The sequence below is a fragment of the Aquarana catesbeiana genome, linkage group LG01 (assembly GCF_042186555.1).
Source record: "Aquarana catesbeiana isolate 2022-GZ linkage group LG01, ASM4218655v1, whole genome shotgun sequence".
In the NCBI taxonomy this organism is placed as follows: Eukaryota; Metazoa; Chordata; class Amphibia; order Anura; family Ranidae; genus Aquarana; species Aquarana catesbeiana.
The window spans coordinates 272,162,191-272,306,369 of NC_133324.1; positions in this window are offsets into that span (position 1 = coordinate 272,162,191).

Below are 144,179 nucleotides of genomic sequence, written 5' to 3' on the forward strand. Positions count from 1 at the left end.
AACAGTGCTTGTCTAGGAGATTTAACAAGGTTTACCTGGGTGATGGTATATATAAAATTATACACCCTAATCCAGTAACGCCTCACCTTGAGGCACTGCCACCACAAATGATACATCGTGCCCAATTGTCCACAACCACAGAAACACCGCGGGGACGCCTCAGGGATAAAGGTTGCCAGTCTTGCCGGGACCATATACCATCTCATTATGACTTTGAAATTTGCTTCTATAAGTGATGTATTTCTGATGGCTTTCGTGGCCCCCTGGGCTATCTTGTACCACTCGTCCAGCTCGAAACTCTCCTGGAAATCTGCCTCCCATCTCTTTATATAATCTAGTTTTCCAGATTTGTTAGAACTGTATACAATTCAGAGATATGCCCTTTGATCTTATCATATTTCATGCACAAATGTTCCATAGGGGTCATCATAACTATGTCTGAGTTCCTTGATATAGCGTATAAAGAAAAAGTTCTGAGGTCGGTAACTGATGTTTGTCCTCTAGCGCCTGTCTCGTTAAGATGCCCCTATGGTCACATAGGTCTGCAATTCTCAATAGCCCTTTGTTCATCCACCATTCAAATGTTCTAGGGGTGAGGCCTTGGGTGAGGTTCAGGTTTCCCAATATTGGGGCTAGTGGGGTATGCCGGGATTTAAATTTGTGAGAGTTTAGTAGTCTGTTCCATATGCTCAAAGAGATAGAAAGTGTCGGATATAGAATTGAGGGTCGTCGTTTCGGAGATAACCAAAGGATGGAGGAAATTGAGTTTTTCTTACAGGCTCCAGCCATTATCTGCCTCCAGATTGGATGAAGTTGTGAGCTATGAAATCTAGTAATGATGGCCAGGTGTGCTGCGTAGTAGTACTTCAACAAGTCTGGGAAACCTAATCCACCTTTGCTCTTGGGACTATATAGCATGTGTTTGTTCGCCCTAGGCCACTTACCACCCCAGGTAAATGATAAAAGTTTTGTTTGAAGCTATTTCAAGTCTGATTTGGCTAGTGCCACTAGTAGCGTTCTGAAGAGATAGAGTATTCTCGGTAGTACATTCATCTTAACCGAGTGTAGTCTGCCAAACCACAACGGCGGGTGGAGTGACCATCTCGTCAAATCAGCCCCTATGCTTTTAAACAGGGCAGGGTAGTTTTGTGAGTATAGTGTATTCCACGATGGGGTGAGGTTTATCCCTAGATATGGGAGGGCATCAGTCTTCCATATAAATTTATAAGATTGTTTTAGGGTGGGGATTGTGTTTTCCTCTAATGAAATGTTCATGGCCTGTGATTTGTTGTGGTTGATTTTGAGGCCTGAGATTATGGAGAATGGTTTGAGTATGGCGTATAAGTTGGGGAGGGTGGTGATGGGGGATGAGACCAGCATCAATATGTCATCCGCAAAGAAGATGCACCAATGTTCACTATCCCACACGTTATTCCCTTGACATCTAGCGAGGCTCGTATTTTTATTGCGAGTGGTTCTAATGCCAGCACAAAAAGTAGCGGAGACAGAGGGCAGCCTTGACGTGTCCCTCTTTGGATGTTAATTGGGCCTGAGAAATAACCTTTAACCCATTAACGGTGCTGTCGGTGAACTGTAAAGAGTTTGAAGTGTGGATAGGAAGTGAGTTCTGAATCCCAGTTGGGCCAGGACAAAAAAGAGGTAGTCCCAAGACAGGGAACCGAATGCCTTATGAATATCTAAGAAACAAGAACCCCTAGTGGTGGACTTTTAAGGCACATAGAGAGTAAGGTGGTGTTTTGATACAAAAATAGTATATTAAATATAAGGTATAAAAAAGTATGAATCATGTAACAAAAGGAATGCATTATGGCATTTACATCAGTATACATACAATAGTACAAAATACTCTTGCACCCAACGCATTTCGGAGTACACTTATCTCCTTCCTCAGGGGTGAGTATTAGCAAGAGAAATTTCTATTCTAGAAAAGACATATTAAAGAGAAGAGGATAAGCATTTATGACATTACACATATATACAATGATCCACAAACATTGGTGAATATATTTTGCTAAAAATTAGTTCAGTCTGACCGTCAGGATCTTTGTCATAATTTTTAAGTCTGTGTTGATCAACGAGATGGGGCGGTAATTCGCGCAACACCTGTGATCTTTTCCCGGTTTCGGCAGAACATGTATAAATGCCGCGTTTTCTTGGGCTGGAAGTGCCGTGCCCTGCCTTATTACATTTAAAAAGATACAAAGATGTGGGGTCAGAACCTCTTTGAATTTTCTATAGTATTGTCCTGAGAACCCATTTGGACCCGGGGCCTTGGAGGGGTTAAGACTCTTGATTGCCTGTATTACTTCTGCTTCTGAGAATTCCTGGTCCATTAAATCCGAGTGTTCCCTTGTCAATTTGGGAAGAGGAATGTGTCTAAAAAATTCCACCATTTTGTTAGGTCCTATTTTCGCTGAAGCGCTATATAACTTGGTGTAGAGTTTTGTGAATTCAGTGACTATTCTTTCTGGGTTCTGACTTAACTGCCCGTTATGAAGTTTCAGCTTTGGTAGTGCTGATGTGTAGGGGCAGGGAACCAATTTTCTTGCTAGTAGTGTGGTGGGTTTGTCTCCCATCGTATAGTACCTATGCCATGACCACCGTATTAGCTTTTCTGCCTGGGTAGTAAGACTTAGGTTCAACGCTAATCTAGCCTCATTTATTTTGTATCTAATGTCAACCCGTGGTGATGCTTTTTGTTCTAAATGGAGGTTGTGTAATACCTTCTCTTGTTGTTTCACAGTGCTATCCTGGGACCGTTTGTGTCTAGCGGCAAGTTGAAGTAGTTTGCCTCTAATGGTGGCCTTGTGAGCTGCCCAGTTTATTATGGGGGAAGTAGTTGTGCATAGATTTTCCCGAAAGAATAGCTGTATCTCCTTCTTTATTTCTGCTATTGTTCCCAGGTCATTTAACAACGTTGCATTTAGTCTCCATGGCGATGGGTAGGGTTTTTTCCATAGATTAGATAGGGATAGCCTGACCGGCGAGTGGTCTGACCATGGTGTGGTTAGTATTCTGACCGAGGTTATATACGGTAATAATGGGGACCCTAAAAAAATGTGTTCAATTCTGGAATATGTTCCATGGACGTGGGAATAGAAGGTATAGTCCCTAGCGGAGGGGTTGTCCTCTCTCCATGCATCTATGAGGTCACTTCTGTGCAACAGCTGTGCTAGGCTACGGCTGTTTCTCGGCACGCATTTATATGTTTTGTTATTTGGTGACGATTTAGCTAGCAATTGATGTAGCGGTAGGTTACTGTCCCCTCCCAGAATCACCTGCCCCTGTACTTTTGGAAGTAGTACTGTGAACATTTTGTGGAAGAATTCCATTTGGCCCGTGTTTGGTGTGTAGTATGAGATAAGGGTAATTAACTGATTGTTAATGTGGCCCACTGCCATTATATATCTAAACTGTTTATCTTTAATTATGGTGGTGGGGACAAATGGTACTCTGCGAGAGAAGCATATGGCTACTCCAAGTTTTTTCTCTGGACCAGAAGAGGTATGAAACTGTGGATATTTTGTGCTGAGATATCTTGGGGTCGAGGTTTAGGAGAAATGAGTCTCCTGTAACATCAATATATCTGCTTTCTGTTTATGGTAATATAGGAAAGCTATTGTTCTTTTGACGGGGGAATTGAAACCCTGCACATTATGTGTGATGATGTTATAATTTGTTAGGTGGTCAACCGCCATCGTGGTTCCGCAGAGCACACTTACCCACGTTTAGACATGGAGCCATCTGAGTCCGTGTTACGGGGGTCGTAAACCGCACAGTGGTCCGTGAAGGTACAGCTGGATCGGGGGGAAGCCACAGCCCAATAGAAGAAGAGGACAGCAGAGAAGAAAATAAGAGAGATTAGTATTTTTTGGCGAAAACTCCAAGACTTAACGTTTAGCATGTTATATAACATTTCAACAAATAACCTTAGCTTCAAGGGGGCAAATTCCACCCCAGGTAATAATCCTGGGAAATCAAATGTCGAGTTGCTCCCACCTAAGGATGAGAGCAAGCTCACTTGAGAGGCTTGCGTGTCCACCCTGGCTTTAAACCTCAATCCTAATTAAGCAGAGTTAATAGAAATTATTAGTACCCAATTAATCTAGCAATATTCCATTATGCGCGCCTATGTCACTCCTGCCTCCCCATTGGATGCAGTGGGTCGGCTGGCCCTTCTGCTGTGTTATAATCTCATTCACCCGGTCTATTTAATGTTCTGGAGCGCAGCCTGGTAAACCAGAAAAGGTAGATATGTGAACTTCAACATCAAACTATAACCTTTGAGGCCTTAATGCCTGACTTCCCTCTGAGGTAATAATCTCCACAAGTGGGTTTAACTTGTCCTATTCAGACATGAATCCCTTTGTGGACCTAAGGGGAAAGAAACACCGCAAGTAGAAGCAAGTCCCTTTGTCTGCAGGGGCTAAATCCGCTCCAGCTCAGGTGTGTGGTGGGGTCCTTCCATTATTCCTGGGACAGAACTACACCTTTCCACTGGACGCAGCCTTGCTGTAGCTCCAATATACCTATGGTGATTTAGTTTTGGGTACAGGCCACTACCTTGACCTCCCCATAGTTCTAGGGGGTGTCAGGTACTGGCAGGGTTTAGCACTTGAGGTGCTTGAGGTGTTCATTTTTGTTTATGTTTCTGTTTATGTTCATGGTTATGTTCAGAATTTATGCTACTATTGACCGGTGTAAAATTACTGTCCATCTGGAGTCATATTGCTTGGATTTCCTATGCCCCATTTTTATAGTTTAGCATCACTTGATTTTGAGACAATCTCCGTTCTTACTTGGAACGTACGGGGTCTCAAATCCAAATTTAGGAGGGTGCTTCTTTTCCATAATATTAAGGCCCACAACACTCACATACTTATTTTACAAGAGACTCACCTAATGGGCATTAAACTGATGGCCCTTAAACGGCCATGAATTCAAAAGGCTTTCCATGCCTCTTACTCTACTTATGCTAGGGGTGTCTCCATTTTAGATAACAAATCACTACCCTGTGTGATTGAGGCGGTCCATACGTATCCTCAGGGGAAATATGTCATACTAGTACTCCAACTTTTGCTATAAAGGTTTGTTTTTGTTGGGATATATATCCCCCCACCATTTCAATCTGACACTTTATTTAAAATTCTGGAGAGGATTGCCTTTTATTGTCCCGCTAAGTTACTCCTGATAGGAGACTTCATTGCAGTTTTATCTCCAGATCTAGATAAGCTGACTCCTCCTAAGTCGTCCACAAGAGAACTACTGCAATGGGCCCTATCGGACAGTCTGACGGAGGCTTGGAGATGGAAACATCCTTCCACTAGGGCTTATTCCTGTTTCTCCACCTCATACAAAACCTCCTTCAGAATTGACCAAGCATTTGCTAATCCTGCTAATGAACCAACAGGCCTCTACGGTACATTTGCAGTCTGATGTCCAGAATCAATCCAATAGATATGCTTTAGACCCCTCAGCAGTAAATTTTGACCTATTGTAGGCCCCTAAGAGGGCACTGCATCTACATCTGGAAGAGGTCACTAGGTTGGCAGTATATAATGCTAAACAGCAGCTCTTCAAACAAGGAGACAAAAATGGTAAACTGTTAGATATGATGTCACAGCATGACACCCCTCTCACGGTAATCTCAGAAATCATCTCTCCCACAGGCGAGGCCATTTCCTCCCCCACAGGTATTTTACAAACATCTCAATGCTACTATCAGTGTCTCTATGATAATATGCTATCGTCAACTTTCAGCTCAGAATTCCTAGCCTCTCTCCTGGACCCAGTAGCTCTGGGTTGGCTATCAGATCAGGAGAGGTCGCAATTGGTATGTCCGATTACCCCAGGCCCCAATGGCCTCCCCACAGAGTTTTATAGAACACATTGGGAATTGCTGGCCCCTTTTCTCGCTTCCCTCTACATGCATTGTTTAGCTGAAGGTGCCCTTCCTCCTTCCATGTCTGAGGCGTATGTCATTCTTATTTACAAATCCCCCAAAGACCCAAAGTCCTGCACCTCCTACAGAACTATTTTAATACTTATGCTGCTAGCCTTAGTAAATAGATAGGAAGGTATATTATTTTTACTTGTGTTAAACTTTTTTTTACATTTCTAGTTTCTGGCCAGGCCAAAATGGTGTCATACATCCTTCAATCTTCATGGGCATTTTTTTCTTTCTAGAGGAGAGGAGCACTACTGCCTGTATGCCTGATTTTGCAAAAGTGTACCAGTAGTCCATGTATATTGTAATGTGCATGCACAAGATTTTCTAGAGAGTCATCACAGATAAATTCCAGGAAGTAAATGCTGCATAAATCCTCTGCCCTTACTCAAGATGGCCATAGCTAGAAATGCTGAGGGGGTGTTTAGCAAAGTTTTTGAAAAAAAATTAAATTGCCCGTCTCCCTGTGCTCATGCGCAAATGCGAATGCACACATAGGTCCTCCACACATTGCACCCCACGTGAGGTACCGCCACAAACGTCAGATTGGGAACATCAATTCTAGCACCAGACCTGTTTAACTCTAAACTGGTAACCTGTAAAGGCTTTTAAAGTGATATGGATAATTTAATGTACTGTAGTTTGTCCAGAGATGACAATATATAGCCACAAAGAAATAAGGTAGAGTTGGGAAGGAAGAATACTTGCAATTAATGTCTGAGGGTTGATCAGAGTTCGATCGATGAGCTGGGTAATCGGTTCTCAAACTTAGCAGATGTTCCTGCTTGGATGGTAAAAGGAGAACTGACCATTGTCTTGGCTTCTCTTCTTTTCTGTCAAATCAAAGGGGTGTTGACAGTGACCAGCGACCAATCGTCTGGTCATCTTGTTTAGGGGTTGGTTGCTGGGAGGTGTCTGCACTCATGACCATGTCCCAGGTACACTTTGTGATACATATTCATATAGCCGCATTTCTACTGTTTATAGACTGCAAATATCCATATTATTGTTCAGTGTGAGATTTGCTGCAAAACAAATATAAACATGCCATGTCTCTAATGTCTAGTTTACCTAGGAGGTATAAGGGGTACCAGTGGTTTCCCATATGACCTGACATAGGGGTATCTGGACTTGAAATGTTACAAAGTATCTGAGGAAACTAAATATGTCCATAAAATGGCTGTGCTATTATTACTTTGGAAGTTATGAAACATGCCGACATTTCATACATATTCCACTGTTTAAGGTTTATGTGCATTCGGGTATTTACAACTGGTATCTGCTGGTTCTCTGAATTGAGAGGGTGACAGTTTTATGACAGGCCTGAACATCCTTCCAGGCCTACATGAGCTGTCTTTACTGACCTAGCCTGGTTCTGTTTTCTCTGTTGAGATAACAGTTCCTTTGAAATATAAAACTATGAATTTCTGAACACCAGGGAGGGAGTTCAGATTGTTCTGTAATATTACGGTTAGCCAAGCTGTCATGGCTGCCCTAAAGTTCTCACACAACATGGCCACTAGCTACAGCTTTTCATGTCCAGTACATGATATTGTTACAGCCTTCGCTTAAAAAAATATATCATATTTGGTTCTAAGTAATTTTCTAGCAAAAAAATGCAGATTTTTTTATATGCATGTGAGAAATGTCAGAATTGGCCTGGGCAGCCATGAAAAAAGAATAGGCCCATTTTCACACCAAGCCAGTCCATTGCAGTGCATTAATGCATGTTATATTAAGGCAGCTCATTCATTGGAATGTGCTGCCAACACACCACAATGGATTCAGAAAACAGACATGGATTATTTTACATGATGAAAGACTTTTTAAGGCAACCCATTGCCAATGCTCAATAACAGTCCATTTTTCCCTATGCAGCACATCACATTCCAGGTGTATCCATTTAGTGCATTGAGGTGCCACTGAAACTGAATGGCATGGAAACACATAGATGTAGCATTACCATGTGTTGCGATAACACGTAGGTGTGAATGGGCTCGAAAGTTAACATTACATGAAAATATATATGTAATAGATAAATCCTATGTTCAGCCATAACTGTAGATTTATAAAACATGTAATGCCAATCAATGTGCTATTGCTTCTTTATTTGTTGCAAATGTTTGTTGTTAATGTAGTGCTCACCCTCAGAGGGGCTGCTAGAAATTACCCGGGTCTCCCTTACTTGTTCAGAGGCTGCCAGCTCAGGTACTAGTTCCAAAGCACATCAAGGGTTGTCTTTTTTAAGATTTATTGCAGTACTTGTTCACTGGTGGGTAGAGGGATAAGGGTGCAGAATACTCCAAAGCACATGCAAGCATTAACCACTTCAGCCCTGGAAAAATATACCCCCTTCTTGACCAGTATCGCTTTAACTGACAATTGCGCAGTCATGCAATGTTGTACCCAAACAAAATGTATGTCCTTTTTTCCCACAAATTGCGCTTTTTTGCACTATAAACAAAAGAAGAGTGACAATTTAAAAAGAAACACAATATTTTTTACTTTTTGCTATAATATCCCAAGTTAAAAAAAATAATAATAATTTCTTTATCAGTTTAGGCAAATGTGTATTCTTCTATATATTTTTGGTAAAAAAAATCGCAATAAGCAAATATTGATTGGTTTGAGCAAAAGTTATAGCGTCTACAAAATAGGGGATAGATTAATGGCATTTTTATATATTTTTTTTTACTGGTAATTGCGGACATCAGCGATTTTTATCGGGACTGCGACATTGAGGCAGACAGATCGGACACTTTTGACACTTTTTTGGGACCATTGACATTTATACAGTGATCAGAGCTAAAAATAGCCCCGGATTACAGGATAAATGTCACTGGCAGGGAAGGTATTAACACTAGGGGGTGATCAAGGGGTTAAGTGTGTTTCCTAGGTGTGTTTCTAAGTGAGGGGATGTGACTAACTAGAGGAGGAGCCAGATTGTTGTTCCTACTTAGTAGGAACAGACGATCTGTTTCTCCTCCCCTGTCAGAACAGGGATTTGTGTGTTTACACACAAATCCCCGTTCCTGCTCTCGTGCCACGCATCAGGTACCCCGCCATGCAGCAGGCATGCAAGCGCGCCTGCTATGGCTCTTAAAGGAACCGCCGTACATATACAGTGATTCGCACAGGAGAGCCATCTTGTCGCCGTATATGTACAGGAGCCGGTTGGGAAGTGGTTAAAGGAAAGATCCTTATGCCGTGTACACACGAGCGGACTTTTCGACCGGACTGGTCAGACAGAACGAATCCATCGGACAATCCAACCGTGTGTGGGCTTCATTGGACCTTCAGCAGACCTTTTCTGTCGAAAATCAGACGGACTTTAGATTTGGAACATGTTTCAAATCTTTCTGCCGGAACTCCGCCGGACCCAGTTCCTATAGAGAAAGCCGCTCGTCTGTATGCTGGTGGGACGGACAAAAAACGACGCATGCTCTAAAGCAAGTATGAGACGGAAGCGCTTGGTCTGGTAAAACTAGTGTTCATATTGGAGCTAGCACATTCCTCACGCTGCAAATTCTGTGATCGTTTAATGCAGCGCATTATTATCGTCTTTATAATGCTAGAAGAACGAGGTTGTTTTGCTGCTCATATTCACACAGAGTTCTCACGAAGAGATTTCTGGATTATTTCTCTTGATCTCATGAATGATATTGTATTTTTTAAAAGTCCGATCTCCATAATAATGTTTACAAATTTATTTTTTGAGTCATCTTTTATTATTTTTGATTTCATCAAGATCTTTTTTTATGATTATTTAAAAATTATTTTCTAGCGATCTCCATGTTTTTTTTGTGGGGGGGGGGGTTGTGTGTTAAGTTACCACAATAACATTAATAATGTTTTATTTCTTTGTGTGTCAAGTTAACACAATAACATTATTAATGTTTTATTTTTTTGTGTGTCAAGTTAACACAATAACCTTATCTTTTTTTTGTAACCTCAAGGAGGTTGGTGTCCCTTGCTAATTTAATATTGTTTTTTAGAAATGTATTTGAATAAAAACACATAGGCAAGTATTTTCAGAAAATAAAATATCCATTTATTCTGGTTAACAAAATAAAGATGAAGGCAACGCTGGAGAAACTTTTGGGATTTGTGAAGCCTTTTGGCCCCAGGGCACACATCAAGCCTGTGGAAAAGAAAATTGGGATCTTGAGGAGTCCATATAATAGGGAGCACAATCTGGTCCAGGAATCCCAGAGATCAAGACCAGCAGCAGATGACATATATGTCCCCAGGCTGTGGTACTACACCAGCCTGCGTCTTCTGTCAGACCAGTCTGAACCCAGATCATCACTTTCTTCTCTTCGTGGCAGCCTTCAATCCACGCTGCCCTGCAGCCTTCCCTGCAGCCTTCCTTGGAGGCTGTGGCTCTGGTGGTGGACTTGTGGCAGGAGGAGGAGGAGGAGGAGGATGGGCTTGCTCATATATTTGGCTGTTGGCAGTTAACTCGCCCCTCGGCCCCTTGTGAAGGGCATCAAAAATAATTCTTTCACAGAGGAGGCGTTGGCCCTTCTCCAATTCGACCAACCTGGTCGCTATATAGCAGCCATAGGCCTCTTCAGCGTTGGGGGGGGCTCGTGAGGACATTCGTAGCTTCTCTAATAAGGCCCAGTGATGCCTCCTCTGTCACCGTCCCCTTCCTGGGCCTTTTTGTATGAAGGCGGAGGGGAGGCACCTGTGATTGGGTGAGGCTCCTACTGGGCACGGCCACCTCCTGGCTGACACTGGGCCCGCCCACCTCCTGGCTGACACTGGGCCCGCCCACCTCCTGGCTGTCACTGGGCACAGCCACTTCCTGGCTGTCACTGGGCCCGGCCTCCTCCTGCCTGCCACTTTCCTGGCTGAGCTCATCCTGTGTATAAAAAAGGGACATAGTTTTAGTTTTTGGTTCATCAATCACACACAATTTTCAGCTCATGACTTGCAAATTCAATGTTAATACATATAAAAGAGTATCATTCTGACCCCAGCATTTTTTCAAGCTGATGACAAACATTTTTGGCCACTACTGTCAATTGATATGTATACATCATATTTTGGATAAAATCCTTAATAGGTAATCAATTATAACATCTAGTTAACATCATTAATATTAGGACACTAAATATGTCTAAAAATAATATACCTGGCTCCAGCTGGGCACATCCGGTTCTTCCAGGATGGAAGGCCCAGGTTGTTCCTCGTCATCCTCTGCTGGGGTGGAGGGATGGGTGGAGGGAAGGCTGCAGGGAAGGGTGGAGGGAAGGGTCGAAAGAGATTCCCTGGCTTCAGTCTGGTCGTCAAGAAAACGCAGTTTTTCGAAGTACCACAGCCTGGACACATACACATCATCTGCTGATGCTCCTGATCTCAGGGAAGCCTGGATCTTGTTATGCTCCCTCCTATACATATTCCTCAAGATCCCAATTTTACGTTCCAAAATCTTCATGGTTGCTTCTGGGATCAAAGTCTGCACAAATGCCAGAAGTCTCTCCAGCGTTTCCTTCCTTACTGGTTTATTTTAATATGCACTGTGTTTGACCTCCCATAGATTCCTCATCTCCCTATACTTGTCAATAAATTGGGACATGAATTCAGGGTCCTTAAACTTATTATTCATTTTTTCTGTAAGACAATACACAAGACAAAAACACTAATGTTAGCCTAAACTCTCATAATCTTATCCCAACATAGGCCTCAATCTTTAAGCAGTATAGGCCACTGATGTTCCAAATTTAATAAAATTTACCTTCGTTTTGGACGCTCGCAACTTCAGTTCCTCTTTCCTCCGCACACAAAACGTACGTACGACACATGCGTGTTAACTTCATATACACTGCGCAAGTGTGAAACTCTGCCTGCATCGCCCGCCCCTGACGTTCTTTTTCACAAATATTCCCCGCCCCTTCTCTCTACGGTGCGCAGTTAGGAGCAACATGGTGGAGACACAGCAGGTGTGTGTTAATTACTCCAGTAGCAAGGAAAGCCCAGAGCCCGAAATGTCCCGATCCGGGAAGAAGAGATTTAAGGTCTCCAATATGGCCTTTGAGGAAATAGTGGAGATGGTGTACATCTTGCGGAGGAATGATTATGATGGGAAGCATGGACCGTACACCCAGCTGAATTTACCCAAGGCCAAAATAATCTCCAAAGTTGTGAAGACTCTGCAGCAAAATTTTGGGGTACGCCTCTCCAAAGACCAATTAAGGAAACGCTGGTCTGACCTTAAACTGAGGAAGCCGGATCAGTACAGAAGAATATTCTGATTATTAACTTTCATGCTGCTCCATGTGCTTTTACTTTACTGTTGTACAGTTTTAAATGGCTACTTTCATGCTTGTGGACACAGTATTCGTTCGAAGGAAACATCGTTATTAGTAGGAAACATCGTTCGAACGAAACTATATAGGATGTATCTAGTTGATACAGGGTTTTAAATACATTTTTGGTCTTACTAATTTGTCTTATTAAAAGAAGTTTAGCACATTGTTGTCTAGATGTCTTTGAAACTTGAATGAATTGCAAACTTGATTCAGTGAAATGTAAGCAGCTGTTTACACATCTGGACTCGGGAGAAATAGTGTGGGACACCAGAGCACATTTTTTAGGGTAACCCACACAGGTGCTCCAGTGGATACTTGGGGTGTCTCCATCTGTGAAACTTGGCCAAAAAAGGTAAGTATTGCAGTTTGGTTAAAAGGGATTTTTAATTATGTCTTCAACTTGGATCTTTGCCCAAATAGACAATTGCACACCACTTCAAAGCAATGTTTCGTATTCATATTTCTGGACTCAAATATCTGTGTGCTAAGTATACCTTTTGTTTCATTCTCATAGGGGAGAAAAGACTTGGACAACCGGCTACCAGGGACCCCGACCTCGCCAGCCTGAATGGGTAGTTAGCCCCAGCCCCCCCGAGGATGTGGAGGAAGGAGAGGTGGAGGAAGTGGGCGAGATGTGCACCCCACCAGGTGAGTGTCTGACACCCCAGCTTCATGTAATCTATGTATGCCTGCATATTTCTAAATACATGTTTTTTCATCAATTTTAGGTGATGTACTGGTTGTGGAAGGGGAAGCGGCAGAACCTTTTTCCACTGACAGCGCCCAAAGACTGATTGGCCAGATTGGCTGGAATGGGGAGATTGATGCCATGCGCAATCGGCTGGACATAATGCAGCAGGAAATGAAGAACATGATTGATGTTTTGGGAAGAATTTAATCCCTTTTCCTATAAAACGAAATCGATCATGTTCTTCATTTCCTTTTTAGATGCCCACATTCTGGGATTTTAATTTTTAAAAGCCAAATTTTGAAGATGCACACAGTGTATCAACATGTGCTATCTGCGTTCAGGGGATCTCAATGTACGTGTTTTGTGGGTGCAACCCCTTCCTCATAACGCTAGTAGGTGAGAGGAAGAGATTGCACCCACAAAACACGTCCATTGATCCCATATGATGGGAGATAGCACATGTTGACATTACCCATTTGGAATCCCAATTTGTGTGCATCTTCAAAATTTGGCTTTTACAGGGGTGACATCACCCCATCTGATTTAGGGCAATATCAAGACATTTTGGACACTATAGTGTCTGATATTGCCTTAATTTTCTAGATGTTGAACTTTGTAAGTTCCAGAGTTGTGTGTATGTTCCTGTTTGTAAAAAAGAAAAAAAAAAAAAAAAGTTTAAAAAAAAAAAAATTATATTGTTAATAAAAGAAATATATATTTAAAAAAATATATATATTGTTAAAAAAGAAATATATATTTTAAAAAAGTATATATTGTTAAAAAAAAGAAATATATATTTAAAAAAATATAATGTTAAAAAAAGAAATATATATTAAAAAAAATTATTATAAACGCACATGTGAATGTGCACAGATTGAAACGTTTGCTAATCAACAATGTGTGGCTTCTTCTTTCAATGCTCAATACCAGTTTTGTAAGTAATTTTGTTTACAGTGGCAATGGGGCTTATTTACTAAAGGAAAATCCGCTTGGCACTACAAGTGCACTAGGAGACAGGCAAAAAGAAAAGCAAGCAATAAATATATTTCGAGATTTTATCTGATCATTATTTTTTTATTAATAAAAATCAGACATTGTCTGGCATTGCAATGGCCCCCCTACCCGTAAAATAAGTAACATATTTGTCCCTAACTTCACGGGCGTTTTGGGGGGCCAAACCAGTACAGTCAGTATCCAGGCCCATCAGAGGATTGTTTGTAAGTCCGGCCTCAGGCCCAACTGATGAAATATAATTTCTGGCACTTTTTCTTAAAAAAATGTGCAGGATGCAGCATGCTAGGACAATATGATTAAGTTTGTATTCCGCCAGATGGATTGCTGTCAGAAACAGGCGGAACCGGCTTGCCTTTATCCCGAAGGCATTCTCCACAACTCTTCTTGCTCTGGCCAGCCAGTAGTTAAAAACCCTCCTCTCCTGGGTGAGGGTCCTTTGGGGGAATGGCCTCATCAGGTGCTCGCCCAGACCGAAGGCTTCATCTGCAACAAAGAAAAAGAGGAGGCCTTCCATGTTATCCGCATCAGGTGGCAATCCTAGGCCACCACTCTGGAGATGCTCATAGAACTCCGTCTAGGCGAAGACTCCTCCATCCAACATCCGGCCATTCTTCCCCACGTCCACATAGAGAAATTCATATTGTGCCGACACCACCACCATTAACACAATACTATGAAACCCCTTATAATTAAAATAGAATGACCCCGATGTGGACGTGCTTCCCATCTATAGCCCCTCCACAGTTGGGAAAGTCCCAATGGGTGGCAAAATGGGATGCCACAGTCTGCCATTCCTGTGGCGTTGAAGGAAACTGGGGAGTGAAACAAGAAAAAAAATATAAGTACTTTTGCACATAACATTGCAAGCAGATTACACCAAAAAAAATTCTTGCCCAACATCAGTATAATATTTATTTTAATTATTATTTAAAGAATAAAATATAAGGCCCACTTATCAGATTCCTCACCCCCTCCGATGGCCCATTGATAACATTTAAGGGGGTGGGGCTTATAAATTTATTTAAGGACACACATAAAATTTGGACACATTTTAAGGGGGGGGGCTTATAAATTAATTGAAGGACACACATACCATTTGGACACATTTTAAGGGGGGCTTATAAATTAATTTAAGGACATACATACCATTTGGCATACCATTTGGACACATTTTAAGGGTGGGTCTTATAAATTAATTTAAAGACACACATAGCATTTGGACACATTTTAAGGGTGGGCTTATAAATTATTTTAAGGACACAAATACCATTTGGACACATTTTAAGGGGGGGCTTATAAATTAATTTAAGGACACACATACCATTTGGACACATTTTTAGGGGGGGGACTTAAAAAATTCATTTAAGGACACACATACCATTTGGACAAATTTTATGGGGGGGCTTATAAATTAATTTAAGGACACACATACCATTTGGACACATTTTAGGGGGGCTTATAAATTAATTTAAGAACACACATACCATTTGGACACATTTTAAGGGGGGGCTTATAAATTAATTTAAGGACACACAGACCATTTGGACACATTTTAGGGGGGGGGCTTACACAGACCATTTGGAAACATTTTAAGGGGGGGCTTTTAAATTAATTTAAGGACACACATACCATTTGGACACATTTTAAGGGGGTGGCTTATAAATTAATTTAAGGACATACAGACCATTTGGAAACATTTTAAGGGGGTGTTTAGGGTAAAGCACTATAATGGAGCTGACAAAATACATTGTTAATTGACTAGACTAGGTGGATATGGTGGGGAGGTTAGTGAAGGCAAATATGCATGAAGGACAAAAAAGAGCATTAAAAGATTACAGCATGTATGAGGACAAAGGGGGCATTCACAGCATACTGCAAACATGGTAATTAGGGATTGAGGAAAGAAATACAATACATTAGCAAACATTAAACACAATAAAATGTGATGTTAAAGGAAAAATCTTACCTTAATATAGTCCTTCTGCAGGACCTGAATTATAGCAGAACAGGTCTCTGGGATAATGATCCCCAGAGCCTGGGGGGAGATGCCTGTCGAGAACGTAAGGTCCTGCAGGCTTCTCTCAGTCGCCAAGTACCGCAACATGGCGACTAGCCTCTGCTCCGGAGTGATGGCTTGCCTCATGCAGGTATCCTGCCTGCTGATATAAGGGGTTAGCAAAGCCAACAAACGGTGAAAACCGGGGTCCGTCATCCTGAGAAAGGTCCTGAAATCGTCAGGATTATTCTCACGGATCTCACGAAGCAAAGGCATGTGAGAGAATTGGTCACACTGGAGCAACCAATTCTTGGTTCATGAACTCCTCCCCACCCTGTTCATGGACTGGGCTTGGGTCGAAGAATTAACTACAACACCAAGCCCAAGCAAAGAATGAACTCTACGACGAGTACGTACATGCAACACGACTTCGAAACGGTCGGCTGGTCAGAACAAACTTAAACAGAACGCACTGAAGAACAGCAAGGTCTGTGAAGAGCGAGCTGAAAATCAGCAACGAGCGGACAAGAACGCACTGAATAAACCAATGCGAACTGACTACACGCACTGAAAGCAGATACAAACCCCACAAGCACAAACTGAACAACAGTTAAAGGATTTGAAAAAACACGAGTCTGAAAAGTACGAATTGTCTCTCACCAAACTTCTACTAACACGAGGTAAACACGAGATTAGCAGAAGGGGCCCAAAGGGTGACGCACTTGCAATTGAACTTCCGTTTTATAGTCTCGTCGGACCATGGTGTACTTTCACACTGAAGATGTTTTTCAGGCGTTTTAGTGCTAAAAACTGCCCTTATATGCCTCCCCAATGTGAAAGATCGAGTGCTTTCACATTGGAGTGGAACGTTTACGGGATGGGAAAAAAGTCATGCAAGCAGCATCTTTGGAGCGGTTTGGAAGCGCTGTATACACTGCTCCTAAATCCCCCCTGCCTATTGGAATGAATAGGCAGCGCTTCTGAAGCGCCTGAAAAGCGCTGCAGAAGCATCCGCAATACTGGCGCTTTTAACCCTTTTTTCGGCCGCTAGCGGGGGGTTAAATGCACCCCACTAGCACCCGAAAAGCGCCGATAAAATTACGGTAAAGCACCGCTAAAACTAGAGGTGCCTTACCGCCAACATGGCCACGGCTCAGTGTGAAAGTAGCCTGAAGGTCTCTGTGTATCAGCTATAAAGGGACAGTCTTTGGTCCTAACTCTTCAGCTGGCTAGATTTTTGACCCAGTTGTACCATTAGTGCCAGTTGGGAAGCAAAACATGTTAAGACAGTTATGGACTGTTCAATAGGAGCTGTTTGTGATGAAAGGGTGATGTGTGCCTTTCAGGCACAAAGCGGTGTATGTTGGAAGGCAACATGGTTTAATATCATGTATACAAAAGATACGCTGCGCTAAGGTGAAAATGTCAATCTGGAGATCATTAATGCATGTGAGGTATACTGAAAATACCGCATAAGCGGTTTATCCAGCCACAGCAAGGCACAAAGGCTATATGTAGAAAAACATTTTTTTTTTAAAGTGATTATAAGGTGCAATGTGTAAATAATATACTAGATGTATACCATTAGAATAAGAGTAGCGATGATTAAACTACTAACTGTATATATAATAAATGAAAAATTATTTATATAATCTGAATTTTACCATGTAAAAATTATATATAAATAATATCGCAGTGATAAGTGCAAAAAATACAACAAAGTGCCAATCCCATGGCTCAGTGATGGAATCCAGATACACAGTATTCAGCAGCAGCTCCACAGTTAGGAATAAAGGAAAAGAAAAAGAAAAACTGGATAGTGTGATATCGTTTATAAATGTTTATTGGAATAAAAGCTCCCCACATTAGGGTACTCACATTTGCAAGGTGCGTGAGTGCACCAATCTGATAACAGTCTCCAAAGTTTGCCTCAAAGTTTGCCTGTCAGGAGGGATAAGCTGTGCATCTCATCTCAGTGGAGTGAAAGGCTCCGTGCTCCGTCCTGGCCCCTCCCCTGCGCATGTTCGACACAGGGTCACGTGTCTTCATCAGGGGGATGTGATTGGACGGACACTCTGCAGCCTAAATATAGTCATCGCGGCCATTTTGCCGTGGATTTGCAGACACTCTAGTGCCAGGCTCCATGTGTTATTGCTCAGTGTTTTGAACGACGCCACAGAAAGCAACAAGCATCTGCGAAACTAGGATTTATAGCTGTGTATATGGGGAAATGCTTGTAAGACACAGCTTGTAGTGGTATCTCTATGAAATTTAGTGCCTCTATAGAATTTTATATATATGTGTGCGTACCCATACACATGCGTTTTATACGTATTTTAATCTCTATTTTGGATCTAATGTTATCTTCAATTTTATGTCATATTCATCTCTAATGTATTTTGGGGGTGCATATAGGTCTCTGTACCTGTACCAGGCCCTTCAGGTCTGGTATGGATATTAAGGGGAACCCCGGCCAAAATTTAAAAAAAAAATGATGTGGGGGTCCCCCTAAATTCCATACCAGACCTGAAGGAACCCCATGCCAAAAATAGAAAAAAAACGGCTTGGGGTACCCCCAAAAATCCATACCAGACCCTTATCTAAGCACGCAACGTGGCAGGCCGCAGGAAAAGAGGGGGGACGAGAGAGCGCCCCCCCTCCTGAACCGTACCAGGCCATATGTCCTCAACATTGGGAGGGTGCTTTGGGGTAGCCCCCCAAAACACCTTGTCCCCATGTTGATGAGGACAAGGGCCTCATCCCCACAACCCTGGCCGGTGGTTGTGGGGGTCTGCGGGCGGGGGGCTTATCGGAATCTGGAAGCCCCCTTTAACAAGGGGACCCCCAGATCCCCCCCGTGTGAAATGGTAAGGGGGTACAAAAGTACCCCTACCATTTCACTAAAAAACTGTCAAAAATGTTAAAAATGACAAGAGACAGTTTTTGACAATTCCTTTATTTAAATGCTTCTTCTTTCTTCTATCTTCCTTCATCTTATTCTTCTTCTTCTGGCTCTTCTGGTTCTTCCTCCGGTGTTCTCATCCAGCATCTCCTCCGCGGCGTCTTCTATCTTCTTCTCCTCGGGCCGCTCCGCACCCATTGCATGGGGGGAGGCTCCCGCTCCTCTCTTCATCTTCTTCTTTTCTTCATCTTCTTCTCTTCTTCATCGTCTTCTCCGGGCCGCTCCGCACCCATGCTGGCATGGAGGGAGGCTCCCGCTGTGTAACGCGTCTCCTCTTCTGACGGTTCTTAAATAACAGGGGGCAGGGCCACCCGGTGACCCCACCCCCTCTGATGCACGGTGACTTGACGGGACTTCCCTGTGACATCACGGGGAATACCACAGGGAAGTCCCATCATGTCCCGTGCGTCAGAGACATAATTTGCAAACTCCATAAACTCACCCTAAAGGATCGCATCATGCAAAAAATGCGCAACAAACCCTTCTATGATTTTGATGGTGCACATTTATTTTTTTATCAAGACATATCCAGGCGCACCCTCATGCAGCACAGAGCTCTACAGCCCCTCCTGACGGCGATCCAGGAAGCTGGCTTACCATACCGCTGGTGTTTTTCTTTTTTCCTACAGGCGACTAAAGATGGAAGACAAGTCACACTACGTAACAAAGATGATCTCCCACATTTTCTGTCCTCCCTTGGCCTAGACCCAGTGGACTTCCCGGATTGGAGAAATCCATCTGACATTCCTGGGATCCATATCCCCCCACAATGGTCAACTGCTACCCGCAGGAATCGCAGAAGGGACAGACAACATCAGAATCAAGACCCCCCTCTCGGCCCTTCCACTACCCGTGATTGAAGCGGTGGTCCCTCCGGACCCATACGGTGACCATGGACATTCCCTGTCGTTAAGTTACGAAGAGCCGGCAACTACCTTATGCTACACTGACCGGGGAGAGGAGTTTTTTCAGACTGAACTTTGAGTCTGGCCTTATTGGAATCCAGACCTTTCAGTGATGGCCTTATTTTTGTCTCCGGAATCCGGTTGGTTGAAATTGCAGACCACACAAGAGACACGGCTAATAATAATTTTTTATTTTTATTTTTTGCCTTGGTACTGGATGGGGAGATGTGAACTCCTGAATTTACTAACGAAGCCTATCCCCCTTCCCAACTCCCAACACCCTTTAAGATGCGGTGATTGGAGATGAGGCCCCCTTTCTCCGCCCTGTGCATAGGCTCACGTTCCCCCACGTAGGACACCCTATATTGGGTACAGTCCCTATTTGGGACACTAGGTTGAGGTCTGAGGCCCCCTTCCTTTTTTCAAGGGGGACCTCCCACCTACAGATGTACTGTTTACAGACTCTGCTGATGCTTTGTCGCAATGTTGTTATTACTTTAACAGTTAATTTTCTTTGTTCTTTTTTCCATTTGCTTTTTTCCCCCCCCCCTTTCTATCCTCCCCCTACCTCCTTTCCTAGGAGCAATCCGAGACTTCAGATACTGCGCCGAACGAGTGGGACCATTCGACAACCTTCCTACCAACTACTCTGACATGTCTACTCTTAAGGTAATATCTTACAACATAAGAGGCCTTTGCTCCCCTGGGAAAAGAAATAAACTCTGGTTGGAAATCAAGAAATTAAAAGCTCAAGTTGTCTTCCTACAGGAAACCCATTTCACCCATCATTCCTTGCCTAGATTACCTACCCATTTATTCAACCAATGGTTCCACAGTACTTCCCCCACTTCTAAATCTAAAGGCAATACGATTGCAATTCACAGGACTTGCCCCTTCCAGCTTTCAGATAGTAAAATAGACCCACTAGGTCGTTACATATTTCTGAAAGGTGTCATAGCGGGATGAAAATATACATTCGCCTCGATCTATGCGCCCAATTCTAACCAAATTACTTTTATTGACAATACTCTCGACCTATTAGCAGACTTTAAGGAAGGCTTTGTCATTTTAGGGGGGGACTTTAACCTTAGCCCAGATCCTCTGATGGACACCTCCAGCTCTAGCCATTCATATTCTTATGCTTTCCTAAAACATTTCCGAAAGTCCCTTCAATCTCACTTGCTACTTGATAGCTGGAGGGTCCTCCACCCAAGGGAGCGAGACTTCAGCTATCACTCAGCAGTCCATGATGTATACACTCGCATAGATCATATCTACGTGGACCGTTCCACACTAGAGCTCGTGCAATCCGCGTTCATTGGGAACATTACACTATCTGATCACGCACCAGTGGGAGTGACCTTAACACTCCCTTCCAGTTCCCGTGGAGCCTAGACGTGGAGACTGAATGAAAATCTGTTGGATGATACAGCGGCAGTTGCCAAAGTATCAGAGACCATCACAAATTATTTAAACGAAAATGTCGCGGATGATGTCAGCACGGGCATAGTGTGGGAGGGCCATAAAGCAGTAGTCAGAGGGCAGTTAATATCCCAGGGTGCTAAACTTCAAAAAAAGATGCTTCAGGCGGACTTCGATAGGGTGCTGATCGCCCTACAGGATGCTGAACTCAAACATAAACAAAATGAGGGCCCTGAGGCATTGCGGAGGTTAACTGACTTAAGAGACTTGTTTCTACGTCTGCTCGATCGACAGACTCGCAAGCAAGCCAGACACTTATCACACAAATATTATGAACATGGCAATAAGTGCTGTCATATGCTTGCTAGAGCTATTCGCAAGAAGCACGCACAGACTTACATACAAAAACTTTGCTCCCCTTCTGGCGACGTCTCGATCCAGTCCTCCAAAATTGCCTCAGGGTTTCAAGATTACTACTCGCGCCTTTATAACTTACATCCTGACTGCCCTTTAGATACCCAACCATCCAGATCTGCTGCCATCCGAGATTATTTAGCCGCAGCTGGCGTCCCAGCTTTGAGTGTGGATCAATGTACTGACCTTGAACTTCCGATTTCCTCTGGGGAGATTGAACTCATAGTGAAATCCCTTCCCACAGGGAAGAGCCCTGGACCGGATAGCTATACGGGGTTATACTACAAAACCTTTCTACCCCTCCTTATACCCCACATGTGCACTTACTTTAATTCCATAGCAAAAGGGACTCCCATCCCCTCCGGGGCACTTTTGGCACACATTACAGTGTTGCCAAAAGAGGGTAAAGATCCAACGCTCCCCCAAAGCTACCGCCCTATATCCCTCCTCAACGTTGATGTTAAGATACTGGCAAAGATTTTAGCGAACAGGCTCGAGAATCTCCTGCCCAATATAGTTCATCCTGACCAAACTGGGTTTATTAAAGGGAGGGAAGCGAGAGACAATTCCATTAGGGCCATACAACTCATTCATTGGGCCCGTACCAGTCCTGATCCTAAACCTTACATTATCCTTTCCACAGATGCTGAAAAGGCTTTCGACCGGGTTGACTGGTCATACCTCAAAGCGGTGTTGGAGGCTCTAGGGCTGAAAATGCGCATGCTGACCTCTATCTTGGCTCTTTACTCTGCTCCCTGTGCACAGGTCAAGGTGAACGGAATGCTCTCCTCTAGATTTCGGATTCAGAATGGCACGAGACAGGGGTGCCCCCTATCCCCCCTTCTCTTCGCTCTAGTTCTTGAACCATTGCTATGCACTGCAAGTAGGAAACACTGAACACAAACTATCCGCTTACGCACACAATGTGTTATTCCACCTCTCAGGACCCCTGATATCGTTGCCAGTCCTGATGAAGGAACTGAAAATATTCGGATCACTTTCTAATTTCAAAATTAATTTTTCTAAATCTGAAATTTTACCTATCCACTTGACCCCTGCACTGACAAGCAACTCACAAGCCTCCTTTCCCTTCACCTGGGCCAAATCCTCCATTCGGTACCTAGGGATTCAATTGACAGACAGTTTTGATACCCTCTATGCCGCAAATTTTCCCCCCTTACTTAATACAATTAAAAAAGATCTTTCCCTCTGGACCAAGACTGCGTTCACATGGATGGGCCGCATCAATATAATAAAAATGAATATTCTGCCCCGCATACTTTTTTTTCTTCAAATGATACCAATCCCCTTACCTAACAATTTCTTTTCCCAGATTAATTGCACACTAACGGGATTTGTGTGGAATGCGCGGAACCCTAGAATAGCCATGGGGACACTGAAACGCTCAAAACTAGTGGGTGGCCTAGGGATCCCAGATATTTTGAAATACCATAAAGCAATTGTTCTTCAGAGGATCCTCAACTGGCGCTTCCACACCCAGTCCAAAATATGGGTCTCTCTTGATAAATGGCTAGCTGGCAGGAATTTGGCCTTTGCTCCCTGGCTGCCACGTGAGTATCGCGGGCTGTCAGACTCAACCTCCCCACTGACGAGACATGCTCTTTCCACTTGGGACAAACTGAATTTGATCTTAAATTCATCTCCACCCATGTCCCCGCTAGCCCCGTTAGGGGGATTTCTTTGGTTTTTGCCAGGTGAGCAAATGGCCTTTTTCGGCCCTTGGGTGGATGATGGTAACGCCAGCTGCGGGAAATTGATGAGCAATGGTAGGCTGATGAGTTTTGAATCCCTACAAAATAGACACAGGGGCTCCAAAATGAACTTCTGGCGGTATAGACAGCTCCATCACTTTTTCGAAGTCCATGGACAATCTGTAAGAGACATCTCCACTCTCACTCCCTTCGAACAACTTTTTGTAGAGGAAGACCCGATCCCACACTTGATCTCTGAAATGTATCGCTTACTAGGCATCACCACCGACAATCTTAGACCAACCTATATACGGGCATGGGAGAGAGACCTACAGCTTGACTTCTCCACGTCCCAACTAACACACCTCTACCAGCTCACTCATTCGAGCTCTATGGAATCCAGAACTGAAGAAACAAATTACAAGCTTTTGTCACGCTGGTACAGAGTACCGGCTGATCTAGCTCGTATCTACCCCTCGGTGTCAGATCAATGCTGGAGGAGATGTGGACACAGAGGTACACTCCTTCATATTTGGTGGGAGTGTCCTTTAATAAAGCCATATTGGGCAGATATCAAATCTCTAATAAAAGAAATTTTAGACCTAGATATTCCTTTGTCTCCAGCCTACTTCCTCCTGCATGTCCCCCAGATACCGATTAGCAGATACAGAAAAAGCGTTCTACCACACCTTTTAAATGCGGCTAGACGCCTCCTCCCAATTTATTGGAAACAATCCAGGGTCCCTTCTAGGGAAGACTGGATCAAAAAAGTTAATGATATTAGGGAAGCTGAACATTGGATAGCATCCTGTAAAGGAAAGTTGGAACGTTTTGAAGTCATATGGGGACCATGGAGAGACTTTATGTTTGACCCGAATCTCATACCCTCAAGCCTAGATTTGGCCCTACTAGAATTAGTGGAACCATCCCTGAGATCCCGTTTGGATAAAGGCAATAAGGCCCATTGACAGACATTTTCCATATCTACCTACTATAAAGATAACCTGTCTTTGGCGGAACTCGCTCAGCGCAGATCTACAAGACCTTCTCAGACTATGAGGTATGCTCCACACCACTGTCCCCCTCTCCCTACCCTTTCCCCTCCCTCACATCCTTTCTTACCTGTTACCCCTTGACTCTAACCTTTACCTCTCTTTCTCTCACTCTCTATTTTTACTTTTATGACTAGATACTGGCTACCTGATACCAGCCTGTTTTCATAGACGCTATATGTTGCACCACTCGGACACAGGGTGGCAGCGGGTAGCAAAGGGGAGGGCAAACCCGTCACACTGGGGTGGACCCCTTTTTTTTCCACCTCTGGTTGGTTGGGGGTTTGGGGAATGCAAAAAATAATAAAAGAGTATGGGACTTTAAATGAGGCAGGTTCAAACACAAATTTGAGAGTAAAAATAAATATTTTTAATGTACATGAGTATCACGTTGCGTAACGTTATATATAACAAAAAATTGCTCAGTGCATATGCAGACATCTTGGGAAGTAAATTGCATACATATAAACAGAGTGTGAAACATAATTGCCATAACAAGGGGACAATAATACATATTTCATGAGTATAACTTGTAATATACAGTAAAATTCATAAAAATCTTGGTGGAAATGTGAGGGGTTACATCCTCAAATGCTCAACGCATTTCGTCGGTAAGCCGACTCATCAGGAGCGGATATTGAATATCTGTAAATAATGGAGATGTTCTAAATCAAAAAATGGGGCCCATGATATGGGAAGTATTATATGTAAAAAGATATATATAGAGCATAGAGATGGTCAAATCCACAAACTTACATCCCATTGGAACACTGAACTCCGAATAATCCCGGTGTGCAGGGGTCACCATATCAAGCTTCCCCAGGAGCTGAGGTATAGAAGTCCGCCCATAAGTAACAGGCCCACACCGAAAACGTCCCCAACCAGGGAACAAATGTAGTATATTGGGTATTGTGCCAATAGTGGCCAGTAAATCTGTAAGATAATTAAAAGTATTGTATATGATACACCCGGCAGCACTGTCAAGCACAGAGAAAATAGGGATACATGGAGGAAAAAAGGTGAAAATAGGGTGACAAAAGTGCAGGATGGGGTGTAGGTAGTGATATACCTGCTGGATAGTGTGCAAAACAGAGATAAAGGTGGGATGTAAAAGGAACCAGTGAGAATTCTGAAAGAGTAAGTAAGCAAACACTGGGAGCGTGCTTACAGAGAAGAAACCTATTAGGTGATGTTCATGAGACAACGATACAAGTGTAGAGTGAAAAAAAGGTGAAAAAGTAGAATATAAACAAGCCGTGACATATAGAATTACCCTGTGGTACCAGGTATAGGTTGTACGTGTGCAGTAAATCAAGCAGTGCAAGCCGGTCATCTGGTCAGTTGTAAATGGGGACTCCCAGGTAGGCCGGTCAAATAGGGCAGACAATACCAACGTCACGCAAGCGTGATGACGGGCGGGAAGCGTCTGCCCGCCAATGGCGCCAGACCTAATCCCGCCAATGTATCAGCCAGATGGAGAAACCGCGAAACCAGATGGCGCCAACTAAGGACGTCACTGGTGCGGAATGCGTGGCGTCGATACGCATGAGGCTAGCCGTCCCCATGACACCCGTGAATAGCAAGGGCGGCAAGGGGCGGCGCCTGATGCGAATCGCAGCTCCCGGGAAATGGAAGACAAAGGCAATCAATGCAAAGCAGGCACGATGAACAATATCCACTGGGGATGAGAAGACTGTGGAGCATAAGTCGGTACAAAAAAGGGGGGGAAATATCTAAAACCCCACGTATCGCAAGTGCATAAAAAATAGTACATAACATCCAGAGGTTGGGGATTATAAGGTCCCATCAAACCCTCGGGTAGATATATGAGTATAAAAGGGGTAGCTACATGCTACCCATTGTGTAGGAACTCTGCCTCCATCCCGGTTTCAACATACAACAGAGGGGGGAATGTATATCTCCATATACTGGGACTTTAAATGAAGCGCACAAGGAAAGGGGGGTAGTGCGCCTCCATCCCTAATTATAAATTCAAAAAATAATAAAAGAGTATGGGACTTTAAATGAGGCAGGTTCAAACACAAATTTGAGAGTAAAAATAAATATTTTTAATGTACATGAGTATCACGTTGCGTAACGTTATATATAACAAAAAATTGCTCAGTGCATATGCAGACATCTTGGGAAGTAAATTGCATACATATAAACAGAGTGTGAAACATAATTGCCATAACAAGGGGACAATAATACATATTTCATGACTATAACTTGTAATATACAGTAAAATTCATAAAAATCTTGGTGGAAATGTGAGGGGTTACATCCTCAAAAGCTCGACGCATTTCGTCGGTAAGCCGACTCATCAGGAGCGGATATTGAATATCTGTAAATAATGGAGATGTTCTAAATCAAAAAATGGGGCCCATGATATGGGAAGTATTATATGTAAAAAGATATATATAGAGCATAGAGATGGTCAAATCCACAAACTTACATCCCATTGGAACACTGAACTCCGAATAATCCCGGTGTGCAGGGGTCACCATATCAAGCCTCCCCGGGAAGGTTTGGGGAATGTGCCCTTCCTGGGTATGGCGGGATGGACGAGGTTGTTGGAGGCATATTGCCCCCCTCTGTTCGGACCATTGGCAGGAGGGTGCTCGCCCATTGGCTCTCCTGATTACTTAGCACTTCTAAAGGGGTTGTGGCTGGTTCTTGACCAGCATACCGCCCCACGATCATCCTGATTCAGGGTGTTTATTATAGACTATTGGTTGCGCTGCCACCTTGGGTCTGATATATTCATTTGCACTGGCCAGTATTTGGACAATTTTTATATGTGTTTTGTTTCACATTTCTAAAATGTATGTAGTTTTCTACTAAACTGTTGCTAAATAAAGATTTTGCAAAAAAAAAAATCACTGCTCCTGAAAAAACGGATGTTTTTAAAACTTTTTTTTGCATTGATCCATGTCCCCTGGGGCAGGACCCAGGTCCCCAAACACTTTTTATGACAATAACTTGCATATAAGCCTTTAAAATTAGCACTTTTGAGTTCTCCCATAGACTTTTAAAGGGTGTTCCGCGGCATTCGAATTTGCCGCGAACACCCCAAATTGTTCGCTGTTCGGCGAACTTGCGAACAGCCGATGTTCGAGACGAACATGAATTTGACTCGAACTTGAAGCTCATCCCTAATGAGTGGTATACCTTCTTTGAAGGTAAAGGGAGAGAGGTTATGGATTTTCTGATTAAAAGGAAGCAGAGGAAACTGAAATTAATAGAGACTCAAATAAAGGACACCAGGGATAAAATCAACCCATTTAAAGATACGCCCGGATATGGCAAACTTATGGGCGATCTCCAGAAGAATATGCAGAAAAAAGATCCAGAAATGAAGAACATTAAAAGAAAGAAATATTTGAGAGACCTGGGAGATTACCAGAAAAAGCAGGTTTTTCGTTGGCAATCCACTATAGTGAACAATAGTAGTGTGAACCTCCAGGATCAGAATACATCAGATTCCAATGCTGGAGTGAGAACGTCACAATTACAACTACAGAAACAATACCCTCAGCAGGATAGAAAGCAGCTGCATAAGGGGCAACACCCAAATCATTATGAAGGGAAACACCCAAGTACATCACAAGGACCGCCGCCCAGAGGACTTTATTATGAGCACCATGATCATCGTGGGGCATATGGAAATAGTAATCGGTCTTCACAATATGATCCACCATCCAATTTACGGAAACTGGAACCCCGGAACAACGTAAAATAGGGGTAATGGAAATGGGGACTACCAGAGAGGTAACCAGCATGGGAGGGGTTACCACTACAACAATCCCCATTATAGGGGTAAGCAGCATTACGATCAAAACCCATATGGTCACCCACAACAAGGTCGCCAATATGGAACACCATATAGGGGGGGCCCACGTCAACCATACAGGGGTCCCCAACAGGTGGATTATCGGCAACAGGGGTATGCTCCCCACACAAGAGAGGACTCGCGGGATAATGGGACTTACACACCCAAACCCAGAAGAGCTAGAGATGATGGACCACCTCAAGATTATTACAGGGGGGGTGTCCATAACAATTACCAACCATTGCAAGATGATGAAGAATCTTATCAAGGTGATCCGGACAAAGGATACAGCAAAAAAAGAAGAAGGGAAAACTAGGAGAGGGTATCTTTAAGATAAGTGGTAAGCAACTTTCCAGGGAGGAAATTCTGACCCTGGATAAGGGTATTAAGTTTGCGCCTAAAAGAGGTTTAAATAAATTTGGGACATATATAGGGGTACAGAAGTTTATTAGAAAATTAAATGTCAAAAAATACTATGTCCTTAATCCTATTGAAAGATTAGCCATGGAAAACAACACCACTGGTCTAAAGAATAATTCTGTGTTCAATCCCCATATAGCCAACAACAAATATGTGGACGTATTTAAAAGATTGGTCACCACTGAATTAGAACAACTACCTGTCAAGAAGGTATATGAACATAGGGACCTCAAGAGGGGTATCGAATCATTGGACAAAAGAACTGACATAGTGATCGGGGGGGGTATAGTGATACTGTCAGTGGAACAATATAAAGAGGAAATGAATAGGATACTCAGTGATGTGGATACATATCAATTATTGAATTTTGATCCATCCAGGAGTTTCAGGAAGAAATTGGAGAGTATTATACAATATTGAGTTGATCATAAGCTGCTCAACAAACAGGAAGCCAAATATTTGATCCCTACAGCCAGTAGAATCCCAGTAATTTATTATTTACCGAAGATACACAAGGACAGTAAAAATCCCCCTGGAAGACCCATCATAAGTGGGATTGAGTCACTAACATCAAGACTGGGCGAATACATAGATCTCCACCTGCAGCCTTTGGTGAAGAATACGCAGGCTTACCTCAAAGACACCAAACACACCTTACAATTATTAAAAGAATGGGTAGGGGGTATGGATGTGATTGTGGCCACAGGTGATGTGGCTTCCCTTTACACTATTATCAATCATGAGGGAGCCATGGACGCCGTAAGATGGGCCCTGGAAAACGGTGAAGGTACTATGGAGGTTAATATGCGCAATTTTATCCTAAAATGTTTGGAGTTTTGCCTGCAACACAATTTTTTCTGGTACAGTAACACATTCTATTTACAAGCAAGAGGTGTGGCTATGGGCGCTAAATTCGCCCCTAGCGTGGCAAATTTGTATATGGCCAAATGGGAGGCCGAAGGGCTCCTAGGTGAGGGATATGAAAACATCATGTTTTACAAGAGTTTCATAGATGATGTTTTGATCATCTGGAAGGGCGATATGGAATCTCTGATGGAAATGCTGCGATCTATGAATGATAATAATCGCAATATTTCCCTGACCTGGGATGTCAGTAGGGATAGCGTGCACTTTCTGGATTTGGAGATCAGCAACACTGTAGGAGGTTTTGTAACCAAATCATTCTTTAAGGCGACTGATCGCAACTCCTATATACCAACCACAAGTTGTCATTTTTAAACCATGGCTGAATAATATTCCCCATGGGCAATACATGAGAATGCGGAAAAACTGCAGAAGGGATGGAGATTTTGAAGCCCAATCCAAAATGCTGAGTGGGATGTTCAAGAATAAGGGGTATCGAGACACTTTTCTGGAGAAAGAAAGAATCAAAGTGAGGGATTGGAACAGGGATAGTTTACTAACAGAGGGTACCAACAATAAAAGAAGTAATGAGGATATGGGCACAAGTATAGTGCTCGACTACAATCTACAGAACCACGACGTGGAAAAAATTATAAAGAAATATTGGAATGTGTTGAAACAAGACATTCATCTCAAAGACCATCTGTCAGACACGCCCAGGATTATATATAAGAGGGCGTGGAATTTACGGGACCTACTAGTGCATAATGTGGTGGAACCTCCCCCCCAACCCAAAATGTTTTGGGATATGAAAGGTTTTCATGGGTGTGGGAGGTGCTACAGCTGCATTAGAGTTCGGGGCAATATCAGGAGAGTGAGAGAATTTTGTAATCCTTGTACCAATCAACTCCACACTATAAAGGATTTTATCTCATGCGACACTGTAGGGGTCGTCTATGTAATTAAGTGTCCCTGCGATTTTCTTTATGTTGGCCGTACCATCGGAGCCCTAAAAGATCGGATGGAGGAACACGTTAGAAACATCCAAAAAGGCTTTGAGAGGCATCACCTATCTGTACAGGGATGTGCACAACCAAAGTACAGTTGGTATGCGTTTTTGGGGCATTGAGGCACCTAAACGCCATTGGAGGGGCTCCAATTATGTTAGGGACATCAGCAAGCGTGAATCTTGGTGGATACACCAATTGGGTTCACTAGCACCTGGGGGATTGAACAAAGATTTTGATTTAAAATGTTTTTTATGTAATTACTAATATATTTTAAGCAATGTTTGACCCTGCGTTTATTTAACTGTAAAAAAACACAAATTCCGTTCTCTTTTTCTCTGCAATGGGATCAAACAGATCGAAGAGTACACATATATACACAAGCTCCCATCACTGTATCCTAGTTTTACGGCTCTGATATTGTATATATTTTTTTAATTAAATAAAACATTTTTTTAAACATTTTATTTTTATTATAAAAAACATTGCATTTCACACATATATATTTTAAATGTTATTTCAAATGCTTGTAGGATACAGCTTGTAATGGTATCTCTATGAAATTTAGTGCCTCTATAGAATTTTATATATATGTGTGCGTACCTATATACACGTATGTACACATGCGTTTTATATATATTTTAAATTTTATTCAAATTTTATTCAAATGCTTGTAGGACACAGCTTGTATTGGTATCTCTATGAAATTTAGTGCCTCTAGAATTTTATATATATGTGTGCGTACCTATATACATGCAGGTATACATGCGTTTTATATATATTTTTTATATATATTTTAAATTTTATTCAAATGCTTGTAGGACACAGCTTGTAGTGGTATCTCTATGAAATTTAGTGCCTCTATAGAATTTTATAAATATGTGTGCATACCCATACACACGCATGTATACATGCGTTTTATACGTATTTTAATCTCTATTTTGGATCTAATGTTATCTTCAGTTTTATGTCATATTCATCTCTAATGTATTTTGGGGTGCATATAGGTCTCTGTACTTGGGGATGTTCCCATTATGTAACAGATTGTTGCTACCACATTACGATGTTGATTTTAAATATATCCATAGTACACACTATTATTACGTGACACTACATATAATCAACATGGTATTAGGGATACGCTTAGAAGTTATCCATTACACATGAGATTTGATTGTGGATATTTACTGTTTGATTTCCTTGTCATAGGTCATATAGTAGCACTGGTATATTTTGTATGTTTGGGATAATATGTGCTGAACATCGGTCTCCGTCCTGCACAAACATCACATTGGCTGTTGATATATTTCTTTATATGTGGATATTTCCTTTGGGCTCTGAGTTGGACTCTATTAACTCGTTCCCCATATACACAGCTATAAATCCTAGTTTCGCAGATGCTTGTTGCTTTCTGCGGCATCGTTCAATACACTGAGCAATAACACATGGAGCCTGGCACTAGAGTGTCTGCAAAATGGCCGCGATGACTATATTTAGGCTGCAGAGCAACCGTCCAATCACATCCCCCTGATGAAGACACATGACCCTGTGTCGAACACGCGTAGGGGAGGGGCCAGGACGGAGCACTGAGCCTTTCACTCCACTGAGATGAGAGGGGACGAAGGGGTCTGTACTAACAAAGTTTATACCAAAAACCGCTTACCAAATAGATATGAAAAAAAGGAAGGAGAAATGCTCACAATAGTGAGCTTAATCAATAGATCGCTGAAAACGATCAAAGGTAGAGATGTATCTGAAAAGGGTCGGATGGGCAGCAAACAGGAGCAGGGGCCTCCCAAATGTATGTCACATCAGGTAATTGTAGGTAAGAAGAGTAGCTTGTATGGGCTGCAGTTCTAGTGTACAGAGAAAACAAAAGCAAAAGTAACGATCAGCATACATTGCAAGATCAATGTTAGTTTGCATATAGGGAGGTCCTGCCAGAGAGAGGCACCAACAGGTAACCTTACCCCACAATAGAAAACAGGAGGATCTGGGAGTGCACCGCTCTCTTAGGTTACTGCCTGTTGTATGTCTCACAATGGAGCATAAACACGGCCCCATATATAGGGACATCCAGACCGGAAGCAGCCGGTCTAATCAACACGGCGTCTCCTGGCCCCATTGCAGGCAGCTGCGCATGCGCCGGGCAACGTCACTACCAAGCCAAACGACGCAGGTGCGACAGGGATAACTCCGCGCATGCGGCAAACCAAGGCCCGGCCACTTTGCTCCCATTGCCACGCCAACCTGCTGGGAGTAGAACTGATCATGGTACCAAAAGTAATTATGTGCCATGCAAAAGTCCAGAACTTTCCCCAGAAAGCACTTCTGCATATGTGGGATCTCTTCCCGTTTGCTTAAGGCCCAATTTAGAGCCAGCAGAGCATCATCATGCTGTATGATGGTATACAAAGATCGAACATCCGCGGTTACTAGATAGGTCACAGAGGCTGGATTAAGCCTAACCTCATCAAGCAACCGCAGTGATGTCAGTAGTATCCCTAAGATATGCCTTAGTCATTTTGACGCTCGGTTGAAAGAACTTATCCAGGTATTCACCAAGTCTCGCAGACGTGCTGGTGGTTTCTCTATATTCTTTAATTTCAATAGTTTTTTATTGAGATATCAACAAAAAATTCAACAAAAATACAGGTAATATCGTTGAGAAACATTTATCGAAATAGTACCAGATATATCATATAATATATTTGTAGCGCCCTGCTCCTGAAGAGCAGACGCTATTCATTTGAAATTTAAGTTAGTTGAAGCTACAGTTTGGCTCAACTTATTATTACCTACTGTACATTTAATGGTTTCTGTACCAGTTTGACTGGACTGTGTAGATTTCCATCTGACCATGGGTGGTGCTGTCACTATTGGTGGATGTTGTAAATACAGTCTGGCTGGACATATTGAATACTCTTTGCTCAGAAACAATTCGGTGGGAGTGGTTTGTCCACAGGGGCAGGGGTATTTAAGGGACAGACACCATGTGGAGGGGGTTGGCGCTTCCTGACCTCATGGCCCTCCTGGCCTGGGGAACTGCTGTTGCCTTGAGGTTGGTGGACTGAAGGCCAAGCTACTAAAGGAAGGATCAGAGTTTTAGTGGCCTACTGGTCCGTAGGATGGTCTCTTTGTTGTCTGGCCTGCGGGAAGAAGCAAGGGATTGCAGTGACCAGGGGAGGACTCTTCAGGAGAGGACCGAGCATAAGGCTGGTATCTTGAGAAAAGCCTGGGAACTCAGTCGGAGACGCATCTGGGATCGAGCACAGCAATCAGTTCATTCAAGATTGTAAGGTCTGTGGCAGAGACCGTGTTAATCACAGCAATCAGTTCATTAAAGATTGCAAGGTCTGTGGCAGAGACCGTGTTCGAGCATCACATCGGCTGCTAGGTCGGTGAGAGAGACCTATCCGGTGGTTGTTGAATCCAGCCGTGGAAGTGCTATTCGCTGGATATAGAAATTGCCTCAAACCGCACGATCCAAGGTACCTGAATCCTTTTTCACCCTCTGCCTTACTATTGCATGTTGTTGTTCTTTAATAAAACTTGGAAAAAAGTGTTGGAGCCAGTGTTTCAATTGAGCAAGTGATAAGTAACCCTATGACGAACACTGTGATTATGGTAAGGGTAAGCCCGAAGAAAATTATTAGCAGCTCCTTCGGGGGTAATTAAGAGTATGCTACATGTGGGGGCTCAAGTCCGGAATTTATGGTTACCTATAGCAACTAAAGGAACTTTTTTTTGCCAAGGAACTAATGCAATAGAGGGTTTTGGACTTTGCCATTTTTTTTGTCTGTTTGTGTTCAACAACATGATTGGTTACGGTCCAAGGTACTGGCGAGTCGGCGGTGGGCGGAGTCAAGAAAGCCCGGGAGTTGTGTGACCAGAGGAGCCAATGGGAGGAGTTGTCTAAACTACATGCTGAGTGAGACACCGCGTGGTCTGACTAAACGCGGAGAAGGAAGGTCCTGCCGAGCTGTCGCCATGTTCCGAATGCTAGGGATGCAGTCTGCTATGGGGCCCAGAATATTCTCTGGAGGCACCACTGTGAGTATCAGACTGCCTGGAACGCTGCTGAAACACACAGGGATTCGCCTGAAACCGCGTGGGTGTTTCATCCTGTATACAACGGGGGACTCAGAGGCTTTGGGCATGCTGTGTAACGGGTGCAAGGGACTGGTCGCAAGTCCTCGACCGTTTGTTCGATGCTTACACTGCGGGGAGTATCTGTCCACTGTGGAACAACCCACCGTGTCGCCCAGGGCCTACCGGATGGATTGGGTCACAGGCATCGTCACTGAAGAGACTGTTGTATTCAATCCTACAATCAGACCTACGCTCTCAAAGTCTGCTACGCCGAGTGTTCCCGAGAGAGATGGTGCTGTAACTACCATTGAGGAACCGACAGTGGATATTCTTACTGCCATCATTTCTACCATTACCGACCTTGCTGTTCCTACACAAAAGAAGGTTGGGTATGTGAAAGCCTCCCGCGGCCGCGGTCGAGGTTTACCTCAGAGATTGCCTGAACCGGATCCACAGAAGGAGTCCATGTCAGGAACGGGTGAGATCTCAGGGGACATTGTGTATGGGGGGACTGTTTGCCGATATACGCCTGCGGAGGAGTTGCGGGACTCGGAAATAGATTCTCTCTCAGACCTTTCAGGGGATGATGATCTCTTTGAATCTTTTTCCCAGGAGATGGTGTGGGCGAATAGTGACGATGTTGCTGCAACATTTAACTTGTCTGACTGGGCAGCCGTGAACTCGGGGAGCACATCACCTCGGGTGGAAACCCCTACAATTACTAGCGGGACTTTGTCTAAAAATACCTGTCCGTCCGGAGCAAACAAATCATCTCTCTTTGCCATGGTACATAAGTCCCCGGTTTCATGTGTGCCTTCTGGTTTGGGAAGTTTCCGTTCTTTGCCAAGGCTCGCTTGATCTCACCGGCTGTTAAATAAGTGAGTGGCCACAGAATATGGACTTGAATTCCCGTACATTCCTAGGGATATCATGCAAGAGATTGAGGAGAACAGAGAGAACTGGTGTCACAGCCTCACCCGGGACAGAGGCTATTGGAGGGGACTGACACAGATCAGACTGGATTTCTAATTCACCTTGCAGAGTATTTTTCCCTTAAAATCCAGTGCCCATAATCTGTTGGCAAGAGGCTTGCTTTCAGTCCCCTCCAATAGCCTCTGTCCCGGGTGAGTCTGTCACATTTCTCCCCCATTAAAGGTTGACTAACAAGGTCCCAGACCTCCACCTGGTCTGGACACGTGTTAGTCAGGCAGAGTGAACTCACATAGTCTTTCCGCATGATCTCCTTTCTTGGCTGCAAGGAATAGTTGACCTCAGTAGGTGTGGGGCAGAGGTCATTTACTCTCTGTCTGGCTGCCAGTGCTTCAGCTGGGTGGTTTTTAACATTCTGTAGCTTGGTCTGCTTCTGGGCAGAGGGGCCGATCACCCCAGCTTTCTGAAACTGTAGAGACACTGAAGGTGCTAGGCAGAGGCCAGCGGCGCTCTGCCCTGTTGCCAGCACTTCTGCTGGGGACTTCATAACCTCTGCCCAGCACTGATAGCACATTCTGGGTTCCATGGACAGGAGATGGTGAACCTCTATCCCCAGACACCAGTTATAGAGGTAGGGGATTTAATAGTCTTTTCTGCTGAGGAAGAACAACCTGATGAGCCTCCAGCTGAAGATCTGGTAACTGAACAGAGGGTCCAAGACCTCTGCCCCACACTTTTAGCAATTCCAGAGACTGGTGATTTAATAGACGTTTCTGTAGAGGAGGAACCACCTAGCAAACCCCCAGCAGAAGTGCTTGCAACCGGACAGAGGGTCCAAGACCTCTGCCCCACACTTGTGGCAGTTTCGGAGGCTCAGGGTGAGAAGGTGGCAATCACTTCCCAGCAGCAGATACAGGGGGAGAAGGGAGAGGAGATGTTTGTTGTCCCTCCCCAACAGTTGGCCTTTCCTCCCCGGCAAAGATCCGTGCACCTGGGAGACAGTACCATAGACATGTCGTTGCAGCAGCCAGATGAGGGAATGGAAAATGAAGCAGCCGGCTCACCTCCCCAATGGCAGCTACACAATTTGGGAGTGGAGGAATCCAGCCTCCTGCCCCAATGGTTAGCCCGAGCAGAGGTTGTGAAGTCCCCAGCAGAAGTATTGGCAACAGGGCAGAGCGCCGCTGGCCTCTGCCTAGCACCTACAGTGTCTCTACAGTTTCAGAAAGCTGGGGCGATCGGCCCCTCTGCCCAGCAGCAGACCGAGCTACAGAATGTTAAAAACTACCCAGCTGAAGCACTGGCAGCCAGACAGAGAGTAAATGACCTCTGCCCCACACCTACTGAGGTCAACTATTCCTTGCAGCCAAGAAAGGAGATCATGCGGGAAGACTATGTGAGTTCCCTCTGCCTGACTAACGCATGTCCAGACCAGGTGGAGGTCTGGGACCTTGTTAGTCAACCTTTAATGGGAGAGAAATGTGACAGACTCACCCGGGACAGAGGCTATTGGAGGGGACTGAACGCAAGCCTCTTGCCAACAGATTATGGGCCCTGGATTTTAAGGGAGCAATACTCTGCAAGGTGAATTAGAAATCCAGTCTAATCTGTACTAATCAGACTCAATTGTGTATATATGTATATATTGTATGTTGTCTCATTCTGTTGTGGACTCTTTGCTGTGGTCATTTGGGATGTGTGTCCCTGCAGAGGGAGGGGGGATTCCTCCAGGAGCCCCCTGCTGATAAGACTGATTCATACTGTTGGGACTCCTACTGTTAAATGCTAATGTCATCAATTCCAGCTACCTGTCTGTTGTCTGCTATAATGTGTATATTGTAAATAAGTTTAGTGTGGCTCTAAGAGTCTTTTCACCCATTGTTGTTTGTGTTAATTAACTCTGTTACTGTGTGAAGCTCGGTGACCACAAGTCTGAGCAAAAGGTCATGTCTCAGTCACCTAGGCTGTATAAAGGATTAGATAATTAGCTCATGTTAATTAGGTTAGCTTTTAGTCATCCTGCTGTATAAATTTGTGTGAGATCTCAAATAAAGAGTTAGTCCATGTTAGCAATGAAGCAAGTGTCGCCTTGTTTTGTGCTTGGGAGCGGTTGGAATATCTGATATCTGTATCCAGACTGGGAGGAAGTGGTATACCGACGGACGCACTCAAGTGGAGTGTGGGACGTTCCGTGACAACTGGTATAGTGAAGATGTTTGGGACTATTTGAAAGTACCAAAGCCATTTAGGAATCCAGGATGTTCTTCTGTGATGGATGATCGGTTTGCTGGATGCCTGTTGCATTGGAGATATGGGAGACACATATATGTGGATAAAGTTGTTATCTGTAGGCTGGGAAAAGATAACATCGTATACTTCATCACCACAGTAGATGCGCAAAGGGAAAGCTGTGACTTTGCCTGATCCCTGGTTTTATTGGTGGTCGATTATTGTAACTGTTTCTGTTGGTGACAGCCTAAGAAGAAAACTTCTATTTTTCTTTTCCTTTCTTCAATGAACATCAATGAACCTGCAATAGAGTTTTAGCTGGGGTCTGTCTTGGTTAAAAACATGCCTATCCTCCCATTCCTCCATAAACAGGTTGGCTAGGCTGGGAGCATATTTTTCTCCCATTGCCACGCCAACCTGCTGGGAGTAGAACTGATCATGGTACCAAAAGTAATGATGTGCCATGCAAAAGTCCAGAACTTTCCCCAGAAAGCACTTCTGCATATGTGGAAACTCTTTCCGTTTGCTTAAGGCCCAATTTAGAGCCAGCAGAGCGTCTTCATGCTGTGTGATGGTATACAAAGAGCAAACATCTGCGGTTACTAGATAGGTCGTAGAGGCTGGATTAAGCCTAACCTCATCAAGCAACTGCAGTGATGTCAGTAGTATCCCTAAGATATGCCTTAGTCATTTTAACGCTCAGTTGAAGGAACTTATCCGGGTATTCACCAAGTCTCGCAGTTACTGATCCGATACCGTTGACAATTGGACGTGCTGGTGGTTTCTCTATATTCTTATGAATTTTAGGTAATGTACAGTATCTCACAAAAGTGAGTACACCCCTCACAATTTTGTAAATATTTTATTATACCTTTTTATGTGACAACACTGAAGAAATGACACTTTGCTACAATGTAAAGTAATGAGTGTACAGCTTGTATAACAGTGTAAATTTGCTGTCCCCTCAAAATAACTCAACACACAGCCATTAATGTCTAAACCGCTGGCAACAAAAGTGAGTACACCCCTAAGGGAAAATGTCCAAATTGGGCCCAATTAGTCATTTTCCCTCCCCGGTGTCATGTGACTCGTTAGTATTACAAGGTCTCAGATTTGAATGGGGAGCAGGTGTGTTAAATTTGGTGTTATCACTCTCTCTCTCTATCTTACTGGTCACTGGAAGTTCAACATGGCACAACATGGCACCTCATGGCAAAGAACTCTCTGAGGATCTGAAAAAAATAATTGTTTCTCTACATAAAGATGGCCTAGGCTATATGAAGAATGCCAAGACCCTGAAACTGAGTTGCAACACCGTGGCCAAGACCATACAGCAGTTTAACAGGACAGGTTCCACTCAGAACAGGCCTCGCCATGGTCGACCAAAGAAGTTGAGTGCACGTGCTCAGCATCATATCCAGAGGTTGTCTTTGGTAAATTGACGTATGAGTGCTGCCAGAATTGCTGCAGAGGTTGAAGGGGTGGGGGGACAGCCTGTCAGTTGTTAAGTGCAATTCTCAACTGAATTGCCTCTAGTTTATATTGCTTTACCAAATTTAGCTCTCAAAGAAGTAAGACACAGAATCAGGAGTATCTGTATATCAGTTCCAGAGCATTAAAGGTCCCGTAGTGAACTGATCTGCTCTCCTTTATTTAAGCTTTTTATAGGGCTAGTTACAGAAACATATGTTTCAGCAAATTTCCATATAAGGTAACAAGCAGTATATTTCAACATACATGTGCTGGACATCCATCTGGAAAACCTCAAGCTAGTCTTGCAACATATGCTGATACGTACACATAATGCAGAGAAATGAAAAACAACTTAAGTAGAACTCTAGTCCATTATTTCCAACCTTATCAATTTCCCCCTTTGACATCATCCCCTCCACGATTCTGGGTCCTTGCAAACAAGTGAACAGCCGATACTTCAAAGAGTACTATCCCTGACCGCGGGTTGTCAGAGGAGGATAAGTCTTCTCTATTTACCCTCATCCCTCAAATCCATACCTGCATCTTATAAGCAAAGAGAATAGAAAAGGGGTGATGTCAAGTTACCCTTTTTGTCATTAGAGTTCCTAATACCTTTCTCTTTCCATTCTGTCTGCTCGTGCCTTAATCTTCCTATATAAGCAACAGTTTATCACGGTAAGCAGTACAAAAGCTAAAATTAGAATAAGTATCGGATTGAGCATCCAATTAAGAATTGCCATAGCAGTGGGTGACCATCCAGCAAATACATCATACCAATGATGTGTTGTTTCATCTCTTATTTGTGAGGATAAATGCATTAATTTCCCTTTATCTATAACCGCAGATATTAGATTATTTTGAAGGGTATGTTCTTGTGTCTCTATGTGTTTTCTAAGTATTTCGGACTCATTTAAGATTTGCCGTAAGGGCTCTAATGATATTATAAAAGGTGTAGTATCAGTAAGATTATCTACCGTCCATTCTAGATTAAATATTCTATGTGCATCTGGTTCAAAAAGGAAAGTGTCATTTTGCCATTTAAGCATTTTAACATTCTTTACGCATCCTGAAAAAGGGGCCATTTTATTTAAACTTTCCATAGTTTCCTGATCATTTGTGACTAAACAAATATGTTGTGGTCCTATCTCCATAAATCTGTTTCCTACACCTACTGGTAATCTCTGAAACTTACATATGTTAGATTGATGTTTCAATAAGCAAGGTTCATAGACTGGAGAACTTCTTCCACAGACTATTCCCTTATTAGTTTTAGCACATAGACTTAGATCATGAGTCATGTTTTGTGTATCTACATAGTGTCCATAAATCTCAGGGTACCAAAATTCAGGTAGATCCTTTCCTATCAGGAGTGGCATCACTATTAACTTACACATTACCTGGACCTCCTCCACTTTGTATACATCAAACCTTCCAGCACACCATCTTTCCTCACATTCAACTTCTTTTCCTGGTACTTCAAACCATGTACTTTCTAAATTTAAACCCTTGAAATAGTTCATCAAAGTGCGATAATTCCCTAATCGTAGCTCATCTCGAGCTCTATTAATTTGAATGTGATAAGATAGTGTAGAAAAAGCACATTGAGTAATGTTTATGAACTCCTGATTTGCTTTCCACAACTCCAGACTGGCTAGTGCTGTGTGATTAACCATAATATTGAGATATTTTGTTAATTGTACCTGGCTAATTTGTGTTTCGAATGTTGTAGGTAACCATTTGCTTGTGATTATTAAACTAACAGCTATGTGACTTCCTGCACGTTTCCACTTATTTTGTATCATTTCCATCTGTATCCCATTCATTATTCCCATTCCGGTTCCTGCAGCTCCGAGAACTGTATCATACCATTCTCGGCGATACCTACATTCTGGTAGCTGGGGAAAAGTTACATTAAATTTGATTTTTGTTTTCTGTTGTGATACCGAAACATTTATGCAAGATCTAGGAATAGGAGTTAATACAGAGGATTCGAAGATGGTGGGTAGAGCGTCCTCTATCTTTATATTGAAACCATAATGTTGCCATTGTATATATCCACCTGTTGTGTTTTCCCATTTCCTTACTGGTACAAAATACCATGCTGTACAAATATAAGTTGCAGATTGATTGGTACTAAGAGGACCTATTAGATTGAATTGCCCACTTCCCCTTGCTGGTCTAGGACCTTTTCCCTTCTGTGCTATCTCGTATTCTTTTGAATTCGGAATTCTAAGTAACTGTAGTAATTTGTCTTTTACTTCTCTCCATGTTTCAGATGGACCTAACTTATGACATTTATGCGGTGTGTTATTAAAGGGCCATGTTAAATTGTCCCTCCAATGGAAAGTTATGTTTACTTGTGCTTGTGATTTAGCTTTTATCCACACTACTGGTGATTCCATATTCTGCATCATGTAAAAAGGACCCTCCTGCCCTGACACCGTGAAATTTCCTACCGTATACCATTCGTAGTAAGGATATTGTGTTATACTCTTATCCTGATTTACCCATCTAAGATCAGTACTATTTTCATGAACTGTTACATTGATACCGGGAGTCCATGTATAAACAAACATTTGAAAACATCCAAGCACTATTATCATAGTTAGAAGGATCTTCATTCTGTTTCTCTCGGTTCAAGACTCTTTTTGCAGTGTGAAGCGTGTATCCAGGCTACTTTTCCTTCCAATTTCACTGAAGTGGCTGTGGTCAAAAGCACTTGATAAGGACCTTCAAATCTAGGTTCCAATGTCTTTCTGGTGTGTTTCTTAACATATACATAATCTCCTGGTAGCAGTGTATGTGTACCTGCTATTGAGTTAGGGTCTGGAAGAGAAGAATACACACTTTTGTGGATCTTAGTTAGACGTTGTTGTAATTGTATTACATATGCAGTCAAACTATCACATTGCAATTGCATACTCTGTGGAAAGTATAGACCTAATCTAGGTGCATTCCCAAAAAGTATTTCATATGGGGACAATCCTGTTTTCCCTGTTGGAGTGTATCTTATGGAGAACAAAGCCAAAAGCAGGCATTCTGGCCATGGCTTGTTTAACTCTTGCATGGCTTTTTGTATTTTCAACTTTATTGTCCCATTTACTCTTTCCACTGATCCTGAACTCTGTGGGTGGTAAGGGGTGTGGAAACTTTGTTGAACCCCTAACATGGTCATCACATTCTGCATGATTTCTCCTGTAAAGTGTGTCCCCCTATCTGATTCTATGGTTTCAGGAAGACCAAACCTAGGTATTAACTCAGTGATCAGTTTCTTGGCTGTGGCTTTTGCTGTAGCTGATTTTACTGGATAGCTTTCGGGCCAACCTGAAAATAAATCGATACACACGAGGACAAATTCAAAGGGGCCGCTCTTAGGCATTTGTATGTAGTCAATCTGCAGTCTCTGGAAGGGGTATTGGGCCCGGACCTGGTGTTTTCGTGGGGTTTTTACTCTCTGTCCTGGGTTATTCAGGAGACAGATTTGGCAGGCTGCACAGTAGTTTCTCGCAGTACTACTGAATCCAGGGGCGAGCCATCCTTGGTTCACAATCCTATACATGGAATTGGAACTGACGTGTGTGGGTAGGTGAACTGCCGCTGCCATTGCTGGGTACAGAGAGGCAGGTAGGCATACTTTGCCTCCTTCCCTCCATACATTGTCAAGGTCTGGTGCTGCTCCTATCCTGACCCACTTATCTTTCTCGCTCTCCCCTGCTTGCTCCTGTAATTTACACAGCTGCTGCCATGTTGGTTCTGGGATACTCACCTCTACCGCTGCTAAGGTCTCAGGGCTTCCTTCCCCTAGAGCTGCCTGTTTTGCAGTCAAATCTGCAAATGCATTTCCTTTTGCCTCAATTGTTTTTGCGCTCGTGTGTGCCGCTATCTTCATAATGGCCACTCGTTTAACCTTTTGAAGATTGTTCAGGACTCTCTTAATCCCTTCTCCATGTTTTACAGGTGTACCTGCTGCTGTCAGATAACCTCTAGCCCTCCATATGTGGCCATAATCGTGCGCTACACCATAAGCGTAGGCAGAGTCAGTGTAAATATTCCCTTCTCGTCCTTTTAAGTATTCTAGGGCTTGTTCTAAAGCTTTTAATTCTGCTTCTTGTGCTGACATGTGGGCTGGTAAGGGCTGTGCTTCAATCACCTGTGTATCAGTCACTACAGCATACCCTGTGTGATATTTACCCTTGTCATCAGCAAACCTGCTGCCATCTATGTACCAAATGTGCTCAGCGTTTAAGATTGGTGTATCTGTAACATGTGGGAATCCCATTGTCTCCTGTTCCATGAGCTGAAAACAATCGTGCTCATCTATCTCTTTAAACAGAAGAGTGTCAGTTTCCTCATCTCCTTCCTTATTAGCACTATTATCCCCCCTTGCCAAATCTGGTGACTGAAGAGGCAAAAAGGTGGCCAAATTTAAGGTTGTACAGCGCTGAAAAGTGACATTTGGAGGTAAAAGTAAAGTACACTGTAACCTTAATTGCCTAGCCATTGAAATGTGTTTGGGCTGAACTTGAGACAAGATTGCATGTATATCATGTGTGGTGTGCACTACAACTGGATTGTCTAGAACAATTTCTGATGACTTATCTAGGATTATCGACACCGCTGCTACCGCCCGTACACAGGACAGTGAACCTCTGGACACTGGATCTAATGCTGCTGAAAAGTAAGCGACGGGTCTTTGTTTTACATGTGCCTGTGTCAAAACACCTGTGGCGTGTCCAGTGATCTCAGCAATGTACAAATGAAATGTCTTGGTGTAATCTGGAATACCGATAGCCGGGGCAGAAATCAATAACTTTTTCAAAGTGACAAACGACTCATAAGCTACATCTGTAAGCATATACGGTACAATTTTCAAACAATCGTATAATGGCTGCATCAAAGCGCTAGCGTGTGGTATCCATTGTCTACAATATGACACAATACCTAAAAACATACGCAATTGTTTGAAATTCCGTGGGGGTAACATTCCCTTTATCACTTGAACCCTCTCCTCAGTGAGATGTCTTGTACCCTGTGATATACAATGTCCCAAAAAGATAACATTTTTCTGACACACTTGCAACTTTTTCTTATTAACCTTGCAACCTTTTTCTGCCAAAAATCGCAACAAATTAAGGGTGGTGGCCAAACAAGTTTCCTTGTCCGGGCAGCATAACAATAAATCATCCACATATTGTAACAACACACAGGAATCTGGTGGTACCCATTCTCCCAACACTGTTTGCAATGCTTGCGAATACAAGGTAGGTAAATGCGCCATACCCTGTTGTAGGCGTGTCCAGGTTAGTTGTCGATTTTTGAGGGAAAATGCAAACCACGGTTGGCATTCTTCCGCAAGCGGGATGGAAAAGAAAGCGTTGGCCAAATCTATAACCGTAAAGTACATACTGGTTGATGGTATTTGTGACAGTAATGTATGTGGATTGGGTACTAAAGGTGTCATTGGGGCTAGTATTTTGTTGACCGCTCTGAGGTCTTGGACCATTCTGTACTTAACCGGACTACCGGCTACTGTTTTCTTTTTAACCGGGTACAAAGGAGTATTCGCCGGTGATTTTACCTCTTTTAGAGATCCACTTTTTAACAAGGATTGGACCTGCATTTCTATGGCCGCCTCTTGGGGTGCACTGAGTGGATACTGTTTTTGTTGGGGAAGCACTGCTCCTGGAATCAGCTGTAGGGTAACCGGAGGTATGGGCAAAAGTCCAACATCAGCTGGATGTTTCTCCCATAGTTCTTCCGGAAGGGATGACAAGATCTGATCCAAATCTGGAGGAGATGGACCGGACAGTTCCGATTCCTCCTCTAGGTATTGTATCAGGTTACACATCTCCATGTGTTCTTGATTATCCCCTATAGCTAAGGTGACAGTACCATCTGGGTGATAGGTAATGTTAGCTCCTATTTTCTGCAAAATGTCAGCTCCTAGCAAATTAGTGGGGGCTCCTCTAGATACCAGAAAACGTGAAAGAAACATGTGGTTCCCTATTTTAACTTTTGGAGGTTTTGTCAGCGGGGCGTCGGCTAAAATGCCATCATATCCAGTTATCAATATAGTGTCAGGTGATTCTTGCTCAGGGAGTAGTTCAGAATCAGAAAGTAACGAGCGTGAAGCTCCTGTGTCAACTAAACAAGAAATTTTCTTATTACCAACCGTTATAGTGGTCTTAAGCATCTTTGTTTTGGATCTTTCTAAAACCGGGGCGAGTCATGCCCGTGGATCATCTCCCTGTCGCCTTATGTCACCATTATTGTTATTGCCCCTGGGCTGGTTTCTTCTCTGATTAACTGGAGAATCAACACCTTCATCTCCTTCATCCCTTATTCTTTTCCTGCAGTGGCGTCTGATGTGACCAATCTTGTTACAGTAGTAACAGGTAAGGGGTTTGCGAGAGGAACCTCTACCTTGCTCTTGGGGACCCACAATCGCATTGATTGCATGATGTTTCCTCCCTTTAGTTTCTGCTAAGTCCGCCTCTATGCCTTGTGCCTTCTGTAACAACGACCCTCTATCTCTAATTGCCCTCCACTCTGGTGTGCAGGCTTTCAGTCTTTCACTTATCTGTGGAATTAATCCTTCCATAAACTGTCTATTGAAGGCTCGGATCGTGACTGGCAGAGCCAAATCCAATCCCTCATCTGCCATCATACTTTCCATAGATAAGTAAAATTCCGATACAGTCTGTCCTGGCATTTGTTTCATGGGTGATATTGACCCCCTCTCCTGTTGTTTTGCCTGACAGAAAGCTTCTAATCTAACAATAAAAGGGGCCCTTGAGTCTATGTGTCTGACGTGTCCTGCCTCTAGATTGCCATCCCCGTCAGCTCGGTCTGCAGGTCGGTGCGGACCTATTTCGGTCATAAACTGGTTAAACAGGGTCAGAGTCATTTTATGTCTGCATAAATCCTCCCCATCCTGCCAGGTTGCTTCATGTGTATTCATTAACTGTGTCACAAATCTACAGAAAGCAGCTGGCTTTGCTACCGGGTCTGGGGCGCTCTGTATTAATGCCATAAGGGTGTCTGCTGACCATGGTGCCCAAGTCCTTATTTGCATCCTACGAGTAATAGTAGGTGGGGCGTGTGGATGGGCTGCTTGTCCAAATTCTGGATTATTTACCTGTACAATGCGTGTATCAGTGCGTACGGGGGCTACAGTTTCTGAATGAGGTTTTTGTGCCCCACAATGCACACATTCTATTGCCCATTCTGGATTCTGTGCTCCACAAACCTGACAAACCCATCCTCTACCCTCAAGTACAGGATATAACCCTGGCTTATGCGAATTTTGCTCTATGTCAGTGTATGGGGGTGGGATGGTTGAACTAAGATTATTTAAAATTTCAAAATTTTTTGTTCTTCTATCTTTCATATCCCAACCATCACAATCTGGATTATATTTCCACCCCTCTTCTTTCGCTCTATTTGAAACCTTAATTAAGCATTGAACCTGACGCATCCATTGCTTCTCTAACACCTCTCCTTGTCTGTCCCTTTTTATTTCACTCCATACATCCAGGTCTAAACCCGCTGCTCTTTTCACCTTAAATTTATGAAGGACATCCTTTAAGTCCCGCGCTTCATCTTTCCCATAGATGTTTTTAATTATCTGTGGCACCGTATAATGCGCCACAATTCCCTGACGGGGTTTCGTGTTCTGCTGGCCCATTCTGACAGTCCGTGCCTAGGTAGCGTGTGGGACACTTAGTGTACAATACAAAACAATGAAAAAGCTACACTAGTTCCTCGTTGCCTTCCTCCTAGGGTGCCAGAATACTAAAAACCTCTCCGGGATGAGATTTCTGAAATCAAATTACTTTATATGCTAGCCAACTGACAAATATTATGACCAGACTGACGACTACAACATATACAAGCATTCCTTTAAGTGACCAGGTATCTGACTAGATCTCCGGACTTTATGGAGACCTTATTCCCCCCCGTATCTGGGATCCCTCTCATACACTCTTATCCCTGCTTTATGGAGCAGACAGGGCTTATACTCTCAACCCGCCTATGGTTTATGAGTTAGATGTGAGGTTAAGCATAAGCGTCAGACCCCCCGGAAGGGCGCATTCCGTTGCTTAGTTCGGCAATCCCCTTCTAACTCATACCATCCTTGACAAGGCTCATTCACTTTCTCAACAAGACAGACAGACAACAAACAACAAATAATTCCAGCAATATAAACCAAAATGTGCAGTAATTCTAGACTCACCACTACAGAGGCTGGTGTTTTAAAACCAGGAGAACCGTAACTGACAGAACGGATAGGCACAAATCAGGGGAGCACAGAATATAAGAAAAATAAAGTTTTTTCTTACCTGGCCAGGTTTTCAATCTGTGGTTCCCGGAATGCCTGTCCTTTTGTTCCGTCAGTCTCATTCATCCACCTCTTGTAGTGTCATCGGTAAGTCCCTGTTTTCGGGCGCCAGAAATGTTTAGTGCAATTCTCAACTGAATTGCCTCTAGTTTATATTGCTTTACCAAATTTAGCTCTCAAAGAAGTAAGACACAGAATCAGGAGTATCTGTATATCAGTTCCAGAGCATTAAAGGTCCTGTAGTGAACTGATCTGCTCTCCTTTATTTAAGCTTTTTATAGGGCTGGTTACAGAAACATATGTTTCAGCAAATTTCCATATAAGGTAACAAGCAGTATATTTCAACATACATGTGCTGGACATCCATCTGGAAAACCTCAAGCTAGTCTTGCAACATATGCTGACACGTACACATAATGCAGAGAGATGAAAAACAACTTAAGTAGAACTCTAGTCCATTATTTCCAACCTTATCACAGTGCTCAGACCATACGCAGCACACTGCATCAAATTGGTCTGCATGGCTGTCGTCCCAGAAGGAAGCCTCTTCTAAAGATGATGCACAAGCGTGCCTGCAAACAGTTTGCCGAAGACAAGCAGACTAAGGACATGGATTATTGGAGCCATGTCCTGTGGTCTGATGTGACCAAAATAAACTAATTTGGCTCAGATGGTGTCAAGCTTGTGTGGCAGCAACCAGGTGAGGAGTACAAAGACAGGTGTGTCTTTCCTAGAGTCAAGCATGGTGGTGGGAGTGTCATGGTCTGGGGCTGTATGAGTGCTGCTGGCGCCAGGGGAACTACAGTTCATTGAGGGAATCATGAATCACAACATGTGCTGTGACATACTGAAGCAGAGCATGATCCTCTCCCTTTGAAGACTGGGCCGCAGGGCAGTGTTCCAACATGATAATGACCCCAAACACACCTCCAAGATGACCACTGCCTTGCTAAAGCTGAGGGTAAAGGTGATGGACTGGCCAAGCATGTCTCCAGACCTAAACCCTATTGAGCATCTGTGGGGCATACTCAAACAGAAGGTGGAGGATGGCAAGGTCTCTCACATCCACCAGCTCTGTGATGTCGTCCTGGAGGAGTGGAAGATGACTCCAGTGGCAACCTGTGAAGCACTGGGGAACTCCATGCCCAAGAGAGTTAAGGCAGAGTTGGAAAATAATGGTGGCCACACAAAATATTGACACATTGGGCTCAATTTTGACATTTCCACTTAGGGGTGTACTCACTTTTGTTGCCAGCGGTTTAGACATTAATGGTTGTGTGTTGAGTTATTTTGAAGGGACAAAAAATTTACACTGTTATAAAAGCTGTATACTCACTACTTTACATTGTAGCAAAGTGTCATTTCTTCAGTGTTGTCACATGAAAAGATATAATAAAATATTTACAAAAATGTGTGGGGTGTACTCACTTTTGTGAGATACTGTATATATTACCAGAATTCTGCAAGAACTTGGATTCAGATATCTGCTTTCCTTAAGATTTAGGGCATTATTTCTACAGCCCCACTCAACAAGTAAGTTCAATTGATCTTTGTATGGACCTGTTGGATCAGATTGCAATTTCTTATATGTCACCTGGTCCCCCAGCAGTTCCAACAGTTGGTTATTGTAGAAGGATTTATCTAACACCACAACCCCACCCCCCTTGTCCGCTGGTTGGACTATGATATCTTTCCTATCTTCTAAGAATTTGATTCCTTCTCTGATATAGTCTGGATTAACTCGTTTTTTCAGAGGCAGTTCTTCAATGTCCCTGAGCACCATATTTTTGAACACCTCAATGAAATGATTATTAGAATTCTGAGGGTTAAAAATGGATCTATTTCGCAGGCCGCTATCTATTTTCCCTGAATCCGTCACTACTCTCCTAGAAGTGTCAGCTGGATGGCTTAGAAAATATTTTTTCATATTTAATGTTCGAATAAATTTGTGCGTGTCTATATACACTTCAAATGTATTCAGTTTTAGTGTGGGTGCACACTTCAAACCTAAATTCAATATGTTAATTTCATTAGGATTAAGTTCAACTTTACGTAAATTATAAATACCCATATTTAAATGTCCCTCCTTTATTTTCTGGGATTGTTTTCGTCTACCTGCCCTGCACCCTCTACTTCTCTTCGGAAGGGCACTGGGTCCCTGTTTGGGTAATGGGGGGCTGAGTTCCTCCCCCTCCCTCAATTGTTCATAGGGTAGGGGTTCCCTCGCGGTGTCCCCCCTCCTCTCCCCCCATTCCCATGCTGTTCTAAAAAAGAATCCTGTTGCTGAGCATTCTCATTGTATCCATCATACATTAAAGGTTGGTATCTGTTCTGCGTGGGAATTTGATATCTAGAATCAGGATACTGGTTTGGGGTGTTAATGAGTGTTAATTTTCTGGATATAACTATCACCAAATCTGAAACTAGGCTGAACACCAAGGTTTATCTAAAACCAACGGATAGAAATAGTTATTTGTGTATTAGGAGTGGTCATTATCCTGCTTGGATCAGGAACATCCCTAAGGGACAAATACTGAGGGTTAGACATAACTGCACTGAATTAGATTATTTCGCACAGGCTGGCACACTTAAGGATAAGTTCATACAAAAAGGATATAGGGAGGATGTATTGGATATCACTATTATAGAAATAGCGAAAATACCAAGGAAACAATGTTTGAGGAACAAGGACGCTAAACCATTAAATGATCAACATCAATGGGGATTTATCTCCAATTTTCATTACCAATATAGGGAGATTGAAAATCTCTTCAGTAAATATTGGCACATTTTATGCAGGAATAGGCATTTATGTGACACTTTACCTAATAAACCACAGTTTATTTATAGAAGGGCCCCAAATTTTGGTGATCAGGTAGTAAGGAAGATCTTGGATCCACCTGATCCGCAAGCTTTAAAAATAGATCTGAAAGGCTTTTTTTCCTGCAGAAAATGCATTTGCTGTAGGACTGTGACCATGACCATGACGGGCATGACCAGTGTCACTAACATAGACCAGGAAACATTTGAGATAGATACATTTATCACATGTAATTCTTCATATGTGGTGTATTTGTTATGGTGCCCATGTGGGCTATATTATGTGGGAAGAACCAAACGACTTTTAAAAGTTCGGATAGCTGAGCATTTAGCTAATATCAGAAATGGATTGCAAATTTCACAGTGTTTCCCTGCACTTTAAGGAAAAGCATGGTCAGGATCCATCTTTACTCCAATTTTGTGGAATTGACCATGTTTTCCCATCATGTAGGGGGTCCAATCAGATTAGGGATTTGTCTCAGAGAGAAATGAAATGGATCTTTTTTTTAAAGAGTCTCCACCCGAGAGGGTTAAATATTGAGCTAGATCTCAATTGCTTTATTAACAATTTCTAAGGTATTTAACATTAATATAGAATAGCTGCTTTGTTAGAATTTATAGAACTTTGTATTAACATGCGCATAGTACCATGTTGAGAAGTTCTACTTGTATTCTGTATGTTTATGATTATGGCTCTAACCACTCAATAGGTATATTTAGTTTATCAATTTTATAGTGTTTTAATTTTTGTTTTCATCATGCAGAGTGAGTTATAAAGGTTAGGCCGTATGTAATTGTGTCATATTCATTAGATGTGATATATGCATGAATTACGTTGAAGGAATTTTCAATATATTGTGATGTATGACATTATTATCCTCCCTGAATCAGGATGAGCGGTGAAAAAACCAATCTATTGTGGTCAGGGGGACAAGAGATGCGCGCATGCGCTCTGGGACTGCTTCTGCCAGTAGATGGTAGGGAGAGTATAAAGAGGGGGTTGCCGTGCCGTACAGCCAATCTCATGAATAAGTCGGAATGACGAAACATGTTGGGGCGTATCTGTACAGCAACCATTTGTGACGTGTGACGTTCTGCTGTGTCCAGTTGTGATGGTGCTTCGATACAGACGAGCGAGTGAGTGGAGGGTGAGAGTCAAAAGCTGCATCCGGGGTCCGCTGTGACCACAGTATACCGCTACTGCTCAGTTATAGGAATTTTCCCTGAATGCTGTTACATGATTGAAGTGATGTGAGTTTAATGGTTGAGGATTTTGTGTCTTTTTTTTAAATAAATGATTTTACAGTATCACGCTATTGGAGGCACTTTTTAATTTCATGTTTACATGGGGAAACATCTTCTTCTGGTGAGCACTGCTGGAAGTCGGAAAGTGTGATTAACCCTGGTGGGCTTAAACAGCATTTATCCTGAGCATGAGAGTGCAAGGCAAATCTTTTTGGTGAGTTTTCAAGGGGAGTGGATCACATTCACAATCGGTGTGGTGGAAGGAAGTTTAAAAGTGTATAAGAAGATTATTCACCTGATTTTATGTGAAATACATCACTCTGCATGGATGTTATTATTTTTTATCTTTATTTTTATTTCACTTTTTTATGACACTTTTTTATGACACTTTTGTATTTCTTTGTTGCTAATACACAAGGATTTAACATTTTGGATACACAGTTTATGTAGCAATGTTCATTTGTACTATCATGTGATGTTATTGATAAGTTAGATTTGTTGTCACTTTATTGTTGTGAACATAGCGCCATTTTTTTAAAATTTAAAATAGTGTATTATTGACTAAGTTTATCAGCTATAGACTGCCGGTGTGAGACTTGTAGTTCCACAGAAGAAACTCACTTATCCATAGGCTGCATGCAGTGGAACTTCAGGGTGGCCTGCTCTGTGCTATAAGTTGATGCTGCATCACATCCACTGATAAGGAGAAAGTATTATAAGTGCCCTTCTGCTTGTCAATACACAATCACCAGCGCAGTACTTATTACACAGTCTGCTGTCTACTTGTTTCCCCTGCTTGGATTTACAAATACTGCAGTCTAATACATGAGCTAGCTGAAGATCAAGAAGACATTGGACTTCTATCATCTTATACAAAGTACTATAGTTCACTCTGCATATTGGGACATTGCATCACAACCTGGGGGAGCCCTTGAGCACAGGATATATTTATTGTGTTGTACTACTGTGTGTTCATAACAGTTATTGCAGATTTGGTGTGCATGCTTGGAAATCAGTGGGAAGGCGCTCAGTATAATTATTTGAGGATATTGAGCGTCTGTCTTACTGTGCGCCAGTCTGCATGTACATCCTTATGGTGGTCATTGAATTTGGAAGTTTCATGTACACATTGACTGTTATCTATTGTCATTCTTTATTCCTAAGTTACCACAGTGTTTATTGTGCTAAGTACTTTCTCAGTAAACTTCTTAAGTGGTTAATTGATAACTTGTGTGAGACTTCATCTCTTACTACAGCTGGTGAAGTGACGAGTTCCAAGGCTACGGTAAATATACTATATAGTGTACCATTGCTTTGTTCCTCTTTACTGCTGGGTCTCACACTAAAATTATCACGCAGGTGTCCCAGAGGGGTTGAGCCTGTTCTTGGGGTTGATAGGCAGAGTACAGGATTAAACATTCATCAGCAGCTCCTACGGGGGTGAGTGCTACACTTACATAGTGCAGAATGTGGTAATGTTAAATGGGGAATGTACAGTGCAGAGTATATGGTAGTGGGTAGTATGTGCATGAGAGGAGTGCAGAATGTACGGAGGTGGGTATTATGGGCCGGGCCGACTGTCAGGGATGTAGGAAGAAGGCAGGGGCGGGTGCAGAGGAGCTCCGTGTATGCTCCTGAATGTGTGTGAGTCAGCAGGCTGCTGCTCTGTCTTTGAGCTGACATTGGGCTCTTTGCTGCCACCTCTGGCCATTTCCTGCATGTGGAAACAAGAGCTGGGACTAGGACTGTTCTGACTCAACTACAAGGCAATAACTTTATCTTCAGCTTCACATAGAGCTTACATGACCTGGTGATCTATTTATCCCTTGCATCAATTCAGACAGCTTAACTCAATGGATAACTCACTGTATGGAAAGACAGACGATGAATCCTCTCAAATGTTCCGTTTAATGATGGGTATCCATAGGTAGAAAAACGTTGAAGTTGTAAGCCACATGTAAAGATGTTACAGCAATGAGATATACTGTGCACAATGAATCAGAGAGAGGAAGGGGAGGAGAATATACAGAACTACGGTGAGAGAAATAGTTCAGATAGACAGAGGGAACAAATCTTAAAGACACAGAGCATTATAAATCACATAGTGTAACACAACACTCCCCATCTGAAATCTTTAGATTTCATAACCATAAACAATTATATATATTCAATAAGTCCAATACTGTTAAATGTCCTGGAACCTGTAATGAAAAACAAGCAACAAGCAAGTATAAACATAAGTCCAACAGGATAGAAGAACATGTAGTCCGATGTATGACGTCTTCAAAGAATTCCAAAGTTCAAGGTAGAACCTGTAGATAGCAGCAATGTACTCCCCGCTGTGCCAACAGCATGGCTAGTCCTTGTATAAGTCACTCACCTGGCAAAAGGAGTACTAACTCTGTAATTGGCCGAGTAAAGGTTCGCGTCGATCCTCCTTTGGTTACCTTGACTTCTACCTTCCGGACCTTGTTATCGTCACTGGGCATAACTTTAGTAATAAGACCCATGGGCCACTCATTCCGACAAACTTCCTTGTCTTTTAGAAGGATGAGATCTCCAACCTTAAGATTAGGCTTAGATGTTTGCCATTTGTTACGACCTTGAAGGTGATGAAGATACTCCTTCCTCCAGCGATGTCAAAACACATTGGCGAGATGCTGCACCTGCTTCCATTGATTCCTGTAGTTATCCTTGGGTTCAATCTCACTTGAAGATATTACAGCAGTCCCAATCTTTTGAGTAAGGAGCGAAGCTGGAGTAAGGATCACTGGAGCATTGGGATCTGAAGATACCGGCACTAAAGGTCTTGCGTTCACTATAGCACACACTTCAGCGAGAAAGGTAGATAAAGTATCATGGGTGAGTGGTAAAGACTTGTGAGTCTGCAACATGGAGTCAAGAATTCTTCGTGCTACTCCAATCATTCGTTCCCAAGATCCTCCGATATGTGAAGAATGTGGAGGATTAAACAACCAAGTACATCCATTATTGGCCAGGAAATTGTCCAATTGTAGCTCTTTACATGCTCCAACGAAGTTGGTACCACAGTCAGATCTCAGCTGCTTAACTGGTCCTCTGCAGAAAAGAATCTTCGTAGAGCGCAGATGAAGGAAGAAGAATCCATAGACTCGATTACTTCTATGTGTGTTGCTCGGATGCTGAGACAGGTAAACAATGCAGCCCACCTTTTGCTATTGGCAGCTCCACCACGAGTTCTCCGAGTGATGATGGACCATGGGCCGAAAACATGTACTCCAACATAGGTGAAGGGTGGATCTGTTCTTAGGCGATCGGCTGGAAGACTTGCCATTTGTTGCTGTTGATATTTTCCTCTTAACTTGTGGCACTTGACGTACCTGAAAAGCAAGGATTAGACACACCTTTTCATACCAAAAATCCACAAGCCAGTTGACCTGATGGCACCTTCTGTAAACTGACGTCCTTGATGATGTACCAGTTCATGGTGATGACGAACCAGAAGGGTAGTAACATGATGATGACCTGGTATGATTATTGGATTCTGTTCTTTGCTGCATAAGTCGGATTTCGTTATACGGCCACCAACTCTCAGCAGCTGATTGCCGTCAACTACAGGGTTTAGATTGAAGAGAGACAATCCAGTTCCATTTCTGATTCTCTCAAATTCCTCCTTATACACCTCTTGTTGCACACAACGGATAATTACCTCTTCTGCGTGTGAAATATCTGCTGCTGTAAAGTGTCCAGAACAGCTGTGCCAACCACGACACTCTGCCACAGGGTTCTTTCTAAAGCTGCGAGCAATATGAATTAGGCAAGCGATGGCTCTTAGAGCAGATGACCAGGTGGAAAAACGCTCAAAGCGGTGTGACCGCAGCTTCTGTTTTGTATTTACAGAAGTGTGGGGTGAGATGTTCACGGTTCTTATTTCCTTATCATCTTCAGGACTTACTAACCCATAGGTGTTGTGAGTAGGAGGTGAGCAGGAGTCCTCACACAAAAACCTTGGAGGTGACAGCCATAAGCTGTCCTGAAGAACATCAGCTGACATGGCTCTGGTCCCACAGTCAGCTGGATTGAGTTCAGTGGTCACGTAATGCCATTGACTTGGTAGGGAGAATCTCTTAATACGTTCAACCCTGTTGCTGACGTACACATAAAACTGTTTTGTTTGGTTGTATATGTAACCAAGTACTACCTTACTGTCTGTACAGAAGGTGAAAGAATCAATTCTAGTGTCCATTTTACTTCGTATGACTTCGGCAATTTCTACTGCTAGCACGGCTGCACAAAGTTCAAGTCTTGGTATGGTATGTGCAGGTTTGGGAGTGAGTTTTGCCTTGCCTAGAACAAAACTACAGTGTGATTCCCCATTCATTTCAGAGGTTCTCAAATAGGCTACAGTAGCGCTTCAACTGATGCATCGGAGAAAATAGAAATTTCCCTCCGGTAAACAGTTGAAATAGAACCTGGAACATAGCAACGGGAAATCTGAAGTTTTTCTAGTGACTTCATAGAATGTCTCCACCTTTCCCACTTGTGTTGATTCTCACTAGGTAAGGGAGTATCCCAGTCTATGTTCTCAGTAGATAACTGTCTTAGCAGAATCTTCCCTTGAATGGTAACTGGAGCAAGGAAACTGAGTGGGTCATAGATGCTATTCACCACCGACAGGACTCCTCTCTTAGTGAAGGGTTTGTTAAAAGTTGACACTTGGAAGGTGAACGTGTCTTGTTTGATGTTCCACAACAAACCCAGACTTCGCTGTACAGGAGGCACATCTGTACCCAAATCAAGGTTTTTTAGACTGGTGGCATAGTCCTCAGAGTGAAAGGCATTCATAAGTTCCTGGATGTTGGATATAATCTTGTGCAGTCTAAGGTTTGCTGTAGGCAGCATCTCCTTTGTTCTGGTGAGGAGATCAATCGCTTCTTTAGCGGTTGGAAAAGACTTGAGTGCGTCATCAACGTAGAAGTTTCTTTGAAAAAAACTGAAGAGCATCAGATCCATATTCTTCTTCTCCAGTCTGAGCTGTTCTCCTTAGCCCATAAGTTGCCACTGCGGGGGAAGGACTGTTACCGAAGACATGTACCTTCATTCGATAGTCTATAACTTCCTTGTGGATGTCATTGTCTTTGTGCCATAGAAACCTGAGGTAGTTTGTTGTCTTCTCTGACAATGAAGCAGTGAAACATCTGTTGAATGTCTGCCATAACTGCTACAGGCTCTTGTCTGTAGCAAATCAAGACTCCTATTAGACTGTTGTTCAAGTTAGGCCCTGTAAGGAGCATGTTGTTAAGAGAAACACCTTCATGCTGAGCACTGGAATCAAAGACAACTCTGATTTGGTCTGGTTTACGTGGGTGATACACGCCAAAAGGATGGAAGGTACCAGCATTCTTCAGTCTTCCTTAGTGGGGGTGCAGGCTCTGCATGATCTCTGTCAAATATATTTTGCATAAAGTCCACAAAGTGTCTTTGCATCTCTGGTTTCCTGCTTAAGTTTAGTTTTAAGGAGGAGAATCTACTGATGACCTGTTGCAAGTTGTTGGGCAGGCTCTCTCTTGGGAGACAAAAAGGTAGGGGTGCTACCCAGTTATTGGAGTCGTCTTGAAAGAACTCATTGTCCATTACCTTGATGAATTCTTTGTCTTCCATTGAAGGAGCCAGTATGTCATCTTCACTGGTTGTATTAAACACTGTAGAGCCGAAGTCATCATCATGGCAGGAGAAAGGGCTTGTGTTACCTGAGATACCATGTTGCCATCCGTGGCTGGCTATCTTCTCTTTCACCCAGTAGTGACGTGGACATGGCTCAAAGTAAGTGTTTCGGCCATTGGGCAGAACATTTGTCTTGAATGACGAAATGTTGGTAGGTCTCTTCATTTTGCCTATACAGACGTTGCCTATGATGACCCACCCTAGATCCATGAGCTGAGCAAAATGGGGCATCTGGGGGTCCACTGACTTGTCTGTGTACCCTGTGAACTCTTAGAATGTCTCTTCCTAACAGAAGAAGGATCTGAGTATCTTTGTCAAGCGGCGGTATCTCATTTGCCATTACCTTCAGGTGAGGGTGATAGAAAGCAGCAGCTGAAGTTGGGATTTCTTCCCTGTTAGCGGGTATCTGATTGCACTCGACAAGTGTAGGTAGGGGTAATTGCAAGTTACCTTTGAGAGAAGATACCATGAGTCCATGAGCCGTTCTTCCAGAAACCTCTGTAGTTCCACTACAGGTACCCAAAGTGTAAGGATGAACTTCGCCTTTTATATCAAATAGATTAAACAGTTCTGATTTTGCAAGCGATCTATTGCTCTGATCTTCTAGGATAGCATAGGCCTTTAGAGTCTTTTCTGGTTGGTCCTTGCGGTATATGTTCACCAAGCATATTTTAGCACAGGAATTATCACAGCGGTCTTGTCCACAAACTTCAGTGCAGGATGAAGAAATTATGGTAGAATTAGGCACTTGGTCTGTATTCTCCCCGCCATGCGTTAACCTGGGAGGAGCATTAGCAGGTTGTGCAGAGCTGGGCTCAAGCGGATGGAGGGCTTGCACATGCTCTTCGGAGCCACACTCTAAGCACTTGATGGACACATTACAGTCCTTTGCAAAATGTTCGGTAGAAGCACAGCACCTGAAACATACCCTAAATGTCTTTAAAAGCTCCTTACGCTCGTCAAGAGGCTTTTTCCTAAAGCTGATACATTTTTTGAGGGGGCGTGGCTTCTTGTGAATGGGACACTCTGTTAGGGTTTTCAATCTTCCTACTCTGTCTGTCCATGGCAACAACCGTGGTAGGAGTGGGAAGGATGTCAGTCTTTTTCACAGATACTGGGCCTCTACGGCTTCTATAGTTGCCCTGAAGACTGGTACTCTTAGGAAATGGTGAGAAGAGACTGTACTCACCGTAGGAAGAATTTGGATCATTCTTGGTCTCTGCGATTTTCCTGATGAAGTTGCAGAAGAAAGAGAATGGGAGGGAAGGAAACCTTGTTCTCTTTTTTTTTTTATGATGATCCTAGTGCAGACCATTTCTCTTGTAAACCATACCGGAGCTTGGAGACGATTGGGTTTACCCCCCTTGCAGTGTAAAGGTAACTGACTCCGGGTAGTTTTGGGTCTTCCTTGGCTAGCTGAAGCTCAAGGAGAAGGTCACTCAGTCTCTGGAACTCCTTGTTGTCCCTACCAGATACCTTTGGGAAAGTTTCCAGGCGCATGAACAAGGCATTTTCTATAGCTTCTGGACTACCATAACTTTGCTCTAGTCGCTCCCATGCATCTGTGAGGCCTTCTGTAGGATTGTCCATGAAAACTGATCTTAATGGCTTAACACGTGCAGCAGATAGAGGACCAAGCCATCTAATCAGCAGATCCAATTCTTGAGCCGCTGTAATGCCAAGATCGCTGACTGCAGTTCTGAAAGCACATTTCCAACTTCTGTAGTTCTCAGGTTGGTCATCAAAACTTGTAAGACCAGTCTTTGTGAGCTCTCTGCGAAGTATGTACCTCACAAACTCTGCTGTCTCAGCCTTTATGTGAGATGTTGTTGGCTGAATGGTGCTGATTGCACTATCTTTGACATTATTGTTAAAGGACACAGGGAAATATGGTGCAGCAGATGCATTCAGGTGAGTTGCTTGCTTAAAGTCAGTTGTTCCAATGGTACGTTGATTCAATGCTGTACCGATGACTGGAAATTGATGACTTGCTTGCGCCTGATGCTCTGTGACATAAGAAGGAAGGTTAGGTAGGCAGGCAGGAAATGCATTGGAGTGATTTTGCGAACAGGAAGTTGCTTGAACCTCTTTAACTAGAAGCTGTAAAGGAGTTTGTTGTCAGGAGCATTGGAGACAATGGAGTGTACACTGCAGTGGCTTAGGACATAGTCTTTAGTGCATTTGAGGGGATCTTCCATATCTGCTATGTTTAGGTTGATGCTGTCTTTCTCACTTGTACCTTTGTCCGTACTGATAGCTTGCTCTAGGACCCTTAGCTTTGCCATAGCTGCATCATGTTTACACTGTTCATTCAAGATTTCTATTGTTGCTCTTTGACATGCTGTCTTTTCTGAGCTTGCGACCTGCACTTTGCTGGCTTCCACTTCGGCGCGGGCATTAATAAGTCGCTCAATGAGTGTTGAGTATCTTGAACTATGACTTCTAGAAGACCTTTTGGAATGTCTGGTGGAAACAGATCTGTGAGATGCAGTGTCCTGCCTGTAGCAGCTCTATCTTTGCTTCTGCTTTTAATTTGGTTTGCTTTGGTTTTAATTCCTCGGGTGAAAGTTCTGTGTTCATATTTTGTAAGACATTAATGAACTTGTCACTTGTAAGCTGATAGAGCTCATAAGAGATAGAGAGTTGTTTAATGGCGCCCTCTAGTGTCAGTAATTCACGTTCAACAGACACTGTATTTGCTTCAGAAGTAATCTTTTCCCAAAAGAGCTTCAAGCCATTAAACAATTCAGTTCTTAAGGCTTCATAATTCTCCATCACTTTCCAGGTGGGTTTGACTGAGCATTTGGGTAAGTCAGTTGGCTCAGTGTCTTGTGCTGGAGTGGCTGTGTATTCACATTGAGAGCTGTGGTGACTCATGGCTGACACAGGCAGACAATGTCTGGAGTGATAAGCAGGCAGAATCTGTATGCTGTAATATGACACCCTGCGGCCTGGTCTCAGGTTATGAAGATTCCATTTGCTGCTGATTCATTCTTTCTTGCAATGGGGGCAGTAAATCTTGTCTGTATCAGTACTGTAGGGTGACCACATTTCCAAACTGCCATTCAGGGACATCCCCCCCGCCCCCCCCCCCCGCGCCACCCAAAAAGGATGGTTTTTGATACTTTTTTTTGCCAATTTTTGGGAAAAAAAAAGCAAAAACAGTGGTAACCAGTTTAGACAGGTGGTATGCAATGTGCACCTGCCTTAACTAAGTCACTTAGTGACAACGGCGTACTTTGTACATCACTTACTCTGGCAAGTTCACTGCATCAAAGTTATGATTGAGATTGCTATAAACATAGCTGCCTGTGCATTGTTCAGTATTTTGTGATTACGCCCTGCACACAATCACTGGCTACCTAAAACAGGTCTTACATTTCAAATATGTTAGACATCTCTTAAGAAATAGAAAAAACAAACAGAACAAGTTGCAATAAATTTAACAGATTATTTTTATTGTTTTCTCAACGAGCAAGAACTTAACTAGGTATAAACTAGTAACCAGCCATATATAATAAACCACAAAATCCACTTTTTTCTTAAAATAACAGAATATATATATATATTTATATATATTTTACTATAAATATATTCTTGAAAATATAAAAATTAACAAAACAGTCAATTGGAAATATAACTTTGCTGAAATATTAATGCTGTGTCTAATTCAGCTCACATGGCAATATGACCATAATCAAATCCTTCAGACCACATGACACCAGCTGAGTACCTTTTGTTTTCAACACTGATGTCTAAAAGTGTATTTTTTGTCACTTATTGCACATTGCAAGAGTTTTTTATTTTGTTTTACAAAGCTAAAAAAAGATTGACAACCCATGTCAAAATTGATTTTCACCTGAAATTCAGATTTTATTAGATCAATGCTGCATCTATTTCTTGTGTCAGACCAGCACATTCCCATCATGCTGAAGACCCTTTCAACTGCTGCATTTGAGCATGGGATGCTAACAACAAATGACACCACTTTCAAGAGGTTTGGCAGTTTGTTAGGTCCAGCCTTCGTAAATATTGTTGACCATTTAACATCGGTGTTGAGATCATCATCCGCTTCAGTACCGGTAGAAACCTTTTGAAAGTGTGGACAAACGCAAGCAAATTCTTCGTAAAGGTCATCTATTGAAACAGAGTCTAAATTCAGAGCTTCAACAGATGCCACCAGGTTATCAAACGTAAGGTTCTCCTTCAAATTCAGACATTGACTTTTAGACAAATAGTTTTTGTCTGAAAAATCAAACCACTGTTCTAAATACTGAACAGCTTTTTGATAAAATTTTAGGAATTCTGATTCTATTTTTTTTGCTTGCAGGTGAGGTAATTTTTTTAAAGCTTTCCCAACTAGATATCCAAAAAAATGGTCTGTCTGTCTTTGTATTAGTTTGCCTTTGACTGATGTCATGATCTCATATACATCAACTGCAATCAAGTCATTTCGCTCCAGTTTTAATATGGCTGTCTGAAAAATAGGCAAGCAGTTGTGTAAAAACTGGAGATATAACTCAGGAACTGATGGTGGGTCCAGTTCTGTGGTCTCACTATCTTCATCCACAATAAATTACCATATTACTTTAGGTGTTTCATCCTCACCAATACTTTGGAAGTAAGCTTTTACAGCTGGCCAATTTTTTAAAACTCTCTCGATTGCTGGATAAAGAGACAGCCATCTTGTTGGGACATGGCGAAGAAGTTCTGACCACTCAAGGTCAACAAAGTCAAACATTTCTTTTAGTGTGGAAACTCTCTTGGCTGATATTGAAAAATAATTATATAATTTCAACATTAGACTTTCCACGTCACAATTTAAAGACATCTGAAGCCTTTTTAGCTGTATTGTGAAGTATGTGAGCTGGGCAGCCAGCTGGCAATATCCGATGATTTACAGCATGAAGCTTCTGGTACACACCATTATGCTTACCAAAGTTCACACTTGCATTGTCAGCAGAATATGCAGACATCATATCCACAGATAGGCCATTTGTTTTAATTACATTTAAAATTTGCTCAGAAATTGCAGCAGCACTTTCCTCACCTTCATAAAAATCCAGCAAGCTTGTTACCACTCCTTTGGAGGGCTTAAAGTAACGCAGAACTAAGGGGAAAAGTTTGGTGTGCCCATGGTTAGATGCATCCGATCCAACACTAAAATAAGCATAGCTGTTTTTCAAATCTTTAACTACCATTTCCACACTGTAAGGAGCCAGCACGTTTGTTACAATGGCTTCAGCTTTGGTACGACCACATGACATCCTAGTGGCTTTAGCAGAATCCTGAAATATAACAGGAAGTAGTTTCATGGTGCAGTCCAAAGATCTATATGAATGACTGTGGCACACGGAATGGTAAACCATTGAAATTTCAGCTGCTATAATTTCGTCTTGCATTGCCATATCCTTAGAGGGAATCATGAATTTGGAAAGCATCCCACTTTGTTTTGCAGCCCGATCAGCATTTTTGTGACTTTCGCTAGATATGTGGATTTTGATATCACCTTCACCACCATGACCAATTCCAAACTCGCGCCTACACAGAGTACAATATGCTCTATGATAGTTACCGGTCACTGCTGTAATGCATGTATAAGTTGTTTTCCATAAGTCTCGAAAACGGCACAATCGCTTTATCTTCTTTGATTTAGAGGTCGAAGGCCCCTGTTCATCCCCGCTGCTATCCATCTTAGTACCAGTTGCACGATGTGTGAATGATCCTATAGTGATGATCCAAACATTGACTGATGTATAAAATGGACAAGCCAACTTGTAATACAAAGTATTTACCAACACGCCACAGAGCTCCACAGCAATAAAACTCAGAGTCTACAAGCTAGTGTTTCACTGAAAATTAATCACATCTGATGTACTGATGGCCTCTCTCATTTCTTGAGACAATAATGGCCCATAAAGAAAATTGGGCGAACATTTTTGTCCAAGGAACGATCGTACAATTTTCTAAAAGTGTGTACACAACTTTTGACAGCCGATTCCGAACGAAAATTTCCGAAGGGAAAAACGCCAACATTTTTCTTGTATGGGAACAGAATGTACCATTTTCGTATGATTTTCGTACGAGAAATAGCAGATACGAAAGACTGCGCATGATCAGAAACAACAAATAACAAAAAAGCCTTTGTCGTATGCAAATTTTCGTGCATTATTTCTATCCTCAGTTCCGACTTGATGTGAAACATTGAGGAAAACCTGCCGATTGTTTGTCTGAATTTCTCATAGTGTGTACAGGTTAACAAGCCAGATACAAATACCCCCCAAATTATTACTTTTTGGAAAGTAGACATTCCAAGGTATTTACTAAGAGGCATGGTGAGTTTTTTCAAGTTGTCATATTTTACCACAATTCTTTGCAAAATGAAGATTTTTAGTTTTCACAAAATTGTCATATTCACAGGTTATTTCTCTAACACATCATATGCATACTTGCAACTACACCCCAAAATACATTCTGCTGCTAATAAGTGAGTTTTCAGGGATCTCCTAAAGGTAGATAGGGTAGGGGCTGATCGGATATACCGGGGCAGTGAGTTCCAGAGGATGGGAGAGGCTCTGGAGAAGTCCTGAAGGCGAGCATGGGAGGAGGTAACAAGGGAGCTAGAGAGCAGTAGGCGATATCTGCAGATGAGGTTGGTGATGTAGATGGGGGCGATGTTGTGATTGGCCTTGTATGTTGTGGTTAGCATTTAGAATTTTATACGGTGGGGTAGGGAAAGACAGTGAAGGGATTGGCAGAGAGGGGCCAGCAGTCATGGATCGATTAGTGAGGTGCATTAGTCTAGCAGCAGCATTCATAATAGACTGAAGGGGGATATCCTGCGTAAGGGTAGGCCATTAAGAAGAGAGTTGCAGTTGTCGAGGCGGGAAATAATCAAGGAGTGAATAAGTTGCTTTGTGGTGTCATTAGTCAAGAAGGGTCTAATTTTGGAGAGGTTTCTGAGGTTAAGGCGGCAGGATTTAGCCAGCGATTGGATGTGGGGGCTGAAGGAGAGATCAAAGTCAAGGATTACACTCAGCACCCTGACATGTGTGGAGGGACCAATGGTGGTGCTGTTTATCTTAATGGTAAAATCATGGGGGGGGGGGACCGGGAAGGAGGAAATGTAACAAGCTCCGTTTTAGAAAGACTGAGTTTGAGAAAGTGGGGTGACATCCATACCGATATGTCATTCAGTAAGTTTAGGATCCGTGAGGAGATCGAGGGGGTGAGTTGAGGAGTGGACAGATAGATCTGGGTGGGGGGGGGGGGGGGACAGCAGGATGGAGGGGGACACGGAGGAAGAACGGAGGGGGACAGCAGCAGAACGGTAGGGGACACGGAGGAAGAATGGAGGGGGAGAGCAGGACAGAGGGGGACAGCAGCAGAACGGAGGGGGGCACGGAGGAAGAATGGAGGGGGAGAGCAGATTTAAATTTACAAATACTGTACTGGTGACCCCACAATAGGGATAAAACTTTTTCGCAGAAGAGAGTTTAATAAGACTCGTGGCCACTCATTACAATTAGAAGAAAAGAGGTTTAACCTTAAACTACGTAGAGGGTTCTTTACTATAAGAGCGGCAAGGATGTGGAATTCCCTTCCACAGGCGATGGTCTCAGCGGGGAGCATTGATAGCTTCAAGAAACTATTAGATAATCACCTGGATGACCACAACATACAGGGATATATAATGTAATACTGACACATAATCACACACATAGGTTGGACTTGATGGACTTGTGTCTTTTTTCAACCTCACCTACTATGTAACTATGCATGTAACTATGTAGCAGGACAAAGGGGGACACGGAGGAAGAACGGAGGGGGACACGGAGGAAGAACGGAGGGGGACAGCAGCAGAATGGAGAGGGACACGGAGGAAGAACGGAGGGGGACAGCAGCAGAACGGAGGGGGACATGGAGGAAAGATGGAGGGGGAGAGCAGCAGAACTGAGGGGGAGTGTGGGAGACAGCAGCAGATCTGAGGGGGGTGGGGGACAGCAGCAGAACTGAGGGGGGCGGGGGTCTGGGGACAGCAGCAGAACTGAGGGGGGTGGGGGTCTGGGGACAGCAGCAGATTTGAGAGGGAGTGTGTGCATTGCTCACTAGGTAGTGTGCTGTGGAAGTTACACTAACCTGTTAGTATCTCTGGCGGGCGGACCTCGTGGGCGGGAGGGAGCCGGAGGGAGGACTCAGGCGAGGGTTGCTTGCTGGCTGGCACTGCAGTGGCAATCAATGTGCGGCTGCTGGAGTAGCTGCTGTAGTCGGCTCGGCGCTCCGGGACTGGTGGTCACTGGCAGCGGCACGGCAGGCACCTTCCGTTCCACCACTGTCACTGACTGGGGCTGGGCGGCGCGCACAGGGCAGGCTAGTGGACTCACTGACACTGGCACTCAGGCTGGCAGTGGGGGCTGCTCTCTCTCTCTCAGGCGCGCTGCTCTGCTCAGCCGTAGGCCCGTAGAGGCTAGAGTGTAGAGGCTAGAGTGCGCACTGTGCCGTCGCGCCGGTGCCCAGAGAGCCCACTGCACTGACTCCACGTGCCAGCTGACGTCACTGGTTGCTAGACGCGGGGCGGGCGGCCCTAGCCTAGCAACCAGTTAAGGCACTTGAGCTAAGCTGCGCTACTTGTTGTGTGTATATACTGAGTCTGTGATAAGGGTGGCAGGCAGTCACAGACTCGGAGATGGAGTGCCAGCCGCCGGCGGTGTGTTTTTTTTTTTTCATTCCGGGACGCTGTATTGTCCCGGAATGAAGGGACACGGGACAAATATCTTAAATAAGGGACAATCCCGGGCAATCCGGGACACATGGCCACCCTACAGTACTGTCATGCAGAAATCTTGCAATTAGGCTGTGGAACTCCCTTTTTCTACTGTTCTGACTCAACTACAAGGCAATAACTATCTTCAGCTTCACATAGAGCTTACATGACCTGGTGATCTATTTATCCCTTGCATCAATTCAGACAGCTTAACTCAGTGGATAACTCATTGTATGGAAAGACAGACGATGAATCCTCTCAAATCTTCGATTTAATGATGGGTATCCATAGGTAGAAAAACATTGAAGTTGTAAACCACATGTAAAGATGTTACAGCAATGAGGTATACTGTGCACAATGAATCAGAGAGAGGAAGGGGAGGAGAATATACAGAACTACGATGAGAGAAAGAGTTCAGATAGACAGAGGGAACAAATCTTAAAGACACAGAGCATTATAAATCATAGTGTAACACAACAAGGACCACCTTGCAAGTAAGGGCTGTTGTGCAGGGGGGGGGGCTGTGTGTGTGACTGTGTACATTTCTCTGTGTATGTGCATATCATATATACACACACACGTGAATGGTGCTGGGAGTGTACATGTGTGCGTGAGGGGGGGGGCTAAGAACATACAGGTGTGAGGGGGCTGAGGCACTGAAGGACTTGGTGAGACTGCCAGTGGGTGGGACCCTGGGGCATGTTGGTGGTCAGGCTCGGGGGGGCCCAGGCCTAAATCTGTATAAGGGGCCCCACAATTTCTGATGGCTGCCCTGGGGGAGTGCATATATTATTGATATCTATACAATGAGTGCTATTCCCTATATTTAACACTGGTATCTGTACACTGAGTGGAACCAATATCAGTGTTAAATATAGGTAATAGCACTCAGTGTATAGAGATCAGTGTTATGTATAGGTTATAACACCTAATGCATGAGCAGTCACTGTCACACTGAGCCCATTATAGAATAATGCGCACACTAAGCTGCTGGCGATCACTGACCTGCACACAAGGCGGACTGCTGCTCCACACACTCTGCCACTTCCGGCTCTCTTCTTGGCACTGACTTGCTGTTCCCCACAGCAGAGATGTGGACTGTGGCCCCGCCCCTCCACTGACCACAGAGTGGGATAGTAGGCAGATTGTGTCCCTATGTAGAACCACTCAGGAAAAGATGTAAGAGGAACAGCTGCCCTCATTTGTATGGCTCCGCCATCCCTCTCATCCAAGCCAGCACAAGTCCTTCCTCCTCGCCCAGGGCCACTGCCTCAACCGCCGACAGGAACCTCTCACTGACCACTAAATGCAGTGTATGCACTTAGTGACAGGCGCAGCCACGGACATCTTTAATTTTTAAGAACGGAAGGCACGTGGTCTAGTGCATGAATACTTAGAGAGTTTATTTAAAACAGAATGTATAGAATGAAAGTACTACCTATTTATAGATACAATAATGAGAAACTACCCATAACGGGGCTAAAGAGTGAATGGTTAGCTACCCATACAAGGGATAAATAATGGGTAATTGGCTAGCAAGCAGACCAGACCTGGTTTTATAATACTTTTCAGGCTCTGAGGAAGAGGAAAATCCTTGAGACGCGTTAGCCAATTATCCATTATTTATCCCTTGTATGGGCAACTAAGCAATCACGCGCTTGCCTTTTATCTTTTCTACATATTTCAGACTTCCTAGTCAGCATAGGCAGCGGGATGTGCATGACCAACTATACAATACCACCAGGAAAAATACTACCACCTTCATTGAGGCTCACCGCACGAGAGAATTCTTTCTATACACACCCCATCCTTTTTAATATTGATTGGACCCTGGACAAAAATTTTATTGGGCCCCTAAGCAATTTTGCTTCCCGATCATTATACCGGACCCCCTCCACCATACTGCCCCCATTATTAAACAGTTTCACCCGCCTCCATACTAACCCCCATCATTAAACACAGGGGTTATGGATAAGGGTGGAAAGGTGGGTTATTGTGGAGAAGGGGTTAATTGTTTAGGGTGGAGAGGGAAGCCTGGCTCAGTAAATGACACATTACTCACCAGGCAGAGCAGTCACCTAGCAGCCGCCCACAGAGGAGCCCGAGGAAGGGGAGACACATTGCTGGGAGGGGGCGTGGCCATCACAGGAGGGGTCATCTCCAGTAGGCGGGGACACAGCTGTAGCACCTGCCATCTATGCAGTGTTCACAGTGGGGGCCCACCCAAATAGTGCTGTGGGAGGAATTTCACCATCAACACTGACTGGAGAGAGGTTGTTTGAGACCCTTGAATTATGTATGACTTGCCTTCCTGCAACCACAGGTAGATTGCTTAGGCAAGTCATTTGATTTCCCCATAAGCACATTGTCTTGATGGGGGAATCCTCCCCGCTGCACTAATGCAGGGCTGGTGCAAGGATTTTTGACACCATAGGTGAAACGTCATTTTGCTAACACCTGACTCCACCCCCTTTGCCCTGCCCATGTATACCCCCACCTTTTTAATGAAGCGCCCATCAAATGCAGCCTCACCAGCGCCCATCAATGAATGTTTGCTTTCATTCAGGAATTGGAACACAGACACAGTCCGCCTCTGACACTATGTGTGAATGGAGTGGCAGCTGCCTGCTGATTCTGAGACTTAGTTGCTTGCTGCAGAGAGAAGAGTAGGAACACCAGTGGCTGGGCGCCCTAGGCGGCTGCCTAGTTATAGCACCAGCCCTGCACTAATGTATTCTGACAGTGTATTAGAATACATTGATCACTGCTGCCAGCAGTAATAGCATGAAAAAAAAAAAAATCTCTGGTTGTACAGAAGTCAGTCATCCCATAGATGGATAAAATGTCATCCAAAAATCAACAGGATCTAGCCAAAATTTCAATCAATTTATGGCTGGCTTTAGAAGTGCCCCTTTTAGCTTTCATTCTTGCTGCCTATAATTCAAGAGGTTTTGGGGACATTATGTAACTAGGGAAAAGCTGGGGACTCTTTTGGGAGCAACTCTAGAAACGGCGATGTGGGTGGTTTTGGGGACCCTGATGTAAGGGAAGGACTCCAATGTAGAGGGGGAAATAGATGGACACAAATTGTTAATCAATCACATGGCAGCAACTTAATGCATTTAAGCATCTAGAAGTGGTGAAGACAAACTTTCTGAAGTTCAAACCGAGGATAAAGAATGATGGTGGAGAAGACAAAAAAAAAAAAAGTGGGGGGGGGGGGGGGGAGAATTCAAGTGACTTTATATGTGACATGGTTTTGTGCCAGATAGCTTAGTCTGTATTTAAAAACTGCCAATTTACTGGGATTGCCACACCATCTCTAGGGTTTACAGAGAATGGTCCAAAAAAGAAAATATCCAGTGAGTGGCAGTTGTGTGGATGAAAATGCCTAGTTGATGGCAAAGGAGAATGGGCAGACTGGTTCAATATGATAGAAAAGGCAACAGAAACTCATTACAACCAACGTATGCAGAATACCATCTCTGAACGCACACCACATTGAACTGAAGCAAATGGGCTAAAGCAGCAGGAGACCACACCAGATGCCACTCCTGTCAGCCAAGAACAGGAAACTGAAGCTACAATGTGCACAGGCTCACTGAAATCGGACAATAGAAGATTGGAAAAAAATTGCCTGACAAGTAGATTTCAGCTGCAACATTCAGATGGCAGGGTAAGAATTTGGCATAAGCATGGCTCTATCCTGCCTTGTATCAATGGCTCAAGCTGGTAGTGTAATGGTGTGGGGGATATTTTCTTGACACACTTTGGGCCCCTTAGTACCAATTGAGCCTTGTTTAAACACCACAACCTGAGTATCGTTGCTGACCATGTCCATTCCCTTTATGGCTGCAGTGTATCCATTTTCTGGTGACTTCCAGCAGTTTCTGGAACATGACAATGAGTTCACTGTACTGCAATGGCCTCCAGTCACCAGATCTTAATCCAATAGAGCACCTTTGGGATGTGATGGAACGGAAGATTTGTATCGTGATGTACAGCCAACACATCAGCAGCAACTGTGTGATGCTATAATGTCAATATGGACTAAGATCTGAGTAATGTTTAACACTTTGTTGAATCTATGCCACAAAGAATTAATGCAGTTCTGAAGGCAATGAGGGGGTCCAACCCGGTACTAGCAAGGTGAACCTAATAAAGTGGCTGGTGAGTAGAAACAGCCAGGAGTTGCTGCAGGGCACACCACACAAGTATTTTGATTATGTTTTTGGACATGTGCGTTATGCCAAGTCATAACACACACACACGTAGCTATAGACATGTTTACATTAACAGTTCTAAAAAAACTGGTTTTAAATTGCATTTTATTTGCCAAATTATGCTTTGCCAAGTTCCAACACAATCGAAAAGATGCCAGAGATGACAAAAAAAAAAAAATACAAAAACTCCAAAGTGTTCAGATAACAGTTATACATGCTTCATTCACTTCATACACAAAGTGCAGCATTTACTGGGTGTTTAGGCATTGTGTTCCCTGTACGTTAGCAGCCACCATACTATCTATATTGCAGTAAAACTTCCATAGTGCCGACTGAAAGCCAAAAATGTTTACCATCATGTTACAGTATCTTGCATCAAGTCTCTTGTAGTTGGAGGCAGTTGTATTGATCCTGAACTCCCTCTGGCTTGGCATAAAGTTTGTCATCCAGCTTAGCAGCTGAGTTTTGAAGCAGGCATATACCCGGCCTCACCGAGCATTCTTAGAGTTACATGACCATTGTGGTGTATCACAAGTTCAGTAATGCTGCCATGATTTAGATCCATGCGTAGCCAAGCTTCAGGAGGAAACTGAAGAGCCCTATGGGAAAGAAAACGACAAAAAAAAAAAAAAAAAAAAAAAAAAAAAAAAAAGTTTAGTCATTTTCTAATGAGCAAATTTAAGCACTTTTGGGTCTAGGCAGATTAGTCTGCAGCGGACAAAGGTGGGACAGCAGTGGAGCATATATTGTCAGACATCAATGCAAATATGCACTGATATTTAAAGAGAAGCACACTTCTAAGATTAAACATTAGGTGTTTTTCATATCACAATTTCAAACAAATTGATCACTTTATGGCATTATGATTTTAGTTTAATTGTTGAGTTTGTTCTTTGTTGCGCTGCACTTTTGGGGTTTTGTGACCATAGACAAGACCATTTTACATTAGCCCATGCGGCATATACACTCAAATGTATAAATAGATGTCAGTCAGTACCAGTTTAACTTTGTTATGCTTAGCTGAATACAAAAAGCAAGCACTATAAAGCCAACCTTCACCACACCTGTATTTAAAAGACAACATGGTCTTGCACACATGCCTAGGCATCATTGCACAACAACCCGCATTTGTTGCTCTAAGGCATTTTGGAAGTTGCTGGAGTGTCCTAGCAGAACACTATAAAATGATCCATAGGCGTGCGCACAGGGTGTGCCTGGGCACACCCTAATCATGCTGTGCTGCACAGATTCCCCCTGCTGTTTGGCTGCAGAAGAAGGGACTGGGAAATCTGTCTTAAAAGTGGGATAGATAGGATAGATAGGATAGATAGGATAGATAGGATAGATAGGATAGATAGGATAGATAGGATAGATAGGATAGAGATGTGTGTTTGAGCTTTGGGTGCACACCCTAATGTCAGTCTGCGCACACCTATGAAATGATCCTATTTGGGAACAATCGGATTCAATTTGGCATAGATCAAGATGATTCCTAAAACCACCACTTGTGTCCATCCACAATTGTGCATCTTACATTGTGACTTCACTGTGTGACTCTGTTAAGACTGACCCAACGTAAATCGGTGTTTGTGCTCTACAAAGTCGCTAGATACACGCAGAGCGGAAAAATTTGGTTTGATTTATTCTCAAATTCGAAATTTGCAGAAGGATTTGAAATTGAAAATTTATCACACAATTTGAATAGTAAGGAGCGGGACAGGGAGCATGGGCCTTAAAATGAGGGGTGCTTTGCATCACTTGACCCTCCCTCCTAGATTGTAAGCTCCAACAAGCAGGGCCCCGAATCCTCCTACTGTATTGAATTTCATTGTAACTGTACTATCTGCCCTCATGTTGTAAAGTGCTGAACAACCCTGGATGCCCGGTGGTTGTGGGGTCTGTGGGCAGAGGGGGGCCTTATTGAAATCACTTTCACCCAAATAAGACACAAACTGAGTACTCCTATTTACATGGCAGCCTGGCATCTGGGGACCCCCACAGCTACCAGCCAGGGTTGTGGGGAAAGAGGCCCTTGTCCCCATCAACATGGGGACAGGTGCTTTGGGGCACAAGCAAGCTGGGCTGCATGTTTGGATAAGGGTCTGGTAAGGATTTTGGGAGGGACCCCACATGGTTTTCCCTCATTTTTCATTGCTGCCATTTTCACAAGTTGCAGATATCATGCAGGTGTGACTTGAGGGTTTACATTGAAGTCTATGGCCCTCAAGTTGCATGAAAGTGGAACCAAAGTAGTGCAGTCACTACTTTAAACATTGCACAAGTGTGAATAGGGCTTAAAAGTCAGACTGATAATCAAACCACAGGATTAACTGAAATGAACACATGGAATAGCAGCTCTTAAATGAATAGTACTCGTGTTATCAAAATAAGTGTATAAGACTGCCGCAAACACCAAAAATACATGGCTCCAAGTGTATAATTGATGTTGCACTGGCAACAGTAACAAAAACTAAATAACGCAATCGATACAAATATTGCTTCTGAGTGTCCATACATATCACATAAAGGGACTGATGCAATTAGTATAAATAGTCCCAGTGACGACAATTTATGCTAAAAAAAAGGTTCAATAAAAGTGAAGGTGCTTTACTTTCACAAAAAAAAAAAAAAAAAAAAAAAGTGAAATAACTAGTGATTGGCGTCTTATATCTGACACTTCTGTGCTAACAGGCCTCTCACCTTACTGCTGTAAAGTAACAGCATTGGATATATAGGATTTTTATAACAGCTTACCTGTAAAATCCTTCTCTTGGAGTACATCATGGGACACAGAGCCTTAATTACTTAATGGGTTATGGGCCACCTTCAGGTGTTGACACTGGTATACCCAATACAGGAATTGGACTCCTCTATATAACCCCTCCTTCCAGGAGTACCTCAGTTTTTGTAGCCAAGCAATATACTTAAACCCCATAAAAAAGGAAGGGTGGGACCTCTGTGTCCCATGATGTACTTCAAGAAAAAGAATTTTAAAAAAGGTAAGCTGTTATAAAAATTCTCTTTATCGTACATCATGGGACACAGAACTTAATGGGACATCCCATAGCAATGTTACTTGAGGGGAGGGAGACAACCCATAGGGCACCCCCAGACCTGAGGACTAGGGATGAGCTTCGTGTTAGTTGAACCCATGTTTGACTCGAACATAGTCTGTTCGCCGAATTGCGAACGATATGGGCAGTTCGTGCCAAATTCGTGTGGCGCGTCACCAGGGTGGCTTTGGCCAATTATGGCTAAGGGGGTTTAGTACACGCTCCACACTATGTAAGGCCGCCTGCACGGCGGCCCTGTGTAGTGTGTTCCGGCGTTGAGAGACAGTCATTTGATTTAAGTTAGATAGATTAGGCAGGACAGTCAGTCGAATTTACAGTGTATTGTATGAGAAAAAAAAAAAAATATATATATATATATATATATATATATATATATATATATATATATATATATATATATATATATATATATATATATATATATATATATATATATATATATATATATACATACATACATATACATATATACACACACACACACACACACACATATATACATACACACACACTTTCACTCACTGAAGCTAGCAAAATCAACTGCCTGTAGAATTAGTATGAAAACACCACCAATCTTCTACAGGTAGCTTTTGCTGAAGTGTAGTGCAACCTCTGCACAAACTTGTAGCTTTAGCTGAACACTGGAGGACGCACTACACTAACTGTAAACAGTGTAGCTGCCTGACTGGTACTAATAGGATCAGAAGAACACCAGCAATTTTCTTCAGGGAGCTGTACTGTAACACCTGTCAGAAAGTTGACAGGAATGGATCTAGCTAAACTGAGTGCAGTGTGTATATATATATATATATATATATATATATATATATATATATATATATATATATATATATATATATATATATATATATATATATATATATATATATATATATATATATATATATATATATATATATATATATATATATATATATATATATATATATATATATATATCCCCCAGCTTAGTGCAGCTACATCTCACTGCAGGCCATTAGTATGTCTGGAAGGCCAACAAGGAGAGGCAGACAGTCACAAGCCAATAAAAGTGGGCAAGCAGGCTCGGAGTCTAGAGGCAACAGTGCTGGCCGTGGACACGGTGCTTCCTCAGCATGTGGCCATGGGACACGCTTGGCCTTTCAGCAGCTGGCCGTGGTGAGCCGCAACATGCGGAAGACTTGGTCGAGTGGATGACCATGCCCTCCTCTTCCTCTCACCCATGCTCAGGGTACTTTGTCTGGCAAAGCAGCTGCCAACACGGCCTCTAACCTCGGCTCAATGGCATCAGTGACTACTTCCCTAGCCCCACCATGTCCTCCTGAGAAGTCCCTCAAACTGTTTGACCACAGTGTTGGGTACATGCTCCTGGAGGATGCCCAGTGTTTAGAAGGCTCTGAAGATTATACTGAGCTAGATGAAGGCAGTAACACGAGCACGGACAGAGGGGGTGCCCAAGGAGGACAGCAATCTGGCAGTCATGCTCCCCCTGCTGCAGGATACTGCCAGGTTTGCTCCAGTGGAGGAGGGAGGGGATGATGAGGTCACTGACTCAACATGGGTGCCGGAGGAGGCACATCACCAACGAGGCAGGATGCCCTCCAGGGGCCAGCCTAAGGGCAGCACACTGACTGCATCACACCGCAAAGCTCCGCATGTGCAGGGCACTGCTGTCTCTGCTCGTTACTCCAAAAGTTTTGGTGTGGGCCTTTTTTTGAGAAGAGTTCATCAGATCGCACCGCTGCCATTTGCAACATATGTCTCAAGCGTATCTCGCGTGGCCAAAACATCTCCCGCTTGGGCACCACATGCTTGACCAGACATATGTTGACCTGCCATGCAGTTCGTTGGCAAGCGTATCTAAAAGACCCACACCAAAGAACAAAGAGGACCTCTCCTTGCTCCTCATCAGCTGAGATCTCCAACCCCAATATACCTTCAGTCCCCTCTGAGACCTGCACTGAGAGGAATGAAGGTGTAGAATTAGGTGTGTCACAGCCAAGTACTTGTGGGCAATCTGCTTTTGGTACACTGACGTCAGATTGTAACAGGCAAATTTCCCTGCCCCAGCTGCTGCACCGCTGAAAGAAGTTCACTCCCAGCCATCCACATGCCCAGCGGTTGAATGCTAGCTTGGCAAAATTGCTAGCACTTCAACTACTACCTTTTCAGTTGGTAGACTCTGCCCCCTTCCGTGAGTTTGTGGAATGTGCTGTTCCTCAGTGGCAGGTACCCAAACGCCACTTTCTCACGGAAGGCGATTCCGGCTCTCTACCGGCACGTGGAAGGCAATGTCCATGCCTCGCTGGACAGGGCGGTCAGGTGCATATTATCGCTGACTTATGGTCCAGCAGGCATGGACAGGGATGTTACCCAAGTTTCACGGCACATGGGTGACTCTACTGGCAGCTGGGAAGGATGCAGGACAAGGTGCAGTAGCATTGGTTCTGCCACCACGCCTCCAAAAAGCCACTACTAATGATTCTGACACCTCTCTCCTCCACCCCCTCTTCTTCCTCCATGGCCTCTTCCTGTGCTTTGTCCTCGGAACCAGTGGTGCTCTGTAGGCGTTCAAGGGGCTACCCAAGTATGCAGGCCAAAAGATGCCATGCGGTGCTTGAGCTGGTGTGCTTGGGGGACAGGAGCCACACTGGGGCAGAGGTTCTGTCAGCTCTGCAGGGGCAGGTTCGGTGGTGGTTGACGCCACGCCAACTTAAGGCAGGAATGGTGGTTTGCGACAATGGCACCAACCTCCTCTCTCCGACATGGACAAATGACCCATGTGCCCTGTTTGGCTCACGTCCTTAACCTGGTGGTGCAGCGGTTCTTGGGCAGGTACACGGGCTTACAGGATGTCCTGAGGTAGGCCAGGATAGTCCGTGTGCATTTCCACCAGTCATATGCCAGTGCTTGGGTGGCAGACCTCCAAAAAGGAATTTAACCTGCCCAAGAACCGCCTAATCTGTGACATGCCCACCAGGTGGAACTCAAAGTTGGCCATGCTGCAGCGGCTGCACACGCAGCAGAGGGCCATCAATGAGTACTTGTGCGACTATGGCACCAGGACAGGGTCAGGGGAGCTTGTTTTTCCCCCCCCCCCACACCAGTGGGCCATGATCAGGGATGCATGCACTGTCCTGTCACCATTTGAGGAGGTCACGAGGATGGTGAGCAGTGACAGTGCACGCATCAGTGACACTGTCCCCCTTGTCCACCTGTTGGAGCACACGCTGCGTGGAATAATGGACAGGGCACTTGAGGCAGAACAGAGGCAGTGTCAGGAACGGTGTCATCTCCGGTTTCTCCTGCTGGTGGCACTATTACATTCAGCACCAAAAGGGTGTAATTCCAGTGGCCACCAGCGGGTGTCTCCCTGCCTGGACTTCAGACTTGCCATCAGCACACCTGTCATGGGTCTGCTGGACTATATAAACCCACCCTGAACCAAGCCTCAGTGCTTCAGAATTCCTCTGCTAGCCCTTGTCCCTACCAGTACCTACTCTTGTTCCAGCCTGTTCCTGAACCCCGTTTGTGTATCCTGACCTTGAGTCCTGTTTCCTGCTCCTTGGTCTGCTTTATTATTCCTGGTTTCTGTTCCCTTGTCGCCTTGGCCCATGCCTTAGTTTTTATTTCATGTTTGTTTCCTTGCTTGTGTATTATATTAGTTAGATGGGTTTGCTGTGTTTTCACCATTTACTTATTTTTGGTTTGCTGTCTTGATTTCATGTGTGTCTTTATCATTAATAAACATACTTTTTTTATTCAGTTTCTTGTTTGTCCCTGATTCCTTGGTGCAGCCCAGCGATCTGATCACCTGCATTGGATGTTGTGTATAACATCCCCTGACAGAATTCTGAAGCCATACAATCAGATCGGTTGCACCTGGGAATTGGGGCCTGAGTCCCAGCTATTGTTGAAAGATGGACTTTGAAAGTATTTTGTATTTATCGCTCCTGGCAACTGATGACAGAGACTTTTGTTATCAGACATTGGCTGAATACACTAGGGAACAATTGTTAGAATGCATCCGCCTAGCTCATGTTTTTATTGATCAAGGCAGTTTTTTTGTTTGAAGATGTGCAACCATTAAATTCAGATCTGTGCTGAGTTGGCCCTGTCTGATGTCGCCGAGGGAGGTGATGACTATACACCCCCTTTTAGTGCAGCTCAGGTAGAATCTTTAGTTTGGCTGTTGGAGGATGACTCAGCATTCTTTTTTGAACAATATTCAGCTTGTCCTCAGCAGGTGCTTGCAAAATGCATTGAATCAGTGCAGTCTCTGGTCAGACAAGCTAAGTGCAAACCTGATTCAGTGCAATCATTAATACAGGCCTGGTCAAGGCTGTTGCATTCAGCTTCTGTTAACACCGAATATACCTTTCTACCAATGAAATACCAGTACCCTGTTTCCTTCTGTTGCACCAACCCTGCCTTTAACTCCCCTGCTGCTTCTCAACTGCCTCCATCAGCTCCACTAAATCTCCCTTCAAAACCTACTCCCTCTGTTTTGCCATCCTTTCACTCTTCGCTTCTACCAGCTGCATTCACTACCTACAGCCCTGTACCCACTTATAGATCCCCAGTGGCTAAAACCAAGAAGCGGAAGTTTTTTCCAACCCATACCATCATGCCAGTATCCAGTCCTGCCTCCCCACCAGCTGATCTGTTCCAGCCTGATGTGTTCCTGTATGAGACCCAGCCTGATGTTTGATGCCTGCTGTTGTGTCAGTACCTGCTGTTCAGCCTGTTGTGCCAGCACCTGTGCCCACTGTCCAGTCTGAAGTTCCAGTACCAGCTGCCCGGTTTTAAGTTCCTGTACCTGCTATCCAGTCCAATGTACCTGCTGTTCTGCCTGATCTGCCTGTGCCAGCCCTCCAGCCTGATGTCTTGGTGCCCATGCCTGCTGCCCAGCTTGAAGTGCCCATGCCTGCTGCCCAGTTCGATGCGGATGTGCCACTGCCCAGCGTGATGTACCTCTGCTTTCTGCTCAGCCTGATGACATGGTGCCTGCTAAAACTATTCCTGACTGATGGCCATCTTGCCGCTGGGTCAATCCTGTCTGTCGCCTGGCCTGAATGTAATGCTCCTGTGTGGTCTGCCTCCGATGGTTTCTTTCCCGTTACCCTGCTAATTTTCATCTCCGGATCCAAACTTCCTGACCCGGGTGGTGGGGTGCGTGTCCTATTTTCAGACTCTGATGGCACATCCCCCAGTGAACTAAAAGACTCTGGCCTTGGAAGTGTGAAGAAGTCCGCAGACTCAGTAGGGAAACATTTTAAGGTGTTTCTGCACCCACTCGGACTGTCGTACCCAGGGCTGAATGGAGTGTCCAGAGGCCACTCCTTTAGGAGGGGGAACTGTCAGGAACGGCGTCATCTCCGGTTTCTCCTGCTGGTGGCACTATTACATTCAGCACCAAAAGGGTGTAATTCCAGTGGCCACCAGCCGGTGTCTCCCTGCCTGGACTTCAGACTTGCCATCAGCACACCTGTCATGGGTCTGCTGGACTATATAAACCCGCCCTGAACTAAGCCTCAGTATTTCAGAATTCTTCTGCTAGCCCTTGTCCCTGCCAGTACCTGCTCTTGTTCCAGCCTGTTCCTGTTTGTTTCTGAACCCCGTTTGTGTATCCTGACCTTGAGTCCTGTTTCCTGCTCCTTGGTCTGCTTTATTATTCCTGGTTTCTGTTCCCTTGTCGCCTTGGCCCATGCCTTAGTTTTCATTTCATGTTAGTTTCCTTGCTTGTGTATTATGTTAGATAGTTAGGTGGGTTTGGGGGTTTGCTGTGTTTTAACCATTTACTTATTTTTGGTTTGCGGTCTTGATTTCACATGTGTCTTTATTAATAAACACTTTTTTTATTCAGTTTCTTGTTTGTCCCTGATTCCTTGGTGTAGCCCAGCGATCTGATCACCTGCATTGGATGTTGTGTATAACATCCCGACAGGCAGGAAGGGGAGGACTTCCTTAGCTCTCAAGGCCCCCCTTTATCCAGACAGTGTTCCTGCATGCCCACCGATCACACAGGATGACGACGAGGGCTGTGTCAGTATGGAGGTGGAGCCTGGCACTCAGCATCAGCTGCAGTCTTTAAGGGATCATTTACAATCCCAAGAAACCCATGGACTTGTACGTGGCTGGGGATCATGTCGTTCTTAGTGACCCAGAGGACTCCAGACCGAATGCCTCAGCAAACCTATGCTGCATGGCCTCCCTGATCCTGCAAAGCCTGCGGAAGGATCCTCGTATTCGTGGTATCAAGGAGAAGGAATACTGGCAACCCACGTTACAAGGGTAAGGTTGCGGACCTTATCTTGCCGTCGCAGAGGGAGCAGAGGATGAAACATCTTTGGGAGGCCTTGCAGAAAGGTCTGTGCAACGCGTTCCCAGAGACTGGGAGGTTACAAACTGCTGTTTCTGGACAACATGTTGCTGAGGCTTTGGTCAGTCAAAGAAGGAGCGGTGGAGAAGGTGGGCGTCTGACCAGTGCGTTCAGACAAGTTTTTAGTGCGCGGTTCCAGCAACCATCTCCAGCGTCTGTTTTACATGGTGCAGGAATACCTAGGGGCAAGATCTGACTTGGACACCTTTCCCACCGAAAATCCTCATGGTTACTGGGTCTTGAGGATGGATCACTGGCCAGAGCTTGCACAGTATGCAATTGAGCTACTGGCCTGTCCTGCATCCAGCGTTCTTTCGGAATGCACATTCAGTGCTGCTCGAGGCTTTGTAACTGATCACAGGGTGCGCCTGTCCACAGACTCGGTCGATCAACTGACCTTCATAAAAATGAATCAGTCTTGGATCACCACCAGCTACCAAGCACCTGATGCAACTAAATATTTTTTTTGAAATGTCAGATCCCTTCAAAGACTGCCTATGCTGAAACTGAGTGACTATCCTGTTATGCTGAGTAATTATCCTCTTCCTCCTCAATGATCATGCCGATAGCTTGTAAGAACATTTTTGGTTCTGGGTGCCGCCAGTCCCACCACCAGTGGCTAAGGCCCAATTTTTCAGCCCCTGTTTAACAGGGGCGTGTAATTACAATTTTTGATGCAATTCTTTGCAGCAGTGCTAGTTCCTGCGCTCCACCAAGAGTATCTGTGAGGACAGTGTTGTGGCACCAGCACCTAAGGCCCAAATTTTCAGCCCCTGTTCAACAGGGACATGCAATTTGAATTCTTGATCTATTTCACAGCAGGGCCAGTTTCTGCACCCACCAAGAGTATCTGTGAGGACACAGTGTTGTGGCACCAGCACCAAATGCCCAATTTTTCTGCCCCTGTTCAACAGGGGAAAGCAATTACAATTCTTGATCTAATATTTTCCAGCAGGGCCCTGTGAGGGCTTACAGTGTTGTGGCCACAACACCTAAGGCCCAAATTTCTGCTGAGTATATAGGGCAGGCCCCTACTTTCAAATGACTCCTACTTGCAAACAGGAGACAACAGGAAGTGAGATGAAATCTACCCCTAGGAAGGGAAATTCTCTCCTGTAAGTTAATATGGGAAAAACTTCTTTCCACTGATGCTTTATCGCCAATCCTTGTTCCACTAAAAAACCCAATTTTTCAAAAAACATTTGTCATTGGGACAAAAAGTGAGGTGAAATCTTCTGAAGAGGAGCACAGACAGCAAAACAAATGTCACAGGGGTGATAACCCTTCCCTAGGTTTTCCAAAAAGCAAAAGATTTTTTGGGCTGGAGCTAAACACGTTAAAAATGTAACAGTTCAAAATTACAAACAGATTCTACTTAACAAACCTACAGTCCTTGTCTTGTTTGCACTGCCTGTATACTACTGTACAGAGTATATAGGGCCCACACCTCTTAATTTGGGTGCGGGGCCTTAATACCCATACATGGGGTACCCATGCCATTTGTCTCACCGATTTTCATCCATATTGCCAGGACCCGACATGACATTAAAGCCACAAGCAGTTTTAAATGACTTTTTCCTTTAAAAATGACATTTTGTGCAGGGACTGTTCTAAGCACGGGAAACACGTGCCACTTTACAGGCATACTATAGACACCACCCCCCCCCCCCCCCCCACCGTACGATATTTAAAGGAATATTTCACTTTAAACATCATTAAAATCACTGGTCCTGAAAAAAACCCTAGTTAGACTTACCGGTAACGGTATTTCTACGAGTCTTTCAGGACAGCACCTGGAGAGAGCGCAGCTCCACCCACTTTCCCAGGAAACACTGCAGTCAGTTTCTTTAAAGACCGGACACTTCCACCATGGCCTCAGTTGTTCATAGAGTACCTCCAGCCATGCTGAAATTAGATAAGCAGAACACAGCAATAACACATCTTACCACCTCAAAACTTAGGGCGGGTCATCGGCGCTGTCCTGAAAGACTCGTAGAAATACCGTTACCGGTAAGTCTAACTAGGGTTTTCTCCCTTCGTCTTTCAGGACAGCACCTGGAGATGATAAAAGAGTACTTACTCTAGGGTGGGACCACCGCCTGCAGGACCTTCCTGCCAAACGACTGTTCCGCTGCTGATAGCAAGTCCAACCTGTAGTGGCGGGTGAAGGTGGAGAAACTTGTCCACGTGGCCGCTTTACAGATCCGACCCGGGGAAGCCCCTGCCCTCTCTGCCCAGGACGTTGCTACTACCCTTGTTGAATGGGCTACTACCCCCTTAGGGGGCTCTGCTCCTGAAGCTTTATAAGCTTCGCTGATGGCCATTCTGAGCCATCTACCTATGGTGCTTTTGGATGCTCTATACCCCTTCCGTGGACCAGAGAAGAGAACAAAGAGCGAATCTGATCTTCTAAAATCTTTCGTTATCTCTATATAGTGTAACACCTTCTCACGTCCAGGGAATGGAAAGACCTCTCCTTAGCACTGGACGGGTTAGGACAAAAAGGTAGGGAGAATAATCTCTTGTTCCCTATGAAATGCTGATGCCACCTTTGGCAAGAAACCCGGGTCAGTTTTTAGCACTACCCGGTCTGGAAAAATATAACAAAAGGGTTCTCTTATGGAAAGAGCTTGTAACTCGCTTACTCTCCTAGCTGAAGTTACTGCTACTAACAGGACTATCTCTAACGACCATAGCCTGATTGATGCTTCCTCTGGAGGTTCAAAAGGCCCTTTGATTAGACCCCGTAGAACCACAGACAGGTCCCATCTAGGAAAAAACTTAAAAGGTATTGGCCTAGCTCTGGCCAATGCCTTGAAAAACCTAATAAGCGGCTCCCTTGATAATTGTCTCTCAAGGAAAACCGATAATGCAGCTACCTGCACTTTTAGGGTGCTAGCTGCCAACCCCATCTCCATTCCCTCATGGAGAAACTCTAGCACTGGAGCAATTTCCTGTGGCGAAAGTATCCTAGTCGCACACCAGCTATTAAATCGCTTCCATGTTTTGAAGTAGATGGCCCTGGTAACCTCCTTACGACTATTCAGCAGGGTAGAGACCAGTTTATCTGAAAGGCCCTTATTTTTTAACATCTGCTCCTCAGTAACCAACCTGTCAACCTGAGATGCTGGGTATTTGGGTGATGAAGGGGGCCCTGCGTTAGGAGGTCCTTCCGAAGCGGAAGCTCCCAATAAGGTTCCACCGCCATCCCCTGTATTGTTGCGAACCAAGCCCGTTTGGGCCAGAAAGGAGCCACCAGAATCATAGTCGTGTTCTCTTTCTGTAGCTTTCTTAAGACCAAGGGGATCATCTGAAAGGGGGGAAAGGCGTAGCACAACTGGAATTTCCATGGCTGCGCTAATGCATCCAATCCCTCTGCCTGATCCTGCCTGTTCAGTGAGAAGAAGGCCTCTACTTTTGCATTCTTTTGGGATGCGAAAAGATCTATTTGGGGCACTCCCCATCTTTCTGTTAGTTGTTGGAAAGTCTCTACATTCAGACTCCATTCTGCTTCCAGTATTCTTTCTCTGCTCAGAAAGTCTGCTAGAAGGTTTAAATCTCCCTTCAGATGTATCGCTGTTATGGAGTTTAGCCTGTTTTCTGCCCAGGCTAGAATCTGGAGTGCCAAGGATAGCAGAGCCCTGCTCCTTGTTCCTCCCTGCCTTGATATATAAGCCACCGCTGTGGCATTGTCCGATAGGACCTGAACATGATGGCCCCAGACTGTTCTTTCGAAGGCCCATAGACCCAAGAGAATAGCCCTCAGCTCTCTCCAATTGGAGGACTTTCTGGCTTCCCAGTCTGTCCAACTCCCCTGAGCCATCTGCTCGTCCAGGTGGGCGCCCCAACCCCAGGAACTTGCGTCTGTTAATCTTTTCTGCAAAGGAAAACTCCAGAGCAGACCCCTGTTCAGGTTTGAGTGATTTCTCCACCACCAAAGCTTCCTCTGAACCCGCGCAGGTATCCTTATTAATTTTTCTAGGGACTCTCCATAGGACCAACTCGTTAAAATTGTCTGCTGGAGCTCCCTTGCATGTAGACGTGCCCACTGCACCGCTGGAATAGTCGCAGTGAGTAGCCCTAAGACCGACATAGCTGCTCTTATGGAGATTGGCATATTTGTCTGCGTCTTCTTCACTGCCCCCTGAAGCTTCTCCCTCTTCCCTTCGGGGAGAAAAATTTTCTCCTGAATGGAATCTATCGTGTAGCCCAAGAATAGTATGGTCTGAGATGGAATCAAGTTTGATTTCTCCTCGTTGATTATCCATCCTAGACCCACCAGGTGTCTCATTGTCTTTTCCAGATCTCTCACTAACAGGTCCCTTGTTTTGGCAAAAATTAGTAGATCGTCTAGATAGGGCAGGACTGATACCCCTTCTACTCTGAGTGGGGCCAAAGCCTCCGCCAGGATCTTTGTAAAAATCCTCGGAGAGGATGACAGCCCGAAAGGGAGAGCTCTGAACTGGAGATGAAGGGTAGATTCCCCCAGTTTTATCGCAAACCTTAGGTGTTTCTGAGATGTTGATGCTACTGGTACATGTAAGTATGCATCTCTCAGGTCTATGGAAGCCATAAAACATCCCGGGGTCAGGAGATTCTTCCTTCAGGATAGCTGTCATTGCTAGTGACTTCTGAGTCTCGGGGAGCCTGGGTTATGTAAAAACGCACAGGAGGAGGTTGAGAAAATTCCAGCCTGTAACCCTCCAAGATGGTCTTGAGGATAAACTGGCTGCTTGTTATAGTCTTCCACTGTAAAAAGAAGGTCTGTAACCTTGCTCCCACAGTTGGGTGACCGTCACTGGGTTTTTGGGCTTGTGGTTGGGGGGCGAAAAAGAACTCCTGACTTACCCCTCCCTCTTTGAGACTTCCAAGGCCTTTTGTAGCCTGCCTCTTTGGTATCTGGGGTTTTCCGAAAAGCACGAAAATTTTTGTTGCCTTGCGGAAGTACCTTCTTTATAGGGAAAGCCTTCTTTTTGTCAGCTGTTCTGTCAAGAATAGCTTCCAGCCCAGGGCCAAACACTAGATCACCTTCAAAGGGTAAACCGCATAATTTTGCCTTTGAAGCAGTATCCCCTGTCCATGTCTTGACCCATAACGCCCTGCGAGCTGAGTTTATCAGAGCTGTGGATCTGGCTGACATCCTGATTGACTCCGCTGAGGCATCTGCTATATACCCTACCGCCTTTGATAACACCGGGAGCGTATCTAGCAGATCCTTACGAGGCGTCCCTGCCTCAATGTGGACTTTCAGCTGCTCCAGCCAGTGTTCCAGATTTCTGGCTACCACCGTTGAGGCCATGGCAGGCTTCAAATTTGCTAAAGAAGAATCCCATGCCTTCCTTAATAGGGAGTCTGCCTTTTTGTCCATGGTATCTTTAAGGATACCCATGTCCTCAAAGGCCAGGTCAGTATTCCTAGATACCTGGGAAAAAGCTGCGTCCAGTCTTGGCTTTTTATTCCAAATATGCGAGCTATCCTCATCAAACGGAAACCTTCGCTTGAGGGATTTAGAAAAGAAGGGGGCTCTCTCTGGATCCTTCCACTCCCTCTTAATGGTCTCTGATAGGAATCTATGTACAGGAAAAACCCTGTGTTTTTCCTCCCCGAGGCCTTGGAACATCTTATCGTGTAGGGATAGCTGAGCCTTATCCTCTGTGATGTTAAGGGTAGTATAATTTGTTCTTAGTAGATCATCTACCTCCTCAAGGGATAACTTGTACCTAGAAGAAGGAGAAGAAGCTTCATTTACTTCTTCTGCTTCCTCATCCGAATTTAGTAAAATGTTACTCTCCTCCTCCTCTGAGTCACTGCCCCCTCTGGATGCTGAAACAGAGGATTGAGAATGTGGCACCACACTGCTATGCGCCGTTGGACGCCTATCTAGGTAGGACCTGAAGGACTCAAAGGTGTCTGCCAGTTCCTTCCTGAAAGAGCTTAGCAATTCGCTTTGCTGAGCTGCAGGACTAGCAGGAGCTGTCTCCTCCTTAACTATGTCCGTAATGCAAGATTTGCATAATATTTTGGGCCAGGAATCCCTCAGTAACCCCTTACAAGAGGGACATTTCCTTTTAACAATAGGGGAGACATGCTTGGTCTTTTCTTTAGCCTTCTGCAATATCCCAAGGGAAAAAAAGACAATTGCTGAACCATATTTCACAAACAACAGTTTACATGCTGTATAAAAAGGAACACAGAAGAAACCACCACCAAGGAAGTTAACCCTTTAACACCTATGATCTGTTCCACAGCCGGTGAATCACCCCACAGATCCACCTTAAAACCTAATTAATCACTTATCCCTCCTTTAGTACTCAGGACCAAGTGATCTGCAGGCTCCCCTTTTTTTTTTTTTTTTTTTTTTTAGGGAAGGGATAATATATAAACATTATAAATGCCCATAGAGTAAGGACAGAGACCAGTATCCCTGCTTACCTGAGCCTGGCTGATTGTTGTGGCTCCTGCTCCTGCCACCGCCGTCTGATCGTCCTCCATTGACAGGACACACAGCGGCGTTTGTGCTCTTTTGATTTTCCCGGGCCGCTCACCGCTGTGAGGGCCGGAAATGAAATCAGCCGTGGAGACCGCCCCCCCCTCCTGCGTTCCAGTGGCCGGAACCGGAAGCCGCGTCGCGCCGCTCGAGGCCCCACCCCCGGTCGGAAATGACGCGCTTGCCATCCGAACCCGGAAGGCGTGCGGCCCGTGGAATAGACGCCGCTCTACTCCACAGCCCTGCCACCGGTCTGTAGGAGCGGGACCCTCGCAGCCTGGCTCTCGCCAAGCATGAAGAGGAGGAGGCACCGGAGAATCCCCCACACGTCAGGGAGGATGCTGGGCTGTCTTAGGAAAGGAAGAAAAAACGATCCGGTATGCCCAAACTTTCACCACCTGGAGAAAGCGCAGCACACCCCTGGTTCCCTGCAGCGCTTCCACCATGGCGGAGGAAACACTACAACTGAGGCCATGGTGGAAGTGTCCGGTCTTTAAAGAAACTGACTGCAGTGTTTCCTGGGAAAGTGGGTGGAGCTGCGCTCTCTCCAGGTGCTGTCCTGAAAGACGAAGGGAGAAAAAACAGCTTTATATGTTAGGTCCTTTAGAGTACACTCCTCTAAAGGTTCAAACGGGGGTTCAGTTAGAACCTGCAAGACCAGGGAAAGGTCCCACTTAGGGAAGGAAGGACCCTGCACTGGTCTCTGTCTTGACAGGGCTCTGAAAAACCTGACCACCCAGGTGTTGGTGGCCAGGGATTTCTCAAGGTATGCGCTAAGTGCTGAAACCTGGCTTTTAAGGGTACTGATGGCTAACCCCTTATCAGCCCCGCACTGCAGAAACTCCAGGACTGCTATAGGGCTCTGCACCTTAAAAGAGTTTTCTAGGCACCAAGCATTAAAACGCCCCCAGACCTTTTGGTAGATTTGGCACGTCTCCTCTTTTTTACTATCAAGGAGGGTAGCTACCAGTTGATCAGAAAAGCCCTTGCTTCTTAGAAGCTTTTCTTCAGAAGCCAAGCGGCTAAGTTCCAGCGGGCTACCTGGGGACAGAGAACTGCGCCCTGCGACAGGAGATCCTTCCTGGACAGAAGGAGCCAGGGAGGTTCCGCCACATACTGACCGAGAAGCGAGAACCAAGCTCTCGTGGGCCAGTACGGAGCCACTAAAATTAGTGTGGTGTTTTTCCACCTGGAATTTTCTTAGAACTGCTGGCAGAAGCACCGGGAGGTGGGAAGGCATAGCAAACTCTGAAGTGCCAACTTTGTGTCAGAGCTTCTACCCCTAACGCATTCTCCCATCTGCTGAGAGAGAAGAAGTATAGGGTCTTTGTATTGCTCCCTGAGGCAAATAGGTCTACATCTGGGAAGCCCCATCTCCTGACTAGGAGGTCGAAAACCTCCTGATTGAGTACCCAGTCTGCCTCTCTCAGCTGTGTTCAGCTGAGAAAAATCGGCCACTACATTCTCCTTCCCGTTCAGGAACACTGCTGAAAGGGACAGAGCATTGGCTTCTACCCAGCCGAGAATCTGTGGCTAGGCTTAACAGAACCCCCGCTTCTCGTGCCACCTTGTTTATATAAGCAATGACCGAAGAGTTGTCAGACCGTATCTGGATATGTTGTCCCAGTAGGTCTTCCCTGAAAGTTCTGAGTGCCAGTCCCACTGCTTTTAGTTCTTTCCAGTTGGAGGACCTTCTGAGCTCCTCCTCCCTCCATGTCCCCTGCACCAACTGAGGTCCCAGATGTGCCCCCCAGCCTCTGCCACTTGCATCCGTAGTAATCACTCTGGACACTGGAATGATCCACAGGCGCCCCTGTGACAGATTTATCTGCTTCCTCCACCACCAGAGGGACCTTTTGACCCAAGGAGGGATAGAAAGCAGAGTGTCTAAAGACTCCTGGCTGTGGTCTCACACCTTTAGAATCAGTGCCTGCAGGGGACGGGAGTGAAGGCCTGCCCACTGGACTGCCGGGATGGCAGAAGTCAGTAGGCCGAGGGTTGACATGGCCACCCGTATTGGTACCTGCTGATTGCTCTGAAGGCATGCTACTGCTTGGTCTAGCTTCAGAATTTTCTCTGGTGGGAGAAAAATTCTCAGCCGAGTAGAATCCAGCAGGTATCCCAGATAGGAAATCTGTTGAGCTGGAATAAGGCTGGATTTTTCCAGATTTAGTAGCCATCCTAGCTCTTTCAGGGTTGTCTTTGTGAGTTCCAGATCCCTGATTAGTTGTTCTGAGGATGATGTGAAGAGAAGATCGTCTAGGTAAGCAATAATTGATACCCCCTTGATTCGCAAAAAAGCCATGGCCTCCGCCATGACCTTCGTAAATACTCGGGGTGATGAGGATAGGCCAAATGGCAGCGCCTGAAACTGCAGGTGAATAGTTTTGTCTTCTACCTTTACTGCCAGGTGCAGGAATTTTTGAAAGGCCTCCGCAATGGGGATGTGGAGGTAAGCGTCTTTCAAATCCAGTGACACCATGTAACAGTTCTGGGGAAGTAACGCCCTGACTGAATATCGATTCCATCTGGAATCTTTTGTAAACAATCACTTTGTTCAGAGGTTTCAGGTTTAGAATTAACCTGTAATTTGAGGGTTTTCTCACCACGAAAACGTGTGAATAAAAGCCTGTCCCTTCTTCCTTTGGAACTCTGCACACCACATTTTGTTGTTCTAGTTCCTTTAATGCCCCTAGGAGGGCCTCTGCTTTTGCCAAACACCTGCCGACGCTAAAAAGTTATTAAGCTTCGACATGGAGGGGGCTTTGTAAATTCCAGACAATACCCCCTTCATATGATCCCCAGTATAAGATGGTTGGGGGAGATTACTTCCCATTATGGAAGGAAGGCTCCCAATCTTCCCCCCACTGTGACCCCTGAGTCACTGGGTCTTACTGGGCTGTTCAGGAGGGCGAAAAATCACTCCTCCTTTGCCCTTACCCCTTTGGCTCCAAGTCTTTTTCTCCTGTGACTTTTATGTGGACGAAACCCCTTCCTGGGTTGATTTGGGGGTTTTTTTTTTACTGGGAATGCCTTCTTTTTATCGGCGGTACGGTCTAATACTGTCTCTAGACCTGGGCCGAAGGGCAGATCACCGGAATGCCACACAGTTTGACCTTTGAGGCATTGTCGCCTGGCCATGTTTTGAGCCAGAGGGCTCTTCTGGCTGAGTTGGCAAGTGCCGCAGTCCTGGCTGACATGCGCACTGACTCGGACGAAGCATCCGCCATGTATGCTACGCCTTTTAGCATAGTTGGAAAGGACGCTAAAATAGTCTCCTTTGCCATACCTGCCTCAGTATGAGCCTGGATTTGTGTAAGCCAGTGCTCGAGGTTTCAGGCCACCACCGTGACTGCCATCTCTGGTTTCAGATTACCTAGAGTTGATTCCCAGGTCTTTAACAGGGAATCAATTCTCTTGTCCATGGTATCTGTCAGAGCTCCCAGATCCTCGAAGGCCAGATCTGGGTGTCTGGACACTTGCGAGAATGCTGCGTCCAATCTGGGGTTTTTGTTCCAGATTGAGGCAGGATCGTCCGAAAAAAAAGGGAATCTTTTTAGGGTCCCAGAAAAGAAGGGTTTCTGTTCGGGATCCTGCCATTCTTTTTTGACCATTTCTATTAGGACCTCATGAACAGGAAATACCTTTTTCTGTTCTTTCAAGCCCCTGTACATCTGGTCATGGAGAGATAGGGTCTTTTTATCCTCCTGGATACCCAGGGTAGTGTGGATAGCCCCTAAGAGGTCCTCTACCTCATCAAGAGACAACTTGTACCTTGAGGGCTTCCTGCACTCCCCCTCCCTACTCTTCCTCCGAGTCGTCCTGAGACCCGGAGGTAGCACTGTCTGGTTCCTCCCTTGCTTCCTCTCTGGAAGTGCCTGCTACTTCAGCTGAAGTGGCGGCCCCTGGTTGGGAAGATGCAGAGTCCTGTGCCAAGCGTGGGGATGTATTCTGCGATGCAGGTGAGGGTTTAAGGGGAACCTGTAACCCTTCAAACAGGGTCTGAAATAATTGGAAGGTTGAAGATAATTCCTTAACTGATGCTGCTAACCCTGACTCCTGTTCAGAAGTTCTTTCGTCAACAAGAGCATCAATACAGTTCTTACATAAGACCTTTTTCCAAGCCTCCCCTAAGGTGTCCCTACAGGAGGTACACTCTCTCTTAGAGCTATGTGGGGGCTTTTTCTCAGAAGATTTCTGAAAAACCAAACAATATCCCCACAAAGCCTCACACAGAAATACAACCATGGGGAGATTCAAGTCCCTCCTTTAAAAATGAGGGACCTGGTCTCCCCCCCCCCCCCCCTCTGCGCACCTAGATGGGGTTCCTTCCCCTCCCCCCACTACAGGAACCATAAGGGGGGAGGGAAAGCCTAGGTAGAGGGGGAACCCTTCCCCAAGGTACCCTTACCTTAGGCTGGCATCGCTGAGCGCCGTCTGAGCATCTGCTTCCGACATGCTGGTGGGCGGCCTGTGGAGTCTTCACACTGCCTGTGCAGTGAACAAACTCCTGTCCAGCCTGTGCCCGGCCCTCTATCAGTACCGCACGACCCGGAACCGGAAGTCGCGGGTCAAAGGACACACTTCCGCCCCCCCCGCCGGAAAAGACGACACCCGCCGTCCGGCCCGTTCGGCTCCACTGCGGCCTGTACGGGGGGGGCAGAGATGCCTCCTGCAAATAGCCCTGTGGCTGTGAAAGAGGGCCCCCCCAGACTTCCACCAACGCCGGTATGCAGCCTGCCACTGCCCCAGAGACCCCTGTCTCCTAGTTAGGGACTTTTTAGTAATATAGCCCCCAGTCTCCCTGACTGTTTTAGGCCTGGTTCCCAATGCAGTGTCTCCCCACCGGGGGAAACACAAATAACTGAGGCTGGCAGGGGGAGGTGGAAATTTATGGGGGCTGGCGCAGTGTTTCCCAGGAAGAGGAGGAGCCAAGGTCTCTCAATGTGGATGTCCTGAAAGACGGGGAGGAAAAATAGGGACGAGAAGATAGGCTTTCAGTGTATAGATGCTTTCCATATGGAACCTTTTGTACCACAGGAACCTGTTTAACCTCCTTAGATTTATTACAAGGTACTTCCCAGGGGGCTTTGGGACTGCAAAGATGTGGGAATAAACTTCCTGCCCGCACTGTTCTGCTGGGACTGGCACTATGACCCCGTGCTCCGCCAGCTACCTGACACCAAGAGACCCACTGCTTTCTAAGGGTCCCTGGGTAAGGGAGTTAAAAGGAAACTTTGGGGGGGGGGGGGATTGGGGAGTGCAACTCCAATCTGTAGGATGTGGGGGAAAATCTTCCCCCCACCCTTACGTCACTTGGTATCCTTGTAGGCAGACTTCTGGCTAGGGAAGAGAAGTCCTCCCTTCTGCTTGCCTTTTACCAACCCCCCAGCACCTGGTAACAGTACCTTCCTTTTCATCTCTAAACCAGTTTTTAGCCTGGGGGCCTTGGGGGGGGGGGGAGGGTTTTCCCCATCCTTTTTAGGGATCATGGGAAACTTCTTGACTTTCTCTATAGAGCTAGAAAGGGCCTGGTCCAACCCAGCTCCGAAGAGTAGGGAACCCTCAAATGGAAGACCACAGGCACTTAGAAGTGTTGTCCCCATCCCAGGTCTTGACTCAAAGCTCTCCTTGTGGAATTCAAAAGGGCACTGGCTTTGGCGGTTGTACGCACTGTTTCAACCTCTGCATCTGCCAGGTAGGTCACTTCCCTACCAACCACCTCTAAAGAGTCCAAGACCTGTTTAGACTTAGAGGTTTGTGACACATGATCAATTAGTTTGTGACCCACATGTCTGCGTTTCTAGCCACAAAAGTCAAGGCCAGGGCAGGACTCTAGCCACTGCATTGGTTTCCCAGTCCTGTCTTGTGAGGATTCCTGTGCTGCGGGTTCCTGGGTCCTTCAGCTCTCAGGGGGACCCTTTCCAAATCTGCCACCCCCCTGAGAAGATGGGGAGAGCCTTACCAGACCCGAAAGCTTCACAAGTCTGCAGCTCAGCTCCCAGTCTTAGAAAAAAGAAAAAGAAAAAATTTGCTGTGGGGAAACACAATCAAGAACTGAGAAGCACAGGGAGGGTAAGAGCCGGTTCACACAGGGGCGACTTGTCAGGCGACCTAGCCGCCTGACAAGTCGCCTCCCGTTCTGTACAATGGAACCGTTCTAATAGGAGCGACGCAAGTCACTCTGACTTAGAAAAAGGTTCCTGTACTACTTCGGGGGTGACTTGCATAGACTTCTATACAGAAGTCATTTTGCAAGTCTCCGTGGAAGTCGTTTGCAGGTCGCCTCGCTGAGGCGATCTGCAAGTCGTGCCGCCCCTGTGTGAACCGGGGCTCAGGGGTTTAACCTCTTTGTTGATTGTGTTTCTCGTCAGGTGGGACCAGTTATCTCTCAGGGTGCCGTCCTGCAAGATGACTTAAAAGGGGGGGTGGGGTTGGAGGGACTGGTTTAAAACCAGTCAAGCGGCAATCCCAAATATAAAAAAAAAAAAAAAAAAAAAAAAAGGCACAATGTTAAAGATTTGAAAGCAGATCCAAACTAAACCTACCAAGTGGTGTTAGAAGTTTTTCAGGGTCAGTTTCACCAGCCATGTTGTACTGTCCATGGCAAACAAGGAAGATAGTACGTCTGGCCCTTGCTTTATATTTTTTTAGTTCGAATTTCAAGTCCTCATTTCCTTTCAGGTCATTTAGATTGACCAGAGACCTTGGTTCACGTCTAAGAAAAAAAAAAAAAAAAAAAGAAAAAAAAGAAAAAAGGAATGTTGGATCAGTTTGTGCAGAACATAATTCACTTGTAGGCAGATTGTCTTCTAGACTTTGAACTATCTCGGGACGGATCTGGTAAAACTTGGGAGTGATGTGCAGAGAACATTTGTCATTCTTTTTGGAAGGGCCTACTTGACACACAAAAATGCCTGTAAACTCAGCTTCTGCATGCATTTTTTGTGTTCCAAAATATACCCCTCAACTGCATAGAAACTACTATAAAGGACCCTGTGTACATGGACTGAAAAGATAACAGGAGAGTTCAGGGGCGGTTGAAAAACTCCCAAATGCCCCTAAACTTCTGTTAACCAGCAGCACTGTACACGAGGCCTTAGGCTGAGCATACCGAAAGGAATTGTACACCTTGACAACCACCCTGGTTATGCAGGCAGACCACCGGGACCCTTGGATCCGTGAGACACGGGAAACAGGCTTGAGTGTTTTCACAAGGTGCCTGATTTTATTGAGCAAAACAGTAGCTTATATACAAAACAGAGGGAGGGGCTGTGTTTGAGTTATACAAACTTACCCGCTTGCCGACCACCTCACGCAAATATACTGCAGCAGAAGGGCACGTACAGGCAGACTAATGTACCTGTATGTTGCCCTTTAAGAGGCGTCCTGCGGGCGCTCAAGCTCCACGAGTCGGGTCGAGGGTCCCGCAGACTCGATCGCCACGTGGATCTCCCCGTTCTGCCTAGTGACAGCGTCACTGATCTCTGCTCCCTGTGATCGGAGCAGAGATCAGCAACGTGTCACACAGCCACACCCCCCCACAACACACTTAACCCCTACACTGCCACCTAGTGGTTAACCCCTTCACTGCCATTTACACAGGAATCAGTGCATTTGTATAGCACTGATTAATGTATTAATGACAATGGTCCCAAGAATGTCAAAAATGTCTGATGTGTCCGCCATGTCCCAGTCACGATAAAAATCGCCGATTGTCATTACTAATAAAAAAAAAAAAAATAAAAATGCCATAAAACTATCCCCTATTTTGTAAACACTATAACTTTTGCGCAAACCAATCGCTTATTGCGTTTTTATTTTACCAAAAATATGTAAAAGAAAACATATCGGCCTAAACTGAGGAAAAAAAAAATTGTTTTGTTTTATATTTTTGGGTGATATAGCAAAATGTAAGAAATAATGCGTTTTTTCAAAATTGTCACTTTGTTTATAGCGCAAAAAAAAACTGCAGGGGTGATCAAATACCAACAAAAGAAAGCTCCATTTGTGGGGGGGAAAAAAAAAAAAGTCAATTTTGTTTGGGAGCCACGTCGCACGACTGCGCAATTGTCAGTTAAGGCAGCGCAGTGCCGAATCGCAAAAAGTGCTCACGTCAGGAAGGGGGTAAATTCTTCCGGGGCTGAAGTGGTTACACTCAGTACTTTCTTGCGAGTTAGACTGCTGACACAGGAGGTTGCACTGGGAATCGGCTTAACCACAGTAACTCATAGGGTGTGGTTCTATGCAAACTGTTAGTTAAGCCGATTAAGGCAAAACTCATACAAAAAGTTAACTATAACTATTCATTATACAATCTTCCTTTAGATTTCCTAATACAGTGTATTAGGAGGACACACCAAAGCAACCCATTCAATTTGTATTAAATCAGGCAGGCCTTTGCACCACACACACACACACTTTTAGAGCTATCAACTATGTAGTGCAAGGGCCAGCCTTATTTGAAAAAAATTGAGTGGTTTAGATGCAGCCTCCTATTACATAGTATTGGAAAAGCCAAAGGAGAGCAAGTATGTACAGTATGTCTTTACATTTGAACACGGACTTAGAAAAGAGAAAGCATAAGAAGTTCATGGGAAGGAAAGCATGTACAATCATTTTACTTAGGGCCAGTTCACACCATAGAAACAGTCCGGATGTGTTCCAGATGCTTTTCTGCATGCATATTTGACACAGTCCAGTGCATTTCTCCCCCCCCCCGCCCCCCCCCCTTTTCTTCGTTCCAGTGCAGTGGTTCAGTACAGTCCAGGAAAAATGCAGCATGTTCTACTTTTCCCCCTGTAACTGTAAGCACTGGTGTGAACTAGGCCATTGAAAAACCATAAAACAGACTTTCCATGCATTTTTTTCTGCATCAAAAACACACTAGACTGCATGTGGTGTGAACTGGCACTTACGTGGAATGATGCACTCTTTTCTGTAAGGCCTATAGTTACAATATATTCACATACAGCACAAAATATAAAAAGGTGATTTGGGGTTACCTGAAAGATACAATAATCCTTACAAGCAAGAAATTTTAAGTGTCTACTTTGCTCACTAAGGGGCCTGCAAACTGTCCACATAGCCCCCCTATATATGATAGTAATAAATGTAACACAACAATATGCCTGATCAAAGTTAGAAAGTGACAAAAAAAAAAAAAAAAATAATATATATGAAAAAAAGGGAGAACTTAAGTTGCTCCATTGATGGAGGTGCTCATCCTACATGAGAGGATATTCAAAACGTGAAGTAGGACTATAGGCAAAACTTTCATTTTGGATAGAACAGGGGGTATAACCCATCAGATGGGGAAAAAAATAAAAATCTGTCCCATTTCAGAGATTTCCATTTACTTCCTATCCCATAGCCAAACAGGAAGAGAGGAAACCCCTGCAACTTAAGGGAACTTTAACACTGATGGGCACCACTAGTTTTAGCAGGTCTTTACCATTATTTAAGAGGCGCTTTTCAGCCACTAGCGGGGCACATTTAACCCCTGCTGGCAGCCAAATAAAGGGTTAAAAAGCACCCACAAAGCATCACTGCCACAGCGCTACCCATTGATTTCAATGGGCAATTTAGGAGCAGTGTATACCTCAAAGATGCTGCTTGCAGGACTTTTAACATCCCGCAAGCGCAAAAGCCCTCAGGCTTTCACACTGGAGTGACAGGAGAGGCACTTTACAGGTGCTATTTTTAGCACTATAGCGCCTGTAAAACACCTCAGTGTGAAAGTGGCCTAAGAGAATCCTTGAGGACCCCCAGAACTAGTGTCCCCATTGGAAGAGTTCCCCTTTTTACTTCTCTGGGGACAACTCAAAATTTGGGATTTTCTTTACTTTCACTGATCATGGTAAACAGGACAATAAGGGTGAGTCTCCTTCACAGGGGAGAGACAATAAAAACCTGACAGGGGTTCCAATCCCTCTCCACTCAATCCAAAAAAAACAGTTTTCCTTTAGTTATATTTTAACCCTTGCTGAAATAAGTCACATGTTTTATGTAAAGAACTCACCTGTCCCAATTGGGGTCCCAACACCTGGTGAGGGCTGGCGGCCATTGCACAGCACTTACAATTGAGTCTTCCCCACTGTGCTTCACAGCCACTGCAGCAAAAAGTGCTGCTCCACCAGCCAGGACAACCCTGCGCAGGAACATGACAACAGCTCAATAAACTTGTCAATACAACCACTGGCAAGAAGGCTGTCTGCAATCCTTATATAGTGAGGCACTGGGGGAGGAGTCTGTCTGCAGGATTATATGGTGAGAGAGTGCAAGTTTTTGGGAGGGGCAATTATCAAATCTAAAGCTGCCTTAAAGGGAACGGTCACTGAAAGATGTGAGGAGACTATTGATGGTCTTCTACTGGAAAAGTTAGTTCTGTTATCTCTGACCTTCAAGGCATAGTCCATGTTTTCCACAAAAATTGTATATTTGTATCAACATTAATAAAAACATAATAATAATGTGTATGTGTAATAATGTGTATTTATTACATTTTTGCATTGATGCCTGCAGAGCACTGCAACTGCAATCAGTGCATGTGCAAAAGATAGGCTACTGCAGGGGTCTTCAAACTACGGCCCTCCAGTTGTTCAGGATGGGATGAGCCGAACACCCCCCGGTTCGGTTCGCACCAGAACCTGCGAACGGACCGAAAATTCGCACAAACCTTAGAACCCCATTGACGTCTATGGGACTCGAATGTTGGAAATCAAAAGGCTAATTTGCATGGTATTGTCCTAAAAAGGGTTTGGGGACCCGGGTCCTGCCCCAGGGGACATGTATCAATGCAAAAAAAAACTTTTAAAAATGGACGTTTTTTCAGGAGCAGTGATTTTAATGATGCTTCAAGTAAAAAAAAAAAAAAAAGTGAAATATTCCTTTAAATATCGTACCTGGGGGGTGTCTATAGTATGCCTGTAAAGTGGCGTATGTTTCCCGTGCTTAGAACAGTCCCTGCACAAGATGTAATTTTTAAAGGAAAAAAAGTCATTTAACCACTTCAGCCCCGGAAGGTTTTACCCCCTTCCTGACCAGAGCACTTTTTACAATTCGGCACTGCGACGCTTTAACTGCTAATTGCGCGGTCATGCAATGCTGTACCCAAACAAAAGTTGCGTCCTTTTCTTCCCACAAATAGAGCTTTCTTTTGATGGTATTTGATCACCTCTGCCGTTTTTATTTTTTGCGCTATAAATGGAAAAAGACCGAAAATTTTGAAAAAAAATGATATTTTCTACTTTTTGTTATAAAAAAAATCCAATAAACTCAATTTTAGTCATACATTTAGGCCAAAATGTATTCGGCCACATGTCTTTGGTAAAAAAAATGTCAATAAGCGTATATTGATTGGTTTGCGCAAAAGTTATAGCGTCTACAAACTAGGGTACATTTTCTGGAATTTACACAGCTTTTATTTTATGACTGCCTATGTCATTTCATGAGGTGCTAAAATGGCAGGGCAGTACAAACCCCCCCCAAATGACCCCATTTTGGAAAGTAGACACCCCAAGGAAATTGCTGAGAGGCATGTTGTACCCATTAAATATTTATTTTTTATGTCCCAAGTGATTGAATAATGACAAAAAAAAAAATTACAAAAAGTTGTCACTAAATGATATATTGCTCACACAGGCCATGCGCATATGTGGAATTGCACCCCAAAATACATTTAGCTGCTTCTCCTGAGTACGGGGATATCACATGTGTGGGACTTTTTGGGAGCCTAGCCGCGTACGGGGCCCCGAAAACCAAGCACCGCCTTCAGGATTTCAAAGGGCATACATTTTTGATTTCACTCCTCACTACCTATCACAGTTTTGAAGGCCATAAAATGCCAAGATGGCACAAAACCCCCCCAAATGACCCCATTTTGGAAAGTAGACACCCCAAGCTATTTGCTGAGAGGCATGTTGAGTCCATGGAATATTTTATTTTTTGACACAAGTTGCGGGAATGTGACAATTTTTTTTTTTTTGCACAAAGTTGTCACTAAATGATATATTGCTCACACAGGCCATGGGCATATGTGGAATTGCACCCCAAAATACATTCTGCTGATTCTCCTGAGTACGGGGATACCACATGTGTGGGACTTTTTGGGAGCCTAGCCGCGTACGGGGCCCCGAAAACCCAGCACCGCCTTCAGGATTTCTAAGGGCGTAAAGTTGTGATTTCACTCCTCACTACCTATCACATTTTTGAAGGCTATAAAATGCCCAGATGGCACAAAACCCCCCCAAATGACCCCATTTTGGAAAGTAGACACCCCAAGCTATTTGCTGAGAGGCATGTTGAGTCCATGGAATATTTTATATTTTGACACAAGTTGCGGGAAAGTGACAATTTTTTTTTTTGCACAAAGTTGTCACAAAATGATATATTGCTCAAACATGCCATGGGCATATGTGGAATTACACCCCAAAATACATTCTGCTGCTTCTCCTGAGTACGGTGATACCACATGTGTGGGACTTTTTGGGAGCCTAGCCGCGTACGGGGCCCCGAAAACCAAGCACCGCCTTCAGGATTTCTAAGGGCATACATTTTTGATTTCACTCCTCACTACCTATCACAGTTTTGAAGGCCATAAAATGCCAAGATGGCACAAAACCCCCCAAATGACCCCATTTTGGAAAGTAGACACCCCAAGCTATTTGCTGAGAGGCATGTTGAGTCCATGGAATATTTTATTTTTTGACACAAGTTGCAGGAAAGTGACAATTTTTTTTTTTTTTTTTGCACAAAGTTGTCACTAAATGATATATTGCTCACACAGGCCATGGGCATATGTGGAATTGCACCCAAAATACATTCTGCTGATTCTCCTGAGTACGGGGATACCACATGTGTGGGACTTTTTGGGAGCCTAGCCGCATACGGGGCCCCGAAAACCCAGCACCGCCTTCAGGATTTCTAAGGGCGTAAAGTTGTGATTTCACTCCTCACTACCTATCACATTTTTGAAGGCCATAAAATGCCCAGATGGCACAAAACCCCCCCAAATGACCCCATTTTGGAAAGTAGACACCCCAAGCTATTTGCTGAGAGGCATGTTGAGTCCATGGAATATTGTATTTTTTGACACAAGTTGCGGGAAAGTGACAATTTTTTTTTTTTTTTTTTGCACAAAGTTGTCACTAAATGATATATTGCTCAAACATGCCATGGGCATATGTGGAATTACACCCCAAAATACATTCTGCTGCTTCTCCTGAGTACGGGGATACCACATGAGTGGCACTTTTTGGGTGCCTAGCTTCATACGGGGCCCCAAAATCCAATCACCGCCTTCAGGATTTCTAAGAGCGTTAATTTTTGATTTCACTCCTCACTACCCATCACAGTTTTGAAGGCCATAAAATGCCAAGATAGCACAAAACCCCCCAAAATGACCCCATTTTGGAAAGTAGACACCCCAAGCTATTTTCTGAATGGCATGGTGAGTATTTTGCAGCTCTCATTTGTTTTTGAAAATGAAGAAAGACAAGAAAAACATATTTTTTTTTTCTTTTTTCAATTTTCAAAAGTTTGTGACAAAAAGTGAGGTCTGAAAAATACTCACTATACCTCTCAGCAAATAGCTTTGGGTGTCTATTTTCCAAAATGGGGTCATTTGGGGGGGTTTGTGCCATCTGGGCATTCCATGGCCTCCGAAACTGTGATAGGCAGTGAAGAGTGAAATCAAAAATTTACGCCCTTAGAAAGCCTGAAGGCGGTGCTTGGTTTTCGGGGTCCCGTACGCGGCTAGGCTCCCAAAAAGTCTCACACATGTGGTATCCCCGTACTCAGGAGAAGCAACAGAATGCATTGTGGGGTGTAATTTCACATATTCCCATGGCATGTTTGAGCAATATATCATTTAGTGACAACTTTGTGCAAAAAAAAAAAAAAAAATTGTCTTTTTCCCGCAACTTGTGTCACAATATAAAATATTCCATGGACTCGACATGCCTCTCAGCAAATAGCTTGGGGTGTCTACTTTCCAAAATGGGGTCATTTGGGGGGGTTTTGAACTGTCCTGGCATTGTATGCACAACATTTAGAAGCTTATGTCACACATCACCTACTCTTCTAACCACTTGAAGACAAAGCCCTTTCTGACACTTTTTGTTTACATGAAAAAATTATTTTTTTTTGCAAGAAAATTACTTTGAACCCCCAAACATTATATATTTTTTTAAAGCAAATGCCCTACAGATTAAAATGGTGGGTGTTTCATTTTTTTTTTCACACAGTATTTGCGCAGCGATTTTTCAAACGCATTTTTTGGGGAAAAAACACACTTTTTAAAATTTTAATGCACTAAAACACTATATTGCCCAAATGTTTGATGAAATAAAAAAGATGATCTTAGGCCGAGTACATGGATACCAAACATGACATGCTTTAAAATTGCGCACAAACGTGCAGTGGCGACAAACTAAATACATTTTTAAGAGCCTTTAAAAGCCTTTACAGGTTACCACTTTAGATTTACAGAGGAGGTCTACTGCTAAAATTACTGCCCTCGATCTGACCTTCGCGGTGATACCTCACATGCATGGGGCAATTGCTGTTTACATTTGACGCCAGACCGACGCTTGCGTTGCCTTTGCGCAAGAGCAGGGGGGGACAGGGGTGCTTTTTTTTTTTTTTTTTTTCTTTATTAATTTTTTGATTTTTTTTCTTATTTTTAAACTGTTCCTTTCATTTTTATTTTTTTTTTATCATTTTTATTGTTATCTCAGGGAATGTAAATATCCCCTATGATAGCAATAGGTAGTGACAGGTACTCTTTTTTGAAAAAATTGGGGTCTATTAGACCCTAGATCTCTCCTCTGCCCTCAAAGCATCTGACCACACCAAGATCGGTGTGATAAAATGCTTTCCCAATTTCCCAATGGCGCTGTTTACATCCGGCGAAATCTAAGTCATGAAATGCTCGTAGCTTCCGGTTTCTTAGGCCATAGAGATGATTGGAGCCATTCTGGTCTCTGATCAGCTCTATGGTCAGCTGGCCGAATCACCGGCTGCATTCTCAGGTTCCCTGTTGGGCCAGGAGAGCCAGAGAAAAACATGGAAGACGGTGGGGGACATGGAAGACGGTGGGGGGGGGATCCCTCCCACTGCTTGTAAAAGCAGTCTAGAGGCTAATTAGCCACTAGGATTGCTTTTACATGAAAGCCGACCGCTGGCTGAAAAGAATGATACCAAGATGATACCTAAACCTGCAGGCATCATTCTGGTATAACCACTCAAAGTCCAGCAACATACCAGTACGTTGCTGGTCCTTGTATTGTAAACTTTTTTTTCATGCAGCCTGTGGGCTGAACGAAAAAAAGATATTGATCGGAGGGTATGCCCACCATTAGAATACCTCCCTTCATCCGCCCACTTCTAATGATGGGCATACATGCACCATTTATATATGCCGAAGCATGGGGGCATCCTCCCGCAAAAGGCAGGAGCAAATTGCTCCTCCACCCACTGCTGCCCCCACGCTTCGGCATATATGCTGAAGTATGTAACTGTGGTGGTGAAATCACCTCCGACAGCGCTGGAGTCACGGCTTTATATATCGTGGGAGCAAACGCTGTTGCTGTCAAGATAAATAAATCCGCGCTGCAACTGAATGGTGTACCTGCTAAGCAAATGATGGTTAACAAAAAAACAAAGTAACATTACAGTATAACAGTAATACTTACCATACCTGCAAAGCAAATACAAAAAAAAACATAGTAAAAAAATAAAACATTTAACGCAACCTGTGCCTACCTAAAATATATATATGCCGAAGCATGGGGGCATCCTCCCACAAAAGGCAGGAGCAAATTGCTCCTCCACCCACTGCTGCCCCCACGCTTCGGCATATATGCTGAAGTATGTAACTGTGCTGGTGAAATCACCTCCGACAGCGCTGGAGTCACGGCTTTATATATCGTGGGAGCAAACGCTGTTGCTGTCAAGATAAATAAATCCGCGCTGCAACTGAATGGCGTACCTGCTAAGCAAATGATGGTTAACAAAAAAACAAAGTAACATTACAGTATAACAGTAATACTTACCATACCTGCAAAGCAAATACAAAAAAAAACATAGTAAAAAATAAAACATTTAACGCAACCTGTGTCTACCTAAAATATATATATGCCGAAGCATGGGGGCATCCTCCCGCAAAAGGCAGGAGCAAATTGCTCCTCCACCCACTGCTGCCCCCACGCTTCGGCATATATGCTGAAGTATGTAACTGTGGTGGTGAAATCACCTCCGACAGCGCTGGAGTCACGGCTTTATATATCGTGGGAGCAAACGCTGTTGCTGTCAAGATAAATAAATCCGCGCTGCAACTGAATGGCGTACCGGCTAAGCAAATGATGGTTAACAAAAAACAAAGTAACATTACAGTATAACAGTAATACTTACCATACCTGCAAAGCAAATACAAAAAAAACATAGTAAAAAATAAAACATTTAACGCAACCTGTGCCTACCTAAAATATATATATGCCGAAGCATGGGGGCATCCTCCCGCAAAAGGCAGGAGCAAATTGCTCTTCCACCCACTGCTGCCCCCACGCTTCGGCATATATGCTGAAGTATGTAACTGTGGTGGTAAAATCATCTCCGACAGCGCTGGAGTCACGGCTTTATATATCGTGGGAGCAAACGCTCTTGCTGTCAAGATAAATAAATCCGCTCTGCAGCTGAATGGCGTACCTGAAAACAAAAAAGTGGTTAACAATAAAAAAACAAAGTATAAAAAAAATTGCATACCTATAAAGCAAACATGATAAAAACATAACAATAAAACATTGCAGTATAGAATACAATAAAAAAGAACAGAACAATAGAGAGAGAATAGAGAGAGAGAACAATAAAACGACAACTATTTTTGGTTTTTTTATTTTATATTTTTTTTGTATTTTTATTTATTTATTTTTTTTTAACACTTTTTTTAGTAACTTTAACTTTTAACTGTAACTGTACCAGGTTTGGGTCTCTCAAAATGCGATGGCATCTTGGGAGACCCTGTGTTAGTGTGCCTAGTCTGTGCCGTGCTGAACCCTACGCTAATACTCCACTAGTGTATGGTAGCGTTCAAAACATTCACCAATGCATAGACCAGGATTGTCAGGACAGGAGGGACAACAATACATCCGCGCTTGCTGCAGACACGACATCTTTTTTGGGGGGCTCGTTGGGTAGGGTACTCTGGAGGACATAAGGAAAATGCCTCCCATGCAGCCGGCTTACTGCATTTGGATTGGGAAGGTGAGGTGGAGCACCATCTGGAAACAGAAGGGCTCTGACGATCTCTTCCTGGAATTTAAGGAAGGATCCAGTCCGTCCTGAAGCTCTGTATAGCACATGAGCATTCAGCAAAGCCAATTGAAATAAATAAACAGACACTTTTTTGTACCAGCGTCTGGCCTTACGGGCAACTAGGTATGGCGCCAACAACTGGTCGTTGAGGTCCACCCCTCCCATATTAAGGTTGTATTCGTGGACACAGAGGGGTTTCTCCACAACACCAGTCGCCGTAGTAATTTGGGTCGTCGTGTCTGCATGAAGGGAGGTAAGAACGAAAACATTCTTATTGTCCCTCCACTTCATAGCGAGCAAATTATTATACTGCAAGCAGGCTCTCTCCCCCAGCCTAAGACGGGACTCTACAAGCCACTGGGGAAAGCCCCGGCGATTAGGTCGCACGGTGCCACATGCTCCAATCTGATGATCAAACAAGTGACTAAAAAGTGGCACACTCGTATAATAATTGTCCACGTACAAGTGGTACCCCTTTCCGAATAAGGGTGACACCAAGTCCCACACTATCTTGCCAGCGCTTCCTATGTAGTCAGGGCAGTTTATCGGCTCTACGTGACTATCTTTGCCCTCGTAAACCATAAATCTACATGTATAGCCTGTGGCCCTGTCACAGAGCTTATACATCTTGACCCCGTATCTGGCACGCTTGCTGGGAAGGTACTGTTTGAATGACAAGCGGCCAGAAAACTTAATCAGGGACTCGTCAACGCAGACAACTTGATGGGGAGTAAACAAGTCTGCAAAACACTGGTTGAAGTCAGTGCTGTGTCTTGGCCTAGGCCGACAAGGCCCAGGCCTAGGGCGGCACTTTGGGGGGCCGCCCCCCCCCCCCCCCGCTCCTGAGTCAGCCCATTCATTGAGAATTTGACAGAACACGCAGCGTTCGGAGAGCGTCTCTCTCTCATACAGCGTGTGGTGACAGTTCCCCCCTCCTCCCCCCTCCTCCTCTCTAAACAGACGGAGAGCAGTGAGAGAGAAGGTCAGTTTCTCTTCCTGTGTTGTGACCCCGAGTGCACATGGAGCAGTCGGATTGTGGCTTCAGCAGCGGACCGGCTACTGTGTACATTCTTCATATCTGACCTGGCTGGAGGGGTGAGAGGAAATACTGATCCTCACTAGGCCTCCTTGCAAACCTCATAGCACTGCTTATCTGTGCTCTGACTTTCCTACTTTGTTTCTCCTATCTCCTGTTATCTGAAATAGAGTCTCTCTAGTAATTAACCCTCTATGTCCTTGCTGGGGGAGAACTGTGCTTTTCTTTTCTTCTCTGCTTCAGCCCAAGTTCACACCAGTGTGATCAGACATTGCATGTGATTCGCACCCGCACCAGTGGTACCGATTACATGCAATGTCTGTGAGATGCGAGTTCAGCCATGAAATTGTATGGCTGAACTCGCCTTGGATTGGCACAGAAAAAATAACAGGGACTTGTTTTTCCCAGCACTAGAATCAGATCGCATGGGTGTTCTCACCTATGCGATCCGATTCCTGTGCCAGTTAACAGTTCGCACTGCGATCTGTGAACTAAGCTGGGGGTGTCATTAACATTGTATTGACACCCACAGAGGTTCGCAGAGGGTGGTGTGATCTGCCCACGGGAGAGATACAATGCGGCAACTGGCGCTGGAATTGCACTGGTTCCCACATCACATCAGTGTGAACCCGGGCTTAATGAACACATGTACACTGCTGCTTACCCCTTTCACACTGGCGGCGTTTTTCAGGCGCTACAGCGCACCTGAAAAAAGTCTGAGTGCTTTCACACTGGGGCGCTGCGCTGGCAGGGTGTTACAAAAAGTCCTGCCTGCAGCTTATTTGCAGCGGTGTAGGAGCGGTGAATACACTGCATTGAAATCAATGGGCAGCACCGGCAAAGCGCCGCTGCAGCGGCATTTTGCAGGCAGATTTAACCTTTTTTTGGCCGCTAGCAGGAGTTAAAACCGCCCCGCTAGTGGCCGATTTCGACGGTAAAGCGGCGCTAAAAATAGCGCCGCTTTACTGTCGACGCCCAGGTGCTTTCAATGTGAAAGGACTCTAAATGGTTAAGGCTGCACTCATACCTGAGCGTATTTCTTTCATGCAGAAAGTCGCACGTTTTTACCATGATTTTTGCCACAATTTTGTACAGGTCAAAAGGTCACCAAAGAAAAAAAGCAGAAAAATGCCTATAATCTGCCTATGAAGAAGTTCATGTACTTTTTTGAGCTCAGGCTCTGTTTACACATAGGTGTTTTTGGGTGTTTTTTTGCTCTCAGCCTCAGCTCTAAAAACGCCCAACAAGACTAATCCCATTCATTTCAATGGCCCCTGTTCACATCTGAGCTTTCTGTCACATAAAGCAAAACGGCCATCGCTCAAAAAAGTACATCAGCTTCTTTTTTGGCAGATTACAGGCGTTTTTAATTCTTTTACATTGGTGACCTTTTGACCTGTACAAAATCGTGGCAAAAATAGCGTAACTTTCTGCCTGGAAACGATACACTCAGGTGTGAATGCAGCTTCAGGCATTCTACTACAGGCGACAAAATGCTCAGATGTGAACAGGGGCCATTTAAATGAATGGGATTTTGTTTGTTGGGCGTTTTCACGGGTTTTTGATGGCATTTTACGAGCTGAAAACGTTCAGGTGTGAATGCAGCCTGACTATTTACAGCTCAACATCTGCAGGCAGGTGCTTCTGGTAAAAAATGGCATTTAACACCTTAGTGTCTGCTTGTTTATATTGGTTTAACCTTTCATAGCTACCTGTATGGATCATGCTGCCTTCTGACATACGAAGAAAAGTGTCATTTCTCATTATAGATCAGTCTGGATTTTATTCTCCATTCTACTAACTACATTTAAGACTGACGGATATTTCTTTTTCTTTCTTTTTTCTTTTGTCTCTATTTGGAGTGAACGCAGTTTGCTGAAAAGGCCAATGATTTTGCCCCGCCTCCTTATGATCTATCCAATCTCTGTTGTGCCTGCCCCATCAGCTATGTCCAGACTCCACCCCCTGATGCACACACAGACACACTTTCTGTGTGTATGTTAAGGTGTGCAGGACAGGTGGCAAATCAGAGTACACGCATACTAGAGGCTGGAAAATTGGTTAGTAAGTTTAAACATCACCTCCTCCTAGACAATTACACTAATGTCCCCCTCTCCTGCTCTGATTAAAAAAGACTGTCACGCCTCTGAAAAGCAATACACACAGATTTCTTTTCAGAGGCAATATGCGGCCTCCTCGCCACTTGTGTGGGCACTGGTGAGGCTGCACTGATCGGCACTGGTGAGGCTGCACTGATCGGCACTGGTGAGGCTGCACTGATCGGCACTGATGAGGCTGCACTTGGTACCCACTTTAAGCCCACAATCACATTGGGCCGATTTGGCATGTCAAATCGCATGCCAAATTTACAGCTATTGCTGACAATTACACAGTTCAAATCGGTGCGACGCTGCCTTTGCGGAGCCGAACTGATTCCCAAAATAAGTTTCTGTACTACTTTTGGTGACTTTGGGGGCCATTTTAATAGACATCTGTGCATGAACCCACACAGATGTCTGTCAAATCGTCCCCGAATTCGGACTTCATTGCCGGTTTGAAATCGTGCGAGTTCAGATTTCAAACCCTCCCTAATGTGAATGTAGGCCTAATGTACAGAGAGGAAGAGGTGGAGCCTAAATAGGAAGGGGTGTTGTTTACAGATGACAGGGCAGGCCTTAAACATGAAGGGGTGTGGCATCGACAGGAAGGGGCGGGTCATATTTAAATTTGGGGGTGCATGAGTTTAGTCAGGCCTAGGGCAGCACAAAACGTAAATACACCACTGGTTGAAGTGGTTTACGAGGGGCCGAATTTTGTAGAGCCGATCGTATGCAGGGTCTCCACGAGGACGACAGAGTTCATTGTCGTTGAAGTGCATGAACCGCAAAATCTGCTCGTATCGTGCCCTGGTCATGGGGGCAGAGAACACGGGCATATGGTGAATTGGGTCAGTGGACCAATATGACCGCAACTCACTCTTTTTGGTTATGCCCATGAGGAGGGAAAGGCCCAGAAAGATCTTAAATTCGGAGACCGTAATTGGTCTCCAATCTCTGGCAAGGGAGGACTGGGGAATAGTGGCGATGTGTTGACCAGCGTACAAATTGCTTTGGTCCACAATAGATCTATAGAGATCTTCGGTGAAAAACAGCGAATAAAAATCCAGTGGCGTAAAGTCAACTGTTTCCACCTGAATTCCGGGTTGGCCAGTGAAAGGGGGAAGTACGGGTGCTGCAGAAGTGGTGGGTTCCCAATTCGGATTGGCGAATGCAGCAGGAAGGGCACTATGGGCACAACGGGCCTGTGTTCGTCTTCTTCTTGCTGGCAGCGGGACACTACTAGTGCTTGCCACCTCACCAGCTTGAACTGCACTTATGGGACTCGCCACGTCACCACGTGATACTGCAGTGCTGGATGTACGACCAGGGTGTACTAGGCCGCTGATGCTTGCCAGTTCACCAGAAGGAGTAGCGGCACTAGTACTTCTCTGCTCCATACGAGAGCCCTGCGGTTCTTGCACTTCAAGGACAGAAGAAGTTCGGGGTCTGGTACGCCTGACCCTAGCAGGGACCACAACTCCGTCGTCAGAGCTATCTGTCATGGAGCCGCTGTCCTCTACAGGTTCGTATTCTGAGCCTGAACTTGACAGATGAGTGACTTCCTCTTCACTATCTGTCATACTCAGAAACGTGTAGGCCTCTTCACTAGTGTACCTTCGATTTGCCATTTTGGCCTCTAAATTTAGGGGTACACTAGTGAGACTCACAGGCAAAAAAGCTTCTGACTGTTAGCGACTGATTCAAAACGCTACCAAAAAACTGTTAGCGATCGCAGGGATCAGGCCTGACTCTGCGAACGCTGCAGTTATGTGTGCTTAGTGTTTTGTAAGTGTCAGTTATTGATCGATACTGCACTTGGGTGGGCTGGGCTGGGCTGGGCCGAGGGGCAAAATGCAGGTGCTAGCAGGTATCTGGGCTGATCCCGCTAACACTGTGTTTCAGGGAACCCTAAACTGCTGGGGAGTATAGATCTGATCGGATCAGATATCGATCCGTTCAGATACTATAGCACTAAGGGAGGTGTATGCTGCGTGCGTGGGTTTTAGCGGTACTGGCGCTAACCTGACGCTGCCTGGGGCGACGCAGACCTTATCAGATCCTAAAAACGTAACTTATATCACCGCCGGGCAATTAGGGGGTTAAACCTTTATAAGGTAATAAACGGCGGGTGCCCTAAAACTATAATAAACTATAATAAACTGTAATAAACTATAATAAACTACAAAAAACAAACTAGCTAACCAGCGTCACCCGTAACACTTATACGGTGATCGCTGGTGAAAGGGTTAACTAGGGGGCAATCAAGGGGTTAAAACCTTTAGCAGGTAGTATATGGGGGTCCCTGTCGCTATAAAACACTGACAGCGAACCTATATACTTACCTCCCTAACTAGCGTCACCTGTGTCACTAATACAGCGATCAGAAAAACGATCGCTTAGCGACACTGGCGACGGGGGGTAATCAAGGGGTTAACTTTTATTAGGGGGGGGTTAGGGGGGTACCCTGGACCTAAAGGGGGGTACCCTAGACCTAAAGGGGGCTAACCTAACTGCCCTAACACTTGTAACTGACACAAACTGACACCAATGCAAAAAAAAAAAAAAACTGCTATTGGTGTCAGAGTGACAGGGGGTACAGGGGGGTGATCGGGGGGTGACTGGGGGGTGAAAAGTGTGCCTGCGTGTTCTACTGTAAGTGTAGTGTTGGTGCACTTACTTGGATGTCTTCTCTCCTATGCGCCGGGACGAAAAGACCGGCTCGAGGAGGGATGACATCACTTCCTTTCCCTCTGTTTACATTACAGAGGGAAAGGAAGCGTTTTCATTCGCCGGGAGCGATCGGGAGGGGGTGGCCAACAATGGGGGTGGCCAACAATGGATGGCCTCCCCCTTACCTCTCATCGCCCGCGAACGAGAGCCGACCGCCTATGGCACCGGGCAACCACTGCAACCCCTTTTAAGCTTTTTGGAAAACATAGGGAAGGGTTATCACCCCTGGGACATTTGTTTTGCTGTCTGTGCTCCTCTTCAGAAGATTTCACCTCACTTTTTGTCCCAATGACAAATGTTTTTTGAAAATTTGGGTTTTTTTTGGGAAACAAGGATTGGTGATAAAGCATCAGTGGAAAGGAGAAATGTTTTTCCCATATTAACTCTTACAGGAGAGAATTTCCCTTCCCAGGGGTAGATTTCATCTCACTTCCTGTTGTCTCCTTCCATTTGCAAGTAGGAGTCGTTTGTAAGTTGGATGTTTGAAAGTAGGGGCCTGCCCTATATACTCAGCAGAAATTTGGGCCTTAGGTGTTGTTGTGGCCACAACACTGTAAGCCCTCACAGGGCCCTGCTGTGAAATATTAGATCAAGAAATGTAATTACATGCCCCTGTTGAACAGGGGCAGAAAAATTGGGCCTTTGGTGGTGGTGGTGGTGGTGGTGCTGGTGCTACAACACTGTAAGTCCTCACTCGCTCTTGGTGGGCGCAGAAACGGGCCCTGCTGTGAAATATTAGATCAAGAATTGTAATTACATGCCCTTGTTAAACAGGGGCTGAAAAATTGGGCCTTAGGCACTGGTGCTGGTGCCACAACACTGCAACCCCTCACAGATACTCTAGTTGGAATGCAAGAACGAGCCCTGCTGCAAAGTATTGCCTCAAAAATTGTAATTACACGCCCCTGTTAAACAGAGGCAGAAAAATTGGGCTTTAGGCACTGGTGCTGGTGCCACAACACTGCAACCCCTCACAGATACTCTAGTTGGAACGCAGAAACGAGCCCTGCTGCAAAGTATTGCATCAAAAATTGTAATTACATGCCCCTGTTAAACAGGGGCAGAAAAATTGGGCCTTAGGCACTGGCGCTAGTGCCACAACACTGCAACCCCTCACAGATACTCTAGTTGGAACGCAGGAACGAGCCCTGCTGCAAAGTATTGCATCAAAAATTGTAATTATACGCCCCTGTTAAACAGGGGCTGAAAAACTGGGCCTTAGGCACTGGTGCTGGGGAGGGACGTGCTGACGTCACCACGTTGCCATATTGAGGACGGGAGTTTGTTTGTATGCCAGCCGGCGTTGTGTTTTTAGTTTGCTACACTGTAAGGTCCCGTACACACGGTCGGATTTTCCGACCGAAAATGTGTGATCGGACCACATTTTCCATCGGATTTTCCGACACACAAAGTTTGAGAGCAGGCTATAAAATTTTCTGACAACAAAATCCGTTGTCGGAAATTCCGATCGCGTGTACACAAATCCGACGGACAAAGTGCCACGCATGCTCAGAATAAATAAAGAGATGAAAGCTATTGGCCACTGCCCCGTTTATAGTCCCGACGTACGTGTTTTACGTCACCGCGTTCAGAACGATTGGATTTTCCGACAACTTTGTGTGACCGTGTGTATGCAAGACAAGTTTGAGCCAACATCCGTTGGAAAAAATCCTAGGATTTTTTTGTCGGAATGTCCGAACAAAGTCCGACCGTGTGTACGGGGCATTAGTGTTACTCTTTTATATGCATTAAACAGTCTTTACGTATTACACTATCGTCATCATTCTTTACCATATGTGTACTGCAGAGCCCGGGATATGGATGGTCTAATGGATCCCCGCAGCCCCATGCCAGGAAGCCGGTTCTGTGATCAAATCAGTCTGCCATTATAGAGTCTGCTATCTGGTAAGCAGGACTTTCATGCGGTTTGCTGCACTTTGGTATTCCTTTTCATTTATGCTTTGGTGGTCAGTTATATGCCCATTTTTACTTAATTTCTGGTAAGTGGCTTCAGATACCTTCCTTTTTTTCCATCTGTCATCTGGTGGTCAATCACATGCCTCTTTGGTTTCTAACTCTGGTAAGCGGCTTTTTTTGGAAGATTTTCTGCACCAGTTCTCCATATAGGAGATTTTTCACTTTAATGCATGCTTTTTATGTCACTCACTTTACAATTCCGTTTGTGCCTATAGGCACTGGATGGTTTATGATCTATATGATTTTATCACTGGTGGAGTGTCACATATATATATAAAAAAAAAACTTTTTTCTTTAATGCCACATAATTTGTGTCAGTATTACGCTATGTTATCCTAAAAAATTTTTTGGGTACAACCTTTGTGGATCCGATTCGGCTTGCAAGTGCGATTCGTCCAGGACGTATCCGGAAAGGTTCCCCAAAGGCCCAGGCTGGGTTTATAGCCACCTGTTTTATTTGGCTTGCTATCTGGTAAGCATTTCATCTAACAGGAATTTGCGTTGAACTTCTCCTGAACTTCTACTATCAGCTACTGAATATTGAAAATATTTTTTCACATTATATATTTTTTTCCCCATTTATTTTTGTTCACCTTATCTGGTGTTGGACATTTAATCACAAGGACTATTTATTAATAATTTAATTTTGATTTATCATTTTTTAATGCACGGCTTTTTATATATTTCTTTTACTACTGGTGCTGGTGCCACAACACTGCAACCCCTCACAGATACTCTAGTTGGAACGCAAGAACGAGCCCTGCTGCAAAGTATTGCATCAAAAATTGTAATTACACGCCCCTGCTAAAAAATTGGGCCTTAGGCACTGGTGGCAGCGCCAAGAACCAAAAATGTTCTTACAAGCTATCAGCGTGGTCATTGAGGAGGAAGAGGATAATTACTCAGGATAGTCACTCAGCATCAGCATAGGCAGTCTTTGAAGGGATCTGAGAATTCAAAAAAAATTATTGCGGTTACATCAGCATCAGGTGCTTGGTAGCTGGTGGTGATCCAAGACTGATTCATTTTTATGAAGGTCAGTCGATCGACTGAGTTGGTGGACAGACGCACCCTGTGATCGGTTACAAAGCCTCCAGCAGCACTGAATGTGCATTCCGAAAGAACGCTGGATGCAGGACAGGCCAGTAGCTCAATTGCATACTGTGCAAGCTCTGGTCAGTGATCCATCCTCAAGACCCAGTAACCCAGAGGATTTTCGGTGGGAAAGGTGTCCAAGTCAGATCTTGCCCCTAGGTAATCCTGCACCATGTAAAACAGACGCTGGCAATGGTTGCTGGAACCGATCATACCTTGGGGCTGCGGACTAAAAAATTGTCTGAACGCATCAGTCAGACGGCCACCTTCTCCACCACTCCTTCTTTGACTGACCGAAGCCTCAGCAACACGTTGTCCAGAAACAGGAGTTTGTAACCTCCCAGTCTCTGGGAATGCGTTGCACAGACCTTTCTGCAAGGCCTCCCGAAGATGTTTCATCCTCTGCTCCCTCTGCAACGGCAAGATAAGGTCCGCAACCTTACCCTTGTAACGTGGATCAAGGAGGGTTGCCAGCCAGTATTGGTCTTTCTCCTTGATACCACGAATACGAGGATCCTTACGCAGGCTTTGCAGGATCAGGGAGGCCATGCAGTGTAGGTTTGCTGAGGCATTCGGTCCGGAGTCCTCTAGGTCACTAAGGACGACATGGTCCGCAGCCACCTCCTCCCAGCCACATACAAGTCCATGTGTTTCTTGGGACTGATCCCTTAAAGACTGCTGCTGATGCTGAGTGCCAGGCTCCACCTCCATACTGACACAATCCTCCTGCTCCTCATCCTCTTCTTGTGTGATCGGCGGGCACGCAGGAACACTGTCTGGATAAAGGGGGCCTTAAGAGCTAAGGAGTCCTCCTCTTCCTGCCTCTGTTCTACCTCAAGTAGAGCTCGCAAAAAACTAACTTGTAGCTTATTTAGCTGTCTGCGGTAGTGATAGGATCAGGAAAATACCACCAACCTTCTACAGGTAGCTTTAGGTGAACACTGTGCAGAGCTCGCAAAAAACTAACTTGTAGCTTATTTAGCTGCCTGCGGTAGTGATAGGATCAGGAAAACACCACCAACCTTCTACAGGTAGCTTTAGGTGAACACTGTGCAGAGCTCGCAAAAAACTAACTGGTGGCTTATTTAGTTGCCTGCGGTAGTGATAGGATCAGGAAAACACCACCAACCTTCTACAGGTAGCTTTAGGTGAACACTGTGCAGAGCTCGCAAAAAACTAACTTGTAGCTTATTTAGCTGCCTGCGGTAGTGATAGGATCAGGAAAACACCACCAACCTTCTACAGGTAGCTTTACCTTAACACTGTGCAGAGCTCGCACTACACTAACTTGTAGTTTTAGCTGAACACTGTGCAGAGCTTGTAAAAAATGAACTTGTAGCTTATTTAGCTGCCTGCGGTAGTGATAGGATCAGGAAAACACCACCAACCTTCTACAGGTAGCTTTAGGTGAACACTGTGCAGAGCTCGCAAAAAAATAACTTGTAGCTTATTTAGCTGAACACTGTGAACGAACTTGTAGTTTTAGCTGAACACTGTGAGGAGGACGCACTACACTAACTTGTAGCTTTAGTTGAACACTGTGAGGAGGACGCACTACCCTAACTTGTAGCTTTAGCTGAACACTGTGCAGAGGTCACACTAAACTAACTTGTAGCTTTAGCTGAACACTGTGAGGAGGACGCACTGCACTAACTTGTAGCTTTAGCTGAACACTGTGCAGAGGTCACACTACACTAACTTGTAGCTTTAGCTGAACACTGTGAGGAGGACACACTACACTAACTTGTAGCTTTAGCTGAACACTGTGCAGAGGTCACACTACACTAACTTGTAGCTTTAGCTGAACACTGTGAGGAGGACGCACTACCCTAACTTGTAGCTTTAGCTGAACACTGTGCAGAGGTCACACTAAACTAACATGTAGCTTTAACTGAACACTGTGAGGAGGACGCACTACACTAACTGTAAATAGTCTAGCTGCCTGACTGTGGTACTAATAGGATCAAAAGAACAACAGCAATTTTCTTCAGGTAGCTGTAAATACTGTAACAAGACAAGCCTGCCTGTCAGTGGGAAGATAACAGGAGTGACTCTAGCTAAACTGAATACAGTGTATATATATATATATATATATATATATATATATATATACACACAACACCTGGGATGCATAGATATACACAATACACTGTAAGTGCAGCTAACTCACTGACTGTCCTGCCTAATCTAGCTAACTCAAATGAAATGACACTGTCTCTCTCTCTAAGCATGCCGGAACACACTACACAGGGCCGCCGTGCAGGCGGCCTTATATAGTGTGGGTCGTGTTCTAAACCCCCTGAGCCATAATTGGCCAAAGCCACCCTGGCTTTGGCCAATTACAACTCTCTCTACTGACGGCGCTGTGATTGGCCAAGCATGCGGGTCATAGTGCATGCTTGGCCAATCATCAGCCAGCAATGCACTACGATGCCGCAGTGAATTATGGGCGGTGACGCGCCATACGATTTTGGCGCGAATGGCCCATATCGTTCACAATTCGGCGAACGATCGAACAGACGATGTTCGAGTCAAACATGGGTTCGACTCGAACACGAAGCTCATCCCTATTCAGGAATTACATTTACCATCATGCCTAGTCATGTCTGTGAATGTCAGAGTTTTACAACCCTTCATGGGATGTGTAGTTCCGCAACAGCTGGAGGGCCGTAGTTTGAGGATCCCTGGCGCTACTGCGTTGTTTATCTCCAGCTTCAGGTTGGTAAAGAGGTATGGATATCCAGCCATGGGGAAGTAAACAATGGACTGCAGGTGCGCTGATCCCACGGAAGCTATGCTTTATTAAGATCTGCAAGTCCCACTGCCACGGTGGAAGAAGGAACTTGTAGTCTTCTCATTTATAGATCTCTGTGTATGAATGACACAGCTGTATGGGCAAAGCCACACAGAGCCATCATTTTTTTTTAAAAAGCAGGACATTGCATGGAGAAGAACCCCACGATTCTGTTATGTGGGGTGCATTTTAGGGGCCAGGTAATGTGACAGTATTTTATGTTATACCCTTTTTATGGGTGCAATATGAAACATGGTTTTAAAGCTGGACTTCCAAGATGATAGAAGATAAACTTTACTCACAGCCCACCACTCCTTAAAGTAATTGTAAAGTCTCGTTATTTTTTTCATAAAAATAAGAAACACGGTATACTTACCTGCCCTGTTGCAGTAGATTTACACAGAGCAGCCCGGATCCTCCTCTTCTCGGGTCCCTCTTCTGTGATCCTGGCCTCTCCCTCCTGTTCAAGCAGCTTGCTATAGGGGCACCCGAGCTGAGTCACAGCTCCCCGCGCCCATTCAGACATGGATCCCTAGACCGGCCCTGCCACCTTCTCCCCTGATTGGCTAGCTGACTTTGATTGACAGCAACGACAGCCAATGGCGCCACTGCTGTCTTAGCCAATCAGGAAGGAGAATCTCGGACAGGTGAGACACTCGTGGACATCGCTGGACAGAAAGGGACCTCAGGTAAGTATTGGGGGGCTAAGGGGGCTGCTGCACACAGAAGGCTTTTTATCTTAATGCATAGAATGCATTATTATAAAAAAAACCTTCTGACTTTACTACCCCTTTAAGCTTCCAGTGCTTCCAGAAAGAGCAGGTGACATCACCATGTTTCACCACTGACTTCATGGGAAAGCGGGGTGGTACGGACCCCACAAAAATTCACTCCTATAATGTGCATCTTTCCCGGGAGGAATGGTGATATCATTTACACTCTTCTGGAAACATCAGAAGCTACGCCAAGTTATTTTTTTATCAAAAAGTTTTTAAAGCAAAATTTCTTAGAAGGTCCCCTTCAACAGTTTTGAATTTACAGCCCTTGGAAAGTATGTGACAGGTGATCTAAAAATGAAGTCCAAACTCTCAATTTGCATACTTGCTGGTGATCAGTGACTCAGAATGCATTGATGCCAAGTGGATCAGCATGAAAGCCAAGCATCTAGCATTTTCAGGTAAGTTCAGCAATGGCTTACTAAATATTTCTCTTAGTATGGATTTCTGTTCCATAGTTGCCAACATTGTAAAAAAAAATTTAGGGACACTTTTTTGGCTGTAGGCGGAGTCTTATTACATTATTATTATAATTAGGGGACGGGCATGCATTTGTAGGCGTGACATAGCGAAAAAGAAAAATGCGTCATGGTTTACGTGAAATAGTGGGCGTGGCTTATGTGGGCGTGGTTCAAATTGGGATGTGGTTAGAGTCTGAGATAAATGAGAGATGGAGAAAGAAAGGGGAAAAGAGGGAGGGAGGGAGAGAGAAAGAAGAAAAGAAGAAGGGAAGGAGAGAGAAGGAAGGAAAGAGGGATGGAGGGACAGTAGGCCCAGATCCTACACTACAATAGAAATGTGTATGCCAGAGTTTAACAAATCAGCAGATAAAGATACTCCAAACACCTGGTGTTATCATCCCAGCACCATATATAAATATCTAAAAAGCATTTGCATTCAGCTCACTTTACTCTGATAGCCCTAACTAAAATCTAGTGGGACCAATTGCCTTCGGAAATCACCAAATTAGTAAATAGAGCCCACCTGTGTGCAATTTAATCTCAGTATAAATACAGCTGTTCTGTGAAGCCCTCGGAGGTTTGTTTGAGAACCTTAGTAAACAAACAGCATCATGAAGGCCAAGGAACACACCAGACAGGTTAGGGATAAAGTTGTGGGGAAGTTTAAAGCAGGGTTACCCACATGCTGACCGGGCCATAGCCGAAAGACAGCTACAGCGTGGTCGGCTTATTCTGGGAGGGCGTCCGTGGACGTCCTCACAGAATCGCGCTCCCGCACCCGGCGCGTCATGGAACAGGGTAAAGGGCCAATGATGGAGCAATCACTTGTCAACAAACCGGAGCTTGTCCGGTGCAGCTCCTCCCCTCTCCTTGCACCTGTCGGTACAGTGTGCGAGGAAAGGAGGGAGCCAGGTGCAGCACCACTGTGGGCTGTCTCTGGAGTGCGCACATTGCTGATCTGTGCCCATATGTGCTCATACATGCCTCATATGTGCCCATCCATGCTCCATATGTGCTCATCCATGCTCCATATGTGCCCATCTATACTTTATCTATCCCTGGCTCATCCATGCTCCATCTATTCCTGGCTCATCCATGCTCCATCCATCCCTGGCTCATCCGTGCTCCATCCATCCGTGCTCAACCATACTCCATCCATCCCTGGCTCATCCATGCTCCATCCATCCGTGCTCATTCATTCTCCATCCATCCCTGACTCATCTGTGCTCCATCCATCCCTGGCTCATCTGTGCTCCATCCGTGCTTATCCATGCACAATCCCTGGCTCATTAATGCTCCATCCATCCCTGGCTCATCCATGATCCATCCATCCCTGGCTCATCCGTGCTCCATCTATCCATGCTCATCCATGCTCCATCCATCCCTAGCTCATCTGTGCTCCATCCACGGTCATCCATGCTCCATCTGTGCTTATCCATTCTCCATCCATCCCTGGCTCATCTGTGCTCCATCCGTGCTCATCCATGCTCAATCCGTGCTCATCCATGCTCAATCTGTGCTCATTCATACTCCATCATTGCTCATCCACGCGCCATCTGTGCTCATCCATGCTCCATCTATCCCTGGCTCATCCACGCTCTATCCATGCTCATCCTTTATCCATGCTCCATCCGTGCTCATCCATGCCATCCATGACTCATTCATGCTCATCCATGCCTCATCTGTGCTCATCCATGCCACATCAGTGCTCATCCGTGCCACATCAGTGATCATCCGTGCCACATCAGTGATCATCCGTGCCACATCCATGCCACTACAGTGCCCATCAGTTTCTCACAAAAGTGTAATAGGTAGTCAAATTAGATTTTAAATATATGTCCCTGATGGTGCTCCTTGCATGTTGGGCCTCTGTATGTGGCCAGGCTGTGGAAAAGTCTCCCACATGTGCTATCGCCATACTCAGGAGAAGTAGCAAAATATATTTTGGGGTGTCATTTTTCGCTATATACATGCTATGTGTTAGAAATATCTTATAAATGGACAACTTTCTGTAAAAAAAAATGCGTTTTCATTTTCTTTCCACGTTTTCCAAAAACTTGTGGAAAAAAATGACATGTTCAAAAGACTCATTATGCCTTATAAATATAAATGTTGGGGTGTTTACTTTCCAAAATGGGGTCATTTTGTAGATGTTTCCATTGTCCTAGTGCTCCAGGGCCTTCAAAAGTGTAAGAGGTAGTCAAAAAATTAAATGTGTAATTTATGTCCCTAGAACGCCTGACATTGCTCCCTGCATGTTGGGCCTCTGTATGTGGACAGGTGGTGTAAAAGTCTCACACGTGTGGTATAGCCATACTCAGGAGGAGTAGTAGAATGTGTTTTGGGGTATAATTTGTGGTATGCATATGCTGTGTGAGAGAAATAACCTGTTAATATGACAATTCTGTGGAAAAAAAAAAGAAATCTTCATGTTGCAAAGAATTGTGGGAAAAAATTACAACTTCAAAAAACTCACAATGCCTTTTACTAAATACCTTGGAATGTCTACTTTCCAAAAAGGGGTCATTTGGGGGGTATTTGTACTTTCCTGGCTTGTTAGTGTCTCAAGAAATTACATACTGTCAGTACATCAGGTGTGATCAGGTGAGATCAATTTTCAGTGATTGGCACCATAGCTTGTAGACTCTATAACTTTCACTCAGACCAAATAATATACACTGATTTGGGTTATTTTTTTATTTATGAAGAAAAATTACTAATTTACTGATGTTATAACTGAAACAAAGAACATTTTTTTTTTTTTACAAATTTCAGATTTTTCATTTATAGCGCATCAAATAAAAAACCCAGTGGTGATCAGATACCACCAAAAGAAAGATCTCTTTGTGTGAAAAAAGGACAAAAAATTAATATGGGTAGCATGTTGCCTGACAGTAATTGTCATTCAAAATGTGAGAGCACTGAAAGCTGAAAATTGGTCTGGTTAGGAAGGGGGTTTAAGTGCCCAGTGATTAAGTTATAAAAAAATATCCCAAGCTTTGAACATTTCACGGAGCACTGTTCAATCCATCATCTGAAAATGGAAATAGTATGGCACAACTGCAAACCTACCTAGACATGGCCGTCCACCTAAACTGACAGGCTGGGCAAGGACAGCATTAATCAGAATAATCATGGTAACCCTGGAGGAGCTGCAGAGATCTACAGCTCAGGTGAGAGAATCTGTCCACAGGACAACTATTAGTCTTGCATTCCACAAATCTGGTCTTTATGGAAGAGTGGCAAGAAGAAAGACTTTATTGAAAGAAAGCCATAAGAAGTCCCGTTTGCAGTTTGCGAAAACCCATGTGGGGACACAGCAAACATGTGAAAGAAGGTGCTCTGGTCAGATAAGACCAAAATCAAACTTTTTGGCCTAAAAGCAAAACGCTATGTATGGTGGAAAACTAACAATGCACATCACCCTGAACACACCATGCCCACTGTAAAACATGGTGGTGGCATCATAATGTTGTGGGGATGCTTTTCTTCAGCAGGGACAGGGAGGCTGGTCAGAGTTGATGGGAAGATGGATGGAGCCAAATACAGGGCAATCTTAGAAGAAAACCTGTTAGAGTATGAAAAAGACTTGAGACTGGGGTGGAGGTTCACCTTCCAGCAGGGCAATGATCCTAAACATACAGCCAGAGGGGGCGTGGCTGGGATGTGAGACAGAGCTTCGATCCTGACACCATCCTAACCTTCTCCTGGGACCTGCCTTTCTTGGCCCGGCTTTCCCAAACCGCCATCCTGGGCTCTAAGAAGACCTCTGGCACACCGCGGGCTTCCCTGCTGTCCTCTGGCAAGCTCTGTTCCTCCCGTAATTCACTGAGCACTCCCCACCTCTCTTCCTCGTTGGCCGCCATCTTGGACACGAGGCAGCAGGCAGCTACAATGTCTGTCAGCACATAGACAGCCCCGGAGCCTGGGAGTTCGGCTGGACCCACCTCAGCAGACATCCTGGAGGCAATCTGAGCCTGTAAGGATACCCTGACAGTCAAAATTGACTACCTGGCGATGGACATCGGCCTGATCCACCATGACATGGACAAATTCAGGTCCAGGGTCTCAGAGGTGGAAGATCGTATCTCCAGGCTAGAAGACTCCACCATATAAGACTCCAGAGAACTCCATGCTTTGCAAATACAGATAAATGCGCTGCAAGACAAAGCAATAGATACAGAAAGCTGTCTCAGACGCAACAATATCCGCATCCTGGGCCTACCTGAAAAGGCGGAAGGCCCCAGACCTGCTGAGTTTGCAGAGACATTCCTTACACAGTTGCTGGACCTTCCTGCTATGCCATTCACACTTGTCATGGAAAGAGCTCACAGGGTCCCCCCAGTGCCTCCAATTCCTGGCACGCCTGCAAGACCCTTCCTGCTTCGGTTGCTTATTTATCGAGACCTGGCGGATCCTGGCGGCCGCCAGTGTGAAACAAGATCTGTGCTACGAAAATTCTAAGATCCTGCTGTTCTCTGGTTATTCGCCAGAGATCCAGCAATGCCATCACTCCTTCACCGAGGTTTGCAAGAGGCTTCGGGAGCAAGGTCTCAAGTTCAACCTCTGGTACCCGAGTAAGCTCCATGTGGTGGACAGTGACAGGACCAAGTTCTTCAAATCTCCAGAGGCTGCAGTGTCCTGGCTGGATGGTCGATGAAGTGCATGACACACATGGCCTATGGGGTCCAAGTTACAGCAAGTATAATGGCCTACACCCTTTATATGGTTCTCCTTTTGTTTTGTTGCTCTTTGTTGTTTGACTTGTCTTCACTGACTCACACTATATGGCCTGATGTCCCTTCTAGCTCTAACGTTTGCTGAGAGCCCCTTAACTATATCCCAATGCCGGGTTTGCATATTACTGCTCATTTATGAAGGAGCCCAACATGTGAAGTGAGGTTGCCATATTGCTTTACTTCCCCTTGAGCTCTTCTTGCATCATTGACGTTACCTCAGGGCACAAAGAGCTGGTCTTCCTAAGACTCTCCTTGCTGACTTTCCCCATTGCCCTCTCCACTGACTCTACTCTTCAGTTGCCAGTTGGAGCCTTACTCTGTGAAGTTGCAGAACTACACCTTTCGTTTCAATGATTTTTATTTCAAGTTTTCACAATTTCCATAGTAAATAAAAAATACAATGTAAGTAAACAGTTTCATGGTGATATTTGCAGCATCACACATTATAATATATATAAACTTTTCTATAAGATGGTACTAACATTTGCCACCTGAGATACAACTTGTTTTATTATTTCTAGGTTAGTTCTTTTCGTGTGGGGTCTATGCCTAGACAAGTGTAACGTTTTTTTATCTCTGCAATATGACCCTCATTAATTTGTCAGAGTTTAGTTAGATTTGAAGAGAAGAGATTGTTAAACATAAAGAGTGATATGTTGAGAGAGAAGTAAAGGAGTTAAGGGCTCTTTCACATGGGGCGGATCAGTGATGATCCGCCCCATGAACACCCGCTTGCTCAGCGGGGATCGCTCCGCCGATCCCCCACTGAGCAGGAAGATGACAGGTCCATCGCTGCACACTGTGCAGCGATGGACCTGTCAGAGCGCCGCTCTCCTCTATGGGGGATCGGATGACGACGGACCGTAGAGTCCGTCGTCACCCGATCCGATCCGAAAACGGATGGAAAAGTAGGGTTTTCCTCTGTTACACTTTTCGGAACAGAGCGGGTCGGATGTCAGAGGACATATCACCGCTGACATCCGACGCTCCATAGGGATACATGTATGTCCGTTTTTCATCCGAAAACGGAAGGATGAAAAACAGACATATGGATCCTCCGTGTGAAAGAGCCCTAAGAGTACACCTGCCACTCGGCATCACACGGTTCCTTTTCCCATATAGATTTAATTTATGCTACACAATCAGTCTTGTCCAAAGTTAAAGATGTCAAGGTACTGCCCAGAGGAATATCAGATCATGCCCCCCTGTTGGTGAGCATGGGTGACCCGGGCTCCCCAGCCAGGCTTCGGAGACTCTCTCAGTTTTGGATTTCAGACCAGGACGTAGACTCCCAGTTTAGTAAGGTGATGGAGGGCTACTGGGCAGACAACCCGGGCACTGCAACACCTATGGAAGTATGGGACGCCTTTAAGGCATTCACATGGGGACAATACCAATCCATTATAGCTGCAATTAGGAGAGATAGGCGATCTGCCTTGGTTAAAGCGGAGACTGCAGCTACCACTAAAGAGGCACTCTATATTAGAACATGTGACCCCCAACAATACATCACACTGCAAACCCTGACCAGAGAGGTTCTTTCCCTTCTCACTTCCCTAACTCAGAAAAAGTTACTTGCACAATCCCAACGTATATTCGAGCAAGAGGAGGGGTTAGGCAAACTTCTTGCTTGGCTCTCTAGAGAGCAATCGGGGGGATCAGTGTCCCTCATATCCTTGGCCCTAGTGGGGACCTCCTCTATACGTCGGAGGAAATTAACTGCTCCTTCGTCACTTATTACCAAACACTCTATACATCACAGGTGACATTTAGAGACAATGAATTGACAACTTACCTGCACGAGGTGGACATTCCTGTCCTGACTGACATGTATAGGACGAGACTGGACAGGCCCATCACCTTGGAAGAGACACTTAAAGCACTTAAATCTATGCAGCCGGGCAAGACCCCTGGACCTGACGGGATACCTGTAGAGCTACAGGGCAGGTGCAAGGATTTTTGACAGCCTAGGCGAAGCCTCATTTTGCCGCCCCCATTGGCTCCACCCCTGACTCCACCCACTTTGCCCTGCCTATGTGACAGGAGGCGGTGCTATACAGGAAGCATAGACTCTGCTTCCTCTAGCGCTGGCTCCAGTGCTGCACTGCGCCTCTAATTACACTGGACGGAGCAGCTGCCTGAGACTGAGTTAGTTACATGCTGCAGCCTGCAGACCATGCAGACGCGATGGGAAATCAGGGGCCGGGCGCCCCTAGGCAGCAGTGCGCCCTAGGCGGCTGCCTAGTTTGCCTAGTGGTAGCACCGGCCCTGTAGAGCTATATAAACAATACCCTGACATACTGGCCAATAGACTCCACAAAATGCTGACTGCGGCTGAAGACCTACAATCACAACCACACTCCATGAGGGAAGCAGTCATAATCGTAAACCAGGAAAAGATCCTTCTTTGTGCCCCTCCTATAGACCAATTTCGCTGCTAAATGTTGACACTAAAATATTGGCTAAAGTATTGGCAAACAGACTGAATATGGTTATTACAGAGTTAGTGCACCCCGATCAAACGAGATTTATGCCCAGTAGAGGCACTGATATAAATCTCAGGAGATTATTTACCCATATAGCCAGAGCAGCGGCGGAGGGGGAAGGACTGGTGGCCTCCCTAAATGCCGAAAAGGCCTTTGACTCCATTGAGTGGACCGTTCTGGCTAAATTTGGGTTTGGTCAAAAATTCATTGTGTGGGTTAAATTGCTGTACACTGCTCCCCAGGCCAGAGTATATACCAATGCCTGCCTCTCGGAACCATTCCCGCTGAGCCAGGGTACGAGACAGGGCTGTCCCCTGTCCCCAGGCCTGTTCGCCCTGGCCATAGAACCTTTGGCCGCCCTCATTAGAGCGGATCCCGAGGTGCAGAGTATACAAGTTGGGACTATCCACGAAAAAATTTCTCTATATGCAGACAATGCCATACTGTACTTAGCTGACTCATCCACCTCCCTTCGGAAAGTACTGACTCTATTTAATCGCTTTAGCGAATTTTTGGGAATACGTATCAACTGGGATAAATCTGAACTGTTTTCACTCCATCCCTGTGCAGCCAAACCTAACTCCCAGATGCAGCTTAAGTGGGTGGAGGAAATTAAATATTTGGGGATAAAAATCACTGCAGACTTAGGGGACTATGCGGCCCGAAATCTCCAACCCCTTGTGCAACAGGTCACTACCAAATGTGCGGCATGGCATTCCCTGCCCCTGACACCTGTAGGTAGGGTTAACCTACTGATAATGGTGCTCCTGTCCAAGTTTCTGTATTTCTTCAGAAACACCCCGATTCACATTCCAAGGGCTTTCTTCAGGAGACTGGAAGGGCAGCTGGGGTCCTTTGTCTGGGCTGGGAGGCCTCCCAGAGTAGCGAAGCAGATACTATATCTCCCCCTCTCTAGCGGTGGTTTGGCGCTCCCCAATTTTCAAATTTATTATTGGGCAGCCGTCTTGGTCACTGTTCGGTGGTGGTTCTCCCAGCCCAGAGAGAACCCGGCAGTTACACTGGAGGCGGCTGTGCCGGGGTCGTATGCCACACTTAGCAACCTCGCATTCAGAGGCAGACAGGCTGATCCCGCTGTTACAACCCCTATGAAAACCACAATAAAAGCTTGGCAGGAGGCTAGGGTGATATATGCAAAACCCTTTCACGTATCCCCTCACAAACCCTTATGGGGAAATCCTCTCCTGCCTCATCTTAACTCCTTGCCAGACCCCTCAGTGTGGGCTGGGAAGGGGATAACGACTCTCAAACACATAGTTAGAGAAGGCGAACTTATGTCCTTCCAGGACATGAAATCCCTGTACTCGATGCCGGCGAAGTGGACATTCCAATACTGGCAGCTGAGGCATGCCTTTAAGGCCCAATAACACTGAAGTCAGACTCAGTGGAGCGACTTTTGATCTCCAACACAATGGGACGACCTTTATCCTCTCGCTACCTCTATCTGACAGTAGCTTATGACACTAAGCTTACCCGCTCCTTTGACAAATGGAAGACTGATATAAACACCCTAGATGACGAGAAATGGGAGGAGTGTGTCTCCACATACATCCCGTCACTGATAGCGGCAAGGAACAGATTCATACAACTCAAATTCTTACACAGGGCCTACTTCACTCCGCAAAGATTAGCCCGGATATTTCCTCAAAGGGACCCTCTTTGCCCCAGATGTAGACAGGAAATAGGCTCATTCTAGCGCCTGGTCTGGACATGCCCCAAGATTCAACCCTATTGGAAACAAATAGCCGATACCCTGAGCGATGTGTCCGGAACTCGAGTCCCACTGGACCCCCTGACCCTTCTTCTGAGTCACCTGGAGGAGGTTCAAGGGGACAGATGCACCAAGCTGTTCTTGACATTCTCCCTGTTCTATGCCAGAAGAGAAATTCTCCTCAAATGGAAGTCAGTGGAACCACCCAGTCGGGAGTCCTGGACCCTTTCTGTAAACACGGTACTACCCCCTTACAGGCTTACTTATGAAAGTAGACAATGCCCTGCAAAGTTCGATAAAGTGTGGTCAGGGTGGATTGATGCCTGTCACAGAACGTCCCACACTCCGCTTGAGTGCTTCCGTCAGTATACCGCTTCCTAAGTTCTGGAACACGAGTCCAATGGATCTGGCTATAGGAACCCCCAAGAACTAGACAACACCAGTCTTGGAGTACATCAGAACTAACCTCTCTGTCACGGAGGACAAGTCACCTCCGTTCGCCGGGCTGCGGGGCGCATGCGCAGGGGGTTGTTGTTGAGACGTGCACCCGTGCGCGGCCTGATGGTGCGGCGCGCGCGGGTGCACGGCGGCCCGCGTGTGCGCGCCGTCGCCCGTGCGGGTGCCCGGTAGCGCGTCATGCTGACGCGCTCACTGGGAGGTTACTTTAGACGACACCAGCACCCAGTCGGGTTGCTGGTTTGTCGTCAGCTTTACCCTGCCTGTGTTTGTACTCCTGCTACTGTCTCTTGTGAAACCGACCCTCTGCCTGTACCTACGACCACTCTCTGCTTGCTGAATACCCTGACCCTCTGCCTGAATAAACGACTACTCTCTGCTTGCTGGATACCCTGACCTTCTGCCTGAATAACGACCACTCTCTGCTTGCTGGATACCCTGACCCTCTGCCTGAATAACGACCACTCTCTGCTTGCTGGATACCCTGACCTTCTGCCTGTTAAAGGATCACTCCAGACCTGTTGGATCTCCTGACCTCTGCCTGTGGCTTCAACCATACTTTCCACGGGGCTGCCACCCCTTGATCCCCTCAGTCATAAGGACTTCCTAATCACCAGTCTGACATCTCTTAACCTTTGCCCTTTGCACCTCCAGGCACTCCCTCAGGAGACTTCCCGCCATCCAAGCCATCCTGAGTCTTCCTACAGTTTTACCGGAGACCCGTGCCTCCGCGTGCTTCCGATCCCCTGTCTCACTCTCGGGGGTTCGGGTGCGCGTGGTCGTAAGGGCAAGCCGCTCTCGGCATCTCGGCCTCGGTGAGTATTGACCTGACAGTACAAACCAGCCAGATGTCCGAGGCCGACAGAGCGCGCTCTCCCTTGGAGATCTTATGCCAACAAGTCTCCGCCTTGGCCGATTCAGTACAGAGGCTACAAGAGGGATACACGCAAGTTGATAGCCGCCTCCAACAACTGACGGGGGCACTCCCCCCTGCCGCCACAGCTCCTGCACCTAGCAATGAAGGCCCGCTCTCTCTCAGGCCACTGCCAGCCCTACAGTAGTAATGGCACTTCCGGAACCTAGGGTCCCCACACCGGAACGGTTCTCAGGGGACCGTAAGAAGTTCAGGGCTTTCAAGAATGCATGCAACCTTTACTTCGCGTTGCAACCCCGAACCTTCGCATCAGAAGTGGTCAAGGTGGGATTTGCGTTTTCTTTGCTGTCAGAGGAGCCTCAGGCCTGGGCACACGGTGCTTAATACCATTGATACATTCTTTGAAAGTATGGCTCAGCTGTATGATGATCCACAGCGTATGGCCACCGCCGAAGCTATCTTGCACCACCTAGTCCAGGGAAGGAGACCAATTGAGGATTACACGGTGGAATTCCGCAAATGGGCGGCCGACACTAACTGGAATGAGCCAGCCTTACGCTAACAGTACCGCCAAGGTCTGTCAGAGCTCCTCAAGGATGAGTTAGCCAGGATGGAAACCCCCACATCTTTGGAGGAGTTAATTCAGGCAGCTACCAAATTAGATCGGCGCTTGAGGGAACGTCGGTCAGAACGATTCCAAAATCCTCGCCCGGCATGGGCAACTCCAAGACTCCAACCCATTCCAGGGTCTTCACCCATTACAGCTGGGTCTACTGCACTTCCCGATTCCGAACCGATGCAGCTTGGTTTAGTACGACCACCGCTAACTTCAGAAGAGAGACAACGTAGACGGCAGTCCAACTTGTGTCTCTATTGCGGGGGTGTCGGTCACTTCCTGCGCAACTGCCCGATAAGGCCTAGTAAGTTTTTTCAACCCAAAACAATAACTTACCAAGATAACAATACCTCTAAGTCTTACGTGATGTTGTTTATCTCGTTACAGCTACCGGAAGGGGAATCCCGCCTGCCGGCGATCATTGACTCAGGTGCATGTAGCTGCTTTATGGACGCTGCCCTGGCCCGAACCTTGCATGTGCCTTTACAACCTAAAATGCAACATCTACAAGTCCACTTAGCGGATGGGTCCCTTCCCAGCTCAGGCCCAATCACCCAGGAGACTCGACCTATTCTAGCCACCACCGATTCCGGACACCAAGAACTTCTGCGCCTAGACCTTATCCACTCTCCCATGTTCCCAATCATTCTAGGTTTACCTTGGCTACAAGCCCATGATCCTCTTATCCAATGGAGTTCGAAGATGGTCTCATTTCCCTCCTCCTACTGCTCTCAGCACTGCCGCCCTCAGAAACCCAAGATCTGTGCTACGATCTCGGCTCCTTCGGTTAACCTCCAGCATGTCCCTCAGGAGTATCATGAGTTCCAGGAAGTCTTCAGCAAACAAATGGCCGATTGTCTCCCACCTCATCGACCATATGACTGCCCAATCGACCTTGCCAGGATCTGAAATCCCTTTTGGTCGCATCTTTCCTCTTTCCGAAACAGAGCTGGAGGCTCTCAAACAATATATAGATGAGAACCTGGAAAAGGGGTTCATCCGTCCCTCATCTTCACCTGCCGGAGCAGGTATCTTCTTTGTCGGCAAGAAGGATGGTTCCCTTAGGCCCTGTGTGGATTACCGGCAGTTGAATAACATTACTATCAAGAATCGGTATCCGTTGCCGCTCATTCCAGAGTTGTTCCAACGCTTTCGGTCAGCCAGAATCTTCTCCAAATTGGATCTCCGAGGGGCATACAATCTTATCCGAATCAGAGCTGGAGATGAATGGAAGACGGCCTTCAGATCGAGGTTCGGGCACTTCGAATACTTGGTGATGCCCTTTGGGCTCTGTAACGCTCCGGCTACGTTCCAACACCTGGTGAATGACATTTTCCGCAAATATCTAGATGACTTCCTCGTAGTCTACCTGGATGATATTTTAATTTTTTCTTCTACACTGGAACTGCACAGGGATCACGTCAGAACAGTTCTGACCATTTTGAGACAGCACAAGCTTTACCTAAAAATGGAGAAGTGCGAATTTGAAAGATCAGTTGTGCAATTTTTAGGGTTCATCATTTCGGCAAATGGAGTAGAGATGGATCCTCAAAAGATACAGGCTATTCAGGAGTGGCCAGCTCCTTCTGATAAAAAAGGGGTCCAACGCTTTATAGGATTCGCTAACTTCTATCGGAAGTTCATCGTTGGATTTTCTACCATAGTGGCACCTATCACTCAGTTAACCCGCCGGCACGGATCATCCCAGTGGTCCCAAGCAGCACAAGAAGCTTTCATGAAGCTAAAGGATCTGTTCAGTTCCGCTCCTATTCTCCGGCATCCTGATCCTTCCCACCCGTTCGTATTAGAAGTGGATGCATCAGAAATAGCCACGGGAGCAATCCTTTCTCAGAGACAAGGACCCAAGGCCATCTTACATCCAGTTGCATTTGCTTCTCGGAAACTCAGTGCGGCAGAATTAAACTACGACGTAGGTGACAGGGAGCTGCTGGCCATAAAATTTGCCCTGGAAGAATGGAGGTACTTACTTGAGGGGGCACTTCATCCAGTGATGATTTTCACAGATCACAAGAATCTTGAGTACCTCCGAACAGCAAAACGCCTCAAACCCAGACAAGCTCGTTGGGCCCTGTTCTTTTCGCGCTTCAATTTCCATATCTCCTACAGACCTGGCATTAAGAATGGAAAAGCAGACGCCCTTTCCCGGATGTTCTCAGCAGAACTCCAGACTTCAGAACCAAGTACAATTCTTGCACCTCACAATTTTCTTGGGTTGACACAGACAGACCTAATGTCTTCGATCAAGAGATCATCCAATACATGTACCGATCCGGAGGTACAATCCCTGAGGAAAGACGAAGGTCTCTTTTGGGTCCGGGGCAAAATTTTTGTGCCCCAACAAACTCGGTTAACCGCTCTCAAGATGTGCCACGACCATAAATTGGCCGGCCACTTCGGAGTTAGGAAGACAGCTGACCTGATCTCCCGCTCTTTCTGGTGGCCGGGTTGGAGACGAGATTGCAGTGAATATGTGGCCTCTTGTCTCCGTTGTCAACGCAACAAGGGCCAGAACACCAGATCCTGGGGTTTACTTAAACCACTACCTATTCCAGAACGACCATGGTCCGACGTGTCTATGGATTTCATTGTGGATCTACCAGCCTCAGAAGGCTACACTACCATTTTCGTTGTGGTCGACCGTCTGTCCAAAATGGCCCACTTCCTACCTATGATAGGTACTCCTTCCGCAGTAGAAACAGCCAACGTTTTTCTGAAAGAGGTCATAAGACTTCACGGGGTACCAAGGAATATAGTGTCTGACAGAGGCGTGCAATTCACGTCCAAATTCTGGAATTGCCGTCGCCCGTGCCCGGTGCCCGGTAGCGCGTCATGCTGACGCGCTCACTGGGAGGTTACTTTAGACGACACCAGCACCCAGTCGGGTTGCTGGTTTGTCGTCAGCTTTACCCTGCCTGTGTTTGTACTCCTGCTACTGTCTCTTGTGAAACCGACCCTCTGCCTGTACCTACGACCACTCTCTGCTTGCTGAATACCCTGACCCTCTGCCTGAATAAACGACCACTCTCTGCTTGCTGGATACCCTGACCTTCTGCCTGAATAACGACCACTCTCTGCTTGCTGGATACCCTGACCCTCTGCCTGAATAATGACCACTCTCTGCTTGCTGGATACCCTGACCTTCTGCCTGTTAAAGGATCACTCCAGACCTGTTGGATCTCCTGACCTCTGCCTGTGGCTTCAACCATACTTCCCACGGGGCTGCCACCCCTTGATCCCCTCAGTCATAAGGACTTCCTAATCACCAGTCTGACATCTCTTAACCTTTGCCCTTTGCACCTCCAGGCACTCCTTCAGGAGACTTCCCGCCATCCAAGCCATCCTGAGTCTTCCTACAGTTTTACCGGAGACCCGTGCCTCCGCGTGCTTCCGATCCTCTGTCTCACTCTCGGGGGTTCGGGTGCGCGTGGTCGTAAGGGCAAGCCGCTCTCGGCATCTCGGCCTCGGTGAGTATTGACCTGACACTCTCTGAGCACAAAACAAGGCGACACTTGCTTGTTGCTAACATGAACTCTCTTTATTCAGAACCAGAATACAGTCTTATATACAGGAGAAGATGAGGTTCCCCCCTCCTGCTCATATTACTCTAACAATACAAACGTAACCTAATTAACCTAATTAACATGAGCTATTTAACTAATCCTTTATACAGCCTAGGTGATTGAGACATGACCTTTTGCCCAGACTGAGTTAATTATCACAGGACATTTTCTCACAATAGCAGCAGCTCCAATAGGAGTCGTCCCATCTCCTACATTTTATAGAGGACAATGTGATCAGCTCATTCAATTAACATAAACATATTATAGCAGAGAATAAGACAGGTAGTTGGAGTTGATGAAACCAGCATCTCCTCACAGTATGTGTCCCAACAGTATGAATCAAACAACATACAATATATACTTATGGTTGGAGCCCTATGTCCGATATGGACATAGATAACATTTATAGTTAACATAAGACTTACCATCGGAAATAGACCTGGAAGTGTGGGCTTACCATATGAAATGGACCTGAAAGTGTGCCTTGGTCTAATGGCCGGTATGCCAAAATAAGGGGGCATACCCTGGTTTAAGAAATGATTGTTCTGTTAAAGAGAAATGAATAGTTGAGAAATGCTGTGAAATGGGGATGGGAGGGTGGGTATCGCACACAGGAAACCGACAAGCACCACAGGTGAGCGGGCTGCTTAAATACCCCCCCGGGCTCCTCCCATAAATTCAGGCCACCATACTGGCCTTCCTACTTATGGTTGGAGCCCTATGTCCAATATGGACATAGATAACATTTATAGTTAACATAAGACTTACCATCGGAAATAGACCTGGAAGTGTGGACTTACCATATGAAATGGACCTGAAAGTGTGCCTTGGTCTAATGGCCGGTATGCCAAAATAAGGGGGAAAAAACATTCAGGTAGGGGTATAATATTTTATTGGTTTTCAGTTATTCATTGAGCCAATTTGAAAAATGCCTGTGCCATCTCTACTTGAGGATTGGGGATATACCGGGCGAAGCAGGCTGATTTCCACCTGCCTAGTCTTTTGATGACGTGGTCTGGGACCCCATGGCGGGATGCTGAGGAGGCTGCTCCGATACGAAAGGAGTGTCCGGAGTACTGACTCGGGTTAAGGTGAAGATTGCGGAGAAGTATCCTTATGTGTTTCACAAACTGACAGGCGCTTAAGGGTTTAACTGGGAATGGTAGAAGAGGACTGGTGTCCGGTTGTTCAGGCAGGAGTGACAGGAGACGGTTGAGTACGGTGACTGGACACCAGCTGTTATTGGTTTTGTAGAGGTGAATGTCCACTCCAGAGCCTGTTTGCGGGGTTTTAGAAACCTCGAGGTGTAGGATGAAATGGTCTTGGTAGCGAACCAAGTGCCGTCTGCATAGTACTTGGTCTGTGGGGTTGTTACAGGTGAACTCGCCAGGTCGCAAGAACCCGTAGTATGCCAAATATATGGCTGCTTGTAGGACCATGCTTGGGAGCAAACCAAATGGAGAAGTAGCCAGAATGGTCGACATATCCCTGAAGATGGGCCCCGTAATGGGTAAGCGCTTGGTGCTGATCACTGGTTGTTGTTTCTGAATGCCCCTTAGGATCATATCGCGTGTGATGAGAACAGTGAAGATTTTGCGGGGTCTTCAAGAGTCAAGAAATGTTGTATGCCGGCTAGGTATAGCCGAATGGTATTGTAAGATAAGGCCAGCTGAGTGTGGCAGTATGAAATGAAGGCCAGTACCTGTTTTACATCTGTTGGTCCTTTGTAGCAGGGTGTCAGGAATTAATTGAACGGAATTATGAGAGAGTGAGTGATTGATGAGCTGCGTTGCTCCTTGTAAATGTTGAGCTAGTCCAGAGTCAGCTGTGACCAGACAGGGATAGGGGCCGACACTGGATCGGCTCCGGGAACCTGTTTGAAAAAGGAGGTGTAGTTAAAACGTGACAGTGCGTCAGCAGCTAAATTGTATCTGCCTGGAATAAATGAACAGTGGATGTTAAACTGATGCTGTAAAGACAGTTGTACCAATCTGCGCAGGAAGGACATGACTGCTAGGGACTTGGACCTGCTTTTGTTAATGATATCTGCCGTGGCCTGATTGTCGGTGGTGAAGACCACGGTTTGCCCTGTCCAATGGTGACCCCAGAGCTGTGCAGCTGCCACTATGGGATAGAGTTCGAAGAGGGAAGATGTTCGGGTAAAGCCGGGTATCAACAGTATCTGTTGAGGCCAGGGTCCTGAAAACCATTGGTGGCCAAAAATTGCCGCGAAACCTGTGGAAGCTGCAGCGTCTGTCACCACCTGGGGTGAAAGGGCCGAAACCATGGGTATAAATAGGGATATACCGTTCCAGGCGGACAGGAATTCCTCCCACATAGATAGGTCCGCTATTGCTGCGGAGTCTAGATTTAGGATCTGATCGGGGTCTTGTGTTTCTGACAGGAATCTCAGCAGATGTGACACGAAGGTGTGGCCTTGTGGAATAATTCGCATGGCGAAATTAAGCATTCCTAGGAGAGATTGCAACTGCTTTTTGGTACACCCCTTGGTGTGGGTGAATTTGTGAAGGACCGCCCTAATGTGGGTTAGTTTGTCGAGGGGGAGACTGGCTTGCATGGTGCAGGTGTCTAAGTTGACCCCGAGAAAGGTGATGTTGTATGCTGGGCCGTCAACTTTGTGCTCGGCGATGGGAACATTGAGATTTCCGAATACCACTCTGAGTTTGTCGAGGTCTCCTGGGGGCTTGCTGGGAGGTTCTATTAGTAGGAAGTCGTCCAGGTAATGGATGACTTCTTGACACTGAGCCTTGTGTAACAGTATCCAAGCGAGGGACTGAGCGAATGTGTCGAAGAGCCAAGGGCTACTCTTCGAACCAAACGTCAGTTTTGTGGCAAAATAATATGCCTCCTTCCACTTGATGCCATGCCAGCACCAAAGGGATGGGTGGATAGGCAGGAGCTTGAAGGCATCCGAGATGTCGGCTTTGGAGAGCCAGGCACCTGTACCTGCTTTGATGACTGCTTGGATTGCCATGTCCACAGAGGAATATTTTAGGGAGAATTCTTCGGAGGGGATCAGGGAATTGAGACTGGGGATGTGGGAAGAATGAGGCGCAGACAGGTCGTACACCAAAAGTAATTTATTTGTGAATTTGCCCTTGACAAGCCCAATAGGGCTGACTCTCCAAGTGCTGAAGGGGGGCTGAGTGAAGGGGCCTATAACATACTCTCGGTCTACTTCTGCCTGTAAGAGCTGATCTATGGCTTGTTCGTCAATGGCCGCTGAACGAAGATTCCCACATTCGTGAGTACTGTGGGGTAGTGAAATGAGGCCAGTGTGAAACCCTACTGTGAGCCCCTGGATAAGGTAGGTGGCCAGGGAGGGGGTGGGGTGTGAGGTGAGGTAGAGTCCTAGCCACACGACGTTGATCCGGCTTAGTCATGCCCTCTTCTGTTGTTTGACTTCGCACAAGTTTCTTGGGTGCGTTCTTTGGCATAAGGTGCAGATGTTGAGTAGGCGGCACTGACTGAAGTTGCAGGACCCGTAATTGTAATTATTGCAGATGGCTGCCCCTCCCACGGTTTGGACTGGGCGTCCGAATTTGTCCACCTGAGGCGTTTGTTCAGGGACCGACTGACCCTGAAGTGCACCGGAGGTAGAGGGAAATTCGAAGGGACGCCTGATTGTCGCATTGGCGCACCAGGTGGCAGTGTGAGTGGAGGACTGGCAAATCGCACACAGGGGTGAGCGTAAGCCGGCAAAATGGCGGCAGAACAGCTCTGTGTCCATGAGACTCCAATTTCGTTGTCGTTTGGAACTGTGTGAGTCTGGCTGCCACCTTTGCGGAAAAGGAAGGGTGGTAATCGTAAAAAGAAAATCCTCCATACTTGTAGCCCAGGTCTACTACCGTATGGAGGTACAAGTCCAGCTCTTCCCTTCTGCTGGGAGCGGCTGAGCATAGGACGTCTCTCAGCATGCCAAAGGCCAGGGTGAACTCTGGGACAGATCATTTCCGGTTCAGTCTGGGGTCTTTGGCTTTAAGGACCACTGATATGTCACCCCAGGTATAGGCCTTATTTTCTGCCAGATCATGCACAGAAATGAGGAGAGAGGCCAGGTTGACGTCCCTGCCGTCCAAAATGTCCTTCCTGATGTTGGTTGGAACCAAATGGGAGGGGTAGACAATGGGGCTACAGCCTGTGGTACCTGCAGGAAGGGGTGTTAAGGTTTGGGATGCGGTTGGGTCGGGGATAGCCACGGACGGCCGAGCCTCCAGGAGTGCCACCCTGGTTTGTATGTCTGTGGCCGAGGTAGACAGGGATGACACCATCGTGTGAAGTTGTGAGATGGCTGAAGATATCGACTGGAGGGATGCCTGTTGGGTACTGGGTCCTGCTGCTGTGGGGGGAAGAGGAGCTTGAACAGCTCGCCTTTCCTCGCTGTGGCGGGGAAGGGCACGCCTCTGCGCCTTAGTTCTGCCGTTAGTTTGGGGATAGTCCATCCCCTGAGGGACTGCACGCTACCGCTCTCTGAGACCGGGGAAGGTGATAGAGAGGCCGTGAAGTCTTCACTGCCGGCCTGGGACATCTGTTGATCTGGTGAAGATGTCCGGTCTTTGAGCTCGTGTTTTTTGGTTGACTGTAACCTATTGGGGGTGACATGAATTTCAAGTTTTTGCTTTGTTTCCCTGAGTCATACTTACCCGACTTATTTTCTCTCCTTTTTTTTTTTACCTGGGGGGATATCGTCCAACCTGGTGCAGAGTGGACCTACTGAACTTTGACTGACCTGCAGGAAAATGAAAGGTGATAATTTGTGAAGGGTTTGCTGGCTAACTTGAAGCAATGACTTGTATGGTGCTTGCAATCTCGTGACTATGAAATGATTTTGAAATGTTTGCCTTGATTATGAAATGAGTGAAAAATCTCTTGCCATGACAGAGGTCCGGTATGGATACGGCCAAAACAACTGAGGCATTCCGTGACGAATCGGTGCATCTCGGATGCGACTGGTTTTGAAACGGTGATGCCCTGTGGGAGTGAAATGAATGGTAGCAGTTCCCATGACAGAGATGCGGATCGGTCGCCCGATATCTGCGACTAGCTACGATCCGGACTCTGGAGCATGTTTCAGAAATGAGACCGAGCCCTGGGGCATGCCGTAACGAATCGGTGCATCGAGGATGCGACTGGATTAGAAGCGGAGCTCGGTAAGTGCAGGTGTAACATTTTGTTGCCATGCGCGAATCGGTCATGCCGCTGTAGCGACTGACTGCGAATCGGACTCTGGAGCATGTACTGAAATGTGGCAAATACCTGGGGCACGCCGAGACGAATCGGTGCATTTCCATGCGACTGCACTCGTGTCGGAGCTTGATACGTGGCAGTGAAATGATAACCATGACAGAGGTACGAATCGGTGAGTCGAAAGCGACTGATAATGACGTGACTCTGAAGCATGTACTGAAATGAGGCCGTAACTACTGGGGCACACCGGAGCGAATCGGTGCATCTTTAGGTGCGACTGGATTCGAATCGGAGCGCGGTACGTGACTGAAATGAGAAATTATTCGAAATGGTTTGAAATGTTAGAAATGTATTTAGAAATGTTCAGAAATGAGAAATGATTGGTATCGAACTGACGTGGTTCGATAAGACTTGCGAATTGCGAATCGCTACGGTTGTCTACTGACGCATGGTAACAATTTAGACATGCCTGAAATGAAGCGACGTCTGCGTCGCGGTGGTTTTCTCAGATAACGAGAAATGGTAACATAACGATAGTGCGAGTGATATGTATTGCGGTTACGTTTGTGAAATTGCGAGTGATTCGTAAGTTTGATAACACGGTTTAGTGACATGATATCTAACAAATGCGTGAAAACAAAAGTCTGAGGGGACCCTACCTGAGACAGCCAAGCCAGACGCTTGGTATGAACTGCGAATCGGTAACACGGACTTAGAAACTCTCAAGCACGGAAATTGCGAATGCGGGAACTTGCGAGACAAGAACTTGCGGACGCTGGTATTCGAATAGTCGGCCTAGTGACGTATATCGCGCACAGGAAACCGACAAGCACTACAGGTGAGCGGGCTGCTTAAATACCCCCCGGGCTCCTCCCATAAATTCAGGCCACCATACTGGCCTTCCTACATTCATACACGACTGAGTCCGATTAGTACAGTTCAGACTGGATTTCTAATTCACCTCACAAAGAGTATTGATCCATTGAAAATCCAGGGCCCATAATCAAAAGGCCCGGCTAGGTCTGTCACAATGCCAACAGTTGAGTATGTTTGGAGAAGTCCGGAATTACCCCTAGTTTTGTACTTGTGGCATTGACTTTACCTCCCCCCCCCCCCCAATTTGGTTCACCTTTTCAGATATCCAGAATAGGAACTTAGCTAGATAACATGTACACTAGCATGCTGAACGTCAACCCGGGCTAATGATAGAAACTGGCTGATTCTGTAACTGTAAGAATTTGATGCACGAATCTAGAGTCATAGAATTGTGTTGAAGTTTAACTTGACCACTGTACATGCTTGAATGCGATTTCTTATCCAAGTGATTTTGTAAACCTGCTTTGTCTTTCAATAAAACATCTCTGTTAAAAAAAAAAAGGAGTAAAGAGTTTGAAATTTAGAAAGTGGCCTTGCATCCCGATCCCCGCCCCCCCACCAGATCTTCTACGCCGATATGGCTTTGGGGTCCCCTGTTAAGTACTGGACCCAAGGGCTCCAAATCTTTTTGAACTGTTGCATTTTATCGGCTAGGATTGCAGTCATTCGTTCATTAAGCATAATCCAGGAGAGTTTATATTTGAGCTGATCGAACAGCACAACCGTCGATTTCCATAATTTCGCTATTATAATTTTTGCTGCTGTAAATACATATGCTATGAGACATCTCAGATTTCAAGGCTGGTTCTATCTCAGCACCCAACAGTGCTTGTCTAGGGGATTTAACAAGGTTTACCTGGGTGAGGGTGTATATAAAATTATACACCCTAATCCAGTAACGCCTCACCTTGAGGCACTGCCACCACAAATGGTACATCGTGCCCAATTTTCCACAACCACAGAAACACAGCGGGGACGCCTCAGGGATAAAGGTTGTCAGTCTTGGCGGGACCATATAACATCTCATTGTGACTCTGTAATTTGCTTCTATAAGTGATGTATTTATGATGGCTTTCGTGGCCCCCTGGGCTATCTTGTACCACTCGTCCAGCTCGAAACTCTCCTGGAAATCTGCCTCCCATCTCTTCATATAATCTAGTTTTTCAGAAAAATTTGTTAGGACTGTATACAATTCAGAAATATGCCGTTTGACCTTTTCATATTTCATGCACAAATGTTCCATAGGGGTCATCGTAGCTATGTCTGAGTTCCTTGATATAGTGGTCAAGAAATGTACAATCTGCGTATAATGAAAAAGTTCTGAGGTCGGTAACTGATGTTTATCCTCTAGCGCCTTTCTCGTTAAGATGCCCCTATGGTCGCAATTCTCAATAGCCCTTTGTTCATCCACCATTCAAATGTTCTAGGGGTGAGGCCTGGGGTGAAGTTCACGTTTCCCAATATTGGGGCTAGTGGGGTATGCAGTGATTTAAATTTGTGAGAGTTTAGTAGTCTGTACCATATGCTCAAAAAGATAGAAAGTGCCGGACATAGAATTGAGGGTCGTTGTTTTTTGGAGATAACCAAAGGATGGCAGAGATTGAGTTTTTCTTACAGGCTCCGGCCTCTATCTGCCTTCAGATTGGATGAGGTTGTGAGCTATGAAATCTAGTAATGTGGGCCAGCTGTGCTGCATAGTAGTACTTCAACAAGTCTAGGTCTAGTCCACCTTTTCTCTTGGGAGTATATAGCGTGCGTTTGTTCGCAATAGGCCACTTACCACCCCAGGTAAATGATAAAACTTTTGTTTGAAACTATTTCAAGTCTGATTTGGCTAGTGCCACTAGTAGCGTTCTGAAGAGATAGAGTATTCTTGGTAGTACATTCATCTCCTATGCTTTTAAACAGGGCAGGGTAGTTTTGTGAGTATAGTGTATTCCAGGATAGGGTGAGGTTTATCTCTAGATATGGGAGAGCATCAGTCTTCCATATAAATTTATAAGATTGTTTTAGGGTGGGGATTGTGTTTTCCTCTAATGAAATGTTCATGGCCTGTGATTTGTTGTGGTTGATTTTGAGGCCTGAGATTATGGAGAATGGTTTGAGTATGGCGTATAGGTTGGGGAGGGTGGTGATGGGGGATGAGACCAGCATCAATATGTCATCCGCAAAGAGGATGCACCGATGTTCTCTATTCCCACACGTTATTCCCTTGATATCTAGCGAGGCTCGTATTTTTAATGCCAGTACAAAAAGTAGCAGAGACAGAGGGCAGCCTTGACGTGTCCCTCTTTGGATGTTAATTGGGCCTGAGAAATAACCTTTAACCGTTAATGCGGCTGTCGGGGAACTGTAAAGAGTTTGAAGTGTGGATAGGAAGTGTTCCGAATCCCAGTCGGGCCAGGACAAAAAAGAGGTAGTCCCAAGACAGGGAATCGAATGCCTTATGAATATCTAAGAAACAAAAACCCCTAGTGGTGGACTTTTAAGGCACATAGAGAGTAAGGTGGTGTTTTGATACAAAAATAGTTTATTAAATATAAGGTATAAAAAAATATGAATCATGTAACATGTAACATAAGGAATGCATTATGGCATTTACATCAGTATACATACAATAGTACAAAATACTCCTTGCACCCAACGTGTTTCGGGGTACACGTATCTCCTTCCTTAGGGGTAAGTATTAGCAAGAGAAATTTCTATTCTAGAAAGACATATTAAAGAGAAGAAGATAAGCATATATGACATCACACATACATACAATGATCCGCAAACAATTTTCACATTGTACACTTACATATTTGTAATGAGTTGCTGAATTAGCATTCCATACTATTCTGATTAAAAACAACAGAGATTCAGGACAGGTATGCCAGGTAGATTCTCAGCTCCAAAGGCTCTTAGTGTAGTTGTTTTAAAGGACGTTTTACATTCATGCCCAATCAAAGAAAGATGTTCAAAAAATGTAGTAATAGTAGGAAAGAGAGACAAAAAGACTCTCTCAACCCCACCCCCCAAAAACGCATAAGCAGGGTATAATCTGAAGATTCACTGGGGCCAATTAGCAGGTCCTGCAAAATAATAAAAATAAAATAAAGTGCTGTATTTTTTCTCTTATTGTGAATAAAAAAAGTTCTTTTGAAAAGTAAATGGGTATTGGTCTTATGGAGGGACGTTGAAAATACATGAGAATAGCCGTTGAGGAGTCAGCAGGCAAATGGTGATTGTAATATATAAGTAGCTGCTCGTAGCTAAAAAATAAAATAATAATTTATTGATCAATTAGTTAAATTATTTAAATCACAAATTTTTAATGTACATAACGAGAGAAACATTATATTTATTTTATTATGAATTATTAGTTAAGTAGATTGATTTTATTAAAATAAATAAATACATTATTCATTTATGATATATTAATTGAAAGAAGTAGTAGTAGACAGAGGCAGCTGTAGGCTTTGTGAGGCATTAGGCAAAACTTGACATGAGGCCCCACTAACGCCCATAATAGGAAAAATAATTCAAGCAATAAAAATAAACTGTATAAGGAGGGTACAGGGGGAGGGTAAGTGGGCACAGTACAGGGGAAAGGAGGGCACAGTACAGGGGACAGGAGGGCACAGTACAGGGGACAGGAGGGCACAGTACAGGGGGAGCAGGATGGCACAGTACAGGGGGAGGGTAAGTGGACACAGTACAGGGGGCAGGATGATACGGTACAGGGGAAGCAGGAGGGCACAGTACAGGGGGAGGGTAAGTGGACATAGTACAGGGGCAGGAGAGTACAGTACAGGGGGGGGGGAGCAGGAGGGCACAGTCAGGGGGAGGGTAAGTGGACAGAGTATAGGGGGCAGGAGGGCACAGTACAGGAGTGGGGTAAGTGGACACAGTACAGGGGGCAGGAGGGTACAGTACAGGGGGGAGCAGGAGGGCACAGTACAGGGAGAGGGTAAGTGGACATAGTACAGGGGGCAGGATGGTACAATACAAGGGGAGCAGGAGGGCACAGTACAGGGGGATTGTAAGTGGACATAATACAGGGGGCAGGAGAGTACAGTACAGGGGGAGGGTAAGGGGACATAGTACAGGGGGCAGGAGAGTACAGTACAGGGAGTACAGGGGGGAGCAGGAGGGCACAGTACAGGAGGAGGTTAAGTGGACAGAGTATAGAGGGAAGGAGGGCACAGTACAGGGGGCAGAAGGGTACAGTACAGGGGGAAGCAGGAGGGCACAGTACAGGGGGAAGCAGGAGGGCACAGTACAGGGGGAGGGTAAGTGGACATAGTACAGGGGCAGGAGAGTACAATACAGGGGGGAGCAGGAGGGCACAGTACAGGGGGAGGGTAAGTGGACACAGTGCAGGGACAGTATGGGGGGCAGGAGGGTACAGTATAGGGGGCAGGAGGGTACAGTATAGGGGCAGTAATGTATAATATGGAGCTGCTCTCGCAGATCCTAGCTATTCTGGCAGGCTGTCACTGGGGAAATGAAAGAAAAGGAAAAGAACATCCATCATATAAGTGTGTACCACAGTAAAATACTATAGTGTGATAGATATCAAGAATAGTTAATATATGTACATTCCAAAGTGCTGGTACAATAAATAATAAGCATAAAACATACATGTCTCACAAAAAAATCCAACAAAACTGTGCTGTGATAAACTTGTGCAGATCCACTGCAAACTATTTGCTCGGACTTCGGTGTACCATCACCAAAACAAAGCACATACTATTTGCTTACCAAAAAAAATTGACTCCTTAACCACTTGAGCCCCGGACCATTATGCTGCCTAAGGACCAGAGGTCTTTTTCCAATTTGGCACTGCGTCGCTTTAACTGCTAATTGCGCGGTCATGCAATGCTGTACCCAAACGAAATTTGCGTCCTTTTCTTCCCACAAATAGAGCTTTCTTTTGATGGTATTTGATCACATCTGCAGTTTTTATTTTTTGCGCTATAAACGGAAAAAGACCGAAAATTTTGAAAAAAAATGATATTTTCTACTTTTTGTTATAAAAAAAATCCAATAAACTAAATTTTAGTCATACATTTAGGCCAAAATGTATTCGGCCACATGTCTTTGGTAAAAAAAATGTCAATAAGCATATATTTATTGGTTTGCGCAAAAGTTATAGCGTCTACAAACTAGGGTACATTTTCTGTAATTTACACAGCTTTTAGTTTATGACTGCCTATGTCATTTCTTGAGGTGCTAAAATGGCAGGGCAGTACAAACCCCCCCCAAATGACCCCATTTTGGAAAGTAGACACCCCAAGGAAATTGCTGAGAGGCATGTTGAACCCATTGAATATTTTTTTTTTTTTTTGTCCCAAGTGATTGAATAATGACAAAAAAAAAAAAAATTTACAAAAAGTTGTCACTAAATGATATATTGCTCACACAGGCCATGGGCCTATGTGGAATTGCACCCCAAAATACATTCAGCTGCTTCTCCTGAGTATGGGGATACCACATGTGTGGGACTTTTTGGGAGCTTAGCCGCGTACGGGGCCCCGAAAACCAAGCACCGCCTTCAGGATTTCTAAGGGTGTAAATTTTTGATTTCACTCTTCACTGCCTATCACAGTTTCGGAGGCCATGGAATGCCCAGGTGGCACAAAACCCCCCAAATGACCCCATTTTGGAAAGTAGACACCCCAAGCTATTTGCTGAGAGGCATATTGAGTCCATGGAATATTTTATATTTTGACACAAGTTGCGGGAAAGTGACACTTTTTTTTTTTTTTGCACAAAGTTGTCACTAAATGATATATTGCTCACACAGGCCATGGGCATATGTGGAATTGCACCCCAAAATACATTTAGCTGCTTCTCCTGAGTATGGGGATACCACATGTGTGGTACTTTTTGGGAGCCTAGCCGCGTACGGGGCCCCGAAATCCAAGCACCGCCTTCAGGATTTCTAAGGGTGAAAATTTTTGATTTCACTCTTCACTGCCTATCACAGTTTCGGAGGCCATGGAATGCCCAGGTGGCACAAAACCCCCCCAAATGACCCCATTTTGGAAAGTAGACACCCCAAGCTATTTGCTGAGAGGCATGGTGAGTATTTTGCAGCTCTCATTTGTTTTTGAAAATGAAGAAAGACAAGAAAAAACTTTTTTTTTTTTCTTTTTTCAATTTTCAAAACTTTGTGACAAAAAGTGAGGTCTGCAAAATACTCACTATACCTCTCAGCAAATAGCTTTGGGTGTCTACTTTCCAAAATGGGGTCATTTGGGGGGGTTTTGTGCCACCTGGGCTTTCCATGGCCTCCGAAACTGTGATAGGCAGTGAAGAGTGAAATCAAAAATTCACGCCCTTAGAAAGCCTGAAGGCGGTGCTTGGTTTTCGGGGTCCCGTACGCGGCTAGGCTCCCAAAAAGTCTCACACATGTGGTATCCCCGTACTCAGGAGAAGCAGCAGAATGTATTTTGGGGTGTAATTTCACATATTCCCATGGCATGTTTGAGCAATATATCATTTAGTGACAACTTTGTGCAAAAAAAAAATTTGTCTCTTTCCCGCAACTTGTGTCGCAATATAAAATATTCCATGGACTCGACATGCCTCTCAGCAAATAGCTTGGGGTGTCTACTTTCCAAAATGGGGTCATTTGGGGGGGTTTTGAACTGTCCTGGTATTTTATGCACAACATTTAGAAGCTTATGTCACACATCACCAACTCTTCTAACCACTTGAAGACAAAGCCCTTTCTGACACTCATTGTTTACATGAAAAAGTTATTTTTTTTTGCAAAAAAATTACTTTGAACCCCCAAACATTATATATTTTTTTAAAGCAAATGCCCTACAGATTAAAATGGTGGGTGTTTCATTTTTTTTTTTCACACAGTATTTGCGCAGCGATTTTTCAAATGCATTTTTTGGGGAAAAAACACACTTTTTTAAATTTTAATGCACTAAAACACACTATATTGCCCAAATGTTTGATGAAATAAAAAAGATGATCTTAGGCCGAGTACATG